The sequence below is a fragment of the Astatotilapia calliptera genome, chromosome 9 (genome assembly GCF_900246225.1).
Source record: "Astatotilapia calliptera chromosome 9, fAstCal1.2, whole genome shotgun sequence".
Lineage (NCBI taxonomy): Eukaryota > Metazoa > Chordata > Actinopteri > Cichliformes > Cichlidae > Astatotilapia > Astatotilapia calliptera.
In genome coordinates, this window is record NC_039310.1 from 35,259,169 (window position 1) to 35,403,347 (window position 144,179).

The window sequence follows — 144,179 nt, forward strand, 5'->3', positions numbered from 1 at the left end:
GTATCATCTGTAATGTCTTGATTCATTTTTAACTCTTATAAGAAACAGGTTTTACCGATTGAGAATTTCAACTCGTGGGGAAAATACCAAGGTGACTGAGAAAAAGCTGTAGTACACTGTGAACAGGTAACTATTGCTAAATGAATTCCAGTGTTGGGCAAGTTACTTTGAAAAAGTAATTGATTATAGTTACTAGTTACTTCTTCAAAAAAAGTAACTGAGTTACAAGATTCTAAAAGTAATTAATTACTTGAAAAGTAACTATTGTGATACTTTGAAAAAAAATGTTTAACATTTTTCCCAGGGTATAATTTTTACTACTTTTGATGTTTCCTCTACATTTCACCTTTAAAAACGTTTTAGTTTGCCTTGTTTGGTATCATCAGCACAACCTCACGTGTCTGAATTTACAGTTATGTTTACATTTTGACAAACTGTATTAACACAATTGATTTAAAATCAGACAAAAAACATAAAATCTGAGTAGTAAAAGTTGTATTTTTTACTGTAACCACAAACATGTTTAATGCATCATATTTCATAACTTTAAATGCAAATATAAATTGTTAATTTTAAAATCCTATGCACAAGTTTTGCAAACAACAAAGTTATTTGCAGCCATTTACCTTTTACCCTCTTTTTTAATAACCATTTCAAACTATTCACAGAACAATCAGCTGTTCTGCATTCACTAAGAACAGCGGTCCCCAACCTTTTTTGCGCCACGGACGGTTTATGCCCGACAATATTTTCACGGACCGGCCTTTGAGGTGTCAAATACAACAAAATAAAACTAGTACCAGTACCGAAAAAAAGAAGATTTATTCATAACACACGTGAAAAGACCCAGGAAAACCGAGTTAACGATAAAAACGATAACAAAATAACGCTGAAAATCAATAAAAACCCTGAAAACCCACACATTTCAGACCTGAGCCTCAACTCTCACGGCCCGGTACCAAACGACTCACGGGCCGGTACCGGTCCGAGGCCCGGGGGTTGGGGACCGCTGCACTAAGATACCACACAAATTATTTGTGTCACTCTAAATATTTGTGTCCACTATAAAGGAGAACATCACAGCCTGATACCTGCTGGTCTGATAGCAGGTGTATCACTCCTCCTGTTCTCTACCTGGAGACAGCCATCACCTGATTGTTCTGACACCAGTGTTGGGACTAATGCGTTATTAAGTAACGTGTTACAGTAACTACGTTATTATTGTGGTAACGAGCACGGTAACTAATTATTATGCCAAAATCAGGAACACGTTAGTCATTACTGGGATTTAGATAGGGTCGTTATTCGTTACTTCGTGTGGTGGCTATCGCGGAGCTTCCACAGATTCAGTAACATTAGCAAGTGGTGGAGGCCAGCAGGTGGATGAAGGAAAAGGGACGCAGAAGGAAAAGAGACCCGAGGCGGCCGAGTGTCAGGTGAACTGAACTTCAGGTAAGAAGTTATGACCTGCAGTCTATCTGGGTCAGATATAAACCAAGTTTAGGTGGAGTTTATTTTCGTTATGCTGACTTTTTAGAGTCAGTTACAATAACTCGTACTGCGTTCTAGCTAGCATGACGGAGTTTCTATACAGCTGGGTGGGTGCTATGATGTTACTGATAGTGAACTTTATTTTGTTCATAAGGTTAATTATTAGAGTTTCCAACCGTCCCCTAAAAAACGGAATTCTCGTATTCAGAGAAAATATTATTTTTGTATTGAGATGAAAAAGGAAGAGTTTGTCCCGAACTTCAGCTACAATGAAAAAGACACAAAGCTGGAGTTATTCTGTCGTTATGCTGCACAGCTGCCTGTTCTTCTCTCATTCTCTCCCTCCCTCTCCTGTTTCTACTTCAATCAAGAAACTGATCAATGATCAGCTGATCGGCTTTTCTGTCGCAAGTCCCGTCTCTCTCGTTTGTTTATCGCCCACTTTGCGCCAGAAAGAGGAAACCAGTGAATGTTGCGTTAAACAACAGCAGCACGTTTAAGGTTGATCAGATCTGTTAGAATTTATTTAATATTAATTTCTAGTATCAGCTGATGTTTGCTGGAGCCACAGCTGTAAAACTGCAGGTCATGATGTCGGTTTGGTTATGTGGTGAGAGGAAAAACATGAAGATGAAACCAGGAGATGTCCTTACTGAATCATCAGAGCTGAACAGGTGATGGAGAAACAGGTTTACCTTTTAGGTGACATGAATGAGTTGAAGAGAAGTTATGAACGGTTTCTGAGAGACAAATAACACCAGGATCCTTTTTTAGGTAGCTGACAGCTGGTAACTGTGCAGGGGCGGGTCTAGCAAAGTTTTGCCAGGGGTCCAGGTGGGGCATTAACAGGGAAAGGGGGGCACAAAGAAATACTTTTCTTTCTTATTCTCATTTAAAATGTCTCACTTTTAAAAAGTAATTATCTGAATCTTACAACAAAGGATTGATAGATTGATTCATATATACCATCAAAACAGTGTACATCACTGTCACAACAGCGTTTGTTTTCATTCAAAGGCTTTATGATTTTTCCTATATTTTTTTGTCCCAGTCCAGCCCTGTATGCAGCTCATCTGCAGTCTGGTGTTGCCTACATCTTCCTACAGAGATTGAAAATGTGACGTCATTTCCGGCGTAAAACCGCAAAGAATTGTAGGTACAAGTGGCAAGCGGTACTAGCGCGCGCAGGCTTTCACAAGAAAACAGTCACACAGCGATAAAAAGAAACACAAAAAATGGCAAGAAGCTGTTGTATTATTAACTGCAATAGCCGGTCGCACGACAGCCACGGGAAGCCGACGGGTAAAGAGATCGGTTGTTATCGGATTCCATCGTGGAAGAGAAATTGTTCAAGCCGTGTTACCGAAGTAACAAAGAGGCGACGGATGGCCTGGATTGCAGCCATTCAAAGACCAAATATAACGTTCCACGTAATTTATCATAACATTGCGCTATGCTGCTTTGTTCACTGTGGCTTTGCGGGCTAATGTTTGTTGTGTTTTGTAGGAAAACCAGCCTACAAAATGCAGGAATGCGATCCAGACTGGGCCCCTCTATCAGCCTGGGTCAGACTGAGTTTAAAGCTGCTACCACAGCCAGATTTGATCGGTTAAGAGAGAGAGCGAGATCAAAACACGAAACGTCACGCATACATCTGCCCAAGTGTTGTATTGAAGCAAGCAAGTGATGAATAACCATTTTCCAGTATGTTGTTTTGATATGTTTTGTTTTTTTGTTTTTTTTGCATTGTTGATTTGTTTTTCACTGAAGCAGCTAATAAAGCACAATGGAATTGTAACACAGTAAGGGGAATTGTTGAAAAGAATATATCAATGGGCCAATAGGCTCGACTATAGGAGCACAGGGGTGTGTTCAAATGAGACACAGAGACAAGAATGTAACTCAAAAGAACCAGCCAACTTTAGTGACATAAACCATAAGGTTGACAAGCACAGGTTAAAGACACTTTACAATGGTAGAAAGGAAACTTACAAAAATTAAAAGAAAAGTAAAACACAAACTACTAAAGCAATGACTTGGCCAAGTGTCATTTTTGGTTTTCAATGTTCGGGTTTCAATGCTCGGGTGCACCCTAGTAACCTGACTCCTTAACTCTTATAGAAACAGATTACACAAATCCAATGTACATTCAAATGAAAATCTCACACTCTTTTCACATGTGGAGAATGCTCTACACAACAGCTCATTATTTAAAGTCCCAAATAAAAAATGTCCAAGGGGTAAAGTCCAAAAAATTCCTAGGGTGTGAAAGAAAATAGGGATGAAAGAATGTCAGTCAGTGGTCTTATGTATAACCAGCTGTGCGTGAAAGTGTGAGTGATACAGTCCTACCACACCGCAAGGTGCAGCAGATCATCAAGTGGAAAAGAAGCGAATCTCAGTCTCTCTAAGTCCAGGTGGGAAGGCTCGCCATCTATTTCACCGGAGGAATCCACCTCAGGAACAATTCAGCATACAAAAAAAACCTGACCTGTCAACAGACAGGATCAGAAGAGCAATTCAAATATTAATTATGCTGTTCTAGCTATAATTCACAACTTAGGATTTTGTTTAAATCACATTCAACATAAATTTGCAATAAAAATACTCAATTTTGCAAAAATAAAACATCTCTCTTACACAAACTATGCATTAAACCAAGTAAAGTCAGTGCATATGCATATATGTCGCATATGCGACAATTATTAATCAAACAATTGAGATTAATTCAGTTTCTCAACGATAAAATGTGAAACAGACATGAACTAACTGAGACATACAACATGTGCTCACCGATCTCAGCGCATCACGGCCGAAGACAATGGCATAGTGTCTCTCGGTCGGAAAATGCAGGGCTCTAAATAACGTAACAGGACATGTTTTCTCTTTAATAACCGTAATACGACATGAAGGAAAAATAAACATAAATTGCGCTTCAAGTGTTACCTTACTTCTGGAAGCAGATTGAGATGAACTTCCAGGCAGTTGATAGCAACCAGAGCTAACAAAGGCTAACAGTTTAGCTCCACGCGGTACTTTTTAAAGTCACCAGAAAAATGCAGCATTTGCCTGCTTACTCACTGTGGCTACTTTTAACATGAAAGGTAGCTGATAACCAGTGAACTTATGTGCAACACAGTTGGTTGCAACTTATATCTAATACTTTTTTCCAGCTCAAAAGCTTCAGTCTCTCCTTTCTCCTGCCAGCACGCGACTACCTCCACACATAGCAGCAAACACAGAGCACGTAGGTGGGACATACAGCGGCAGACTGCTCTCCCATTGGTCAAAACATACTGGGACCTGTGCATTTCGATTGGTTGGGCAGGCTGTCCATCTCTCCTCATATCAGTCCTTAAAGTGGTACCCCCATTTTATGTGGGTTACAGAATACAATTTTGACTCTTTCTTGTGAGATTCAATAATAGCATGAAGCAATAATGCTAGTTATAAATAATGACAATAAATTGAGTGAATTATGAAACACTTATTTTATTTCTATTAGATCTGAAAATGTTGTGTAATACTACAACCTGAAACGTCAAATACATGCGTTGGCCTGTACAGGAGATAAAGGAAAAGAAGTTTAACAACAGCTGTGAGATGGAATCGTCCAAATCACCAAAGTAAACTGCACCTGGGCTTGTTGCAGGGATCTGAAGTTACTAAACATTTTGGACCATATAATAATAAATATGTGTGTGATGAAAGTTGGGCAGTACTTACTCCACTCTGTATGCTCGTATGGGTCTGACTCTTTCAACTCCTTTGATTTCTTCCTTGTACTTTTTTTTTGCCTTTGCGTGAACTCTGTCTCTGTACGGACTGGACCTGCCGTGTTCTCCGTCGTTTTGTACATTACTGTTTTTGGACCAAATAAAATGCAAATAGGGATTAAAATTGCAGAATTAATGATTACCACCACTGGAAATGCTAGCACTTGATGGAGTGTTTTGATTTTGTTGCCACTCGTATCCACAATGCAATGCGTGAATGTCACGTGGTCTGTCAATCTCTATTTGGAAGGCAGAATTTCTGTTCTGAGTACATCGAAAGCACCATGACTGCAGTTTTATTGTTGGATGTAAAAAGCGCACATGACGCTGTGACGTAGGCTAGAATCATGGCGGCGGTCAACGACGGTCCAGGCGTGGGATTTCTCTCGTGGAAATGTGCACATTATTTTTTCCTTTCTGTTGGTAGGTGGCACAGTGCACTTGTGGCAAGATCGTGCTAACATGTAAGCAAGCTAGAAGACTGGCATCCTTGCTGGGTATCCAGTTAGGGAAGCAACACAATATTAAAACCAGAATTCTGAGTAAAAACAAAGTTACTTTCCCTAGTAACTAGTTACTTTGAAAGTAATGAGTAACTTGAAGTAACTGAGTTACTTTTGCTAGAAGTAACTAGTAATGTAACTAATTTACTAATTTAAAGTAACTTACCCAACACTGTCTAACACACAACACTACACACCAACTACACAAGACAACACATTAACTACACGCTCCAAACAGCTAAAAATCAGAAATCTCTCTCGCTCTCTCTCTTTTTCTTGCGGTCACTCCTAAAACTTCCCCCTCTTCCTAAACAACCAAATGTCATGTTGGCATATCATTTTTGATTGGCCGACATGGTGCGTTTTTCCACCAACAGGAAGGGGCAGGTTTTTTTGTTTGTTTGTTTTTTTAACTCTAGCAAGCACTCTCATAAGCAGAGAGTGCTCACTGCACTGTCCTTAGACAGTAAACATGACGAAACTATTCAGGAAAAATATATGTATATATTATTTAGCATTACTCTGGTTTTAGGTGGCCTATCAACACAATTTAAAAACTGGTATATATCACCTTGTTGCTTTGTTATCTTTAAGTGGTCAAACAGCAGCACTTATGCGATTGTTTTGCTCCCTTAGCTCCAGGTGTTGTGCCAAAAAGTGATCATCAGACATCAAGCTGCCCACTGCAGCTTAAGCGGGCGAAAGTGATTGTCTACCTAGATTGTCTATCTAGCTGTCTACTAGATTTTCTAGTAGGCAGCTACTTCTGATGCGGTAAGGTGCGATAAGCTGAAGGCAGCTTCAACCGTCTGGTTGTTGAAAGATAGTAAAGCGACCACACCGCATTTTCTTGTTAGTAAAGGTAACGGCGTTGTAATGATAGAAATAGTAATTAGTTAGATTACTGAAAACAGTAACGCCATTAGTAACGCGTTATTCCCATCACTCCTGAATTCTGACTTTATGCCAGTCGACCTATACACACCTGTCCGCCTCCCCAAAGGATGAATGATCTCCATTCACGTTATGAGCAGACATTAGTGGTACCACGATATGTAAGCACTGCATCAAAGGCCAAAATGTTCTCACTCTTTCCGGGAGACTAATGGCAAATTCCAGCAGGCTCTCTTTTAGCTTAATGACTCGGGACATGTTATGCTTGCCCTGCCATGACCCACCTCCAAACTGTCATCTTTCTTATTTGCTCACTTGTGAAGCTACAATATTTAGACGAACTCCTGACTGCGTGAGTGCACCAGATTTTGACACACCCACATTTAATACGCGCTCTTGTGCATGTTAGACAAACTTTAAGGTTCTCTTTCAAAAAACTGAAGTTTTGTGAATAAGTAGGACCTTTAAAAATCTGTATTCGCATCATTTGGGCATCATTTGCAAAAATGTCCAAATAAAATAAGCTCGTTAAAAAGTAGTAACTGTAAAGCAAACGCTCGGTGCTGCTTTTGTTTAAATTAAGCGGTCAAGGTGACAGGAAAAAAGGGCCGGATGAGGACTAGATTTGCAGAGGTGTGGGGAGAGTGTGGATGCCACAGTGATCCACTAGACTGACGTCTCTCTGGTAGCGCAGAAGAAGACCGCAACACGGTTATTTCACAGACTTCAGTGCAACCAGGCAGTCGACAGTCTCTCCCGCAGAGAGGCACAGAGAAAGAGAAGGAAGGAGAAAAAAAGAACTTCGGCAACGACAAGCTGTAGCTTTCCAGCATGTTCAGCCTTCTGAAATCTCCGTTTAAACACACTCGCCCAGCAACTGTTTGATTTTGCTGGTGTGCAGGATTTTTCCCCCCTCTTCGCCCCCTTGGAAAGATTCGTCTTTTTTCTATCCTCCTCCGGCTGATGTAAAAAGAAAAACGAGCCCCTTGATCTTGGAATGATGTGGACCTCACACGATACTGTTGGATTTGTTTTCTTAACCGGATTTTGCGTTCAATTTGGATTCTCTTTTGAAGGTAAGGATGGCATATTTTCTTAACCAAAAGGGGGGAAAAACAATGTTGGCGTGCGAGCGCGATCGTGTCTGGCTTTGCTGCCCTGCACTGGTGGGAGAAAGTGTTAAAAGTGCGCAGCTTTGCTGGCGGAAAACGGGGAAAAGAGGCTGTTGTGAAGGGATTTTTTTTAAGTGACTGGAGAAAAAGGAAAGGGAAAGCGATCTCAGAATGAATGTTTCTCCTGAAGCTGATGACGAAAAAAAAATGCAACTGGTGATTGTTTCAGATCAAGTCGTTTCACGTCGCGCTCAGAAGAGAAGGGGGGGCTCCTTCCCCCTCTTCCCCCCTTTGCACCTCTTTCACGGCGACGCTTGATGGGGAGATAAAACTTGTCTTAAAGGCTGCCTTTCATGAGAAGCTTTCAGCACCGCGGACAGCTGCAGCTGCCTGCGTCTGTCCGCGCTCCTGAAAAGCTGACGCTCCGGATTCCGTGTGGCTGCTTGGTGTCGCTCGCCACTTTCAAACTGCGTCGGTGCGGGCTCTCTCACGCTCGCCTTTGGCCGCATCGCAGCTACAAAGCTCTAAACAGTTTAACCGGGAGTTTGTCGAAAAGGACGTAAACGCTGGTTTGGTTTAAAAGTTTACAAATGTCATGTCGTCACCGCTCCACAGAAGGCTATCTTCAAACCAAACTCTTTTATCAATCTGTGCTTTTTAAAAAAAAAAAAAAAACACCCGTGGACTGAATCACACTCAGGCAAACACCACGAAGCTTAGTTGGAATTTTTAACGCGGTTTCAACCAGCTCCGCCGTGGCTACAAAGATACACGCATGTATAATAGGAAAGGTTTTTTGCGGAGGGGGGCATGGCTGCTCCAATTTAGTTTGTGAATAATGTAGCAGGAGTGCGTTACGTAAATTCCAGATGAAGACGCGTCATTATATGTGACGGTGGTGATGGTGGTGCTGGGGAGTGTGTGTGTGTGTGTGTGTGCGTGTGTGGGGGGGGGGTGCTCTCTAATTAAAAACAAGAAGGCACCTTTCGTCAAACGTGTGCCTCAGTAACGCAGCTGCTGCGGCCATCAGCGAGCAGGAGACTCGAGTGATTCTGTGCGTGTAGACGACGCACAAACTAGCCTCATCATTATTACCCCCACCTCACCCCCTCCTCCCCCCGCTCCTTCTCTCATCCGCAGGTCGGTTCACGGACCTGCCCTCCAACATGACCGTCAAAGAGGGTCAAAACATAGAAATGGCGTGCGCGTTCCAAAGCGGAACCGCCTCCGTGTATTTGGAGATCCAGTGGTGGTTCGTGAAAGCGCCGGAGCCGAGTGACAGCGAGGAGGACATCGATGCTCAAGAGGTACAAGGGAATCTTTCCCTCTCTCTCTCTACATCTCTCTCGGCGCGTGCCCTTTCCCTGTCAAGAGTTGTGCGAGGCTTGCTTGGAGCACACCCACTCATGAAGGAAATAAGGGCATCCAGTTTGTATCCCCCTGCTATTCCGCACAAGCACCTTATGCTATCAAACCTCGTCCCTCTGTAGCCGACAGAACACTAAGTTTTTGGGTATTTGTTTTCTTTTCTGGAACTTTTTGTTAGCTTCATCCCCCCACCCCCAGCTGCTTCCCCGTTAAACATTTCTCATTTCCATAACTTTTCAATCCGTGGCTCTAAGTTCAGTTCGACTACTTGGGCTTCCAACTTTTCCCTGAAACAGTTTAAAAAAAGCCCTCCGCAATCCAAGCAGGACGCAGCCCCATCAAGAAGAAAAATAAGAGCATTAATCAAAGAAAAAAGTGGAGGGTGGGAAAGGGAAAAAATGAGCTCGTTCTGGATATTAATTACATGATAAATGAAGTAAATGAGCCCAACTATTCATGGATGGATAAAAAGTGGCTGAATCAATACAGCCAAAGCATATTCCTGCACGCTGCCTCATTTAACAGTGCATTGGAGGCTCTTTGGCATTTTGTTATGTATTGCTGCTGCATTACTGCTGGTTATGACAGCAAATAATGATCAGCTGCTTAGTGAATGAGAGTGTTTACTGCATTCAAATGAATGGAAATGACTTGCTTCCATGTTGTGTGGTGAGGAGCTGCGTTTCGTGATGTGCGAGGCCTGTTGTCATGACAGACATCAAATGGTGATCTGTACATTTCTATGACAAAGGGGAAGCGAGAGATGTGTGTGACGGGAGGTAGCTGGATATCCATGTGGCTTTAATTATTGTTCCATTGTTGCCCGGCTCTCACAGCAGCGTCGGCCAGGCTTTGATGTGGGTTTGATCCCACATGACTCTTGGATGTTGGGTTGAAGTGGCCTATTGATGCAGACATCACATTGTTACCCATATTTCTTATCAGGGATGGCTGTGTGACTGAAAGCTGCTGTGTGTGTGTGTGTGTTTGGCCTGCAGTGTTTCACTTTGAATGGCAGTGTGCGTGTGTGTGTGAGAGAGAGATAGTAATAGAGAACGAAGTCACTTGGTCTCCTGGAAATTTAGAGGAAATGAACACAATGTCTTAGAATGCAAATGTTTATGGAAATCCAAGCTGCATGCACGGAAAGTAAGACTCGGATGTTTGAAAGGATGATATGAAAAGACTTGAGAAGACAGACAGCAGCTGAGTGCTGAAATAGTGCAGAGGAAGGGTAGGTGGGCGGACACTTTATCTGCAACTCTTAACGACCCAGGTTTAATTCTTACCCGCACAATTATTCTACTGTGAGCTTTTATTTTTTTAATGCAAATATGCAGTTATTGCCTGTAGCTTTTATTGTGTGACAAGTTTTACAATCGTGGTAAAGGATGGGAAAAATAAAAGAAGCAAGGACATATACACAGAAACACTATATGAACTACACTTCTTGTTTTTTGAACTAAGTCCGTCTGTTTGTAAATGTAGACTGCATTTTGAGGTGCTGGATTATACAGACCTGTGTATAGGCACTGAATTTAAGCCTGGGACTGTAGTAGATTGTCACCATTGTAACAATTCAGTCTGTAAAATTTTCTTCCATCCTAAATGATCCACAATTGAGGGTATTGTTGCAAAGTGTAAGTGTTTCCGCAGTTTCACACGCAGTTCAGCCACAAAGTGTCAAAAGTGTCAGGCCATGTAACTTAGAAGTACGTATGTGTTCCAGGTAGGGAACAGGCATCCTAAATACATAGTTTAAAACATGTGCAGAATGTAACAAATGCACTGCTTCTTTGTGATTGTTTTACATGTTAATATATGAGACTGGGCTGGTTGTTGTTCCACCATGGTGCAGTGCTGTTTGAAAGTCATTTTCTATCATTGTAACATTGTGGAGCTTCCTGTAGGATCAGTGTTGGGTTCCTTTATAGAAAAAATGAATAATGCATTTTTTTAAACTTACATATTGGATAGGTAACTCATTACACTGCTAGTTACATTACTTTCATATTACTCTGCAACAGTCTGTCAAGTCGTAACATTATAACCCTCTTCATAAGAGTGACTCATATTTCAGTGTTTGAGCTTTTATGTTATATTTAAATGTGTGGTTTCAGTTAGCACATGCATCTCTTCCTAGATGCTCTATCATGTAAAACAACTAACATTATCAGTTTTTATAATACTTCAGCCATTGTAGAAATAAAAGAAAGACGAAATCAGATGACTTTGTGAGTGTGAAAGTAGGTGTGTTACCCAGAGGCAACACTGCAGAGGGATAGTATCGACTATTCCTACAAATATACATTCAGTGAATAAGTAGAAAGTGGATTCAGGCTGACATGTAGACACTGAAAAATGTAACACAAATCCACAAATTTATGTAATATTTCATAGTAAAACTCAGTTCTTCTGAAGCATTCCCAGGTCCACTCAAGTCAGTAAAGAAAGGAGTTTCTGCCTGCATCAGATCTAACGTTTGCCATATGCAGCAGGATTTGGTAATGGGTATTTTTTGTAAAGCACTAGAATTAACTTCTAACAAAATGCTAAATCAGGTCATTTGTGTACCCACATAAGCACAGTTTTCTCTATTTTTGCTGTTGTTGAAATATAAGTTAAACTTAAACATGTCAGCAGTATTAAACTCAGTGCCATCTATAACCAACACATTATTCAGTTCAATTCTATTTTATTTTAGTGCCAAAACCATAACAACAGTTACCTCAAGGTACTATATATTGCACTTGTGTATACAGAAATTCTATATGCACAAGTTCTGTCTAAGTGGTGCATTGCTCCACCGATCGCCAGACCTCGTTTTTTTCAGCAGTGCTCACAATAGTGGCTTCTCTGCACTGCAGTATGAGTCCAAGAAACTGGACAGTTCGATTGAATGAGTGACTAGCAGCAGGATCTCCAACCGCTGCACCACGTCTGGTGGTGATTTTGAGGAGCTTTTTCACTGGACAGAGTGCACATGTGGCCTTAGCAGCTCTGAAACACCATCAAGGACAAACTGGTCTGGGATAAAGCAAGATGTGCGCCTCACACATGAAGGAAACACCTTTATTAGAATTCTGCAGTCTACTGAAGAGTCATTAGTGACCCATCTAAGGTCAGGGTTTGATTAATGCCCGCCTCTTTTTGATGCAATTTTCAGCCCATTATCACTCACAGTGTTTAGCACTTGATTTTAAATAGATAAATAACTTTTGTTTTATTAAAATTCATGTATCCATGTAGTATATGCCAAACCCAACCCTAATCACAGAATGGTCACTGTTGAGGTGGTTATTAAATAATGCATCAAAAGCACTGAACACCAAGGCGCCCTGGCAATATTTAGTCTTCTGGAGATACCTGTACCAAGGCCAGCCTGTGTCTGTTAATAGAACTCAAACAGCTGCCATTTTAAAAGGTAGTAGAGTGATGCACTCAGTGAAGAGACCACCTAGTACTACTAGGACTAAAGTGCATCATTTGTGTAACATCATATTTTGCAGAGTTGCAGGCTGAGAATTTTTAGAACACGTTCACAAACCGAGTGACTCCTCTTTATCAGGATGCTATTCATTGGCTCGTGTATATTTTTGATATGCGGTAAAAATATATATTTGTGCGTTGACTTTTTCTGATCTTTCCCTGACCCTGTGATGGGGACCTGGGGTCTTATTGTATTTCAAATTTTCCCAAGTGTCGCGGAAGCACAGAGCCCACGGTTGTTCATTTTGGCCTTGCAGTCGCTGAGCTGTGACAGAGTGCATCTGAGGCTGCTTTTTCAGGTGAAAATTTAAAGGAAAATAGCCCAGGGGTTATGATGGTTTATTATGGGGGAAATGGTTTATAAACTGCGAGCTCTGATTGCACTGAAGACTTGTTTGGAGTTTTACATGTTTTGAAACTGGTCTTTCGCTTGATTTCGTTGGTGGGAAAGTGGCAGTATGGAGAGATTATTTTAATATTTTAAATGGATTTGAAACATTTTTGACTCCATGAACAGAGTCTCAGACGATAAACATGTAGCAAAAAATGTACAATTGTGTCAACTGCACTTAGATCACTGCCGATAAAATAATGATCTGTCACAGGGCTTCTTCCTGCGCTTTCTCTGTTTGTTAAAGGACCAACATGTGGACTAAGAGTAGATGTAGGGGGCATGTGAATTCTTTGGTGAGATAATCCCTTCAGAAGATGATAACCACTTCTGCTTCCCCCCACTGTTTCCCATTAATATTAAATTGATGCTGCGTAATAATATTTTCGACTATTCATTTGGATCTTCTAAATAATTATTTCTGCATGAGGGCAAACTGTGTTGTAATATAGTCTATAACAATATCATCAAATCCAAAGAATAAAAAATCAATACATCTGATCATTTTTAAAGCTCTGCTTAAGGTTTGTTTAGATTCGTGTTTGACTAGGGCTTAGTAAAGACTATTACATACAGTTAACTGTTTGAAAAGCAAGGAACGATTGTGGTTTGGGTTAAAAGAGATCAGTGTTGAGTGTCAGATGAAAACAGGAGGAAATGGTGCATTTGATGGGGACTATTTTCAGCATTAATCCGCATTTGCTGCTCCAATGGTTATTTCTGACAGAGACTTCTCAGTTAGAACATTTATCTACTTGCAGGTTTTTAGCACCGTGATTAAGATAAGAAAAAATAAACTATGCTCAATTTGTTGCCGTTTTCACTTATCAGCTTTTGGAATAACAAAAAAATAATATTCATGAAGCGTCTGTGCTCATTGCTTTTCCAAAATTCCCCGAGCCTACCTTGGACACAGATTAGAGTAAAAGAAAGGAAAACAAACATGTCAATAGAGAGAGCTGTTTGGCTTCAGCTTCCACAACAAGTGCTAAATGATTCTCCTCTCAGATTATAAATGACGAGCTGCCAGTTCATAATTATGCACAAACACAGACAGACAGAAACAAAATATTCACACCTCCATGACAAAGAGGAGTCGTGCCGCTGACGGGATTCGCTACACTTGTGATTTTGTTGATTCAAGTCAGAGAGTAAAGACACACAGAGAGGAGGAGAGCGATCGCAGAGCATGAGTGGGAGCTAAACATTTGCTGTTACGGAACAGGAGCAGATTGCTGTGGAAACACGGGGTCATCAGTCTATACGACACTTTGGCTGCCGTTCTCTAACAGAGGCTGTCTCGCCTGTCATTTCATCTATAATTATGCAGCATTGTTTTCAGAATGTTGGGTTATAATCCAAAAGGACTAAAGTGTACCTCTAAAAGAATATAATATGCTGCACATTTATATGAATGGATATGTGGATGCAAGCTTTTAAGCTAAGAGCAGAGGAAAGTAGTTTACTGGTGGTCTTGTGAAGCACTTCTGCCATTTAAAAAGACCAAAGTGCCGCACCAGTGAATTTTTTATTTCAATTTCCAATGCAGGGTACATTTTCCAAATCAGCTCTCCAAGATGGCCATAATGAGCTGGAGAGGACTGGCGTGAGAGTTGTGGTGCATCATGCAGATTTTTCTTCATAGTTCCATTACTCTGCTTTTCATGAATCCAGTTGAACTAACTTCCACAACTGCTTTATTTTTAGTCTCTGAGGCTGTTCTTGAGTTCCCACCAGTTAGCCTCATTAAGACATTAAAACCACATCGCTTTGTTCTACAGGTGCCCTTAGAGTGTCCCTGACCTGGAGGATAAAGGAACCCTGTTCCACTGTGTTTGACAGTGTTGAAAGATTAAAACATTTTAGGAAGAAGTCACTGTGGCGTGAAAACATGCACTATATGGACAAAAGTACTGGACCTTGTTTCTCATCCATTTTTAATCCATTATCACTGGGACCACTTTAGAGTTTTTTGCTCTTCACTGGGATTTCCACATCTGCTGTCTTCTGTTTTTTATTAATTATCAATACGTCTGGTTGGCTGGCCATTTATTACTGTGTAATCATACATTGCCATTAAACCTATTTGTGTTTTACGTATGTAGACCCTACAGTAATAGGGAGAAGCCCCCAACAATCACACGACCCTGTTTGAGCAAGCACTTGGTGACAGTGAGAAGGAAGCCTTTAAGCAGGAAGAAACCTCCACACTCAGAGAGAGGCAGCCATGTACCACGATGTGAGCAACGACAGGACTAAAAATCCTGTCGTTGCTCACATCGTGGTACATGTCAAAGGTAGCCAGAGATTAATAATACCTAATGATTAAATGCAGAGTGGTGTGCAACCACACAGGGTTAGAAACAATAGAAGCTCCCCCCAGCAGCCTAACAAAAGGGGGATTCAGGATCACCTGATCCAGCCCTAACTATAAGCATAATCATGAAAGTAGAGATAGTCCTCTGAATCCAAACTGGGAGCTCGTTCCACAGAAGAGGGGCCATGTACGCTATCGGCTCTGCCTAAGACCGAAGCGCTTTATTGAAATACTATGAATACTATAAATTTGATATATTTGAAATATGTTGTCTTTGTTGTCCCCGTCAGGACTCTTGCTGCAGCATTTTGGATCAACTGAAGGTTTTTAGGGAGTTTTTAGGACATCCTGATAGAAGTAATAAATGCATCAAAATCACTCAGAGACAGGATGCTTCTAATTTTTTAAGGTATTGAGGCAATGTAAGAAAAAACTCCTGCGTGTTGGTTTAGTGTGTGCACTGGAGCACAAAAACGACTCTCCTGTGACGAGTCCTTTTCATCACAATTTTTTTTACAGCTTATTGACTTTGGCGAGATAGATCCGCTTCATTTGGTTCATTAAACTAAATGACCAATATTGCTGTGTGATATGCAAATGTTGGTATCAACACAGACTAACTAAAACAGTTTAGTCAACAGTTAAGGACATGGATACTGTGGGTTTTTTTAGAGACATGGAATGTAAATGTGCCTCCCTTTAACTGACTGTTGGTCAGCTTCTGTTGTTTAAATGTACTTTGGGCTATAAAGAATTAACATGACGATATTTTTCATAAAAAAAGTATATAACACAGTTCAGTGGGATGCAGTGGGGTTAAGTTAACTGGTGATTCTCTGCGTCAGGGTATACACACTCTAAGACAGCTGGGATAGGCTCCAACCCCCCAATACTAATTGCATTAGTATCGTTTAAATACCAGTGTTGATGTCGATACTATCGATATTTGGATCAATCTGCCCACCTCTAATGACCAAAATGTAGCATCACTGCATCAGTTCAACCTCTTGATATTTGAGAGGTTGTTAGTAATATGCTTATGGTTGTGGCTAGGTTTTTTTTTATATATATATATCCACCACTTTATGTTGATTTTTAACCCATCTGCCAATCTTAGAACAATCCTGTCATGGTCCTGAGTCTGTTGACTCTGTGTTTTTGTTTTGATTAAGACTGTTGTGTGTTTTGGATTAATTCTTGCTAAGATTTGCTTGTTCTTAGGTTTTGGTTTCTGTTTAGTGTCTAGTCTGTGTCTCTGTGCCTGCCCTGCTCCCACGTCTCCTGTCTAAGTTATCCCTTTCCTTGTGCTCTCTCTATACTGTGTCAGTATTGCGATCTCAGTCTGTATCTGTAAGTTCAGTTGGTGTGCTTCCTGTTTTACTAAGGTCCGTGTCGGTATTCTGCGTTGCTTCCCTTGTCTCGTCCTGCCCAATTAGTCCCAGCCATGTTTCCTTTCTGTCTCCCATTTCCTGATTACCCCGCTGTGTATTTCAGTCCTCTGTCATCCCCTGCTTGTTGTCGTGTCGTACCCTCTCCATGCTGTGTCTTGACCTCCGTGTTATGGTAGTTTTCTAGTTCTCCGTTCACAGCTTAGCTTTCTAGTTTCTCCAGTTTCCCTGCTAAAGCTTAGTGTTTTGTATTCATGAAGAGTTCTTCTAAAAGCTGCATTTAACTTTCCTTCTCCGAGTCCTGCATTGGGTCCCATCTCCTGCCTGCCAAACACACCTGGACAAGATCTGTAAGACTCAAAAGCTTGTTTAGCGTTTTTTAAATTACACCTAGCATTTTGATGAAAGTGGATATTTCAATTAATATTTAATACCTAAATATAATTCATACCATTATAAAACATTCCAACAAATGTGAATAAGCGTGCAGGCTTTGTTTTCAGATTTCTGACTTCAGCCAGTCATTGCTCACAAAGGATTTGAATTAAACTGCTGAAAACAATATTTGTATTTCTAATTATTTTGGTTTGAGAATTACTTTTGAGCCTCTGGAAATGGAAGCACTATGTATAAATGGTTAATGCAATATTTTGTTAAACCCCTTAAATTTAAGCTGAAGGTCTACACTTAAATGAGATTTTGATTGCTTCATTTCAAGTCCATTGTGAAGGCGCAAATTTAGAATATTGGATCTTTGTCTGAATACTGGCTGGAAAGGCTGCTGCTTTGACCTTCCTCATAGATGTACAAAGCCTACCTGAAGGTTATGTCACGCATGACGGACAGGGCCTCATTTCCATGCATTTGAATGTTAAAAAATACATTAACGATTTTATTTAGTTTTAAACTCTAAATCCCTCTTATTCTGAAGAGGTGGATATAAATCTTTTCAGGCTTTGATCTCTTCTTTTTATCCAGCTAATCCGCCCACTGTTGTTTGCCATAAGATCAATTTATTGAGTAAATCTTTACCACCCCGTCCACTGGTAATTCTATTTGGTGTGGGATTATGTTTGGATAAAAGTGAGGGAACGGGAGAAAAGCTGAGTTTTATCTGTGGAGGTAACTGTTCCGATCATTTCAGCCACTGCTCTGTGAGCTCTCGGTTATGTATTATTCCCACAGACGTTGGGAATAAATACATAAAAATAAAAGCAGCTTAAAATCAATGTAATTCTGTGTGTGTGTGTGTGTGTGTGTGGGGGGGGCAAACATCTTTGTATATCTGGAATATCATAAAGGCCACACCTTGACAGTATGAATTTCTAAGCTGAAGTAAAGGTTTAGAGAAAAAATCGGAGATGATGCTGGAGACCTGGCGCAGATGTGTGCTGTTTAAAAATGTATACTGCATTTCATTACTCAAATACTGCCTGGAGTGCATGAATGGTGAGACTGCTGCTGGATTCAAACCTAGATCTCCATGAAACACATCACAGCACTGGCATGTCTTTCTAAAAGCGAGATGTTTTTTTTTTTTTAAGAAAAAAAAAGGAGGTGGACATGATACGAGGTCACCCTCAGCCGCCAGAGAAAATAGAGATCAGCTGAAGCCTGGGGTAAGAATACAAACGACCATTATATAAAGCATCCACCTGCGCACTTTGACCAAATAACACTCAAACCACTGCGAGCTTTACCTCTCTTAACAAGTGAGTTTATAAATCCACTGGGTGTAACAGCAAGGAAGCATAAAATCCATTGGCAGCCATGCTCTTTGAGTGACCTTACTGTCTGCCTCCCTGCCTCTCCATCATAGTCTGACTGCAGTTTATGCAGCCTCCTCCTCCACTCAAGCTGAGATAACTGCACCCGGAGTCAATACCATGCACCAGGTATAGTCTGCTGACTGCTCTCCTCAGCCATTCTGGCCCCTGCCATTCCCGCACACGCCTGTAATGATCTGCAGTGGTTTGTAAACAGCGAACATGAGTTCTCCACAGGAGCCTGTTGTGTATGTGTGAGCATGCACGAACACATGAAAGAGCTCGCTGCTTTGTTATTCCACCTGTGGACTGTCAAGCGATCCACTGACAGGCTCAGCTGCAGCGGCGGAAGAAAACCAGGCTTTTGAAATCACTGGAATTCACTGCAGAAACGACCGAGGGCTGTTTCCAGTATTGGTAAGGGGGTGGCAGGAGGTTGTTTAAGGTGGGGTGAGTGTCTGTGTGTGTGTGTCTGTCTGTCTGTGTGTGTCTATTTGTGTACCGGTTTTTCCTACCTTTGTGGGGACCAAAATTTGAAATTTACTATACTTGTGTGGGTCAACAGCCCATGGTCAGGTTTGGGGGGGAGGGAAACTGCATCAAAGCTCCTATGGATGGTACAGTATGAGCCGGCACTTGGTGACAGTGGGAATGAAGAACACCCAAGAAGTTTATGTTCTGCTTTATTTATGGTGAGTGAGTTTCTAACATATTTTTAGTCTCTTACTTGCCCAAATTTATGGATGCAGCTTGCTAAGCAAGCTAGTGTTAGCTAATGGCTTGTTTTATTGTAGGGTCTACCTTATATATACAAAGCACCTTGAGGTGACTGCTGTTGTGATTTGGTGCTATATAAATAAAATTTAATTGACTTAATTGGTGTGTAAACGTCTTCCCATTTCTGTGTCCAGAAAAACTAACATGGTGTGAGCAAGAATGCTAATACTAAGGCTTCAAGATGTAAAGTCCAAAACCATTGGGCAAGTTTATAGTTTAAAGCATCAAATGTGAGGTAAGAGAGCCAACAAAATGAGATGGCAAATAAATGTATTTCATTTTAGAATGATGTTAAATGGTAAACCAAATCACTGAGACCTATATAAAGCATGAGAGTGTATTTGTTTGCATCTATAATTACCACAAAAGCCCCCTGAGCCACGGTCGCCCCAATTGGGGCGACCGTGGCTCAGGGGTTTGGGAACCGTATCTGTAACCGGAAGGTCGCCGGTTCGATCCCCTGGCTCTCTGTCCTGGTCGTTGTGTCCTTGGGCAAGACACTTTACCCTACTTGCCTACTGGTGTTGGCCAGAGGGGCCGATGGCGCGAAATGGCAGCCTCGCTTCTGTCAGTCTGCCCCAGGGCAGCTGTGGCTACAACCGTAGCTTGCCTCCACCAGGGTATAAGTGCGAGTGAATGAATAGTGGCATTGTAAAGCGCTTTGGGTGCCTTGAAAAGCGCTATATAAATCCAATCCATTATTATTATTATTATTAAATTCAAGTGACTTAATACAATTGACATGTTTTCTTCAACTTTATCTTTGTTACTGTCAGGCCAATTTTAAGCATTTCTGCTTAGATATTATGAAATGAAAATTATGAAATGAAATAATGTGATTTCTCAAAAAAGACATAAATCATATACGATTTGTTTCATCATCTTGAACATCAGCTTTACTAAACAGAAACATCTGAACATTTAACTGAAATGACAGGTGTCCTTCCTTCTTGGAGTCAAAATTCATTTTCTTGAGTTTTTTTATAAAACTGAAAGGATGAAAAAAATAAGATCTGAAATGAGAGATTGATCCAAAATAGTCCTTTAGGGTCTGAAGCTCAGGTGTATCTGTTTGACTGACAGCTGACAAGGGCATGGAGAGACAGTGTGAAGGATGCTACACTGAGAAATTCCACCAGCAAGGTAAGCAGCAGGGCTGAAGGATAACTGACAACTGGTTTAAGCTGCAAATAAACATTGTTACAACAGAGCAGGTAATTAGCCATGGTAACATATTTGCTAATGTGGTATTTTTGCCAAGTCCCCTGAGAACTTGTTGTTAAAACTCTGTGACTGTTGTTCAGATTTGTGCTGATATCTGAAGGCAAGCGTGTCTGTCAGTCTTCCTACAACAGAACATGAATGAGTCCAGTTCTTCACGTACTGTGTCCTGCTCAGTTTATGCACACAGAGCTCTTGGTTCCAGGGCTTATTATATTTGCTTACGGTATTTAAAAGTGAATTAATAATTTTTTCCCCAAAATACTGTGTGAGCTTTAATCCTGGTGTTTTTATGCAAATGTATTTGAAGCTCTATAAGCCTGTTCTGCATGTGTGCTTTCAAATATGCACAAATCTGGTTTAAATGGTTGTTACCATCTATGTGTAACACACAAAAACCAAGTTAATTTGGAGGAATTCAATAATACATTAAAAACTGTTTAGTCAGAATTTGTGTGTATTGATCAAGTCCTTTATGTGAGTGTATGAAAGCATGTCCATGTGAGTGTGGGAGTACTTTTTATACTGTGTTGCTATGGTGAGACTATACGTAATGATAATGGTTTCTTTCATGTTTACTCATCTCCGGTCAGCGCATGTATAGACCTGGATATGTTTTTTGGTACTGCTGTGAACTGGTTAATATATTTGTAGCATTATTCCAAACTTCAATATTTCTAAGCTGTTTTTATAATATCTGTTTTTATGAATTCTGATGTAAAGGGTACAGACAGTGGACTTGAGTTAGCACACACTGAGTACACGGATGTACATGTAAGTCAGGGGGGCTCAGCTCCCAATCATAATGTCATGCATCCAGTGACTTGTAATTAATATTAATGGAATATGCTGTTTGCAGATGTAATCAACGCTTCTCACATTTGCAATCCTCAATACAATTGGATAAAAATGACAAGGATACATTTAAAAGCAACCTAATTAATTGCATGACCTGTTGTAGTGTCTAAGAATATTTCAGAGTGAATAATCATAGATTTCAATCTAGTCCACCTGTTTTAGGGTGGAGCCTTTAGTTATCAAACCCGAGGCAAAGTGTCAGACATTAATCACAACAACGCCAAATCACAACAACATTCGCCTCAAGGTGCTTTATATTGTAAGGTAGATCGTACACAGTGTTGGGAAGGTTACTTTTAAAATGTATTCCATTACAGAATACAGAATACAGAATACATGCCCCAAAATGTATTCTGTAACGTATTCCGTTACGTTACTCAATGACAGTAACGTATTCTGAATACTTTGGATTACTTAATATATTATCATGCTTTTTACAACAACGTGAATGTACTATTGCTGTGTGATTTATTACTATTACTGAAGGTCCGCGACTCCGAACTGTAGTAAAGGGACCTCTGACTAATACGGCGGGGTCCCTGTCGGCTCGTAGCCGAAAAATAGCTTTACTTTGTTGTGTGGGTCAACTTTTCTTACGAGAGACAGAGAGAGGAGTTGAAAGGCTGCTCCAACGGAACTTATTGTTTCGGAGGAAAACACAAACACAGCGTACAGTCGAGTCTTAATAGCTTACTTACAACTGAGCTCGTCAGGCACTCTTCTTGGCTGAAGTGGTTATTATTATATTTACATGCTTCCAGCTCCCGTTTTTCCTCGATGACAACTCGTACCTTTCCACTCCCCTTTTTCTCCCTCCTCGCGCTCACAGACCCATAACGTGTATGGCAGTCCATTCTCCCAGCAGCACGGACTACACTGCCCATGATGCTACATTCTTTAGAGCTATGCTTGTAGCATTCTGCCTGTTAGCTTAGCACAACAACAACAACAACAACGAAAAGGCGCTCTCTCACCCAGGAAACACACAGTCGCAGAGAGAGAGAGAGCGTCGCCCTGTAACCATGGCAACCGTAACGCTGCCGCCTGGAACAACAGAACGTAGCTGTCAAACAAAACCCAAACAGTCCTGACCCGCGACAATATGAAACAGGAAAGTACCGCAGTGTAATCCATTTATTTCAACAAAGTAACTGTATTCTGAACACCACCTTTTTAAACGGTAACTGTAACGGAATACAGTTACTCATATTTTGTATTTTAAATATGTAACAGCGGTACATGTATTCCGTTACTCCCCAACACTGATCGTACAATAATACATACAGAGAAAAACCCAACAATCATATGACCCCCTAGGAGCAAGCACTTTGGCCACTCCCTTTTAACAGGAAGAAACCTCCGGCAGAACCAGGCTCTGGGAGGGGCTGTGATTGGTTGGGGTGAGAGAAGGAAGACAGGATAAAAGACATGCTGTGGAAGAGAGACAGAGATTAATAACAGATATGATTCAATGCAGAGAGGTCTGTTAATACATAGTGAGCGAGAAAGGTGACTGGAAAGGAAAAACTCAATGCATCATGGGAATCCCCCGGCAGCCTACGTCTATTGTAGCATAACTAAGGGAGGATTCAGGGTCACCTGGTCCAGCCCTAACTATATGCTTTAGCAAAAAGGAAAGTTTGAAGCCTAATCTTGAAAGTAGAGATAGTGTCTGTCTCCTGAATCCAAACTGGAAGCTGGTTCCACAGAAGAGGGGCCTGAAAACTGAAGGCTCTGCCTCCCATTCTACTTTTAAATACTCTAGGAACAACAAGTAGGTCTGCAGAGCGAGAGCGAAGTGCTCTAATAGGGTGATATGGTACTACAAGGTCATTAAGATAAGATGGGGCCTGATTATTTAAGACCTTGTATGTGAGGAGCAGGATTTTGAATTCAATTCTGGATTTAACAGGAAGCCAATGAAGGGAAGCCAAAACAGGAGAAATATGCTCTCTCTTTCTAGTCCCTGTCAGGACTCTTGCTGCAGCATTTTGGATTAGCTGAAGGCTTTTCAGTGAGTTTCTTGGACATCCTGATAATAATGAATTACAGTCATCCAGCCTGGAAGTAATAAATGCATGAACTAGTTTTTCAGCGTCACTCTGAGACAGGATATTTCTTTGTTATTTCTTTGTTTCGCAAATGGAAGAAAGCAGTCTTACATATTTGTTTAATATGTGCATTGAAGGACATATCCTGGTCAAAAATGACTCCAAGGTTCCTCACAGCGTTACTGGAGGCCAAGGTAATGCCATCCAGAGTAAGAATCTGATTAGATACCATATTTCTAAGATTTTCAGGGCCGAATACAATAACCTCAGTTTAATCTGAATTAAGAAGCAGAAAGTTAGCGGCCATCCAGGTCTTTATGTCTTTAAGACATTCCTGCAGTTTAACTCATTGGTGTGTGTTATCTGGCTTCATAGACAGATAGAGCTGGGTGTCATCTGCATAGCAGTGAAAATGTATGCTATGTCTTCTAATGATGCTGCCTAAGGGAAGCATGTATAATGTAAACAGAATTGGTCCTAGCACTGAACCCTGTGGAACTCCATAATTGACCTCAGTGTGTGAAGAGGACTCTCCATTTACATGAACAAACTGGAGTCTATTAGTTAGATATGATACAAACCACTGCAGTGCAGTACCTGTAATACCTACAGCATGTTCTAATCGTTCTCCATAGACCTGTAAATGAAGCAAACTGGTAAGGGATTTGTTTTATATTAAAGTTTTCGAATTCATACCAACCCTCCCTTTATTATGCAGACTCAGCACAGAGCATCATGTCAACCAGTTTCTCGACTGCAGAATAGATTTTTTAGTCTGTCACATGAAGGTAGTGACAGCCATCCTGTTTAGAGTGGTATGAACCCTGTACAGTGCTGCCATTTCATATTAATATGCTCTATTTCGTCCACTGGCATTATTTAAGTTTGCTACTGGAAAGCATACAAAGCATCCATGAACTACATAAAAAATAACTTTTGTTTTTCCAGCTAACTTCACTATCTTTACTACTTGTACAATCTCTCTATTTCTCCATCTCTCTCCATCCTCCTCACTCAACTAGACACTAGAAAATGACTAAAGTATAATTTTATAATAATTATTATAACAGCAAGTGGGGGATCCACAATTGACAACAGGACAACAATGTCTAATTATGTGAAATCATCATCAATCAATGTGGATAAAACAGAAGCTACAGTTTTATCATTTTTGATAAATGTAAATGTTACAGTGAATAAAAGGAATAAACTGATCCATGCCAGTTTATTGCAATATTCCAACTGAATACAGGCGCTGCTGGACATAGACAGGTAACATCATTTTGACTTCCTGTCACCTGGATCTGGAGCTGGACGGCAAACAAAAACTGAAGCCAAGTTTGATCAGAATAGGAATAGAAATTTTTAACAAACTAAAATAATAAAGTACAACAGCTGCTTGGCTGACAACTCATGATGTATTTAGAGAACAACTAAAAGTAAGCAGACACTTTATAAGTCACAGCAATATCCCCGCATTATCGAAACAGTTTGAAACTCAGAACTTTTACTATATTTCAGTTAAAACGTGTTTTTAATCTGCATCAAAGATGTTTGTCATAAAATTATTTCTGAGTCTTCTTTCCGCCGCCGCAGCAGGAGTCTATTATTGATGACAAGCCACGCCTCTGTGTGAGCACGCGACATCAACAAGACATAAAACCTGTTTTCATCCTGTACTGTCGCCAATAGAAAGGTTAGGAAAAAATAACATTTGAAGATAATTCCAGGAAATAATGCTACAATTATTAATACTATTAATAGCTATTTTTAGGCGTGCTCTGATAAAATTTGAAGGCTCTTGAGCACCCCCAAAAAGGGTCTAAACTCACCTAAGATGTAAGTATATGTGATTGTTCCTGTTTATGTGAAGTTTTTCCATCATTTTTAATTCTAATACACAACACAGAGTGACTCACATATCATACTTGTTACAGTTTGGGATGGGGTAGAACTCCTCACACTTTTTTTTCCATTTAAACCCAAAATAATTAGTTTTTTTCCCCCTTACTCTAACCAAAATTTTTTGTGGCTAAATTTTACAAAATTTAGTGAAAATTATTAATTAATTGACGTTAATTCTTAAAAGTAATTGGGCAGAATAATCAGACATCTATGTCTTTACCGCAGCATCTGCCATCCTGCACGAGCTCAGCTATTTTATACCAAATATATTTCATTTAGTTACCCACTTTCCAAATAAGCAAGAAAGTCCAATTCCTCGGTGCATAGTGGGATGTATCCAATTCTACAGCTGTGTCAGTGCTCATGTTAAAGTCAGGTGGAAGTCATGCTGGCCAGCTGTTGAGATAAATATCTGTTGCTGCTTCATTATATCTGTTTTTATCACCTGCAGGTTACATTTGGTTCCAAAGCACTTGCATTAAGGCCTTTTGAAGAAGAGAATGATGCCAGTGTTACAGCTCCAAAACCGCTGGCTTTTACCTCAAACTGTTTCTCCAGTTTGAGATAAAAGCCAGGATTCTTACAAATGGACAATAATTGTACAGCAGGCTACACATGCTTCTGGCCAGTAAAACTTATATGACTAAGCTAAGTGCAGAGTGGAGTTTATTTTTGGTTCTCTAACAAGCTGTTGTCCACATGACTCCTTGTGTTACATTATATTATGGATTGCATTTTAATGGTAGTAATCTTGTAATGTAGCAAACGACTTTGAAAAGAAACATTACCCAACACATAATGTATATACTGCTGTTTTCTACACATAGACTTAACTTGAAGGGGTTACTCAGGTTCATGACCACCCACTGGGACTCATTTCAGCTGTCGGGGAAACAATGCCAATCGCGATCCACTTAGTAGTAAACCATTCTCTCACTCTTATTTTGAAATCCCGGTCTCTGCTAACCAGAAAACCTGGGTCCTTCCTGTGTTTCCTTACTGGCCAGCTGCTGAGATGTCTTGAAAGTGTCTTGCCTCACAGTTGGACAGGCTTCTGCTCGACTATCTTTGGCTGCAGCTGGTGACAGTTGTCTGACTGGTTATGAGCTGGAGGACCACTCTAACCAGAATACTTTGTAGATGGTGAACTGGCTCATGTGCTCACTGGGGCTGCAGAGCAGCAGAATTACAACCAGCCGCAGTTGAAGATTATGATGTTTGAGTCCTTCCATGGGACTTGCTGAAGATGGAGATGACTATTGCATCATTACTTTTTGTCACAAAAATGCATATTAATTTATTCAAGAACGTGCTGGAGTGTATAACTGTGGCAGAAACTGTGCTGTATCGTGAAAGTACACATTCCAGAATTCATGAATGAGAGCAAAAACTTTCAAAGCAGAAGCTTTGAAATATGGGAAAAGGCATTTGCTGCAGGGTGTATGCCTTATAGTAAGTTCAGCAAACTTAAGTATGCAAGTCCTAAATCACACCGGTTTAACAAATAGTGTAATTCTCTGCCTTTGAAATGAAAACCTCGTGGCTGTTGCAGTTTTATGATGTACGATTCTGAAAACACACAGACTTGTGTACATTCAGCAGAGCCCCAAACTAAGCTAAATATACACTGTTAGCTCCTCTTCCTACATCACGGTGGTGAAGCAGCAACAGCTTGCATCAGTGAAGCATTAAGTCCCAGCTTTGCGAGTCTACGCTGTTCATGTCATACAATCTGGCCAATATACAGGGCCATTCAGAGACACACGGGACAGTAAATGAGGATTTGTTTTGCATGCACGTATGAATCTCGCCCACATATTTCCCCGGAGGCTTCCTGTATCCTTATTGCATCACACCTCCCATATGTTTTTTCCATCTGCCCATCCCTTTTATCCCTCCCTCCATCATCTCACTGCCGCGGAGCAAATGAATAGACTCAACATGGCTGAAGCCACCCTGGCTGTAACAACAGAGCCATTTAAAGTTCCACATCAGGGTTTTCCTGTCACGTTGGAAAGGAGAATTTAAAGGAGAGTGACACAGCTGGCAGAAGCAGAAAAACCCTACTTTACTGGTTAACCTTATTTACTGGTTCAAATCTGTGATACGTCTGCAGTTTCTGAATAGTTATCACTCATTTTGCCATTCCTAAGCAAAGACAATCACATCTTCACGAGGGACCAGAGCCTAATAAGACAACCGCAAGGCTGGAAAAATGCCCAAATAATTCAAACGGCCAAAGTATAAGGGACAGCAGTTAAAATCTTTAAAAGAGCAAAAATCTGCTCTGTCACCTTCACATTTCAAAACGCATCATGTTTATATTCTGACAGTCCAATGAGTCACTCCATCCTTTTGATTTTCCAAGAAGAGAAAAGCAGGCAGGCATCTGAATCTGATTTATTGATATGGAGGAGTAGAGCTGTGGATTTTTTTTCCCTTGGAGATATTGCAGAGTCGCTGACAGAGCTCCTATCATTCTCTTTGACACCAGAACAGTCAGTCATATTCCCTATCGCTCACTCACAATCCCATCATGAAAGAATAAATGCCCACTAAGGAGAAAACCTTGGCCTAGCTTTTATTCTGTATTTGCTTTGTATGGTATTCATCATTTATCAAATATTAATGTGATTTTAATTGTTTGGTTATTCTCCATGTAACAAAAGAGTCTGAACGTTCAGTCATTCATTGTTGCAGTGTTCCGCTGCAGTATGGTGCATGTACAGGTCCATACATGTTTGGACAATGACACATTTTATTATTTTGCCTCTGATCTTTTTTTTTTAAACTGCTGTGGTGATGTAAAAGCAAACTGGCACACTTGAAGCTTAAGCTGGTGTAATAGCTTTAGTATGCCATTTAACATATTGTTGCTACCAATTTCTGACACTCACCGGTCCACAGCCCCCTTCTGTCCACTGAATTTTGGGTGAATGGTATGGTGCTTCCTTGTCTTGATGTCAGTAGCTTCTATCCTTTCCTTTGGCCAGCTTATTTTCCCAGCAGGGTGTCTAATTGCAGGTGTTGATTGCCCAGATCTTCCTATTTCACTTACTCCTCTGGATTTGCCTTCATCTCTGCAGGTATCTCGTAGTTGTGTCTTACAGTACTCTTTATGGTTCCCATTTGCCTGTGGGATTCCCAGGTAGCTGAACTCAGCACCTGCAATTTTGCCTTCTAAGAGTGCAGTCCAGTCAATTCAGACTACATTCCCTCTCTTTTTTACCACCTGACTGCACTTCTGCGGTCCAAATGATGTTATTCCTGTAGATTCTAGTGGTGTGGATCAGTGAGTTAGTCTCTCATTGACTGCAGCTATACAACAAGGTGGCTAACGATTGTGCCACTCCGTTGGAATTCAGTTGGTACCCATATCCAATCTTGTCAATGATCTTACTGAGGAGGTCTATGCAGAACAGCAGTGGGACCAAAGCATGTCCTTGGCAAATCTGCTCTTGATGGGGACCTGTGCTATTGTCCTCTAGTGTTGTTCGCCAGATCCCCAATGAATTCTTGATGAAGGAGTCCCTTTGACCTTCTATGGCTGTAGACATTCCAGGATCCATGTATAAGGCACTGAGTCATAGACTTTCTTGTAGTCAATCCAGGTGGTGCATAGGTCAGTCAGTCTGGTCTTACAATCTCAAGCAACTGCTCTCTGGCCCTCTGGTGTTCCTTACAATTCCTGTGTGTGCCCTGCTCATGTATTGAGCCACGTGCCTGTTCATCTTAGTTTCTATGATCGGTAGTTGGATCGGTCTGGTGCCTTGTAGGGATCCTTGGGATCAGGACTGTCCACTCTTTGGTTAGCCATTCTGGGTGCATCTCATCAATTAACAGCTGGTTCATTTGTCCACAAATTACCATCAGGTAAAACTATGTAAATCATGGTAAATTGGATCCTGATTTTTCTGCATTTTATTTTCCAAATGTACTGATAGGCACTAATAATGTCTAATGACCCAGTGGATCTTTTGTCTGTCTCATCTACATTAGCAATATAAATGCATAATTTCCTGGGGAAGATTTGCTAGATAACAGTTCCGGACATCACCAAAAAAAAAAAAAAAGAAAGAAAAGAAAGAGTTTCTTGGAAAAGTGAGGCTGCTGCAATAATGAGGAAAGGAAAGGAAATGACAATGATGATTCTTTGGGTTGTTTTGTTGTTGTTGTTTTTATTGTTGTTATTTATGTCTTAAAAACAACAGCAACTCTTAATTCCAACCACTTAGCCTTTGATTTAGCTACTTCTTATTGATTCACAAACAAAAAGTAAAAGTCTATGCAATGCACATTAATCACCACTCCCCCATGTCTGTACATTCACTGCAGCTAATACAGAGTATTTACCAACAGCTTCCCCTTAATCCACCATATTCCTTTTGGTGCTTTAATCAGCAGCAGATAATGACCAGTGATGACAGAAAAAAGGGCTTATCTACATCACAGTGGGACCGGAAATTAAACATGGATTAGGTGGATGGTTTATCCTTGCTGTTTGATAGGAGAGGCAGATTATAATACATGCCTAATGATGGAGGTTTTTAAGGTTGGCTGTAACTTTAACATCATGGAAATCAGCTTTTATACACTGGCGTTTTTTCAGTGTTGATCTGAATGCATGAGCTCCGCTTTCTGTCTTTTATTGCCACTATGGGAGTCATGATTATATTGAAAATAGGACCTGCTCCTGCTACTTGATCACATGCACATATTCATTCCAAAAGATCATTGCTTCTCTCTTACATTGGTTTTAGCTCCACCTTAACAACCTTTGGATCTTTTTCCTTTTCAATAGCAATAATTATGAAGAATGTTTGAAAAGTACTTGTCCCGTGTTGCTAGTGCATAATCAGAGCAGAGCTACACACATTCTGTTCTTTTTGATCTGACACAGACTTGTTATTTTCCATCTGAAGGGTGACATTACATTTGTTCTTATCGTACACAAGGGTGGAGAATCCAGAGTCAGACACACGGTCGTCAATAGCAATCGGACTTTATTGCTTTTTGTGTCAGGGGGGATATGGGGATGGCGGTGTGTGGTGGGAGATGGCATGTGCCGTTTTCTAACAGTAGCCCCTGATAATTCAATCAGGCGATCCTTTGCTGTCACTGGTCTTCTTGACCTCTCTGTTCCACTATCACCAAAAGGATATTGAATTCATTTGGTGTCACAACAGCAGTTGTCAGACACAGAAGTACTTTTTCCAATTGAATCTGATGTTTTTCTAAATGCCGTCAGATGATGCCTTTGATCTCAGCCCTATTGGAGTGCTGTGCTGGAAACATTGCCAGATTGCAGGCCTTTATTTGCTCTGGCTCCCCATTTTTGCTATATAACAGAAAATGTTTATATGCAGAATGTGTTCTTCAACATGGCCACAGCCAATTTGGTTAAGAATATGACCTATTAATAATAATGCAGTCTTATGGTGAAGATTTGTTTTCAGTACCGTATTTTCACGACCATAAGGCGCACTTAAAAGTCTTAGATTTTCTTCAAAAAGTGCGGCGCGCCCTATAGCGCGGTGCGCCCTATGTGTTGTAAGGAGGACGTAGTAGAGAACACCATGAGAACGTTAAAGGGTGAAGTGTGGGCGTTGATCGTATATACCGGGACAATCGCACATACCTGTATAAAAGAACAGGTATGTGCATTATGCGGAACATCGTTGTTTTAACAACCCTGAAAATGGCAAAGAGACACGCTTACGAAGCACAGTTTAAACTGAAGGCCATCAGCTACGCGGAGGAACATGGAAATCGAGCAGCGGCGAGAGAATTTAAGATTAACGAATTGATGGTTCGCAAATGGAGGAAGCTGGAAAACAAGCTCCGGCAGGTCAAGAAAATGCAGCTGAGTTTCCGCGGACATAAGGCGAGGTGGCCCGAGTTGGAGGAAAGACTCGAGCGGTGGATCATCGAGCAAAGAGCGAGCGGGAGAAGCGTTTCGACGGTCACCATTCGGCTAAAAGCAGTTTCACTAGCTGAAGAGATGAACATTGAACATTTCCAAGGAGGTCCGTCTTGGTGCTTTCGTTTTATGAAACGGTGCCATTTTTCCATCCGGACCAGCACTACGGTAGCGCAGCAACTTCCAGCGGATTATAAGGAAAAGCTGGCCATCCTCCGCTCCTACTGCAGCAAACACATCGGCGACAAAAACATCCAGCCCAGCCACATCACAAACATGGACGAGGTCCCGCTCACTTTTGACATCCCGGTGAGTCACACTGTGGAGAAGAAGGGGACCAGCACGGTAGCGATACGCACAACGGGGTATGAAAAGTCTTCTTTTACTGTTGTGCTTGGCTGCCATGCTAATGGACAGAAACTGCCGCCTATGGTGATTTTTAAGCGAAAGACTTTGCCTAAAGAGAAGTTTCCAGCAGGAATCATCATTAAGGCAAATGAAAAGGGCTGGATGGATGAGGAAATGATGAAAGACTGGCTGAGGGAGGTGTATGTAAGGAGACCAGGTGGTTTTTTCCACGCATCACCATCGCTGTTGATCTGTGACTCTATGCGTGCCCATCTCACAGCCGATGTGAAAAAACTTGTGAAGCAAATGAACTGTGAGCTTGCTGTCATTCCGGGAGGCCTGACAAAGGAACTCCAGCCGCTGGGCATCGGTGTGAACCGCCCGTTCAAAGTAAGGCTGCGAGCGGCCTGGGAGCGATGGATGACCGATGGGGACCACAGTTTCACTAAGAGTGGAAGGCAGCGCCGGGTGAGTTACGCCACAATTTGCCAATGGATTGTAGATGCTTGGGCTAACATGTCTGCTGGCACTGTTGTTCGAGCTTTCGCAAAAGCCGGCATCATTTCCGAGGAGCCGCACGGCACGGAAAGTGACTCTGACGGTGAAGACAGTGAACTTGGCATGTTTGATGGAGATTTAGCGCAGCTGTTCAATTCAGACACAGAGGATGAGGACTTCGATGGGTTTGATTGATGATAAAAATGTGAGTACCAAACTTTGTTTTGCTCCTGCTTTATTTTTAAATACGCACACTTGTATGCTTGTGTGTTGTTGATGATGACGATTACCGGCAATAGAAATGTGAGTAAGGTACCGAACTCAGGTTTGCTCCCGCTTTATTTTTAAATACGCATACGGTACTTGTATGCGCCCTGTAATCCAGTGCGCCTTATGTGTGTGTTAAATACAGTAAGGGCACACATAACTGAGACTGCGCCTTTTAGCACAGTGCGTCTTATGGTCGTGAAAATACGGTATATATTTTATTGACAATGAAATTCCAGCTGTACATAGTGGGAAAGCTTAGCTGCAGCCATTTTTCCACAAATATACACAGCGTCAAATATACACCCTATCATATTAATCTTGTAGGTGGTTCTAATTAACACTTAAGTACATGCAACAAAGCTATGGTAAGGTTTCTCACTCTTCTTTTCAAGCAGCAACTTCCTGGTTCAAAAATGAAGAGTCAAAAACTACAGTTTGTGTAGTAGACACTTGAGGGTAAGTTCAAAATCAAGTCAGTCCCTACAGTCTCTCATATTAAAAGGATTGAAGTCATAGAATTAACATTTTAATTTTAACATACAGCCATAAACCAATTTCAAATCTTTATAATTAACTAATTATACATTTATTACTATTTAAGGTCAAGATTGATTTTGACAGCTGTCTGATGCTTCACCTTTGCTATTTTGAACCAATGAGCTACGTCTCATCCATGTTTGTGCTTTTAGTGCTCATGTTAGTAGCTTTTTTAATGGAATTGCTCAACAAGTTTGGCTTCCTGTGAGGTAGACACAATTTACAGAAAATTGTGCTTTAGTTTAGGTGAGTGAAAATCTAATTGTTGGTTTATTGTCTGTGACATTATTGGCATTAATTATCAGATATCTGTGTCTTTACCCATAAAGCTTATGGATACAACTTTCTAACAAAGCTTGGTGGTATTAGGCAGTAACTTTATACCATTATCCGGTCAAATTATCTAGCCAAAAAGCTACCATTAACAACTAGAAGGCTGTTAATATTAGTCAGTTTTATTTAAATATCCAATCCAATCCAATTTTATTTTTTAAAGCACTTTAAAATACCCAGCACAGGAACAAAGTGCTGTACAGAAAATAAGTTAAAAACAATAGAATAACAGAAAACTGCAAAAATACATAAATAAAGCACATAATACATAAAATTAAAACAGCCCTGTATTAAAACAAAAACAAGATAAAACAGCATAGAAACACCTAAAAACAACTAAAATAAAAACCAACATCTCACGTGGTGTCAAAGGCCAGGGTAAAAAGGTGGGTTTTCAAGAGTGACTCAAAAACAGGTAAAGAACTGGCCTGTCGAATCTCTAAAGGAAGCTCGTTCCACAGTTTTGGAGCTGCTACAGCAAAAGCACGATCTCCTCTAAGTTTACGCCCAGTCCTGGGTACATTCAGGAGCAGCTGATCAGCTGACCTGAGAGAGCGGGTGGGTGTATAAGGGTGTAGCAGCTCAGAGAGATAAGATGGGGCTAGGCCATGGAGAGCTTTAAAAGCAAATAAAAGAATTTTAAAATGAATCCTAAAAGAAATGGGCAGCCAGTGAAGTGAAGCAAAAATAGGGGAAATGTGCTCAAACTTTCGAGTGCCAGTTAAAAGATGAGCTGCGGCATTTTGCACCCTCTGTAGATGACTAATATATGATGCTCTGACCCCAATATAAAGTGCATTACAGTAATGCAGCCGAGTGCTAACAAAGGCGTGGATCACTGTCTCAAAGTGCTGCCGTGAAAGAACTGGCTTTATTTTTGCAGCTGCCTGAGGTGAAAGAAGCTAGATTTTACCACTGCCTTAATTTGACTGTCAAGCTTCAGTTCACAGTCCACTTTGACCCCCAGGTTTGCGACAGTTGGCTTAACATACTGGGCCAGGGAATCTACATACACATTGGGGGTCTCAGTGGGGCTACCAAAAACCATCACCTCGGTCTTTTTATTATTGAATTTTAAAAAGTTAACAGACATCTAAGTCTTAATGTCATCGAGACACTGAAGTAATGGCTGTGTAAGGTATCTACCTTTTTTCTTTAGAGGGACATAGATCTGACAGTCATCAGCATAAAAGTGGAAAGCAATGTCGTGCTTTCTCAGTACAGAACCAAGAGGAAGCCGATATAAAGAGAAGAGGAGGGGGCCTAGAACTGAGCCCTGTGGGACACCACACAAGAGGGGAGCGGAGGACGACACATAGTCACCGAGGCTGACACAAAAAGTTCACCCTGCCAAGTAGGACCTGAACCACTCCAGTGCTGTGCCCCTAATGCCCACCCAGTGCTCCAAACGAGAGAATAAAATGGCATGATCCACGGCATCAAACGCAGCTGTCAAATCTAAAAGCACAAGAACAACACAGTCCCCAGCATCAGTCGCTAAAAATATGTCATTAAAAACTTTTAAAAGGGCTGATTCAGTGCTATGAAAGGGTTTAAAACCAGATTGGAAAACCTCTAACACATTTTGCTTTTCCAGGAAGGCTGTTATTTGGCTGTAAACTACCTTTTCAAGAATTTTGGAAAGAAAAGGTAGTTTGGAGATAGGCCTGTAATTTGCAAGAACCGTAGGATCAAGAGCAGGTTTTTTAATCAGGGGTTTGACAACTGCATGTTTAAAATCTTTAGGGACAACACCTGACATCAGACTATGGTTTACCAGCTCAAGAACCAAAGGACCAACTGTAGGTAACACCTCTTTTAAAAGTCGAGGAGGGACAGCATCATTTGGAGACCCTGCAGGCTTAAGATGACCAACAGTCTCCTTTAAAAAGGACAGAGTCACAGGCTCAAACCTGTCAAAGACAGCAGAGCAGGAAACAGAGACTGAGAGGTCATGAGCACAAGGACAGATTTGAGCCCTTGTGGAGGAGACCTTCTCAATAAAAAAGTGTAAAAAATTTTCACAGGCTTCTGATGAGGGCTCGATACAGTCAGTATATGGTGCATTAAGAACAGAGTTAATAGTTTTAAATAAAACACGCGGGTTGTGACAGTTTGACAAAATAATGTCAGATAAGTGTTTTCTTTTGGCATCTTTTACAGTTCTTTGATATCGACGCCAACAGTCCTTCAGCATCTGGAACGACACTTGTAGTTTGTCCTTTTTCCACTTGCGCTCAGCTCGACGGCAGTCGCGTCTGACAGCTCGGGTCATGTCGTTCAGCCAGAGCTCAGATTTAGTTTTAGGCAGTCTGTTTTTTAATGGAGCCACAGTGTCCAAAGCTGAGCTCATGGTTTTATTCTACCTGTCGGACGACAGGTAGAATAAAACCATGAGCTCAGTTCCTCAGTCTGGCTGCATAAAAAATCCGGGATCTTACAGATCTGGTCAAAGACTGTTGAAAAGTGTTCAGCAGTGGACGAGTTAAAAACACGACAGCGCTGAGCAGCAGCGCGAGATTTAACTGAGGCACAGGCGAGAGGAACTTCAAACATCACAGGACTGTGGTCAGAAAACAGCATCACAAATTTCTATGTTAAAAACAGAAAAGCCATGAGATAAAAACCAGATCAAGTGTGTGTCCACGTTCATGTGTGGGACCTGTCACACATTGCACCAGATTAAACAAATCAATAAGGTTTAAAAAGCCCCCATCGGCATATCAGGACAACACACGTGAATCTTAAAATCCCCAACAATAAGAACACGATCATATTTTGGCATGAATTCAGCCAAGAAGTCAGCAAAATCACTCACAACAAAGTCCTTATTAAATTTTGGAGGCCGATAAACCACCGCACACAACACTGTGTGAGAGCAGCCCAGCTCAAACACAGACAGTTCAAAGCTGGTGAATGACGGGGTTGATAGTTGCTTACATTTAAAATGACTTTTAAAGATCGTAGCTATTCCTCCTCCTCGGCCCAACATACGCGGGGAATTAAAATAGCAGCAATCTCCAGGTAGAAGATCTGAGAAGATGCTGCACTCACCGGCGCTCAGCCACGTCTCGCACACACAGAGAAAATCCAGTCCTCGGGATGTGAAAAAATCCTTCAGGATAAACGTTTTGTTCGCTAGGAACCTAGCATTTGCCAGGCCAATCCTGGCGGTAAGTGGCAGATCCCCATCGCTAGCCGTCCTAGAAGCCCGACACAGAGGCCGCAGGTTCTGCAGATTCACACCACGCCGGCGGGGAGGAGAGCAGGGTTTTCGGGACTGGAACATCCCATCCAGGCCGATGACGGGTACCAGCCAGGCACAGACAGGTTCCAACGATCGCCGAGAGAAACAGAAGTTTGGCACCGCTCCTTGTTTTCTGGATCAGGGCTTAAGCGAATACCTTTCAGCTTCACCAGGAAGCCAGCCCGGCGACCCCGGCGACAGCACTTATGCCGGAGTGGTGGATCTGGAACACGGCACAGGTGAGCCGGGATCTCCGACATTAGCGGGGGCAAAGTTTTATGTCCAGCTTGGTTCCACTTTGCCCAGCCTTTGGCAGAAGGTCGGAGATCCAGTAGGGTTAGGCGATCATACACCAAGAGAGAGTTGGCATTTATTACAATAGTCAATAAAATCAAAACAAACAAACATAACACTGGCAGTGACAGATGGCAAGCCACACGCACCGGCGCCATCTTGAAACATCATAGCAGAGAATCTAAAGATTCACATTAGCAACACAGCCTTGCAACGCAGCCATCCGTTCCTCTTGACACATATGCTGTCTTGCCTAAAGTATTCACTCACCTATCCAAATCAAGGTGTTCCAAACACTTCCATGGCCACATGTGGGTTTTAATCGAGCATCTAAGGCATGCACACTGCTTCTACAAACAGTAAATTCAAGTGTGGTACTGCGATAGGATGAAACCTGTCCAGTTGGTCCAGAAACACTGGACACACACACACACACATATATATATATATATATGTATGTATGTATGAGGAAGACAGTATTGCTTTACGTTTTACTCTAGATCATAATGGTAACAGCGTATTGCCAAAGGAAAAGAGGAGGATGATTTGTTTCAGCTTACAGGACTCATGGCCCATAATGCTTTCCCTGAGGAGCTTAGATCTAATGTAGTGGACATTTATTGGCCATCATGATTAATTTCTCTAATGGCTCAGAGTCCTCTTATTCACCTACCATCACTGAGATTTAGATAATTACATGCCAACTGCCAGATTTTAGATCTCCTACTCTATTGTTCCTTATTTAGTAGAAAGAATGACTTTTAACCCTTTACATTCCACCTATACCTTTTGAACATGATATATCTTAACTAAAATGGCTACGTCATCTGAATTACAATGAGTAGAGAGGTATAAACAAAGTCTTGGCAGTAAGCCTGCTGTTAAAGGTTTCAGGATAAAGATTTAAATTTTTTGCCAAATCCAAGCAAACATTTACATAATTATCTTTGGCTTTGTCTAGACAAGTTTGAGACAGTGGAGCCATAGAAAGAGACCTACCACAAAGACGCTTTTTTTTTCTCCACATGTGCCCCAGTGACTCAGTGGAACCTTTAGAGATACCATAAATAGTGCAAAGTCATTTCTAATGACTAACAGAAGTAGAGCTGGATTAACCCAATGGGGGGGCTGGGACTCTTGGCCTCAATTGATCATCTGGTTTTCTTCCCCTCTGTGTGAATTGTAGGAGTGTAACTGAACAGGAATACATTACTGAGATAATGTGTTCTGAAAAGCATTCAATTTTCTGCCTGATATATGAACCTGTGTAGGGAAATGGTAAATGGTAAATGGCCTGTATTTATATAGCGAAAGGTTCACATTATTATTATTATTATTATTATTATTATTATTATTATTATTATTATTATTATTATTATTATTATTATTATTATTATTATTATTATTATTATTATCATCATGCTCTTGGGGGTGGTATGTGTGTGTTTTGCCAGCTTGGGTCCTTGAGGAGAGGCCTGGGAGTTTGAGGGTTCTGCACAGTATCGTAGCTGTTCCTAGGACTGCACTATTAAACACAGAGATGTCTGATGTTGTGCCTGAATTCTGCTTGAGCAACTCTCCTTGTTTTGGGATTGCTGCTTCTATTCCCATTGGTGCCACTTTGGACTTTACATTCTACATCTACTTTACTATTATCTTGTGCTAATTCTTCACGAAGCTGTCGGCTGGGATTTCCAGATTTTTCACTGTTCCAGTCTTTTGTTTCTTGTCAGGGGCCACGATGTTTAGTTGGTAGTGGTTGGTGGGTGTGTAATCATATATCACTGATTCACCTAACTGTTCCTATTTCAGGTGTAAGTTCCCAGGTGGAAATGTTATGACGGAAAAACAGAAAAAAAAACTTTGAGGGCAAAACTTGTTTCGTGAGTTAAACTCTTCCAGTTTCTGAAACTACGAGAAGCCCTTAGCATAATTTTTTTTACAAAACACAAACCTAAACATTGTGTAAAAACAGAACAAAGTGATGTGAAAAACACAAAAGCTCCTCACATAAATATGAACTGCAGGCTTGTGATTGGCATGTCTGCAACCTACAGTACTTCCTTATCCATGCTTTGTCACTCTTTCAAGTAAGAGAATTTGCAATTCAATATTGTGTCTAATATTTCCAAGTCTGGTACCTCACAGCTCCAGAGAACACCTTTTGCAATATGTCAGTGACATCAGTGAATTTGGAAAATTTCTGCCAGGAAGGAGAACAAGATTTACAAGCCACATGTAAACTGCAAGGATAAAGCCATATCTTTGATGAAAAACGTCACTGTTTTAATCCAATTACTTATCTTTATATGGTGCACGTAGTTTTACAATATTTCTGTGCATGTGTCATTGAACTTAACTAAATAATCTGATATGTTCTGCAAATTTAAATTTGATAAAGGATTTGACTTTTTGAGGGTTTAATATCATTTAAAAATTACAAATTGGGCTCAAATCAAAAGCAGCCAATGATTTTAGCAGAAATCAGCAGCTTTTCAGGTTCGTTGGAAAATCTAAACAAGACCACTTTACAACCAAATAAAATGTCAATCAAATGTTATAATAAAAAAAATAAAACAAAGACACAATTCTTTCTTTCTTTTTGTTAGCATGCGTCACAGTTTTTTAAACAACAGCTGGTCAACTTAAACCAATGATTTTAGACAGCTTTTAGACATTTTGCCAAATGAAAATTTGCTCAGTTGGTAAATAACTAAGTAACTGAAATTAGATCGTATTCATGTCTTTGTAATTGGCTGAAAAAACCTTCAACCTTTCACATTTCAGCCAAATTAGACGAAATGTAACCCAGAAATCATGGACATCTGGCATCCAGTTGTCCATGAACCATCCAGATGGAGGGCAGCAACCCCTCCTCCCTCCCTGACGACCTCAACGCTTTCTACAACAGGTTTGAGACAGACAACATCATCCAGCTTGAGGAGTCCAGATCCTCACTCAAACCTGGTAGCTCTGCACTCACCTTCAGCACTGAGGACGTGGTGAGAGCGCTCAGGAGGACCAGGGAGAGGAGCTCTCCCGGGCCTGACAACATCAGCAGTCGAGTTCTGAGACACTGTGCAGGGAAACTAGGAAGTGTGTTCAAGACTCTATTTCAACACTCAGTTGACAGTCACACCGTCCCCCAGCTGTGGAAACACTCCGCAGTCATCCCCATCCCCAAAAGAAACAACCCAAAGTCTCTGAATGATCTTCGTCCTGTGGCCCTCACCTCCCTGGTGTAGTGGAGATATCAAAGATAGGCACGGCTGTGGCACTGATTCAGTCTTTGAGCACTACGGTCACCCCGGTGTGTCGGCCAGAACACCACTTAAGGCCAAATTGTCCCAGAGTACGAAAGAAGGAGGGAGCTTGAGGTTCCGTTTGAGGCACTTTATTGTCACCACTGAATGTCTGGGGCTGTAAACACAGCGGGTGTACATAAGTGTGTGTCTGTGTGTGTGATTTCCTACAAAGGAAATAAACAAGGGAAATAACGATAAATAAAGAGAATAGACAAGTCAAATACTCAAATATAAACATAATACAACATAGTTAACATAATGACATATAAAGATCAGAAAAATATAATACACTTCAAACTGCTCACACCATGCAACTAAATCCGGTTGTTCAGTGATGACGCGACGAATCCTACTTCCGGGCCTAATGTAGTCTGCGTTTAATATGGCTTTTGTGTTGTTAACATGTTTAATGTTATGTATGTTCTTCTATTTGATCTCAAAAAGGCCAGCCCACCTTACTAACCGGATGATGTCACTAGAAGCTGGCCCAAACAGACAGAAGACTGAATATTAAATGAACTTATATAAACTTATAAGATAAGATAAGATAGAACTTTATTAATCCCTCAGGTGGGTCCTCTGGGAAATTCGGTTTCCAAAAGCACAGCACCGACAGAAGTTACAGTTACAGAATATTATATATATATATATACACACACACACACACACACACACATATAAATACAGAGACAAGTATAAATAAAATATACAAAGGGGATAAATAGAATAAATAGGAATAAAAATAAAAATACAAGTGAATTGCACATTTCAAGTATTGAGTCTATTGCACCGTTGACTATTTACAAAAGTATTGCACAAAGGTATTGCGCAGTGAGGTGCAGAGGCACTACAGCTTAGTTGTTCCCCCCTCCTTTGTCCTCCTGTTTCCCCTCCCTCTCCCCTCCAGAGAGGAGTTAAACAGTCTGATGGCGTGTGGGACAAAGGAGTTTTTAAGTCTGTTAGTTCTTGTCTTGGGGAGAAGCAACCTGTCACTGAACAGACTCTTCTGGTTGTTAATGGCCGTGTGCAGAGGATGCCCAGCATTGTTCATAATGTCCATCAGTTTTTTTAGTGTCCTTTTCTCTGCCACTGTCACCAGAGTGACATATATATAAATACCAGTAAAACTATTCTATGAACTTTGGGGCCTTTTATACACCTGGTGATGAAGGCCATGGAGAAGATCATAAAACAGCACATTGTAAGAGCAACTGACCGCCTGATGGACCCACTCCAGTTTGCTTACCGTGCACGCAGAGGTGTCGATGATGCAAAAATCTTCATCTTGGACTCCATCCACAAACATCTGGAGCTCCCTGTCTCTGCCAGACTTCTGTTTGCTGATTTCTCATCAGTGTTCAACACTCTGCAGACTCATATCCGGGCAACTAAACTTTCCTCCCAATTTCACCTGGATGATCAGCTGATCCTGTGGATATTGGACTTTTTGACCAACAGGACTCAGAAAGTTCAGGTCAACAACTCTCTTTCCGGTCTCCGTTCCACCTCCACTGGCTCCCCCCAGGGCTGTTTGCTCTCCCCCCTGCTATTCATCCTCTACACCGATGACTGCAGATCCACACAGCCCAACTGTCACCTGGTTAAATATGCTGACGACACAGTTCTCCTGTCACTGCTGTCAGGCCCTCACAACACCACGGGCCCGTTCTGCAGGAGTTTGTAGAGTGGTGTGACAGCTCCAAACTTGAACTGAACGTGAGCAAAACCAAAGAAGGTGACCTTCTCCAGTAGGCTGGGGGATCTGGCTGCTTCAGTCACCACCACCATCCACGGAAAGCCAGTGGAGGTAGTTGAGGAGTACAAATACCTGGGAACCATCTTTGACAACCTCCTGAAATTCTCTGCCAACACAGAGGAGATTCTCAGGAGGTGCCACCAACGGCTACACCTCAAGAACAAGAACAGACTGCAGCACACTGCATCAATGTGCTCTAAAATCATTGGCCTGCCTGTCAGAACTCTGGCACAGGTTTCCAGCCAACAGGCCCTTAGACAGGCATCAATGACCCCTCTCACATTCTTCACCCTGCATTTCAATGGCTCCCCTCTGGGCTGCAGGACTGACAGGAGGAGAGCCACCTTTGTCCCCAAAGCCACTCTGCTTTTTAACTCCAGCCGATAAGAACATTTCCCACAGCAGAAACATAAACTACACTCTTCTTATACTACCGACACTTTATTCACTTTTAGTCACTTACAGTTATTTATTCACCTATTCAGTCACTTTAATTTTAAAGCTGTGTAATTTTAAAACTGTATATACTGTATATTCTGTGTATGTATTATCTCACTCTTATTGCCTGTTCTTATTGTCCTCATCTTCAACGTTATGCTGCTCTGTTGTTTGTTAATTGCCCCTTGGGGATAAATAAAGTCTTCTGATTCTGGTGAAAATTACAGCTTTAACCCTAGAGCTGTGATTTAAATACAGCTTTAAGGTTACACAAATAACTCTGACAAATTTCACATTTTAAGATATTTCCGTGTGGACTAAAGCTGTGAACTCTGTCATCCCTGGAGCTGCTATATGAACCATTCCACATTACTTTTCATTCTCTGCCAAAGGATAAACTAAACTTTTCAAAATGTATCCAAATGTAGACGGAACCATCAGATTCAATGTGTTTTAAAAATGTTCTTGTGAAATTTCTGCACATTCTCATTGCATAATTAAATGATCTCATCTTCCTCAAGCTTTGAATGGCATGAGGACTAAAACAAAATTGGTTCTTAGGATTGCACATCAGTAAACACTCAACATCACTCTGTGTTGTCACTTGTGTGAGGTGTCTCTTGAAGAAAGGAGACAATAGACCATCATGCTATCAATGTGGCAGGATGGAACGTTTTGAATGTCAAGCAGGGCGTAACTGGAGCTTTCATCAGAGATGCTTTTTAAGCTCACAATACTCACGTGTGCGGTGATGCTGGCAGCTGCAGGACCTGATACACTTCATTTGAACAACCAAGTGACAGCTGAGTGACAAAAACATGTAGGAACTCTGCATTAAGTATTCCTTCCTGAGGCAGCATCCTCATCAGTCATTCCTGTCGATCTGCAAGCATTAGGCTTACCGACAGCTCTGACGCCTTACTGTGTTGATGGACTGCTGAGACAAAGCAGCACAGGTGAGGCGAGATGAACATGTGTGCCTGGTATTGGTAATTTTACATTTGATACACTTGTTCGCATGTTTGAGATAGCTATTTTCCCATCAAGAAGCATGAATTTATGCATATTGTTTCACAGTGGGTGAAGTGATACTGGAGTTTGGCCTTCATTTCAGTGAATAAATGGTGTAGAACTTGCAGAGGGATTCGATGGGATATTCCGCCAACATTTACATAAAATACCTCTTAAAATAGATACGACAGGAGATATTAACAATTTAGGAAAGTAACTGCAGAAAAAAATGCTCAGACTTAGTATGTCAAATTTGACCTGCTCTACGACATATTCAGGCACTGCTGGGCCTTTGTCGAGCATCTGTGGCTGATTGCCGCCTTCGGCTTTGGCAGCATGTTTGGCATTGTCTGTTGGCTGTAGTCACCCCTCATCAGTGGTCATTTTGGCAACCCATTATGTTGAATCAGCAACAGCTGTCCTACTGGCTTTTCAGCACAGACAGTTTACAGATTTGTGAAATTTCAGAGGAAAAATGTGAACAACATGTTACACAGAGCTCTGTTTAACAACCGCCAGCTCACCTAGTAGAGTTCAACAGCACTGAGCTTTTCTTTACTTCAATTTAAGTTTTTTTTAGCTGTGCCAGAACTACATAGTGAGGTCTGAGGCAAAGCCGCTTTGGTACAGGTATAAAAACTGAATAGATTGAATCCTAATGACTTTTTGATTCCCTTTACAATGTGGCTGGCATTTCCAGCATGAAATATGTCAGGGGCTTATCACTCTTCTTTAAGAGATCATTTTAATTTGAGTAGGATGCCACGTATGCTGATAAACTACAGTCAACATTAAATTTTATAACCTGTGCTTACATTGGCATTTCTTTTTTGTGTCACTTACTTATGGTGATGTCTTGTCAAATAAAGGTTAACCTTTCTTAATAATGCCCTGGTTAACTGTAATGTTTGATTCGTTTTAGGATAAACTGTGGCCCATATGCCGACAACATATGACAACTACAAATGGAACACATCTCACCACCATGATTACATGCTGCATGTGGGTCAAACAAAAGTAGTAGATGTGGGCCAGTGCAGGACAAGAATAACTTTGCTATCTTGGGACTAATGTATGAAGGTATTCTTCTCTGGTAGCATGCAGGGCCAAAACACCAAAGAAGGTGAGAGACAAATGGATAATCTATTTGCTTTAAGTTATCTCACATGCATGTATCATTATGTATCTATGAGTAAAATGAGCTCAGATTATTTCAGTTGTGGCTGTGCACAGCCACTTCAGTTAGAAATTTATGCAATAAAGTGTAAGAAGAACACTACTGTAGATGGCTTTTTAAGTCACTATAAATGAAATAATGCTCTCAAGACAAGGAGTTACTTTTTTAGGCATAGTGTAGATTGTTTTATCTCCACTCAGGTTCAGATAAAAAAAATTGTTCTTGTAGCCTGTTCCAGTGGAACTTCTAACAAAAGACACAACAATGTTGGTTCCAAGGCTGCAGTTAAAGCCTTTGAGATACCGACCTTTTGAACATCTCCTTCCTTCATAAAATAAAGATTTAGAACATTACATATACTAGTAAAAAGCCATCATAGAGGTGGTTTGTGCCAGGCCTGCAGTGCCTTTAGTGGATTCTGGATGCTAATTTTGGTGACTGCTGAATGTGGTATGTGAAACAAATGCAAATGAGTAACATAACATCACATTCGTGGAGGATGATGAATATGAAAATCAAAATAAATGGGATTTATAATAAAATTTAAAAAATATATATAGATGTTTTGTTGCTGTATGTGTGACAATGTTTGTGCAAAGGCAGAGATTGTATACACTACAGTCATAGTAGTAGAGAGAGTAGTACGTTGACTTTCCTGTATTTCTTTGAGTTAAACACTCACAATATTCCAAAACACCAAAATTAAAATTGCAGTCCTGAAATATTTAATTGCATTACTTTACAGGTATCAAGGGTATCCATCCATCCATCTTCTTCCCCTTATCCGGTTCAGTCACAGATCCCATAGGGTCAGAGGCGGGGCTAACACAGAGAGAAGTTAGAATCACCAATTAACCTAACTCCTCTAAGGGCATGTCTGTGGACTGTTAAAGCAAGCCGGAGAACCCAGAGAGAACTGGACACAGCACGTAGACTCTGTAAGAAAGGTGGTGGATTTAAATGCAGGACCTACTTGCTGTGGCACAACAGTCCTAACCACAATGCCACCATGCTACCCGGTATCATAGGTAATATTTATTTATTAAAATGTTTTGTAAAGGGAAAAAAACTTCAGATATATTATAAATGCATATATAGAAAGAGTATAAGGTTTGAGACCACAGTATAGAAATATAGAATATAGAAAACATCACGAAACAGTAGCTTTTTACATTAAGATTATTGCATTAATATAAACCGTATCTCTTTTTTTGTCCTAGCAGTGCACAGACCATTTTCTCTATATATACAGCAATTGCCTGGCTTTCACAATGTGACCCATTCGAAATGAATGTGCAGCTGTTAAAATAAAATAAGGATTCATTAGTCCTTTGATGACCATGTGAAATGTCCCAATTAAAAATCTTTTTAGCGATTCTCTTTCCAGACATCTTCACAAGTCTATTCCACAGCTGAGAGACGTGACATTTATATCTGATTTATGTCTCCACTAATGGCCAAAACTGAAGTCAATTTATGGACTTGTGAAAAAGATCAATAATGCACAGTGTAACAACTTAACTTGGTCACAGTACTCTGAGTCACGAGAGGCACAGTGAGACACAGGACACACTTAACTATGTTCATCACAGATCTCAGGGCTCTAACATAAGATTTATGCAAAACTCTGACAGTCATGTCGTGTGCTTGAGCATCATCAAGCCTAGAGATATACTCTTCAGCATATGCTTGTGGTATTAAAGCAATTCACCCTTTTTTAAAAACGAGGTTTCTCATTTGTGTTTGGCATGATTCTCTGATGATCACCATCACGTTTGTGCTGCAGTGTTTAATATTCAGATGATTTTTTTTTTCCGGAAAAATAACATAATAAAAAATAGTCAAACGTGAGCTTATACCAAAATTTGTTTGACTTATACTCAATGACTAAAAGGTGTTTTTAGTCTTGTTTAAAAACACAGTATAGATGGAAGTAATTTCATAAAAGATATGACAAATACAAGCCTTATATGCTGTGTTGTCATATATTTCTCTCTCTCTCTCACACACACACACACACACACACACACACACACACACACACACACGCACACACACACACACATGCATCACCTCTCTCTGCAAGAAGGTCCTGGGTGGACTTTGCATATTATCCCCATGTCTCTGTGGGTTTTCTCTTCATCCCACAGTCCAGATACATTCATAGGGTTTAAAGTAACTGGTGACTCTAAATTGCTCGTGCGTTTGAATGGTTGTGTGTCTCTATATCAGGGTTGGGCAACTCCAGGCCTCGAGGGCCGGTGTCCTGCAGGTTTTAGATGTGTTCTTGATCCAACACAGCTGATTTAAACAGCTAAACAACCTCCTCAACATGACCTGAAGTTCTCTAGAGGCCTGGTAATGAACTAATCATGTGATTCAGGTGTGTTGACCCAGGGTAATATCTAAAACCTGCAGGACATCGGCCCTCGAGGCCTGGAGTTGCCCGCTGTGCTCTATATGCTACCCCTGCGACAGATTAGCGACCTGTAAACTGCATTGCACGCTGAGGCAGCTGGGGTAGGCTCCAGGGCATCTTTGACCCTGAACTGGATAAGTGGAAGAAAATGGACATATATGTTTGCGTGTGGTGATATACAATGTTCACTGTTAGATGATTCTGATTATCCAGGGAAGATTTTCAAAGAAAATTTCTTTGAATTTCTAAGCAGCACTGGAACAGCTGCTTAGAAATTCAGCACAATGAACTAATAGTTTGAACTTAATTTCCTACATGAAATCTCTAAGGAAATTAGTAGGGAATGATGGGTCTTCAAAAAAGGGTTTTCATATTGTCTTCTGACAACCCCTCTCCCTCTGCTAGAAACAACATCTTGGTGGAAAAAACTGAGCCCTATAAACTGGTAATTAGCCTGAAAATGAGACAGATTTTAACTGTGGAAAGTAGAATATGCGAAACCACCACATCCTCAGAAAGAATGACCTGAATGTCCTAAATAGAGGTTAGTTCTTTGGTTGGTTGGCTGAGTGTATCATAGCCCCAAGTGCTGCAAAAAAAGTGAGAGAATGCAATTTCAAACGATTTATTTGGGATAATTTTAATCTCGCTGTAGCTACACTGGTCAATGAAGCAAAGTATTATGTGTCAAAAAGAACAAATGCAGCCAAAAATCATTTTACCTGGGATACCTCGGAGGATTAAAAGAGCCCGAGAACATTAAAGAGTGTGATTAGATGAAAGCACTGTCAGTCCTGATGTTCGGTTGACATTGATGGGGTGAATTCCAGCAGCAGAAGACTGCTGCTGACAGACAGGGAGACAGAACAAGGAGAGGCAGGTAATGATGGAAAAAGTAAGAAAATACGAGAAGGGATTATTTCAGACGGAAAGAATTTTGGAGAAAAGAAGAGTAAAATGGCTGAATATGGGAAAGGTCGGTGTATTATGTGTGATAGTGCGCCACTGTACCCACTCCACTGCAGATAGTTAAAGATGGATGCGAGAGAAAATGTCTGTGTGGGTGTGTTTGTGCACCATGCAACAGGAAGAGGGAGAAGCGGAGAAATGGGACTCGACTAGGCCTCCTATATCCAGGGATAATAGAGCTGTCACAGTGTTTTGACTCAGGGCATTGATTCTGCCTTTAATTGCTTTAGGCCTCCACTGGCAGGATAGCAGTCTGAGGATATTAAATGCAATGTATTGTTGCACTAGAACAGTTATGACACTGATCACACACTGATATGTACTCATGTGTTGTCAGTGCCAATAATCCTTTTATCGATTGGGGCCGCCACCAAACAATTACAGCGATTGTGTTGTGGCATAACTCAGGCGGGGTAGCACTCTGTGTCCATCCAGCATGGGTATTTTATTGAGTTAGACTAATGATTTCCTCAGTTTTTTATTTATTTTTTAAAAGAAGTGTTCCACAGTTTCAAATCGCTTTTGTTTGGGCTTCTCTTAGGAAGAGAAACGCCGAGAACTTCATTCTGTTTTGACATGGCATGCTTAACCCAAAACCTTTGAGTGGTAAAGGGAGAGAGTTGGCTGATACAATAGCGAGGAGGAAGGTAGATGTATTGTATGTGCAGGAGACACGATGGAAGGGAAGCAGGACATTGGGAGTGGATTAAAGCTCTTCTACCATCGTGTAGATAGGAATAGCAATGGAGTAGGGGTTATCTCAAAGGAAGAAAATATGACAATATTGTGAAATGAACAGAGTATGGAAATCGAAGGGGCGATGTTGAATGTTGTGAGTGTGTGCACCTCACGTGTTGTCAGTTTAAAGGAAAGGAGGAATCCTGAAGTAAGTAGGATGAAATGCTAGGGAGTGTCCACAGGGGAAAAGAGACTTAAGTGGACATGTAGGTGAAGGTGATCGGGAAGTGTTGGGTAGGTTTTATGGAGAAATACAGAAGGACATACTTTAAGAAGAGCTAAGGTGGTGTTATGGGAGGCTGTAGCTAAGCAGCATGGGATGACTCTGGGCATCGAGAAGAGGAAGCGAGTGAAGGCAGCGGCAAATATTAAGTGGTGGAGTTGAAGAAGGGAGAATGTTGCACAAACTTGGAAAAGGAGTTAAGTTAGACGTTGATTTGTAGAGACAGGCTGACTGATGACATCAGGCAGAAGTCTCCATGGATCACAATGTTTGCAAATAACATTGTGATCTGTAGTGAACAGTGTTGGGACTAACGTGTTATTAAGTAACGCGTTACAGTAACTACGTTATTATTGTGGTAACGAGCACGGTAACTAGTTATTATGCCAAAATCAGGAACACGTTAGTCATTACTGGGATTTAGATAGGGTTGTTACTCGTTACTTCGTGTGGTGGCTATCGCGGAGCTTCCACAGATTCAGTAACATTAGCAAGTGGTGGAGGCCAGCAGGTGGATGAAGGAAAAGGGACGCAGAAGGAAAAGAGACCCGAGGCGGCCGCCGGTCCAAGTGTGAACTGAACTTCAGGTAAGAAGTTATGACCTGCAGTCTCTCTGGGTCAGATATGAACCAAGTTTAGGTGGAGTTTATTTTCGTTATTCTGACTTTTTCCGTACTGCTTGCTAGCTAGCATGACGGAGTTTCTATACAGCTGGGTGGTGCTATGAAGTTAATGATGTTGAACTTTATTTTGTTCATAAGTTATTAGAGTTGCCAACCGTCCCGTCTGGTATTCAGAGAAAATATTACGCGTTTCTTATTGAGGTGAAAAGGAACAGTTTGTCCCGTAATTCAGCTACAATGAAAAAGACACAAAGCTGGAGTTATTATGTGTCTTTGCTGCACAGCTGCCTCTTCTTCTTTCATTCTCTCCCCTCCCTCTCCCGTTTCTACTTCAATCATGAAAACTGATCAGTGATCAGCTGATCGGCTTTTCTCTCGTTTGTTTATCGCTCACTTTGCGCCGAAAGAGGAAACCAGCGGATGTCGCGCTAAACAACAGCAGCACGTTTAAGCTTGATCAGCTGTTGTTAGAATTTATTTAGTATTAATTTCTAGTATCAGCTGATGTTTACTGGAGCCACAGCTGTAAAGCTGCTGGTCATGATATGGTTTGGTTATCTGGTGAGAGGGAAACATGAAGATGAAACCAGGAGATGTCCTTACTGAATCATCAGAGCTGAACAGGTGATGGAGAAGCAGGTTTACCTTTTAGGTGACATGAATGAGTTGAAGGGAAGTTATGAACTGTTTCTGAGAGACAAATAACACCAGGATCCTTTTTTAGGTAGCTGACAGCTGGTAACTGTGCAGGGGCGGGTCTAGCAAAGTTTTGCCAGGGGGCCAGGTAGGGCATTAACAGGGAGAGGGGGACACAAAGAAATACTTTTCTTTCTTATTCTCATTTAAAATGTCTCACTTTTAAAAAAATAATTATCTGAATCTTACAACAAACGATTGATAGATTGATGCATATATACCATCAGAACAGTGTACATCACTGTCACAACAGTGTTTGTTTTCATTCAAAGGCTTTATGATTTTTCCTATAATGGTGGGCCGATCTCTAGATTTTTTTGTTCCAGTCCAGCCCTGTATGCAGCTCATCTGCAGTCTGGTGTTACCTACATCTTCCTATTCATAAGGCAGAATTTCCGAGTTCTGAGTACATCGAAAGCACCACGACTGCAGTTTTTGTGTTGGATGTAAAAGGCGCACATGGCGCTGTGACGTAGGCTAGAATCATGGCAGCAGTCAATGACGGTCCAGGCGTGGGATTTCTCTCGTGGAAATATGCACATTATCTTTTCCTTTCTATTGGTAGGTGGCACAGTGCACTTGTGGCAAGTAAGCAAGCTAGAAGACTGGCAAAGTTATGGAAGCAACACATTAACAAGAGAATTCTGAGTAAAACCAAAGTTACTTCCCTAGTAACTAGTTACTTTGAAAGTAACGAGTAACTTGAAGTAACTGAGTTACTTTTGAGAGAAGTAACTAGTAATGTAACTAAGTTACTATTTTAAAGTAACTTACCCAACACTGGTAGTGAACAGGTGGAAGAGAGCCTAGAGAGGTGGAGATATGCACTGGAGAGACGAGGAGTGTCTGTGTAAGCAAGACTAAATACAGGAGTATGAATTAGAGGGAAAAGATATTTGGTGACACTGGTGAGCTAGGGTCAACCATCCAAAGGAGCAAGCAAATGCACAAGGTGAAGGAGCGTGAAGATCCAGTAGGGTTGAGTGGAGACAAGTGATTTCTGACAGAAGGATGGCAGCAAGAGTGAAAGGGAAAGACATTAATTTAAGTAATTGTGACAATATAGAGAATAAATAATGTTTCATGTTTTCACATTTTCCTGCATTAAGAGTCCAGAATCAGTTCAGGAGATGAGGCTTTAAGCTGAGGAGGGTGGGTCACTGATGTCGGGCCAACACAGCGCCCAAGCCTGTGTTTTTTTTTAATGGATTAATTCTAAGGTTATGAGAATGCATCATTTTTCTGCAGGACATAATTACACTAATTGATGTACATTTATGAGTACAGCACTTTTTTATATTAAATAACTTTATTAAGCTAATGTGTTTCTCTCACCCTAACTTTCATTTTTATCGCGGGCAAACCCAGGCAGTTATTAACTATGACAGTGACTTATAATTAAATGGTCAAATAAAACATTTTCTATAATATCATCTCAATTAGTTTGAAAGATTTGCTGCAATAACCCTAATACAATCACCACCATTGTGGGAAAACCTGGCAGCACAGCGTGCTGTAGCTAGTGTAGATGTTAAGTTCAAATTTTCTGATAAAAGATGTTAAAAGAAGAAAAAAGGGACAATTTTCTCCCTGATTCCATGCTTAGACATCTCTGTAGAGGATGCACAGAGATGAAAATGATATCGATCGTCTCATCTGACTCTGAGTAAGATGGGAATCAATGCACATTTCCCCAAATGTCATACTGTTTATTTTAAAGCTGCACTATAGCCATGCCTCATTTTAGTGGCCCCAAATGACAGCAGGAGATAGCAGCTGGTGTTTTAAAAGTTCTGATGGATTTTATTTCCCAGAACCGCTGTGAGGTTATTAAGTGTCCTTTTCTCATATAGTGTCCGGCGGCACCAGAGTTTATTTTATCTATTCCTGATAAATCCATTGTGTGCTAGCTGGTGGGCTAGAACACTTTAGGTTTTAAAGACTAGCCCTTTCTTCTGTGTTGTTGTCGTACTTTTCAGGACCAAAATGAAGAGATAAATGCTCTTTTTGATTTCACAGTGGTCTCTATTGTTGCCAGATGTCTTAATAATGAATGTAAATGCAATGAGTAATGACATTATCTTTCTATTTTTTGCTCAGTATCTGACATTTCGATACATTTGTTATAGCAGCCTTCTTTCTTGCTTGCTTTCTTATGTTGACTGCACAAGATGGAAGCTGTTGTTTATTATGACGATGATTTCCTGCTACCTATGTTTACCTGAATCCATTGATAGGCTGGAGAGGGATTCTTTTTTGAAGTTGCTCTCTTTAATCAGATTGTTAGATTGGACTGCTCTATATAACTTCCATTGAATAGTGTGTTTTAGCTATTTATTAGTTTATATTTTAGGGTTACCAAAAAATGTGTGATAATCATATCTGATAATATAGAAAAAAAATCGTATTTAAGAATATTTTATTGAGGCTTAAAAATTGCAGCATTGAGTGTAAGTAAATAAAGGGCATTTTTATCTTTCTTTTACAGTGACGTACTACCTAATTTTGAGAATGATTGCATTGAGGTGCCAGCCACATTACAATGCAATAGTAATGACACAGCATGAGGCAAATAGTTACAAATACAACCTAGGTAATGTTTTTCTCTGGAAACTTTACAATATAATAACTAAAATAACGTCACCTTATAACCCTTCAGGAGCCTGCACAATATTGCAATGTAGTAAAAGTGAAAAATATGTTTTACCTGTGATGTTATAACTTTAATTGAGCTTTTTAATCAGCTGCTTAAATCCCTGTTTTTCCTCTTTGTGGTTGCATGAGTATTTTTCCATCCACTGTTTGCTCTTCCTGTCATATTTAATGCAGCTAGCTTATTCAACTGGTGAATGCTCCAGCTATGCATGGCTGGTAGCAGCACATCACCAGCTGCTAGCATCTCTTCCTTCATAGACTAGTTGGACTTGACGGCCTTGGCCATGGAACACTGGAAGAAGGTATTATGGACTGATGAATCAAAACTGAAACTCTTCGGTTCATCACACAGGATCTTTTTATGCCGTCGAGTAAGTGAAAAGATGGTTCCACAGTGTGTGGCATCAACTGTCAAACATGGAGGAAGAAATATGATGGTCTGGGGCTGTTTTGCTGGATCCAGGTTCGCTGACTTGTACAGAGTGAGGGTCACCCTGAACCAAAACAACTACCACAGCAGTCTGCAGCACCATGCAATACCCTCTGATATGTGTTTAGTTGGTCAGGGGTTCATCCTACAACAAGCTAATGACCCAAAGTCCAAGCTGTGTCAGATCCACCTCGGGAAAAAAAGAACAAGATGCTTGAATACATGGAGTGGCCAGCACAGTCTCCAGACTTAAATCCCAACGAGCTGGTTTGGGATGAACTGGACAGAAGAGTGAAAGCCAAGCAACCTACAGGTAGGGTTGGGTATCGTTTAGGTTTTATCCGATACCAGTGCTCGAACCGGTGCTTAAAGAATGGAGAACACAAACTTTGTCCTAAAACCTCTCAGGTTTAGCTGCTTTTTTTGTAAAAAGATAACAATGTTAGCCTTTTCTGCAGCTATAGGGATCATATATCATATATATCATATATATGGTATCAAGTCAAGTCAAGTCAAGTTGGCTTTATTGTCACTTCAATAACTCACTCTATCAAACAAGAAGACAGCCACATGTAACTACGACGGTGTTTGCTAGTTCACCTTACATGCATTAATGTAATAACGTGGTTAGCCTACTCAACGTAAATTGCACACGAACAACATTAAGCTACTCACGCAGAGAAGAACGGCTGCTGCTGCATCATCATCATCCGTCATCATTTCTGCTACACTGGCAGGGCTAGGGGCCAGGACTCTCCTCTTCGGGTTCTTGGGGTATGTTGCTAACTCTGGGTCCGATAACAGGTACCACACCCACAGTAGATGTGCACGGTGTGAGGTCTTGCAGCAAGCTATCAAATTTTTAAAAAAAATGCTATACGTCGCCAGGTGTTTCATCAGATTCGAGGTGCTACCTCCTTTGCACAGTATCACCTTAAAGCACGTGTTGCAGACTGCTGAGTTTGCATCTTTTGCTGTGAAGTACAGCCAGACTTTTGACTTTTTAATCTGTAGCTCTGCTCTAAAAGAACGTACGTATCTGGGCCCGCCTACTATCCTTGGAAGGGTAAAATGATTGGCTAGAATCCAAAGTGTGTGACATCTCAAGAAAAAAAAAGCACCGAAATGTGCGCTGCTTTTCGGTCTGGTTAATACCGTTTATGTCAGATACCGGTACCCATCCCTACCTACAGGTGCCACACTTCTGCAACAGATATGGGAGAATATTTGATTTCTATTGTAGAAAGAATGCCACGGGTGTTTTCAGCTGTTATATCTGCCAAACGTGGCTACTTTGATCAGTCAAAAGCTTAGAATACATTTTGGGCTATAAACTGATTCCATGATTTCTGTTTTGTTTTTTTTTTACTCCAATTGCAATGAGACATTAAACTGCATAATTTTCAGTAAAAAAAAATGGAAAAATTGAGGTGTTCTGAAACTTTTGACCGGTAATATAAACTATATTACCAGAATGTTGTTTGCAATGGACAAAATGACAGATAGACCTGCCTGTGGACTGTGACATTTGTAGATGACGTTAGTATCTATAGTGAAAGTTGGGAGCAGGTGGAACAGACCCTGGAGGAGGTAAGCACTAGAGAGAAGAAGTGAAAGTAAGACAGGATACATGTGTGAATGAGAGGGAGACAGGTGTAATAGTGAGGAGTGGAGGAAGTAAAGGTAGATGAGTTTAAATACCTGGGCTTGACCATGCAAAGCAATGGACAGTGCACAATAGAGGTGAAGAAGAAGAGAGTACAGGCAGAGTGGAGTGGGTGGAGATGAGTGTCAGGTGATTTGTGCTGGAAGGATAGCAGCAAGAGTGAAAGAGAAGGTTTACAAGATGGCAGATAATACCTACTATGATGTATGGTTTGGAGACAGTGACAGTGACAAAAAAAGGTGGGAGGATAAGCTGGAGGTGGGGGACTTGAAAATGTTTAGATTTTCTTTGGGAGTGCTCAGAATGGAGAAGATACATCAGAGAGGAAACTTGTTGAGGAGTTTGAGACAAAGTTAAAGGGCAACAATGAGATGCTTTGGAGATGTGCAGAGGTGGTAGTGGATATAAAAAAGACTCATGGAGGTAATGAAGAAGGACATGCAGAGCATTAGTACAGCCAGGGAGGATGCTACAGACAGGGTGAGATGGAAGCAGCTAACAGAAGATGTTTTTCACTATATCACAGGAATGTAAAAAAAAAAAAAAAAAAAAACAGAAAGGGAAAGGGAAAAGTGCATGAAAAACAAAGTTTATCCCCCTGCCAAAACTGTGGCAGAGAGCTGGGCTCAACAATATATTGTCTGGTTCCCAGGTTTGCACGTGGCCTCAATATACCTCAAACACATCAAAACTAAGCTGTAGACAAAAAATAAATTCTGGGTTTATTTCTTTCTTTAGAGTACTGTTCATGTAGTGAGTTTGTTTTCTTATCTCTGACCTCAGGAATGAAGAATATGGTTTATATTGGCATGAAATTCCAGACAATGAGCCAAAACTATATACCGTATTTCCCGGACTACAAAGCGCACCTGAATATTAGCCGCACAAGCTAAAATCAGGGGAAAATCCTGTTTTGTACATACATTAGCCGCACCTGACCAAAAGCCGCAGGTGTTTCAATGTTGACTTATCATATGTAAGAGAATATGCACAAAGGGAATTGTCAGGAAAGAGATGGCTGTTTGGAGACACACCACTTTTATTAATATTTTGAAAAACAAGTTATGGGTACATATTTGCACATGTAGTACATAACAGTAGCCTACAGCACACCAGAAAAATAGACTACCTTTTAGGCTCAGGTGCAGTGACACAGCTTTAACAAGAAGAAAAGTCAGTCATTCACCACCATTTTTCTCTTCTTCCTGCGCACTAAAACCACCAAAGTCCTCTCCTCCAGTGTCGGATACAAACAGGCTCAGGATGGCTTCGTCATCCACTCTCCGCTTCTCTCCTTCGTTGTCACTTTCAAATCCAAACAAATCCTCGTTGTCAGTGTCAGAGTCGAACACCCTCTGAAGGGCCGTGGCGGTGTCCTCCTCTCCATCATGCAGCAGTCCAGCCCTTCAAAATCCGTTGGTGATCGTGGATGTTTTCACACTTTTCCACGCTGTCAGATTCCACCGGTGGAGTTGAGCATAACTTGCTTTTCGCAAGTTTATCGCTGCTCATCATCCACGCCTCCTGCTGAACGCGTAGCGCTACTTTGAAGTTTGTTTTTCGCGCTACTTCGTACGGCACTACGTTGCCTGGCGGATGGACATGTGACTAACATACCACTCTTGAACCCCGATCCTTCCGCCAGGCAACGTAGTGCTGTACAACAGCGGAACACACAAAACAAATCGTCTTACGATATGACAAAAATCATGGACAATCCATAGAAAAGCCGCACCTGACTAAAAGCCGCAGGGTTCAAAGCTTGTGCAAAAAGTAGCGGCTTATAGCCCGACAATTACGGTATAAGCTGCACAGACCTGCAGAGCCAGCTGGCCGTCAAATTCAAAATACCACCAGTCCAATTTTTTTTAAAGCCAGGATTAAAGAATTAATGAATCTTTAATTTAAAATAAACAAATGTTTCTCAGTGGGTCAAAGTTACCTGAAGTTCTCTTGTTAAAATTCCATCATTTTGTATATCTGTTTTAATTCCAGCCCACAGGAATGTGCTCATTTAAAACCCACCTCATCCTGTGGAGCTGCTTCATCACCTGAGACTTCACATTCATTCCACTCTAACTCCTTACAGCTAATTTAAAATGGCCACTTTAATCTTGAGTCATCCTGTGGGTTTTTGTGTGAATTACTTCCGAAGTCTGATTTCTTTCTTTTTTTTTTTCCTTTTTGTCCTTGTTGTCCTTTTTGTTTTGTCTGAAACTGTAATGTTACAATGGCACCTGGAATAACTGCCTGCAGACACAGAGAGAATAGAAAGAACAGGCTTGCTCTCAGTGTGGACGCGTATAGTGGAGTTGTCACGAGCTTGTACAACAGTTGGATTAACATTTAGGCAATTTTCCACAGAGTGCTCGAGATGATTAAGCAGCTGCACTTTTACATTCGGGGCCCAAAAATTACATTTCCAACGATGCTTTAAGTATTATCTGTGTTCTTAACTCGCACAACCGTGGATGTGATGCCACAATACTGACATGTGTGTTTCCAAGGTGCTGCTGCAGAGCAGGATGTCATGGTAAATTGCACAAACTACATGACACTGCTTTCTGCATCTACGCAGAGAAAATTGAAGAAATAATTCAGCGCAATAAGTTAATGCAATCATGTCCTCCAGACCTTGTTTATTCAAAATGAATGAATCGTGGCTTGCTTATACAAATTGAATCCTCCCACACTGCAGATATTCTATTGAGAGGGTTCTATCAGTCTTGGGTCAATGACAGTCTGAAGGCCAGTACAGAGTTTGAAGTCAGAAAGGAAGACATTCTTTACATCACAAATCATGTGTGTGTTTGTGTATGTGTGCTTGGAGTGGAAAGCGGCTGCTGCAGGAAAGACTGATTCAATATTCTCAGGTAGAAGCAGACAGAAAGCACTTTGGGAGAGTAAAGAAAGTCATTTCGAACTGTCAATCAAAGAGAATCACTGACATCTGCCTGAAGATGGAGGTATCAATCATGGAGAGTGCACCACCGTTTATTTTGGTAATGCAGTGACATTAGACCCAAACCAAGGACTGGTTAGAGCAGATAACTTATGGGAATGGTGACTGAGGCTCGTTGCAGACTTTGAACCAAATTGCTCTAAAGTTTTCAGACTGGAACTGATGCTACATCTACGAGCTTAAGTGGTTCCTGCTTTTTGTTATCCAGATGTTGCCATCAAAACTGAGAAAAACAACAAACACTAAATTATTTATTGCTCTTAGACAGTTCTATTGCATTGCAGTGTGTCCTCAGTGAAAAATACTAAGGTTTTAAATACTACTTTTTGCACTATGCATCTTTTTCTCGGCGTCATCGTATCACAGCAGTTTAACTTAACGCCACAGCCATAAAATCTGAGCCTAACTATGTGTGTTGTCTGTGGATTAATCTCTAAGAAGGTCATGAGAGCCTTAGTATTTTCTCCCAAGTTACACATAAATGCGAGTCCATTCCTCCATCCATCTCTTTCACATTTATTCTCTCACAGTGGATTTTAATGCTTTTTCTTTTCAATTAATCAGTTTAACAGTGGGACTGGTTGAATCTAAACAGAAGCTTTTAATGTCACAAACTTTCTGAAAGTGTCAGGGTTAAGTGATGCAAATGAAAAAAAAGCTTTATTGACTATAAAAATAATCACAGAGGTTCTGCGCAAAACTGGCAGGAGAACCTGGGAATCATGCACAAAAGGAAACTCACCGAAACTGAAGAAACTAAACTGACTGAAGGACAGAAAACAGGAGAGGAGAGGAAAAATGAAGCAGAATATGAGCTATAGGAAAACATGTAGACACGTGACCGTGAACAACAGACAGTCTGACAAAGAAACTGATGAAGAAATGACTACGAATTCATTGGGAACTGATTACAAGATGAGACAGAGCAGGGAGTCAAAGGTGAGAAAATCAAGAAAAGGTAAAGACAGTTAGGAACAATGATAGAGAGTAAAATTAGAATAAAACACAACAGAAAACTAAACTGCAAAGTAAAACAGAAAATAACCCAAAAAATACAAATAACACTGAGATATCAGGCCACACAAAACACAAAGAAAGAGAGGAGAAGACACGGGAGAAAAAAGGCACAACATAGAAACCACTATTGGTCACTTTAGACCAGGATGTCCTGCAGGTTTTAGATGTGTCCTTGATCCAACACAGCTTTAATGGCTAAATTACCTCCTGAACATGTCTTGAAGTTCTCCAGAGGCCTGGTAATGACCTAATCATTTGAGTCAGGTGTGTTGACCCAGGGTAAGATCTAAAACCTGCAGGACACCAGCCCTTGAGGCCTGGAGTTGGACACCACTGCTTTAGACCAATAAAGCACTATATAAATTACCGTCTATTTCCATATTTGATAATCCATTTTAAATCAGATATAAGGGAATAGATTTTTTCACTGGCAGGCTTGTGAAAGAATCAAATGTTGACTTATGATCATAGGTTAATTATTCTTTTTAGGCAACCAAGAATTTCAAGTTGCCAAGAACACATATTTTTCCATATGTGCATCCTCTGAGGGCCCTGAACAAGCAGAGTCTGCATTTTCTAAAAAAAAAACAACAACAAAAAACATAACCATAAATTAAATAAAAGTAATATAGTGTACAGTATCCAGGGGAATCTCCAAAAGTTGATTCTGTTCATCTGGAATGTAGCGTTTGTGGGAAAAACTTTTCGTCACTCATCCAAGTGACGTCTTCAGTCTCAGCTGACTGTAGGTCTCCCCAATCGTAGAAAAAGTACATTTGGATAATGACTGAAACCAGCCCACTGAAGGAACAATGGGCTGGGAGGTCAGTTCCTTAATCTTAATTATGCAAATTCTCATGACCATTGAACAACAACCACTGACCAAAACCCACTGATCAATGGCCATGAGTACCATTCACAGAGAGTTGGGGAATGGCTGCAATCACAGCATTGTAAGATGGTGACAGATGTACCCTTAGGCCCCCTACTCGATTCAGAGATGGTCTTTCCCTTTTCACGTAAATGGCCTCCTTGACTCCGCCCTCAAACCAACGTTCCTCCCTGTCCAGGATGTTACATCCTCATCCTTGAAAGAGTGTCCACTGGCCTGTAGGTGTAAATAGACTGCAGAGTCCTGGCCTGACGAGGTGGCTCTTCTGCGTTGTGCCATCCGCTTCGCCAGAGGTTGTTTGGTTTACCTGATGTATAAATCCTGGCACTCCTCCTGGCACTTAACAGCGTGCACTATGTTACTCTGTTTGTGTCGGGGGAGCCGATCCTTGGGGTGGACCAATTATGGTACGTCCTGAGATTTGATTTTCACCCAGGTATCATCCACATACCTGAACCAATGGCTTGGTGGTGTTCCAGGGTAGGATAGCAAAGCCCTCTTTTCCACTTCTTCCATGTACAAATTGGCCACGATGGGTGAAACTGGGGAACCCACGGCACACCCATGTTTCTGCCTGTAGAACTGACCCTTGTATGTGAAGTAGGTGGAATGAAGACACAGTTCCAAAAGCAAACACACTTGGTCGATGCTGAGAGTGGTCCTGTTGCTGAGGTTGGGGTCATCCTGTAATCTCTTACGAGCTACCTCCAACGCCTCTGTGACTGGGATGCATGTGAAGAGAGATGTAACGTTTTCGGTTTCATCTGCCTCCATAATGACATCTCTCACCTTCTCAACAAAATCCAGGGTGTTCTGGATGTGGTGTTCAGAGCTGCCCACCAGCGGGTTGAGGATCGAAGCCAGAAACTTGGAGATGTTATAGGTGATCGAGTTGATCATACAGACAATCGGTCTTAAAGGTGCACCCTGTTTATGTATTTTCGGTAAACCATAAAGACTTGGTGTAGACTCCCCTGGGTACAGCCTGTGGTATGAGGTCCGGTCAATAGCCTTGGCTTGTTCTAACTGCTTCAGACAGTCTATCACCCACTTCCTGTAGCCACTTCCTGGGTCTCGTTTCAGGGGTTCATAAGTATTTTCATCACTGAGTACTGACAAAATTTTCTCATGATAATCTTTCTGGTTTAGCAATACTGTGCACCTACCCTTGTCTGCCGGAAGGATGATAATGTTGCTGTCATCACTAAGTGATGTGAGTGCCTTCCTCTCCTCCATGGTGATGTTGGATGCTGGGGGCTTTGCATTGCTGAAACAGGCCGGAACTTTCATCCGTAGTTGCTCTGCTTCCACTTCTGCAATATTGTTGTTACGAATATTGCAGAATATTGAAATATCCAGGGGAATGGTGTGTGTTCTGATTCTTCATGTAGAGGCTGTGAAAATCCACAGCACATTCATGGATCGCTGACTTGTCTTTGTTGAGATAATGAGCTTGATGAAATGTTGGACAGGCCAACAAAAATGAAAAACGGAGCTGTAAGATTAGCTTAAAAAGTTTCTTATTAATCTAATTGTGAAATTGAGAAAAAATGAATTGTTTAACAGTGTTTAACATACACCCCTCTGTAAGTCATGGATAAATGATTACAGGATAATGCAGGACCCCATGGATATTGTGCTTCCCAATTCCTAAACAAATTAACAACTAATAAAATTAGCAGAAAACAACTGGCACGCGGTGAGTGTAGTTTGTGTTCTTGATCAGCGTCTCTTCCAATCGGCTCCTGAGAGCACCTTAAGCCAGTGTGAAAAGAGGCAAATGTGGTTTTTGTCACACGATTTCATTACAGCGGAGTCGAAGCCTGAGCCCGGACAGCTGAGTAACTTTGGGGTTTTATTGAAAAAAAGAAAGAGAAGAGACGTAAAGTCACTTATGTGCAAAGCTGCTCCAAGTGGAGTAATCAAGTCACTACACTCAAGGACAGTTAGATCACTGTGAGTGCAGAATTTCCTTCTTCACACGTGTTTGTTTTGGATGTTTTGAGTGAGATCATGCTTTAAAGCTGGCTGCGCAGCCTGATGGATGACCTCCTTTTAGCTCAGGGTCAGCCACGCTGTGTAGAGTGAGACTGTTTGCTGCTCTGAATAACAAAATGTACAGCTTTAATTTTTTGGGCAGTTTAGTCACATTTGAACAAAATGATTTTCTTCAACGACACAATCTACAGTGGAAGTGATAAATTAAATGTATATAACAATTTGCATCAGTCTTATGGCATTTATCTAATACCTTTATTAGAACAGAAGGGAAATGTGCTTATGTGAAGCTTCGCTCTGCTGCATTTAAGGAATTACGTGCTTCCAGAAGCCCAATATTTACCTCATTATTTCTCACATTTTCCACATTTGTTCTACTTCACATCAGCAGTCCCGACAACAGCAGACACTGCCTTGACATACTGGTAGCAAATGAGTAATTAGCCACATAATTATGTGTGTATGTGCTTGGGAAGTCCAATATAATGGTAAATAAGTTCCATGTTATAATTCTCAAGATATCAGTGCACAGCATCAGCCCAGCTAATAAACATAAATCAGAATTATTTCTTTAATAAAATAAATCATTATCGATGCTTCTGTTTGGATTCATTGTATTTTGAGAATAAAGGTCACTTTAAATCAGGCATAAAAGAAAATCAGTAAAATAGTCTGAAAATTGAAGGCACACTGTATACAATAGAAATGACTATGAGTGTCAAAGTTTTAAGTTAATCACCTCAAAGAAGTTTGAGATTAAAATCTGCTGCCTCTGTCCTTTTTCACTTGAGTGTTAGTTATCAGGTTATCAAGTTAAGAACATAGTCATCACTCATAATTTAAAATTTTTTAATCCAAAGGGGAAGTGGTGTGAAGGGTGTATTTTAACCGAAACCTAGACCTAATAGTTGATTAACCTAACCAATCACTGAATTAGACACTAAAAATTGAGTGCAACCCAGAGATAGTAAAAAGGCAGAGATACAAACATTGCTCTGCTAGATTGTAACCCACAACCTATGCTACTGCCACTACGCCTTTTTGTTTAAAAGGGTAACTTCATCTTTCTGTTACAACTATTGGCACGAAAAGATGCCCTTTGTGTAAGATGAGACGACAGTGGATTTTGGGAAAGCGTCGATAAGCACTGCACCTAGAGTACATGCAGCCAATGGTGCCTTGCTAATCACAAAGTAGTTGTGTTTTAAAGCGTCCTTCTGCTTTGTAATTTAGCTCACTCTGTGAAACCATAATTTACTGATTATTTTTATTCAATAGGACCTTAAAAATGTAGCCCACAAACTTATCAGGAAAAACCAGAGAGTATACTGATATATATCTATGCAATCAAACTTATTTTTATACCCAGTGAGTAGCCAGTTGCTGACCACTGAAAAAGATACACATTTCAGACACTTCCAAACTGTGTCCAACTGTCAAAGTCCTTGGTTAAAGGAAGAGGCTACAAATGTAAAGTATATTAGACGTACATTAGGAGACCATACACTATAGACACAGATGGCCTCAGTGTGAATGTAAAGCTGTGGCTCATGGGCACAAACTCCAACATACAAGCGTCAGAATGTATTTTTCTTACATACATTTTGATTGATCGATGGCACTGTAGTAAAGACAAGATGGTGAACTAATATCATTTTTTTCCATTGACTATTTTAAGAGGAGAATTCAGGTTGATTGCGGTGTCAAAATGATTGCCAGGGGAGGTCGCTAAAATGATTATGATTTATCTTCTGGGGTCTATAAAAAGCCACAGCACTTGAATTTACTGAATTCAGACTAGATGGAAAGATTTTTTGCTCTGGACCAAATTTTGTACAAGCTGCTAATTGAATCGAGCATTTTCACACTCAGTACGGGGTATTGTCATATTCCAGTACAGTTGCATCATTAAAATCACACATTTCCAATCATAACTGCAAGTCCAGTTATTTATCTCTCGCCATCAGTGCCCACAAGCCTCAGCTGGCTGCTTGGTGCGCTTACCTCAAGAAACAGATGAAGATACTAATGCCTGCTGCTGAGAGATTTGAAGAAATTGTCAAAGGTTGCTCCTCAGATTAAAACCCCATCCATTAACCATGAGTAACATGCAATTAAACCTCACAGATTGAATGGCCGTATGTCAGCTTGATGGCTGTGTGATTTGTGGGTCTAGAGTGGAAAGGCAGGACTGAGTGAAAGCTTTAATACTGGCAGCATGACTGTGTCCTCTGATTTATGAAAATGTTTTACAAATAATGTCTTAATATTGTAATATAAGCTTGATATACTTTATCCCGGGAATTAATTTCTTGCATGAGAAATCAAGTCCAGTTTTTGCTGTTTCACGCTTTTAAAGGAACATGACATCTAAGTGAAACTTCTCCCCTTCTGTGCCTTCATTTCTTCCTTTTAACTTTGGGGAAATTTTTTGATAACTATTTCATTACTTTCTGAAGCCAGACATCTGAACTTCAAAGCTGATATGGATTCATAGCAAAGTATTCTGAAGAGAGTCTCTCTTGCAAACTTTTTTATCTGCGTAAAGAGGTCTATTGCTTATAAAATCAAAGCACCGGTGAAGCCCAGCATCTCAATAATGCAGGACTCACATTTTCCATGACTGTTTTACTGGGAGAAAAGTGAAACAGTTTGATTTTAAACTTGAGGCCAGTTGTTAAATAAGGCTGATTTAAGACACCGTTGGTGTTTTCAATTCATATCTGCTCTGACTGACAAAAACACCACCCCTTTATCCACTTCCCAATCCCCCTGTGTTTTTCGTCACTCTGTGTTGCATCATAATTAACCTTGTCACTGTATAGAGAACCCATTAATACTCCTGATGGGGAAATAACAGCATGTATGATTGATGGGTCAATTCATTTCTGTGAAGTAAGATCATATCTTACATGCATACTCTGCACGGGTTACAGCTATTTAATCATTATAACAATTTTTCATGATAAAAGTGTCAACTGTCTGCCCTGAAATATTGTTATTTTACAGAAATGGAATGACACAATACAACTTAGTGATGTTCAGGATGTCTGAAGGTTTGGGATCAGTTTGTAGCTTATATTTACCCGCCACACCCCTTAGACTAGAAGATAGAATAATCCTTTAATTTTGGTTGTAACAGCAGCAAAAAAAAGCACACAAACAGAACTGGACCCAGAACAGAAACACACACAATTTTTATAGAAAAAAATTAGCTCTTTAGTCTAAAACGGTTCACTTCTAGTTACAGAGGGTGGAGTGCTGATGCTAGAAAGCTACATTCATAACACAAGCACAAACCCAAATACAAATAGAAAGATTTGATTCCCCAAATTTGGCTGACCGAAACTATGTTGACAAGGACAAAACCAGTATCTTTTAACTTATGACCACAGAGGGCATCATTTTGACGCCATGGCAATGAGTGCAGCCATGTGGGGGAATCGTAGCTGAAGGTTTGAAGTCCAGGAGAACAAATCCGAGCAAATAATGAGCGCTAAGCAGGAGGAGGGGGCTGTTCCTGTCAACGAAGTTGGGAAACTGAAACTGTGAAAGTGGGAAAACTATGTTTGGTCTGATTAGTTTGAATTTCTGCTACACTGAAATGGTACGGTCAGAATTTGGCACAAACAATAGGAAAGCGTGGGTCCTGTATCAACAGTTCCACCTGTCCCATAATGCACCCACTATCACGGCAAAGTGTGTAATAGATATGTCAGTCCACTGCGACCATTTCACATTTTCTCTCCACATGCAGAAGTTGAAGTAAGTTGCAGTAAGCTAGAGTACCATATAGGGAGACATTTTATTTCAAGCCAACATGACAGTAATCACGGCAAAGCGTTCAAAGCCGCCTAGCTTAACCTTCCTGTTGCATGCAGGGCAAATCTGTCCTATTTACAAGTTAAGACACTCATAAATATTGTGTTTTACATCCTCCACACTAAGCACTCGAACATACAAAAGTGGTGATCACCTCTTTTTATTGAATTTTGAGTTTTTTAATCAACTTTGTTACATCTGTGGTGTTTACGCCATAGGAAATGAATGGGAATCCACCCCCACCCCCCTCTTTGGCCTCTGAATGACTGCCTGAACGACCCACTGAACAGAATTTGGTGGTGAAAAATGTTTGTTATGTTTAAGAGCTGTTAAAACAGACTGGAGGGTTTAATCAATTCTGGCGATTAATGACCCTGGAATGCATTTCAAACCTTCAAAACTTCTTGGCTTTAAATATGTTATCTCCCCCTGCTGGTACTGCAACGTCTGCATGCTTGTCCATTCATACTTTGGAGAGGCAAAGTGTGAATGGACATGGTGGACCTGCATGCAGTCTTTTGGGTTGGACGCTGAACTCTTACATTATATTGTTAATCACAATAGGGTTGCACTATTCCAGAAACTCTCAGATACCCCAGCTCATCACAACCAGTTTCAAAAACCAACTTCACCACATCTCTCATAAACATCTGCCTATCTGCCTTGCTAAATCAGGCTTTATTATATGTATTTTATTTTATTTTTTATTAGTTTGGCTGTTATTTACACGCGGTAGTATTGAGAGGTACTTCACAGCTACAGTTCCCTGATGTTAACACATTAGTCAAGCTATGTCCATTAATAGTGGATGGTTGCTGTTAGGTAAAACTGAAGATGTAGACTGTAGATTGATAGCTTTATTTTGTGAGGTGCCAAAATGTGTTTGTATGGATTTTGGAGTGCACTTAAACACAGATTTTCAGACTTTGATTTTTTTTTCCAATGCTAAGCTCAAGGCTTGGGGAGAAAATCTAAACTCAGTTCCAAAAGAAATGAAACAAAATTAAAAAAAAACCTTCAGATGCCTCTGTGTCGCTCACAATGAGCAACTATGCAGTTAACACCCAGAGAGCCATTCTCAGATTTAAAGCCGACACTTTTATCACAGCTCTGGTCCTCACACAAACCCTTGATGAAGTGTTTCCTCCTTTGTGTTTTTATTGATTTTGTTTTTTTATTTTTCCACGATTTTCTTGATGTGCTGCTCCATTTCAGTTCTTCTACATGCTGTAGAGGTTAGTATGGGAACAAAGTTCTTTATTGTAAATATCTTCATGTGGTTCATCAGGGGACCTGCAGAACAATTATTGTATCAATTTTAAAGAAGTGACTATATGAAACAATAAATGGGGAACCTATGAGACCGGTCTGTGCAGCTGACAAGTTTAAGCAGGCCAGAATCAAAAAGGAACCTCATATAATCTGAACAGCTCTAACATGTCTAGCCTAACACGACAGATGGTTTGTTACACAGAACTGTCAGAGAACTTATTTTTGGAAACTGATAAAAGAGCACTTTTAGAATTTTTTTTGATAGGTGACTGGATCAACCATCTGTCTGTCATCATCATCACAGGCTGAAACAACCATGGGCATGTGCCTCATTGGACACTGATTGGTCTGACAAACTGTTTGACAAACTGTTTGACCAAAGGCCCAGAGCTTGAAGCCTCCAAAGGTAAAAAAAAAAACAGAGAAAAAGACAGTAATTCTGTCATTAAAACATTAGATGTTGACATGCAGACAGGATGTCTGCAACAATACTGTCGGATCCACCTGATCTGATTAGACCAATATGACCTAGTCTGAGTTAGATCTCAGGTCACGTAGATTAAGTATAAGATTAAAATTCACAGGGTCATTCAGCTGTTTATTTTCCCAAAAGGACAGTGAGTCATGTCTGCATATACAAAAACTGAATTATCTTCAAATACTGTCTACTAAATTATGTTTTAATCCTCTGAACTGATACCTTTAAGCTGCTGCAGTTCAAACTGACAACAGACCATACAAATACTGACATTACTGAAGCATGACACTGCACATGTGACAGAGATGATCCAATAAATGTGAGACGCGTTTCCGTCCACTGTTGGAAAGCCTCCTCAGAGAACAGAAAGTATTTGAGTGAATATAGAAGAACGAATAGAAACAAATACACAAAAGCAGGATGAATGTGAGAAACTACCTTTTCCATATTTTTTAGGTAAATGATACATGCTTTCACTCTCTTTTCCCTTTGAAATCCTTTTGCTATGAAGCACCAGACTTTGGGCTGGCTGCTACACATGGGCATGCTGTGTGTGGTGTGCCGCGGTTTTCAATGAAGAGTGAAACACTTAGCTCTTTTGGGTGCTGAAAACTGCCTTTTGCAGCTTACGTTGTGAAGTTGTGGTGAAAGGTTTGGTTTTACTTTTCAGAGACATAAATATTTGGATTAAAATGTGCCAGCAGTTGATCCTCATTTCTCTCTGGTTACTGTCAGACATCAGGTGTTTCATCAGGGATGTTGACCCTAAACTACTTTGTGAACAGCAGTTTTGAAGAGGTGTAGAAAGATTGCTTTCCTGAAATAAAAATGGTTACTCATAACTCTCGAACATATTTATTTTCAGTGTGACCCAATAGTCTGCTCTGCCCATATTAGGTTTAGCAATTTTCTCACCCACATAAATATAGTGAACTAGTTCACTATTTATGGTTTTGAGATTTTTTATTGTCTCCCCAGAAACACTTCCCCTGTGTTTTTTCCTATTTCCATTGTGTTTTGTGTGCTTTTGCAGCGTTTCAGTCCGTTTGGCCTCTCAGGGCCACCGTAGTTTTTCCCTTCAGTAAGGCAAATTTCAACTTTCAGGGAGAGTCATAATAACATATAACAAGCAAAAAAGGGGTTAACTTGTCAATGTGTTTTTCCCCTTCCATGGTACTGAGGATAATTTGCCTTCACAAAGCTCTGTTGATAATCTGGCTTTACATGTTTTAACTTGTTGACTGTAGAAGTAGTGACTGCCAAATTTTGCCACATTTGTTCTCTCCTGACACAGCGTGCTGCTTATTGTCATTCATTTTGATACAACTTGGCTTGCGGGGCTGCGCCTGTAATTGTGATCTAGTTTATTTCAAAGACCTTTTTCATGTGCTGCCTCCATTGTTGTACCAACCTCATGGCGCTTCTTTAACAGTCTCGCACCATTACTGTAAGCAGACTACAGTCATCTGTAGTGCTTTGAAGCCAGACTGCTGTTCTCCTGAAGTCTTATGGGGTGCAGATCTAATCTTTTCAACTTTTTTTGCACTCATTATGAATCTACCCTGAACACATCAATACATTTTGACCATATTGTGTTACCGTCACCTGTAGGTCTGAAATAAAACAAGTCTTTAAAAGTAATCTCTACCAAGACTGTTGACATATTATAATGTGTCCATCAAAGACCAAAGAGAAGTTGATTGCATTGCTATTGACATCAAACTTTAATGAATTAACCCAAGGTTGTCAAACATAAGGCCCCCCACCCCCCAACCCCCATTGCCATTCATGCTAAATTAAGTAAATTAAATAAAATATAAACAATTAAATTACAGAAATTTCCAGTTTTTCAGCTACCTTCTCTAGAAATAACAGTTTTTTTTCTGTGAGTTAACGAAAACTTTCAGGCACAAATAAGATCAAAGCGGCCGGTGTTTGGCTTACGATGTAAAATGGCTTTGACATCTCTGGGTTAAACACTGGTGGGCTGGAGCTTGAACAAGATGGGGTTGCGTATTAGTTGAGCCTATATAGACTGACTTTTTTTTTTCAAAATTAAATGTGATTCTCAGTGTGGACACTGATAAATATAAATCTCCAAAGGCTTCGCTCGTTGTTGTAGCTGAGCTTTAAAAAATTGTCTCAAGCCGTTACAATTTAGGGATGTCCTGAAATGTCACCTCTCGGCTCTCATTAGGATTCCCATTGGGGGTGGTAAGTACTTTGTCATTCTGTTAGCCGTCGACTTGAATTGGCATTTCACTCAGTGTCTCTTACTCCATTCAGTATGCTTCAGAGGCTGCCTTTGCCTTGGTCCCCTCATCCCCAGCTGTGCCATTTCACCTTTTTGTCTCTCTGGAAATGGATTAGCCAGCCACTACAAAAATTAAACTGCCAAATCAATTAGTGCTGCTCAAAGGTGCCGATTCATTTTCATGCTTGTTCATCACGCCCTTTTCTATGCTTGTCTGTTTACATCCTTGGATTATTGGCTTCCATGTGCCAGCCTACAAAGGTAAACAGTTAGGAGAAGGGGAATGAGATTTTGAATAAGAAGAGAATTTCCCTGCAGGTTTACAGAAAATAAATGAAAGAGTCCAGAGGGACACTAAATGAAAAGTAGAAGTGCAAATTTTTTATACAGTATAACAAATTAAAACTTCTACAATCCACTCATAGCAAAAGTACTTGGTAAAATAAACATGTACACAGAGAACATGCAGTATAAGCTGTTGAACACACATCTGTATAAATATGCACAATTCCCCATTCATTAGCTGAGATGCAAATACATTAGTGTGAACTGCAGTTTTATTTTTTTAGGCATCTTTTTAATTTTTGCTTTTGTGGTTGATTTTTTATATTTTACCTTTCCTTTTTGCCCTTAGAGTCAGTTTTTTGTTCCTTTTTTCCTTTAGTAATTATTCTTCTGTTTATGATTTCAGAACAACAAACCTGAGTTTCATTTTCCTCCCTCTGCAGGTCCAAGTTAAATCAACGGTCTTTCACTCTATCCATTTATTTTCTGTCAACACCTCAATAAAAGGAGCACGCTTACCCAAGGCTTTATAAATATGACAAAACAATTGTGTTCACACGTTCCTACACAGTTTTAGTCCCGAATCTACATGTAGATGTGCAGACAGTTATAAAATGGTCACCATTTCATGCACATTTTGCATCTCGTTATGTTTAAGCGATGCCCCAGATATCTGGACTTCCATGAAAATGTCTGCAGACACTATTGGTCCCCCGAGGATAGAGCAAGTGTGGGCTTTGATGATCATCTTGCATGACAGAAAGTTGACATTTTTAGCTTTTAGTGAAATGATGTGACAGCTATTGGATGGATTGGCAATAAATTTTGGTACATTCACTCAAGCTTCTCTGATTACCCCCTTTAGTGATCTCCTTATAGTTGACATTTGTTTTTCTATGACTACTTAATTTATTGCAACAAATATTTCATCTAGCATCTTCGTTTGTTTAAAAGTAGCCCATTACTTTGATTTTTGAACAAATATCTACAACGCTTATGACAACTTGTCACTCTCAGCTGTATAGAGGTTAGTAAGGAGTGTCAATTGCAAAGTGGTTTTTTCTTTGCATCACACCATGAGTAGTGTTTAACTGGTTAGCATTTGTGCACCAGTGTATATATGCAACTATATGCACCCAATAAAAAGAACTCTCCATCATATGACAGCCAGTAGTTTTAAGAAATGACGTGAAATGCAAAATGTGGACCTGAAATGCAGATTGAAAGTAAGACAGAGGTCAATACAAAAGATCCCTTTATTATGGTCAATGAGAAGATCAGAGTAAAAAACAGCCCATGAGCACAAACAACAAAGTAATTCCAAACTGGCAGCAAGATCACAAGGAACATTAACCGATGCCAAAACAGAGACTGACGGGAAGACAGAAATATAAATACACAGGAGCGCAACTGGGGAAGTGGACAGAGCTGTGGGAAACAAAACACAGGTGACAATTATCAAAGACATTGTGAGAGGAGGGGAAAGGAATGCTAAACACAAGATACAAACGTCAAGCAGCTATCAGAAGGTGAGAAACATAAATAAATGGGAGTTTCAAGGAGAGTTGACACAATAGGATCGGACAGGGAGACATTACTAACTGGCATATATTAGTATGCTCCATTTAATGCCTGTGGAATCATGCCTGACTGTTAAACAATGGAGCATATACATGCACATCATAATAAATGTTCTGTGCCCACCACTCATTCATGCCTCCATGTAACAAATAGGAGATACTGATCTTTCCGGCATGGTGGTAGACATGTACAAGGCACCAACAAGGTCAAGGCCACGAGAGTTTAACCTGTTTGGATATATCTTTGACCTTTTCATCTCAGACCGCTGTGTTGTCTGTAAGAGAGACTTTACCCTGGTGAACAAAAAAAAAAATCTTAAAAGGTTTTGCTTGCAGTTACCCACAGTTTGAAGCAAGTCAACATGCCAGGTCTTGCGATGTTTCAGAAAGAAACATGTCAAGACCCTCAGATCAGATGTGAGTTAGCACAAGTCCAGACATCTGACATTTCAGTGAGACAGGTTGGAATGGTGCTACCTCTGTCCAAAGCATTGGTGATTAGCAATCGTAATCTGGCGGTGAAGATGAAGATGCCTCAATCCAGAGATACCAGGTTTAGGTGAAGATGAAGAGAAGGGTGGGTTGCACAAATAACAGTGTGAGAGGGAGAATGACAGAAGAGCGCAGAGATTTAAAGTTGCAAAGTGAAGGCTGATTCACTTGGAGAAGTTGGGCGAGAAGATTACTGGACTAGAGCAATGATGTCAGAACTTAGTTTGACAGTGTGGGAAAGTGGAAGTGATGTAAAGAACAGACAAGAGTCAAACACCCAGGAACGCAGCCAGAGGAGTGATTACCGATCTTCCGTATTGAGCTTGCGCATAAGTGTCATTATATAAGTCTAATATATGCATTATTCAGCTGGCAGCTGATCTTCAGCCATTGCACATCACAGGTCTTTATGCCTACATGTCTGTTTACTCCCCAAGTAATCACTGCACGAGCTTGTATGAAGCAAACACCTTTGTAACCGTTTTTGAAAAAGAGAACAAACATATTTAATGTTTCTGCCTTTTTTTCTGACTGTTAATATGACTGACTTTTAATTGTTTTTATCGGCACTATACAATGAAGGGAAGCAAGCAGTTTGTGTGAGCAGAAGGGTAAATAACATGCTGCAAACCCCTCATCAGGGTCCAGATGTTTCAAGCTCTGTATTTTAAACATTGAGTTATGGTGATGCGACTTCCCTGCGCTTTACAGGGGTAGGCAACTCCAGGCCTCGAGTGCCGGTGTCCTGCAGGTTTTAGATCGCACCCTGGGTTAACACACCTGAATCAAATGATTAGTTCATTACCAGGCCTCTGGAGAACTTCAAGTAACGCTGAGGAGTCATTTAGCCCTTTAAATCAGCTGTGATGGATCATGGACACATCTAAAACCTCCAGGACACCGGCACTCGAGGCCTGGATTTGCCTACCTCTGTGTTAGCAGTATGGGGGCCAGACTACTTAATGCATGCACATTCAATGCAAAAAGCTGCACAGACCACTGAGCCATTATTTATTAATATATTCTTGACCTGTTATTGTGTGATTGTTACCATGTGGATAATGAAAGAATGCAGTTTGGGATGAGCAAAAAGCACCTCATCGCTTTCAGTCTTGTACTATTTTAATTTTCAAAAGAGACAAACAGACAAAGAACATGTTAAAGTATTGCTGGATAAAGCAGGTTAGGAAAGATGAACTATCATAAACTAGAATAAAATATGCAAAAATAAATAAGCCAAATTATTTACATCAAATAAAAAAATGGAGGAAAACGTCATAAAACAATAAGAAGAAGAAAACTAAAGCATATGTTATACACAGGCAGAAAAGCAAATGTGACCGTATCACTACAGTAAAATAGTTTCAGATTGCATTTACAGGACAATAACCTAAATGTAAAAACGGAATTCCTACTTTTCAACCACTTTAGTCCAAAAGGTTACGCTTACATGAATTATGTAAATATTTTTGTTGGAAATTGTTATTTTTAGGGTAATTATATTAATTAAAACAATTACAATACCATATACCTGTCTGGCCATCTGTTCGTGACCTCAAGCTGAAACGCACTTGAGTTCTGTAACAGGACAACGATCCAAACCACATCACCAAGTCCACCTCTGAATGGCTTAATGAAAACAAAATGAGGACTCTGGAGTGGCCAACTCAAAGTTCTGACCTGATTCTGATTGAGATGCTGTGGCACGACCTTAAAAAGGCAGCTCATGTTCAAAAACCCTCCAATGTGACTGAGTTACAACAATTCTGCAAAGATGAGCTGTGGCTTGCTTATTGCAAATGCTTGAGTGCAGCTGTTGTTGGTGAGGGTGGCCCAACCAGTTATTATGTTTCAGGGGAAATTTTTTTCAAACAGGCTCATGTAGGTTTGAATTGTTTTCCCCTTAAAAATAAACACCTTCATTTAGAAACTGTTTTGTGTTTACTTGTGTAATCTTTATACTGTATAATATTTCAATTTGTTTGATGTTCTGAAACACAAGTGTGACAAACATCCAAAAAAATAGGAAATCAGGGAGGGAGCAAACACATTTTACACCACTGTATGTTTAAGTAAAACTACAATCGCCTGCTTGTTTTTTACATTACTGATTTGAATGTTTTTTTAAACAAAGTAAGAAGAAGAATATTTAGTTCTTTGTCTTTTTTATGTATGCATGCCATATTGCTCTTCATGCATAAAACTGATAGTTTGTTTGTGTCAGGGATTTTGAAATCTGAAGAAAAAAGCCAAAAGTAATCCAGCAGCCTCTCTGGCCCGCCCTACTAATTGTAATTAATTGAAGATGTCAGCGCTGCTGGATTCTGGTTTGGAAAGAGTCGAGTGCGTGTCTGAGAATGTCTGCATGGGCACTCTCGAGGAGATGAATCTCTGATTTTTGACCTTGCTGTTGTACACAGGGGCAGCACGGTGGTTAGCACTGTTGCCGCACAGCGAGAAGGTTCTGAGTTCAATTCCACCATCAGGCCGGGGGCTTTCTGTGTGGAGTTTGTATGTTCTCTCCGGGTACTCCGGCTTCCTCCCACCGTCCAAAGACATGCAGCTTGTGGGGATAGGTTAATTGGATAATCTAAATTGTCACTAGGTGTGAATGTGCGAATGAATGTGAGTGCGAATGGTTGTCTGTCCCTGTGTGTTGGCCCTGCGACAGACTGGCGACCTGTCCAGGGTGTACCCCGCCTCTCGCCCTATGACAGCTGGGATAGGCTCCAGCGCCCCCCGCAACCCTGGAAAGGATAAGCGGAAGCGGATGGATGTTGTACACAGGAACTGTGTCCTTATTCCAATAGTTGTGACAAAAGTCATGAAGAGAGCTGAAAGCAATGATAGTAAAGCATGTCGCTGCAGTGACACTTTTAATTTCAGCTTAGTGAAGCATAGTGTAAATCTTTTTTATGCTGTATTTGTGCTTTGAAACTATTTTACAGTTCTACAGTTCCTTCCTTCATTGGATAAAGTAATCGAAAAATTGTAGACAATTTGAGCACTTTCATGTGTTCTACACGCACAATTGCAGACTTTACATGTTATTAACATAGCTCTTGTCATAAACCAATGGACCGTGAAGGGGATTAGCGTTTGCATCTGAATGGGACCCCTGTCAGCTGTGGGATGTAATTAGAGTTAACAACTAAGCTTAGAACCAAAACATCTTCAAGTGGGAGTCAGTGAGCTTTGTAATTAGGAAACACTTTATAGGGTGCACTACTGTGCTTTATGTATTTTACACCCACTGTGGCCTCACTTTGTTCTTCACGAGGAGCCATATTGCTCCCGAGGGCCGCGGCTAGAGGAGACATTGGATTGGAAATACGTGCAACATTCAAAACTCATTATCAGATATGATTAAGTTGTCCTGGCTGTAATGCATCTTGAAGAGAACAAACAAACACATCCATCATAATTGGAGATATGTCATTGAGTATCAATACACCGTCAGTTTGTAAGGGCCTTACACATGCAGCGTTCATTTCTCTATTGCATTGCCCTGAGGTTTTGTTGATATGTATTTAACAAGATGAACAATCTTATTTTAAAGTGGTTAAACAAACGTGTGAGATTCTGGCTGAACTGAAAGTGTTTAAAAAGAAGCTGAAGAAAACGCACACTAAATACAACCTCTATACTTTCAAGCTATTTTACATGCAAGGTGTCCTTGTTATTTTGAAGAGATTATGGAGGTTCAGGTTTTCAATGACAGAACACGTGTAGCAAACATAAATCTCTCTGTATACTAAAGCTTCAGAATCGAGGAAACATTCACTCGCCATGAACCCTTTGATGGTTTCTCAACCATCTGTCATCATGAGCTGAAGAAGTAGTTTTTAATTACCGCTTATTTTTGTTAGATCAGTTAAAACAAACAAACATATGATAAAAAAAAAACCTTTAATGATGTAGAATGCTGTGCAGCTCAATACAAGAGAATAAAATATGACCAAACAAAAAAATCTAATCAGAAATCTAAATAAATGCGGTGAAGTAAAAAAATAGCATCAAACTAAATACATGTATTTAAGTAATAAATATGGCATATACCAAAGTAACAAAGAAAACACATTTTGAAATGGATTACTACTCATTATGTGTGTAAAGTGCCTTAGTGTGTGTTCAGAGCTGTGATCATGCTGGGCTGAAATATATTAATAATATGACGTGAGATTTGATGATGATAATAATAATGGATTGCATTTATATAGCACTTTTCTAGGCACTCAAAGCTCACATTCACACACTGGTGGAGGCAGCTACAGTTGTAGCCACAGCTGCCCTGGGACAGACTGACAGGAGCAAGGCTGCCATATTGCGCCATCGGCCCCTCTGACCATCACCAGTAGGTAAAGTTTCTTGCCCAAGGACACAACGACCGAGACTGTCCAAGCCGGGGCTCGAACCGGCAACCTTCCGGTTACAAGACGAACTGCCAACTCTTTGAGCCACGATGATGCATTAAAAGAACACATGATGGATGAAGGAAATTCTTGACTGGTTGGTCAAAGAAATAAAAAAATCAAAAATACAGGAATAATAGACAAAGACAAAGTGATAGGTCAAAGGTCAATGAATGGTCTTCGCGGGTCCCATCCACTTTGCCAGCAGGTATTTCACCCGTAGTCACCAAATATCCTTCCCTCTCTGTGCTCTGAATTGAATGACTTCCAGTGTTTATGCGGCTTAAGCTCTAAGGTAATCTTCAAACAATTTGTTTTTAACAGGTTATCCTGCTACATGGTCGAAGTCGGAAATAAATAAATATATTGTGTGAATGCAGATGATAAATACAAAGACAGTCTTTAAGTCGTTCGCTTGCTTTCAAAATAAAATGATCATCGCAGCACCTAAGTCACAGATTTGGTGCAGAGGATCATTTCCCTCATACTGGAAGAGGCTTCATGACAACAGCTCTACAGCTGAACACATACACAAAGGTTACTTTAAATAAGGAAATATCTGTGCTGGATCCATGAATCAGATCCTTTCTTCATTCAGAGCACGAGAATGATGGAGCGTGTTCAAACGAAATGAGCTCCGGATGGGACAAGGGTCAAGACAAATGTCAAGAAGACAGCAGTGTCAAGAGAAGAATTCAAGGCTTTCTCATTTTAATCTTGAAGCATTAAATATGACATCCATCCTTTGTATCAGTGACCAAGCTACAATGACTAGTTAACCTAACATGTATGTCTGTGGGAGGAAAGCATAGAGGAAACTCAGAGAACATGCCAATTCAGGGAACTGAACTTGCAGTTAAAATTAGAACCACATTCGTACTTTGTGTGATACAATTGCTAAGCTGTTGTACTGTATTTGTGCAATCTTCTTCTGCAGATGGAGTTTACCCAGTGGTTCAGGTCGTTGCTATTTACGTTTTATGTGAAATATCATAATATAATATAATCTGTGTTATGTTTTAAACATTACTCGCCCCTGAAAAATATAAATCTTTATAAAGAACTTACTCCAGATATATCTTACCAACATTTTGTAGGAATGAAATGTTACGTTGTACATGGAGACTGTAGCTACACGGATGGTCTCTTCAAGCAAAAATAAGAAATATATAGGTTTTTTAATGACTATTCAGATGCCAGAAATCCGATCATACCTACTACAACATGTCTCTTTGCTGAGTTTGAAAAAGTCCAAATGCATTGTAAACAAATGATCATGTGTTCAACTTTTTACACAACGTTTTCTGTGTGAATTCAGTTATACAAACGATGTCATCTAATCCATCCAACACAACGATCACAAGGTGTCATACATATTCAAGACTCCTTTTTATTCTTTTGTCAGATGAATTGTATTTTTAGACAGGCATTTACTTTCAAGACAATCACATGCCTTGCGGTTCAAGCTTGAGTTTGGAGATTTGTAATGTGATGTGCAGATTTGGATCCATTCGTGTCTTTAGTTTATCTCTATTTCTGTAGCAAGTCTGCTTGTCTTGTTAGTTACTATCTCTTTAAAGCGACAAAAAGAAATAGAATCATCGAGTCAAAAAGCCCTTTACTATATTCTCACGCTGAGCTGCATTTTGCAAATGTACAACCCCAGACATGTTACTTACATGTTACCAAAATCTCATATCCTGATATATATCGTTATATCGAACAGCCCTAGTGCAAGGGCATATTATTAGTTCCAAAGTGTGAATTCTGTTTGTGTTACACAAAACATATCCTCATGTTGCTCCATTGAATGCTTGTGTATTTCCTGTCGCTGTCATTGAAGAGACTTTTCTATCATCTCCAGTCCATGATGGATTTCTCCCTGTATCATTATTGAACGTCAGTGCAAATGGCGGCTCTACAAAGAAAGCCTTGCTCTTTCGGGTCTTTGATACATTTTCTATCCTTCTCCAGTGGTGCAGCATAGGAAATACCCTGACATTATGTCACATTGTGCACATTTAGTCAGTCATATTACGAAAGACACATTTAACACAAACAGAATGGATCGAACTCAGTCAGAGAGTGTTATTATAGCTTTTAAAGCATGAGGATATTTGAAATACAGCAAACATGTTTGAGAATTCTTCCATCATTATATATTTTTTGCTTGTTTTTTGGGAGGGGGGCAGTATTTACAGATGTACAAAAGACCAGATAAATCAAATCCAGATCATCGTATCTTCTTCCAGGAAGGAAAGAAAAATGTGCTTATTGTAGACACCAATCGATAGATCAGAAATGCTGAGCTTATGAGTCATATGCACCCCTATTTATTTTACATACAGTCGACCACTAGTCACTTTGCAAGGCACTTGTGATTAGCACAAAACAGCAAAAAGACAGGCATGTAAGATACAATGACACAATGGATGTGTCATTGTATCTTACGGATTTTCCGTCCTATCTTGGTGGGAATATTGCTCAGATGCCAGAGAGTTGAGTTGGTTCATCTGAATGTCGTGTTTTCCATGGGTGAAATGTTTTGTGTCACTAATCCACTGCAGGTTTCCTCGACGTTATAAAGACTACATTTGCATGTTGAAAGCTGTGAGGTCGGTTTTATAATCATTTAATGATCATTGATGTAAAAATTATCATCACTGTTGATCAATAGCCATGAAGACTATTCACAGAGAGTTGTGCTGTGGCTCCAGTTACAGTATTATGGTGAGCAATATATCCTTTGGACCCTTACACAGTTCAGATATTCCTCTTCCAAGTAAATTACGTGATTCCTCGCTCAAACCAGTGTTGCTTCCTGTCCAGGATTTGCGTATCCTCATCACTGTTAGTGTGGCCATGAGACTGTAGACGCACAGTCCTGGACTGGTGAGGTAACTCTTCTGTGTTGTGCCATCCACTTAGTCAGAGGATGTTTTATCTGATGTATAATTCACAGCAGTCACCTTAGCACTTCCATATACACTATATTACTGTGTTTGTGGCAGGGACCCAATCATTAGTGTGGACCAATCTTTGATGTAGCATGTTTTGGGGTTGAAAAGCCACAGAGTCACAGTGTTTAGTGAGCTTCAACCTCAGTTGTTCCAATACTCCTGACACATAAGGGATCGTTAAAGGTGTTCGCGTAGGCGTCGGAAGAAGTCAGTTGTATGCAGTAGTGAAGCTGTGGCTCGAAAGTAGATCGGGTCCTCTACTAGTCCAGTCCACATGTGTACTGATGCATCCACTGGTGTAAAAGTAAAATGTCTTGAATGCAGCTTGTGTTGTGAAAATGCTTTGTGACAAAAAAAATGCTATATTAATATTTATTTACCATTTTTACAATGTCTGCTGATGAAGAAGCAAGCAGGAAAAATGAAGTTCGTAAGCTGCATCAATAAACTGTAAAGGTGCTTTTGAGCACACACAACATCCATCCCAGAAAAAAACAAAATACTAGAATTATACACAGTAAAACTTAAGCATGCCTTATTTGGAATAGCTATACCACAAATTATTTATTACATAATCCAATAAAAGTGCAAAAAGCACCAACAGCACACACACTGTGTCAATTTAGCTAAGGCTAGGTATGTCAGAGAGCTAGCATGTACAGATGCTTTCACATATTTAGTTTCACTTTTTGTTGATTTTCACTTACAGTGGTGACAAGTTCTGCCTATTCAGAACTTATCACCAGTGCACATTTAATAACAAGAATGCTAAATGTTGCTTAACTTGGGACTGTAGTTCAGCTTGCACCAACAGCATACTTGACTACTTTTTCAGGTGGGGAGAGCTGTTGTTTTACATGAAGTTTAACTAGTTTTGAACAGTCTTGAAGTAATTATGAGGTAATTATTAGCATAATGACTTAGCAAGAGTGACATTCCCTGCTGATTAAGAAAAGTGGCTTTACTCATAAGAGTGACTGGATATACATCACAGAAGCATTTAGGTGATATGTTGTACTTTAATGTCATATATAAAGATCGGTTTAGGGCTATTTTTCTGTGTATTTCAATACTACTTCTAAGCTGTAGTTATAAATTGCAGACTGGTTATGAGAGGCTTTTCCCCACAGCATGTGGTATAGCCTGAGATTAAAGGGTTTAATATGTCATATGAAGTCCACGACCTGAGTTTAACCTTCTTAGATTGTTTGTGTTTGTAAAGCTTATGATTGCTGGGTAAACTCATTTAATATTTTGTTGCCTGAATATGTTTTCTTTGCGGGTGCATGTCTATCATGCAGGGTCAGGGCTCTAAAATGAGATATTGTCCCATCATAGTAAGAGGTGCAATGCAATCACAGCCGCAGCAATGGGTGGGCTAGTCTGTATTTCGCTTTAAATGATGACCATTTTTCTTCATGTGACATTAATTTAGTTTCAAAAAGTCAATGAAGCTTCTTTGATGCACAATAATTGCAGAGCACATTTTACAAGAAGTCAATTTGAGATTTGCATGAAGAATGGCAGAGTGTCATGGTGGAAGGGTTTTGCAATAAAAAGACAAGCGATTGAAATTGAGATACTCGTGAATGACCGCGGCTTTGGCTCAGAAGGCACCCATGTGAAAGAAATGAAATATAAATGGGAAAATAATTGAGGTTTATCCCGACAGTGTCAGGGAAAACTTTTGCATTGCTGTCAGGCTGGAAACTTACTTCAGAGAACATCTGTCAGGTAGACATTCAGATAAGTTGAAACAGTTAAAGGCAGCACAGATAGTTAATCTCTTTGAAAGGTTTCCTTTTATTTGACATGCACAGCAACATCTTAGTGCCAGACAAATGTCTTTTTACAGCAGGTGATAAATGCAGGGATTCTGAATTGATATTGGACATTAATTATGTCACAATTACTTAATTGCACTTGTACAGCACTGGGTGACTAATGGGTTCACGCTCATAAAGTAAGTCAGTTTGGATAAAATATTTCAAAATATCTGAAAGATGGGGTGAACCCAGACCTAGATTTTTCTTAATATGTGAACAAGGACAGCACATTCAGTTGACCAAGAGTCAGTGCAGAGATGTATTGTCCTGAAAACAAATAAAAAAGATGCATAAAAAGATTTTTGTCATTTCTTTTATTCTCCCAAACAAAGTCAAAGAAGATGGTTCTGTTTTCTGTGATCAGTCTTTGGATTGTGATGCTGTCTTCTTACGATGTTACACAGTTTATATAAAGCCAAACATGCATGCAATTCTCTAATCCTGATGAAATTCTGTAGCAGTACATGTTCACATCTGTGGCTTTGTTCAAAGTGTTTTTGTACATTTAAAAAAAAGAATCCTTTGAAATGCATTATTGGTTCTACATAAATATAATATATGAGCTCATATTTACAATACCAGAGACCATGGGAAGTCCTTGTATTCTGCAAGAAGTAGCAGTGAAAGCCAAAATAACCATTAGTGATATATATATATATTTATAATAGTCACAATGTTTACCTTGTGAGATTTGTCAGTGCCATATAACAACGTTTTTTTACATATCTGTTTAAAGTGGCTGTTTGCACATTATTTTTATTCCTATTTATTCTATTTATCCCCTTCGTATATTTTATTTATATTGTCTCTGTATTTATATATATGTGTGTGTGTGTATAACTCTGTAACTTCTGTCGGTGCTGTGCTTTTTTGGAAATCGAATTTCCCAGAGGAACCCACCCGAGGGATTAATAAAGTTCTATCTTATCTTATCTTATCTTATTATTGAAACTGCAGACATTAAGGTGCTATTCATCATATCTCAATGTGCCAAGAACACAAAATCTGAAATCCTTTTAAAATTATTTATTTATTTTTACATAGTTCAGTGTGGAGGGAAAGGTGTCTGTAAGAACTGGTATTACCAATCAAGCTAGACTGACTCATGTACAGATGAGGACAAAATTATTAGGCTAACTATGAAATTTTACGTTTTTGTCAAAATGTCTCCATTTGCAAGTGATTTTCCACATAATATTTCTAAAAATGCTAGTTTTCTTAGCATAACAATAACAGAATTATTTTAAAAATAGAGAAATGACATGGTTCAGTATTATTAGTCCTCTGAAACACTGGCCTTTTGAATTTAGCCATAGCAGAAACCCCTGCTGTATAATTGTGCTTTCACTGTGTAATACTTCAAGCTCGTAAAGTCAAGTTAAAACTGTAAGTTAACTTTCAATTTAAAATGTTGGCAAGGGTTTGACATGTCAAGTGACAAAACCTCATGCCAAAACCAGACAAATCAGTTTAGACATGAGAAAAAAAGAATCGTTGATATGCGCTAAGAAGGAGATGGATACACAAAGTTATCACAGCATTTCCAAGTGTCAAGAACTGAAGTGATGAGTATCACTGATAAATTCAAAGAATGCCACAGAGTACAGAACAAGCTTGGAAGAGAGAGGATGTGAATAACTGGTAAAGAACTACCTCTAGAAGACCAAAGTGATTGTTACCGAGTGGCCTCAGTTTACTTTCTGTAAACTGAAGGTGCAGATTAATACCAAAGACCCATCAAATTTGGAGTTTGGGAGATTCACCAAAGGACTATGGGTGGAACTGCTCAGCAGACCTGTGAAACCCTTTAAAATTACAATAACTGACTGAAGAATGAAACAAAAAGGGTCCACCATTGACTATTAGCCTCAGAAGGGCTCGTAAGTTTGACCTTGGTAGTGTTTGGTTTTGGGTAAATAACTTTGTTTCTGTGTGCAAAGTACAGTAATGTAGAAACTAGGATGTTTGGAAAAGCTGTGTAAAAAAATTCCTCTTTTTAAAAACACCTGTGGCTCTGCTTTCTGTGATTAGTATTCGGACTTGTGATGACGCAGAATCGAACTGGTCTGATTTGACCAGATGTCTAATCTAGATAGACTGATGCTTCAGTGGTGCTTTTCTATCCCAACTGAGCTCTCACGGCACATTATTCAATTCTTTTAAAAACTTTCTGTCAAGATTATTCTTTAACAGATTCTGGCAATTTGGCTTCAACATGCTACACAAACCAAGATGCTCAAGGTCTAATCAGCAAACAGACTAGGGCAGCTGGGAGTTAAATCACCAACCTTCCAATTGGTCAACCCAATGAGCCACAGCCACTCCAAGTTTACAGCACCTTGTAGTCTCAAACAACCTCCCATTCAGGCAGTAAAGAGCCCCAAACTTGGCTTCCAAGATCTGACATAGAGGCGTGCTCAGAGTAGTATGGCTGTAAGGCATATGGTGGCTTCTGATCAGAAATTGAGCATTCAGTCTGTTGTGGCTTGTCACACATGCTGTTGACCTCTTACATCCACAAGCAAGGGAGTGCTTTCAATAGATCATCACCAGAGAGCGATAAGACGAACCCAAACACTGTCTGCCAGCAAACAGGGAGACTCTAAGACTCTGCACTTAAGATAAGATGAGACTACACAGAATTAACGGTGGATAGACTCAAAGTAAATTATAATGTCACCATTGAACTACTGATTGACAACACCTGAAGAAGAAGGTTATAATGTGAACAGAAGGAACCTTATGTAAAGCTCTATTCAGAACCATGATTAAATTGTTGACTCAGTTCTGTGGCTATTTAATAGGTAACTTTAGCTGTTGCCTTGAAAGCTGAAGCTAATTTTGCTAGCATGCAGGTGTGTAATGTATTTTACCATGATTGTGTTATATGTGGGCTTTGCCTGGGAAAACAGCTGCATAGTTTCTTATCTTATTGGGAAAATATGAAATTTAAAGAACTGTTCAGTATGTGTAAATTCACAGTTAATTTGGATTATAAAGTGCTTCACCCTTAGTGGTTTTCCTCAGTTAGCCAAAGAAGAATAAAGATTGATAAAGATAATGTCAAAATCAAAAAACTGAAGTAGGCTGATTTCATAGACTTCATTATCAGTAGTTAAAGATGTTATTGCAGAAAGCTTTGATCAATCAGAACAGAATATTGCAAATGATGATAAAGATACTAATTTTTAGGTCTTCCTAATGTCAGTGCTGCAAAGCTTGAGCTCCAAAAGAAAATGTTTCATATGGTATGTCTTTTCAACTCCTGCGCCTGGGTAAAAACCTTACAGTTGTCAAAATCTACTCATCCTAATCTGTGGCTTTCCTATTTACAGAGGATAAGACTGATCACACTGTCAGACTTATTGCTAATTTATATCTGATGATTATACTGTGTGTGGATGTTAAACAGTTCAAACGAGGCAAGAGGAATGAAGGCAGTCAGGAACAGTTTATTAGCTTTAACTTTAGAAACCATCAGAAGAAAAGCCGCACGAGACGCTGTGTGAATGTTTATCCTTTCATTTTTCGTTCCATCGCTTCTGTTTGGTTTGGTTTAAACAAAAAAGAGCTGAGCACCAAAAGAGGTGAGGTTTCAAAAAAGACTGTGGCTTGAGTTAAAATTTTACATTTTGAAAACTTGATTTTCTGGGTTGGTGTTTAATGCTTGGCCCTGCCACATGCCAGAGTGTCCTTGGCTGTGAATTTCAAGTGTCTCTGGATGGCTGGTAACAACATGCCATGATTTATCTACTGTGTATGAGAACAGGTGAATATGAAATGCATTGTAAACATTTTTTTAGAACTGTGTAAAGGTCAAAAGTCACTTTATAAACATAGCTCTGCTAGAAGCAAGTGGTGTTATTATTAGTGTGTGCTCAAATATGGGACTTTGCAGGAGTGCTGGACTTTTTCATATTTTAAGTAGCCAGTTATCAGACATTTTTAATCTACTGGCCCCCATATTTCACATATTTTAATTTTGATCATAAGAAAGGCCAGTGAAAATTTCCAGGTTTTATCTTTAATAGTTTTTGAGATATTCATGTTTAAACACTGCTTCAGGTTTCAGTGTGTGAAAAATGGCTTGAAACGTCATAAAATTATTTGAAGTATATGAAGCTAAAATTTCATAGCAATCATTTTATGTCCACACTTTGTGACATAGATTTTTATGCAGAGATGGATGAGCTAAAAGCCCATGTTTATTTGAAATTAATTGAAGCTAGTCTTTCAGCACTGATACGTTTCCCGATGTGCAAGTTGCCAATTCCATAGTGCCATACTATCAGAGACGCAGAGTCTTAAACGAACCCCTGATAAAAAGTTGGGTGATCACTGTACTTATTAGTTTGAAGGATGCAGTGTCCACGTGTTCAGCAGAGGTGAGTGGATGACAAAGGCAGAATGATGAAAAACAGGGCTGAGACAAGACAGACAGGACATGGAAATTTGCTGATGAGTGGTTAGGCTGGTAGCTAATATTGGACATTAAGTAATAATTCTAGAAAGCGGAACAATGAGAATATGGATATCCCCAACAAGGGATACAAATTAAAACAAGGAAGAAGTGATTTTACATTACATAGTTACAGAATTCAACTTTGAGTCTATTATCCCTACAGGAGATTCCACGATCAAATATTGGAGAAGTCATTAAATCATTCTTCATCCACCATGTTTCCTGAACACAGCAGCCTCCCTGGTATGGCAGAGCAGAGCCTTTTTCTTCTGCTCACAGTCTGACTTGATCTTCCTCAGGTGACATATATAGACTGCACACGCAGCCCATATAACCACCGTTATAGTGGTTTGTAAAAAGCAGGGGCTGAAATTGATGACTTGAACCAGTCCCAACATTGAGGCTGAGGACAATTAATCGTGCCTCGTCGTTAAAGACATCTTCTTGTTACAATAGAGCATGCCAAGTCTATCTGTGAAGTCACAATGTAGGAGCCGTGCATACATGCAGGCAGAGAAAGCTATGGCTCCTAATTCTTCTCATTAATCACCTGTCTACTGCACATCCTCTAGAGAAAAGCGCCCTGGTTCCTCTGAGGTAATTACAGCACTTGAAGGAACGCTCTCTGCAGCAAATGCTTATAAGTAGCCATCTTATCCCTCAGTCCTCCTGCCCTTCATTTTTTGTCTGAACCGTGGAGCCAATAGCTTCTATGTCCTCTGGAGAAACTCATTCTGTATTGTGCAGCTCTTGCTCCTCCTCAGCTTTGTAGTCAGCAGGCTTTTCTTTTTTTATTTGCTTCTTTTTTTTTCCAGGCACGCATCCATTTGGCATCCGATGTGGGATAAATAAATTATAGCCTCTAAAATCAATGCTCAGTCCATGATGTAGGCTGTAGGCTTAGTGCTTGCCACCATGCTAGAATTATGCTCAAACAGAGGCATTTTGTAAGCCCAGGAGCCACACTGCTGTTCACTGTTTTTTGTGCCATTGTGAAAAGTTATTCTCGGCTGTCTGACATTTTATTATTCGTCATAAGTTTTCCTAGGCGGTATTACTTTTCACTGCAGAAGCTGATAGAGGTTTTGAGGTGTGATTTGTCTCAGGAAGCTGTTCATTTGTTACACAGCATCCTCGTTTGAACCGCTTTTCTTTTCTTTTCCCACTAAATTCACATCTGGAGCATCTGGAAGCTCTCTTTAATTTCTCCACAGAAGCACTCAGAAAATCTAAAAATAAATCAGAAACCGTGGCAAGAGTGGCATTTACTTTTAAAGACAGAACAGTAGCGATGCAGTCACTCAGTCCGTACGCTGTGTGTTGATGTGGTTTTGAAAGATTTATAGCCTTCGGTGCATAGATCATGCCATCTCTCAAGGTTGTCGTAGGACTGTCAGAGTTGGTTTTAGGGTTTCTGACACTGGACTCGCATAAAATGTATCTCTAAACATGTCCTGAAAGTGGCAGGTTTCTATACTTTGCTCATGCTCCCTTTCTCTTTCTCTGCATTTCCAGATGGAGATGATACAAGAGCCCGATCCTGATGACGAGGGGACGAAAATAAGTGTAAGTACAAGAACACATCACGTAGGCCATTGCTTCTCGGCCATGTGCCGTCGTGACCAAAGTTGGCAGTGTTTCATTCCGAGCAAACACAACAGCAGCTGATTTTCTCGAATAATACACCTTCAACCAGAGAAAGGAGCTAATCAGTGAAATCAGTGGCAGTGTATTATTACTGTCAAAGTGGTTCCCTCCCTGCGCTCATGCTCCACCAACTATTCCGCCCCTTTTCCTGACACTCTGTATGCGCCTTCTGTGCCCAGTGCACCACACAGCCTTCCTCTAAATGACCTCATTGGAGCCCTCAGACACTCAGGCAGGCATGTGTAATGGAAAGTGACAGATTTACGATCAAGCGAAGTTTGTAGATGCTGGTTTCTTAGAAATTGGGTCAGTGATTTTCTGTGTTATACACGGTCCTTGCCTGTATGACAGTCTTCTAGCAGAAGACGAGTATTTAAATATTCTTTCATTTCAGTAATTAATGTGTTATTATTAAAGGGAACTTATTATGTCTCTTCTTACATTCTGTCATATACATACTCTGAAGTATGTGTGTGCTCTTATGTGTAGTGGTTAATACTTATGGTAGAAGTTGGCAAAGTGTCAAATTATGGGGTCATTTTATGTGAAAGTGAGTCAAAAGCTCAGGCATCCAAGTGGCCTGTTTAAGAAGCAGCCAATCAGAGAAAAAGGTACTCAAATTATGAGTCTCAAATTGAGAACTGGAATACAAAAAAAGTCTCAAACAAGAAGGTTGAGCCAGTATAACTACACAGAGAATCTGTGACCCGAACATGTTATGTTTCCCCATACAGTGTCAGTGTTAGTAAGTATATTTGAAGTTTTGTTAATGTCTGCTGACTGCATGCAAGTATACATTTGCGTCCTGTGAAAAGGTGTCATGGCCGACAATTTTGATTGTTAATATTTAGCGCAGGCACAGCTTCTGAAGCAAAACTGCCACAATAACATTTCTAAAATACCCAATTAAGCTGATTGTAGCATAAGACTGAGTTTGTGTCATTCTTAAAATAAAACAGCAACACAAAAACAGCGATACCATCCTGTTCATCCCTGTACTGGGACTGAAGCATAGAAATGTAGCAACAGATGTAGCAGTGTTGTTCTTTTTTCTGTTGCAGTGCTTTTAGAACAGATTGGTTGTAGGGATGGCATTTAGTCTTTGATTTACCTTTTTGTTAGCACTGAAGTAAAAATGTCATCTTTTTCCCAGAGGCTATTTTCCATTGTGACGTTCTCCCTAAAGCCAACAAAGAAACATACTCTATCCCATCTATACAAATGATGTCCAGTCCCATAATGAACTTGACAGTGTTTTTTTTTTCTTTGTGATAATGTCATGTGAATCAGAAGATGGAAAATTTACATGTGCCTGCACAAAGCTCTACGCTTTTACCAGCATATAAAACCGCTTCTCTTAGATGCCACCAAAATTGTTTTTCATCAACATAAAAACGTTTTTCATTAAACTCAGTCTGCAAAATCACAAAATGTTCATACCGAAAGTGTGTGTACTCGTCCATGTTAACCATGAATTGAAACACGGACCACAGTATACTGATGTTTTCAATATTTAACCAAGAAAAAAGCTTTTACCTTAATCCTAATCTGAAGTGCTTTTTTGTCTTGATTGAGAGAACATAGCGATATGTCTGTCCTTTAAAAGTATATAAAAATTATACGTCAGTATAAGGAGAAAGAGGGTTGTGAAATGAGCCGAGCAAGAATCTGCTTGTCATGTGTGCCACCCATACGACTAGTTGAACTGCCGTGATTAACGCGCTTGGCTGACTTTGCTGCCCTGCTCTCAGAGCCGTACAGAATCACTCCTTCACCCCTTATTAACAAATGCACATTTGTGGGTTTTAGAGTGGTTCGTAGACTTGACAGATGTTTTCGTCCTTGGCGCTTAATTATTTACCATCAACCTTAGGAAAATGGATGGTCGTGAAATAAAGCGTACTGTCAAACAAATCAGTTTGTTTGACAGAATGGGTACAAAAATAAACTATATAAAAAAAGTACAGTTTATTAGAATAAATGACACTGAATTTGTGATTTTATTTTTTTAATCTTATTATTTCCACATTCGAAAAGTAAAATTAGGATATGTTCATGTCAAATTTTGGGGAAAACCCAGAGTGTGAGAGTTATGTGTTGTGCAAGCAACTTGTGGTATTCATCATGCCATCAAATGTTGTGACAGTCTTTTTTAATTACTCTAACAGACTGTGAAAGTCCAGGGCAATGACATCTCACACAAGCTGCAGATCTCCAGAGTCAGCAAGAACGATGAAGGTCTATACGAGTGCCGTGTGACACGAGCTAACTACGGAGAGATTGTGGAGTACAAGGCCCAAGCCTGGTTGAAGGTCAACGCCACGTCCAGGCCCCAACGACCACTGCCACCTCCTGAGAAGAACTCCCTACGGCACCTGAAAAACAAGAAGCCAAGAAAGTCCAGCTCATCACTGGGGCAGGACATGAGTTCAGACCAGAGGGTGGTCTCAACTTCCACCTCTCACACATCCTCCAATACAGCTAAACACAACCCCGGCTCAGGTAAGGCCCACAGGGAGCGTTACATAAAAAACTGTGGAACACACAAAAAACCCTCCCATCACTTATGTTTTCACTACCACCATGAAATCCTGATTTGCAATGCTCTTGACACATTTGTGAGTCACCTACTTTGCTTAAAAAGTCTGCTTGGTTAAAATTCAAGATTACCAAGGATAGAACTTAGAATGAGGTTATTCAGCAACTGAGCTTACAATCGACTTCAGTTTTAAGAACTAACGTGCTCTCAGTGAAGTAGGAAAAACACCAGCACAGCTGTAATAGCTCAACATGACTACTAAAACTACATGACTTAAAATACTGTATGTGTGCCAACTAAAAATACACCATTGATTACTATGAGCCTTTTCACAAAGCTGCTAGCTTCCCCTGAAGGCTAAAGACTGACAACATTTGCAGCATTAACGCCTGCTTGAGAAATCCAAATTCATCTAAGCAAATATTTAGCATTATGTGTCTACTTTGGTGAATTCAGAGGAAGCAATTAAAGCTTCTCTTTTGCTCCACAAAAGTGACATGATTGGTTTGAATGAACTGAATTGGTAGATACTAAGCTAATGAATTGACTAGCATAATAGCTAATTATTAGCAAAACTTTGTGCAAAAGGCCATGGCAAAGTAAAAAGAAGAAGAGAAAAACATACACAAACTCACTGTACTGCAGGAGACCAGTGTTTTAAATTTTCATATTTTTAGTAAGCACGTATTGAAGCAGAGTGTGATTTATTTAATCTCATGTAGCATGTTATATTTGTCTTTTCTCAGTAGCCAGCTACAAGTCAATCACCTCCCTCTAACATCCCCAAAATGTTGCTTTAGGCTTTTAACTAATTCTAGGAGATAAGAACACTTTCTACTCTTGCATTCTTTTCAGTGAACACCTGTAAGTTTTCAAAATCATTTAAAGACTTTACTGTTAATGTCTAAGGCACTATATAACCCAGCTCGCAGCTGTGTTTAAGAAATGTTCATAAGCAGCCTAAAGTCTCCAGGCAGGACTCCTTGGGGGTCTCCACCTCCCCACACACACACCTTCTTACAGAGTGTCTCCTCGCTGTAGGCTCCAAGCTGCAGGCTCTGTGACTACACAGCTTAGTGTCACAGGCCAGCCAAAGCTGTATTGAATTCTTTTACAGATTTATTATAGTCACTGCAATATCAGTTAATTGTTATAATCATTCCAACATATAGCATTTCATGTTTTTTTACATCCTCACCAGCCCATAGCGATATAAAACACAAACACAGAGACAACATTAGGGCTAATTCACAACATATAGTTTCACCATAATTAATTTTTTACCCACAAAAAGATTCGCCATTGAACTGCATAATGCTGGATATTTTAAAAGACGCTTAAATGTTATTATAATGCTACATAAACCAGCTCGAAATTACAATTACTTTCATTTAGGTGTAATATAATATTATGGCTAAGAATATCAACTCTACCTCTTTTCTTTAAGTATAGTGACGCTGAAAATCTTTGTGTACCATGTCATGCCTAAACATCTGCATTGAGCTCCCGGAGAATAGTGATGTTGAGGTCAGCTGAGTTTCCACTGAAGCAGTTAGACAAAAGTGAAGAAAACCCAAGTGAGAGTAAGAGATAACACACAGCAGCCAATCACAGCCAATAGAATTTCTCTTCAGTCACCTCTGTTGCTGAAATTTTATAGATTGTAAATAATTTACACTTCTGAGTAAGGGTTGATAAAAGTCAGCCAGATATTTCATCCAGCATATCCCATTAGACATGCCAACCACGGGTGAACCTAATCAAAAGAAGATTTCTGGCTCTGTCGATCAGCTGGACACCAGCCGCCAACCATGACATGTTAGTGAGAGGGAGAGAAGGTAGGCGACCCAAAAATCAGTCTCTCATAGCGTATCACTATATATAACCACCTATATAGTGGTCTGCCTGTTTGTTGCTGACCAAAAGAGGATGGTTACCTGAGCAAACCTACCTGTTAAGTTGCTTTGAGTGTCTTTTTAGGGTTTTTTCTGGTAGAGTTTACTTAAAAAAGGCTTTAACAAAATGATTGTGATATTAAATCAGCATATTTTGCACGGGTGTTGATTTATCATTTTCACTTCAGTGTGTACAATCGAGGAAACTCATACGTCACCATTGAAACCGCAGGCGCCTCTGTAGTAACCTCCTCTCAATTTTCCCTCATGTGGTTTTATATAAATTTTCTCTCTCTCTTTTTTTGACTATCCGACTATGTTATAATTGCGCTGCTCCTCATCTCTAAATGCCAATCATTTCTCCACTGGGCAGACATTTCAAACACAAAGTGGACCCTGCTCTGGGCTCAGATAGCCCTCTGCACCGTGTAGCGAAACACAGAAAGATATTACTTGCCACTGAATAGAGGTAAAAAGTTGAATAATCCCCAGGGCTGCAGAGCCTGAGATTATGAGGCAGCCAAATTATGCTGACAACTGTGTTGCAGTGAGTCCTCTGTGTGGTGTGTCTGACACTGATAAATGCCTCTCTGTGGCTGCTCAGGCAGCCTTAGCCCCCTTCTCTGAGCGGCAGAGAGGTGGTACAGCTGAGGGCGACAGAGTTCTATTACAGCCACGCTCAGGTTTGAGGCAGATGAGCCACAATAGGCAAATGGGCTGAGATGAAATTAAACCTGGGAGAGTGCAGATATTTTCCTTTTCCGCATTGCTGCATCTGTAAACAATGAGGCGCTTTCCAGATGGGAGAATGGGACTGAGGCTGGTGGAGCGGCTGCAGTAGCAGAGTGGTTTGTTCACAGCTACTCCCCACCAGTGTGTCAGCTGTTGTTAGATCACAACTCGGCCTCCATCGTTCCTGGCAGTGTTGTTCTGTCAAAGCTCAGAGGTGACCGGAGCAGGGGAAAAAAAGGAAAGAAAAATGTCCCCCAAGCCAGACTTGTCCCTCTGCCCCTGAGGCCAGCCTTGTTCCCGCACGGAGGTAAAAACAAATATGGACTCAGTTTGATTGCATAAGCATTCATCCAAAAAAAAGAGAAAAAAAAATCACTGACCTTGTTTTAAAGAACTACCATATTTTTTTAAACTGCCTCAACTGCGTATGTCTAAGGAAAGAACACCAGTGAGTCATCATTCCAGTAGGTGGTTGGGAACAGCACGACTGCTGTTCGTGGCTGCATTTCTATTGCTCAGGCACTCACATGCAATGGCAGTGTGTCGCTTCAGGTTCATTAATCTAATGTGGGTTCTTCCTTACTTGTCTTGTGGGTGCATCTAAATCTGTCTGCTATGTGTGAATGCTCAGCAGGAGGCAAAGCCCGGTCCTGAGCACCACTGAAAATTCACGGTGGATGAATGTAAACGTATTTGTTTTAAATGATACTTCAGCTGTGGCATTTTCAATTTTCAGCTACAGCTTTGTTATTTTCTGCATTGAAAGGGCTTATACTGACATCTACTGATTTGTTAAAACCAAAGTAAGGGTGCTGGGTGGGATGTGATCGTACATGCATATATTAGGATTGCAAGTGGTCCATAAAGGACAGCTATACTGGCCTCAGTCTGGATCAAACCTGATGGACTACACACAGCCCAGTTTTCTAGTTAAAGCCGTTGCTTCAGTGCAGAAATGTTTCTTGCAGTGTGTGTTCCTCAGTACCAAGTTTGTTTCCACATACTTGCTGGTTCCTACTTGAATCTGGAGCCCAGTCTTCTGAGGATGGACTTATATCTGAAGTTGAAATGAAGGATTTTCAACTGGAGCACTTGTTCCTGTTGGAGCACAGTGACACAACAGTCCAAGATGGCAACAGTGCACCAACAACATTAGCAAACTAAAACTTTCATTCTGTATTACTACTGTTACAATGTGACTCATTAAACAAGCCACACCTACAACAATGACTGGGTTCTATTCATGAGTTTGGTTGCTTCCTTTTTTTGTGCAGTGCAACAAAGTAGTCACCCCAAGAGTGATGTCACTCTCAACTGGAACAGCCAGATAAATGAAATGCATCAACAGCACACAGTGTATATGGAAACTGCATGGATGAGGATAGTTCACAAACGAATGCCGTTGTTGTCTGTGTAACTCAAACTTAACATATTCACACATTTCATAATGATCATCACAGGGTTTAAAATTTATCAGTTTTCAAGGTTTTATTTGGTACCTGGTGCGCCTTTACTATACTACAGAATTAACAGAGGGTGAAGGATGGTCACAGATGGCACAGAGTGGTGAATCCTTCCAGACATTTGCTTGTTACATCCAGAAAAATATGATCATGAATACGAATGAATATGAATATGGCCATTCTTTCCTTTGAGGTAAATTGTTGCCTCACCTTTCCGGTAATTTTCATCTTCATTTCTGTTTACAATTAAAAGCCTTTACATTCTATTGTTTCTTTGAAGTTACACGTTCTTAAGGCATTTCTTGTGGTACCAAATTGTTAGTAATAAATAACTGTATCCGTGCTTTCTTTGAAACTCCAAAGTGTAACTGTACCAAGTTTGATCCAGTCCTGGGTGTTGTTGCCAGTTTTTTCTTTTTTTAATAATAAAAAGCACATAATACACCTAATAGTCTACGCTCCTTTAAAATTCTCTGGCAAGATGCTCAGCTATAAAAGGCCCATTACTGTCAAATTATCATCAAAGGTTATACAACCTGTATTGATGTGGAAGAAGGTGGTAAAGAACTGTACACCAGTATATTAACTTAAATATCACTGATTAAGCAACTGTTCAGTAGAAGTCTCTTAAAGACATTATAGATGTATACATTAGTCTTACTGCTCACAGAAGAAAAAACCCACATAGATTGTGTTATTTATTAATTAATTGAATTTTAGTAGATTTCCAGAATCAGTTGGGACTTTTGGTAAAAACTGCCAGCAAAATCCCGTTGGCGTCGGCACTTTGGTCCATTTATAACAAACGTGTGCTGAGGAAGGCTCGTGTTATTAGTAATTGTTTTAACCATCCACTTCGCAGTGAGTTTGACTTGTTGCCCTTTGGCCGTCGTTTTAGAGTACCTGTGAGGAAGTCCAAAAGTCCATTCATCCCTGCTGCAACCCGTCTCCTTAATGGCAAATAACTGTCTTGTGGCTTTTTATTATAGTTTTGTTTACTCTTATTGTTGCCCTGCTGCTAAACTAATTTCCCTTTGTGGGACAATAAAGTATTTGAATGGAATTGAAAACTGATAATTTAAATATTTCTAGAGTAGGCTTAACATCATTCTTCCTGATGTCCAAGAACAACATCGATATGCTGGTCCAGTGGTTGTTATTGGGACCTGACGTCTCCAAAAATGTTGGAGTAGTTTTGCCATTAGGCTCTTGACAACCAGATATTTGAAGATTATGCCACTACATTCATGCCTTAAAGAAAAAGGTGTGTTTGGTGACACTGAAACAGTCGGATTTCAAAATGTTACTTGCTTTGCTTCATCATTTCTGCACGAGGTTTAATTCAAAATACATTCAGGGATACCCGACTGTCGGTCAACATCACTATTCATGATGTACTGAAGCACAGGGACCATGAATATAAATAAATATGCTTTTTTAAATAAGTTAATTATGAGTTAATGATACGTGTTACTTAATTATGCATTTAATAAATTATTTCCACTTTTATTTAATTAATGACACCTTTAATTCTTTACTTATTTGATGATGTATTTATGCATATCAATTTTGTACTTTTAGCCCTCCATAAACCAATCAACTCTTTGAATTTATTTAAAAGATTACAAGATTTCAAAAAATAGTTTAGAATGATTGTAAAGACACAATTTGAGCAAAAGCCATATTACGGTTATGAGAAAACATCAAACTTTTAGAAAATAAAACTACTTTGTAAAACAAGTAACATTTGTAAAACCACTGTTTTTGATGAACAGTGGTTCTTCATCCACTGACTGAGAGGCTACATCAAGGCCCAGAAGAAATAATAAAACATTTGATAAACTGGACGTAAGGAATAATAATAATGGATTGGATTTATATAGCGCTTTTCAAGGCACCCAAAGCGCTTTACAATGCCACTATTCATTCACTCTCACATTCATACACTGGTGGAGGCAAGCTACAGTTGTAGCCACAGCTGCCCTGGGGCAGACTGACAGAAGCGAGGCTGCCATATCGCGCCATCGGCCCCTCTGGCCAAGACCAGTAGGGTAAAGTGTCTTACCCAGGGACACAACGACCAGGACAGAGAGCCCTGGGATCGAACCGGCGACCTTCCGGTTACAGATGCGATTCCCAACCCCCTGAGCCACGGTCGCCTGTTAGCAAATTCCACACATTTTGAATGAAAAATGATTTGTAAGTATTTATTTGTATTGATTTGATTTGATTTGATTTGATATACCTTTATTAGTCCCACAAGGGGAAATTTCATAAGGCTGCCGACCTATTGCACGCAATGGCGGCGCCATCTTACCCTCCGACCATACATACATTACACAAACATCACATTGGGGAGACAGGTCAGAGAGGTATAACAATGGAACATGCACCACATGAGGAAGGATAAGGAGAAAAAAATAACTCCTCCCAGACTGAGCTCCAACAGGGAGATCAGTTTGAGAACAGAAAAAAACACCTCTGCACATGAAAAAACTCTTAATACACCAAAGAAACACATGACAAGCAACAGGGGTGAGTAAAGGGTGAGAGACAGCTGATTTAGACAGTACATCCGGGGGTGCGTGCGCTGGTCTCCTTGATCCACCGTCAGCATCGGAAGGGAATAAGCGTCGAAGGCGTTTGGAAAGGGAGGGGGGGATGAGTGTGTGCATATCAGTGTATATGTATGTGTGTGTGTGTCCAGAGTTCAGCTGAGACAGTGTCCTTCACCCTGCCAGGCTAAGTAAACAGTCTTCCAGCCAACCCAGGTGGCCTTGTAGGGAATGGGAAGGAACAGACTCAACACAGTCGTTATCAGGGTGTTGTTGTTCAGCTCCAGCCTTGCGACCGCAGCTGGCACCAAAGGGGTCTCCGCATAAGTGATGGTGGTTTTTACTTTAGTGCGAACAGTTCATTTGAATTTCAAAGCAGTTCTACAGTCCAACACTGGTCTCTCAATCTCCCGTTGGATAGCCGCAAGCTTCGCCATACTTGCGTTCTGTGATGTTGTCATTTCTTGTGCTCAAGGAGCCGATTCTGAGAACTCACGGCAATGTGCCTCCCCGAGATGTCATCCAATTTGCGCCCAGAGATGTTATTCCGAGCAAGCCCTTCCGAGATGTATCCAGTATCCATGTATCCTGAGTATTCACAGCAGCCATAGCCTCTCCAAGATCTTATCCGTGCTGACTCAATGAGCCCATTTTGAGAAACTCACGCCTCTCCCATCGTTCCAATCCCAGCGGGCAGCCTTGTGGGGGTTTGAACAGCCGGTTCTGCTTTCTTAATTCTTCAATAAGTCAGGACCAAGCCAGCTCCGATCAGCCAGAACCCTGTTACCATGGTTCCTGTTACCATGGTTCCGAATGCACTCGCTCCCGCTGCTGAACCAGCACCACTGATACTCTCTGAGCATGATGTGAGGAAAGCTCTGAGGGCAACAAACTGCAGGAAGGCAGCGGGACCAGATAGCATACCGGGACGTGTGCTAAGAGTATGTGCAGATCAGCTGACCACAGTTTTCACCAGCATCTTCAATGCCTCTCTGGCCCAGCAGGTAGTCCCCACCTGCTTTAAAACATCAGTGATTGTTCCGATCCCGAAGAACACTCGCCCAGCCAGTCTAAATGATTATCGCCCAGTAGCCCTAACATCTGTAGTGATGAAGGGTTTTGAGAGGCTCATGAAACCCTTCATCAGTTCCTTCCTCCCTCCTGACTTCGACTCACTGCAGTTTGCATATCGGACAAATAGATCTACCGGAGACGCTGTAGCACAGGTCCTGCATACCACACTGAGCCATCTAGATGAGGGATGTGGAAATTATGTGAGAATGCTGTTCATAGATTACAGCTCAGCTTTCAACACCATAGTGCCCCACACCCTCTCGGGTAACCTCCAAGATCTGGGATTTAGTACATCTTTGTGCAGGTGGATTTATAGCTTCCTGACCGCGAGGCCACAGTCAGTGAGAATAGGGGATGTGTACTCCCATACACTCTCACTGAACATAGGGGCTCCCCAGGGATGTGTACTGAGCCCCCTTCTCTACTCCCTTTACACCGCGGACTGCACGGCCAGACACCCCACTAATTCCATTGTGAAGTTTGCTGACGACACAGTGGTGGTGGGACTCATCTCCAGGAATGACGAGAGGGCCTACCGGAGTGAGGTGGATGGACTAGCAAAGTGGTGTGAGGCAAATCACCTCTCCTTGAACATCAGCAAAACAAAGGAGATGGTGATCGACTTTAGAAGACAGAGAGGTGATAAAACTCACACCCCAATTCAGATCAATGGAACCCCCGTGGAGAGAGTCTCCAACTTCAAATACCTCGGTGTCCACATCAACGAGGACCTCACTTGGAGTACACATACGGAATTCCTTATTAGTAAAGGCAGACAGCGCCTCTATCACCTGAGGCGTCTAAAGAGGTTTAAGATCTCCAAGAATATACAGAGGAGATTCTACACTGGTGGCATTGAGAGCATTTTGTGCAACAACATCATGGTGTGGTACGGGAACTGCACAGTACAGCAACAGAAAGCCCTGCAGAGGGTTGTGCGCACAGCTGAACGCACTATGGGAACACCTCTACCAGCACTGCAGGACATCTACGCTGAAAGGTGCAGATCCCGGGCCATCAGGATCACTAGGGACTCCAGCCATCCCGCCCATAAACTGTTCAGGCTGCTGAGGTCAGGGAAACGCCTCTGTAGCCTGAAAACAAGAACAGAAAGGTTCAGGAGGAGTTTCTACCCACAAACAGTGAGACTCCTCAACCAAAAACGCAAACCGGATAATATGCTGGACAATCTCACACATAGTACATAATTCGCACTTTACTTTCTTCTTTCCTGAACCTTATCTTATCTTATCATATTATATACATTTGTACTTATGTAAATATGTATATTTTTATAGTTTTTCAAATCATTACAGTGCAATACTTTGCACGATTATGGATATACTTATAATCACAAACACATGGCTGTTACACCTGTTACACTTTTTTATATATATTATACAGGATATTATACACTTTTACATTTTTATATATGATTCTTACTCCTTAGTTTAGGTAAAAGTTTTTCTAGTATGTTTCTCACAGTCGGGGGGAGTATTTTTTAGCCAGGAAAAACATTTCACTGTATGTTGTACTAGCTATAACTACATGTGACAAATAAATAAAGAATGAGAATGAATGAATAGGTAGATATCTTCAGCACTCAGGCTCACCCGAGCCCAAACTTCTCGTTGAGAAAGGGGTGTCAATTGCATTTAGGGACCAGTTGATCCAATCCATATTTCTTCTTTTAGGTTTTAGAGAACAGACTGTGAGAGAGTGTTCCAGGGAAAAGTAATACAAAAAACACGAGACTAGACAAGACACCGATTAACACTGACAAATACTGTGAAAGGTGTCAAATTTAGATGGGCATCAGATTTGGATTAGTCATTTCCTTTTTTTTTTTTTTTTTCCTTTTTTTTTTAAAATGACATCAGAAACAGCAGTATGCGACATTACGTGATGGCAGAGCTTCAGTTCATCCTTTGTCATTTTTTTTTTTTTTTTTTTTTAATAAATAGGACAGGGGGAATGAATGAGAGAAAGAGGGGGAGAGAAAGAAAGAAAACCAAAGGGGAGAAGAGACGGTGAGAAGGGGGGGGAAGAGAGAGAAAAAAAAAAAAGAACTCCTGGGTCACCTGTATGGAGAAAAAAAAAAAACAAACAAAAAAACAAACAGAGGAGACAGCAAACAACAAAGAGCAACATAATAATAGAGAAAACAAAGCACCATCACAATAAACTAGCTAGTCATAGATATCAATATTTACTAAGTAATAAACGATATTGTGCAGCACGCAAGATAGACAGCGCACAGTGTGCTTTGAGGCAGCAGCCAAGAAAGCTTTAGTCCGCGTCTGTGAATACCCATGTGTGCATACCTGTGTGGATCAGCATGCTTGCATTCCAAAGGTTTCTCCATGTAATGATCTGCTAGGGAGTGTGGGGGGGCCACAGCCCCGTCCTCCAGGGTGTGAAGCGGGTATGGAGGAGATCAAAACTCCAGACATCCAGAGGCCCCCAGAACACAAGAGACCAAGGAAGACCAACAGAGGGGCAGCCGCGCCACTGTCCCAGTAAGAGCTGAGGAGAGTCCCAGATGAGGGCTCGCCCAGCAGCCGCGGAGCAGAAGTCAGGGGGAGTTGCAGTGACGCGCCCGTGAGCTCCGCCGGCCCCCAGCTGCGCCTGAGTGACCGAGCCCTAGGCCGAGAGGCCGGGGGCACCCCACCTCCAAAGGGGCCCGAGCGAGCCCCAGGCCCCAGGCCCCGACAAGCGGCCGCCAAGGAGTGAGCCGGTGTGTACCCGGACGCCCATCCCCAGACACAAAGAACCACCAACACACCGACACCTGAGAGAGTCCGCCACCGGCAGGGGAAGTGGTGGTGGGTGGAGATAGGCCTCCAAACCTTGGAGGGCCTGAGGTGTCCCCAGAGAGGTGGCGTCTGATACCCAACCTGACATATAGACACAGACATACAGGCACACACAGACACAAACATCCATTCCCACCCTCATGCTCTCATATGCACTCACTCCACACTCAACCAACGTGGAGACAGACATAAAGAGACGCTGTACACACAATCACACTCCCCAAGCGTACTCTACAAACCGGGTCTAGGTACCCTTGCCCCTGGAGGGGGGAATTGCACCCAGACCCAGGTGGATTAGTCATTTCCACAAGGCATATAACAGGAACAATGCTGCTAGAAGCTTAGACCAAGTATGTTTGGGTAAGAACCCATCAGAATAAAATATCCCCACGCCCTCATTAGCTGTTTATTCCCCTTTTCAGTGGCTAAATGGTTAAAGAAACACTTGTAGTGTGTGGTCATCCTGGTGTGGTCGTTTTAGATGTTGTGGATGGTCATTTAGAAGCTTTATTCCTTAGACTGTGTTACCACATTTAGACTCATCACAGCTGAACAATCAAGCTGCATTTTAATGGCATTTACACAGTCATGTTAGCTAAGAATCTAACTATGGCTTGGGCAGTCTATGAGTCAGTTAGAGAGTCTATCAGTCAACAAGCAAATCAGAAAGCAAGTTATATACTGGAGCCCACGGACAAATAAGCAAGCGAGTCAAAGAGACGGTCAGCCAGCAAGGGATCAGCAGCAATAGATAGAACTGGCATGAAGCCAGTTTGAGCTCCCTGTGGAGGTGCTGTGGTGAATCACCTCCCTGCCTCACTGAACCTGGCTGCTTCACTGGCCTGGAATCAATATTTCACATCACTGTTTCACCGAGCCAAAAACATTTTGGCAAAATGAGAAGTGTTGTGTTAGGTTAAGTAGGACAAAATGAAAAGTATTCAATATGGGTCTATTCTATCTCAGCATGCACCAAGAAACCAGCAAAAAGGTCTCCGCAAGCTTAGATACTTTCACTCATTATGTTTCCACATGATTCATTCTGCAGTTACTTTGACTTTGGAGGATGGAAAAAGGGAAAACTCAAAGTGGCATCATGTATTGCTTTAAACACTATGTACAGAATTCAGACGACTCAAAATCTCCCCTGGAAACCTTTTTCTCCAAAGCTTCCCTCTTTAGATAGATGATTCCAAATGACATGTAAAGACACAGTGACCTTGTCAAGCAAACGATCACAGGAAGTGGAAGAAAGTGCTTTTAGCTACAGCGATGGTGAAATGAAATAATAAGCTAAAGCTCTTTTTGTGTATTCTCTCTATATATGTGTATGTTCAGTTGTGTTATTAGAGACTTCTTACATTTTCCCCTCTGCTCATCAATTAAAATGCACAGCAGAACACAAAACAACAACAATAATAATTCGCAAATGCTCTTCCTTTGTTGTTTTCTAAAAATAGCACAGGAGCACAGACTTTACCTTTAGTATGCTTGCTGGCAAGGTTAGTTTGAAAGTGAAAAACAGCTCACAAAAAAGCTGAAGGAATCTGTGAGGTTATGAGAATAATTGCTGCAGACGGTGTTGTTTTCCCGTACTATGTGGATTGCTTACATCATTTCAGGGTTAGGAATGGAACAAATGGAAACAATCCTGCACCCAGTGCATGCAAGAAGGTGACAGACTCATATGCAAGTACTGCAGATTTATACAGTCTTTCAAAGTGACTGGCACTGTTGGGAGGAGATAACTGTTGTACTTTAGATACAATTCCCTCACATATTACTGTTATCTGGGGATACAATGCCATTATGAAATGGAGGACAAGAGGGTGAGAAAATAAATCATCAAAAGCACATTAACAAGACACGTTAATTTGTATAGCTTCTTTGGACCATAAAACCCATGTAAAGATAAATGCACTAACGTTATGTCACTCGGTTAGTAGATCCCAGTGTAAAGGCTCAAAGTGCTACTATCTTGGTGTTTAGAAACTAAATGCTACACGTGAATAACGGACGGACAGTACATCCTCATATGATAGCAATTGTCCTTGACAAGGTATGCCCACATCATTTTTAACTCCGATCAGCATCATCATTTAGAAAACAAGAATCATGTTCTAAAATTACAGTTAAGATTTTACCTATTTCAGAATCAGAATCAGAATCAGAATCAGAATACTTTATTGATCCCTGGGGGAAATTATTTTTTGTTACAGTGCTCCATTTTAAACCAACATTAAGACAAGACAGACAATACGCTAACTAAGAATAGTACAATATATACATATATATACATACATACATACATACATAAGTCACTTATAAATAAATATTTGGAAAAGAAACATGTGTAGTTGTAGCAGCAAACAGTGTGTTAAGTGGATGCGTTGTACAGGGAGATGGCCACAGGCAGGAATGATTTCCTGTGTCGTTCAGTGGTGCTTTTCGGTAATCTCAGTCTCTCACTGAACGAGCTCCTGTGACTGACCAACATGTCATGGAGTGGGTGGGAGGTGTTATCCAATTTCACTGTTATTTTATAAAAAAGTGGTCTCACATATCTGATGTGTCCACACACCAGTGAACACACCAGAGAGCAACTTTCAGTTGGTTGCAGACTGGAACAGTGAGAGATTTAACTACCAACCTTCCAACTACTAGATAACTTGCTCTATCTAACGAGCTACAGCGAGCCACATTTGTACCTTTGTGACCCTCAAAGGATGACATGATTACATTTAGCTCTAATAATTTTGTCCCTGTCTGCCAACAGGGACAAAAATAGACTTTTACTAGATAAGTGGAAAAAAGGATGGATGGATATTTGCTTGGGTGTTATTACAGGTTTTCTTTTGACTTTTCCATTCCACCCATTTCTTATAATTCTGTCACAAAAAAATGACTTATTTATATCTCTGTGTTGTGTATTTTTTTTTACTGTTAAGCCATATTGCTCAGGGTTTTCTGTCCTGATGCTTGATTTCTTCAGTCTATCCATCCACGTTTTCCTTTTATAATCAAATCAAATCACTTTTATTGTCACATCACATGTGCAGGTACATTGGTACAGCACATGTGAGTGAAATTCTTGTGTGCGAGCTTCACAAGCAACAGAGTTGTGCAAAATACAATAATGTAAACAAGCAAAATACAAGAATGGCTACATCTGAAACTAATAAATATATGTACAATACATAATAGTATATGCATTTCTGGATGTGTATACTAAATATTTTTCTACGTGTGTGTGTGTGTGTGTGTGTGTGTGTGTGTGTGTACACATATTTTACAAATTAAATAGAGTAAACAATAAATAAAATATATAAAATAAAATATACAGAGTGAGACATGTGCAAAACAGTGGCGTTACTGTACAGTATGGAGTGCATAATGTTAAAGTTCCAGTAGTGAAGCTGAGGTGTCTATGACGTGTTCAGCAGTCTGATGGCCTGATGGAAAAAGCTGTCTCTCAGTCTGCTGGTACGGGACCGGATGCTGCAGAACCTCCTTCCTGATGGAAGCAGTCTGAACAGTTTATGGCTGGGGTGACTGGAGTCCTTGATGATCCTCCCCGCTTTCCTCAGGCAGCGCTTCCTGTAGATGTCTTGGAGGGAGGGAAGCTCACCTCCAATTATCCGTTCAGAGCACCGCACTACTCTCTGGAGAGCTTTGCGGTTGTAGGTGGTGCTGTTGCCATACCAGGTGGTGATGCATCCAGTGAGGATGCTCTCAATGGCACAGTGATAGAAGGTCCTGAGGATGCGGGGGCTCATGCCGAATCTTTTCAGTCTCCTGAGAAAGAAGAGGCGCTGCTGCGCCTTCTTCACTGTTTTGTTTGTGTGTACTGACCACGTAAGATCCTCAGCCAGGTGTACGCCAAGGAACCGGAAGCTGCTCACTCTCTCCACAGCAGCGCCGTTGATGGTGATGGGGGTGTGTACTTCTCTGCACCTCCGGAAGTCCACTATCAACTCCTTTGTCTTTGCGATGTTGAGGGTGAGATGGTTGTCTTGACACCAGTGGGTCAGGGCGCTGACCTCCTCCCTGTAAGCCGTCTCATCACCGTTAGTGATAAGACCCACCACTGTAGTGTCGTCCGCAAACTTCACAATGATGTTGGAGTTGTTAGTCGCCGTGCAGTCGTAGGTGTAGAGTGAGTACAGGAGAGGGCTCAGTACACACCCCTGTGGAGCACCAGTGTTCAGTGTGATGGGGGATGAGGTGATGCTGCCCAGTCTGACCACCTGGCGTCTGTCAGACAGGAAGCTAAGGATCCAGCTGCAGAGGGAGCTGCTCAGTCCTAGATCCTGCAGTTTCCTGTCCAGCTTCGAGGGAACGATGGTATTGAATGCTGAGCTGTAATCTACAAACAGCATCCTCACATACGTGTCTCTCTTCTCCAGGTGTGACAGGGCAGTGTGTAGTGTCAGGGCTATGGCATCATCAGTGGACCTGTTGTGGCGGTATGCGAACTGTAGAGGGTCCAGTGAGTCTGGTAGTGCAGAGCAGATGAAGTCCCTGACCAGCTTCTCGAAGCATTTGCTTACGATGGGGGTTAGGGCTACAGGTCGCCAGTCGTTCAATGAGGAGATGGTGGAGGATTTGGGTACAGGGATGACGGTGGCCATTTTGAAGCAGGCTGGGACTACAGACAGAGAGAGGGAAAGGTTGAAGATGTGCGTGAACACTCCAGCCAGCTGAGCCGCGCATGACTTGAGGACGCGGCCGGGAATCCCGTCCGGACCAGTAGCTTTGCGTGCGTTCACCTTCCTGAAGCACCTCCGCACATCCTCCTCAGACACAGTGTGCGCACTGACGTCATCCGTGGTGCGCACACTGTCCGGTCTCATGGTGTTATAAGTTATAAGTTATAAGTTTCCTATTTTACTTTTACTAGCTGTGGCTGTGGTGGCTGTGGCTCAGGTGGTAGAGCAGATCAGCTACTGATCGGAAGGTTGGTGGTTTGATCCTAGACTTCCCCAATCTGCATGTCAAGTGTCCTTGGGCAAGATACTAACCCCAAAACTGCCCTCCGATGCTTTCATCGGAGTGTGGCTGTGGGTGAATGTAGATTAGTTTGCACTTGTGTTTAGAAGTGAATGGGTGAATGACGCATGTTGTATAGAGCGCTTTGAGTACTCTGGGAGAGTAGAAAAGCGCTATATAAGAATCAGTCCATTTAGCTCTAAATTTTAGACACAGCCAACTAGGAGTACCGTCATCTTTTGCTACAGTATTTAAATCTTACTTACAATAAATAAATAAATGAATGAACATCCTCCAAGTAAAATAAAACATAATTTAAGCTTAATTTAACACTTACTTTGATTTTGTGCACATATACTGGAGCATGGGTAGAGAATGGACACAAACACAGGGAGAACATGGACTCAATCGGTAAATATACATGTGAACTGTCTAATTAAACTAAGCCCTAAATATGTATTTTGCTAGTTTTTTCTTTTTGCCAGACTCTCCAAATTGACCAGCAGATAAAAAAAAAAAGGTTTTTGTTTTTCTTCTTCTTGTATTGTGGTTTCCATGTAAAAGAAAAAAAATGAAATTAACTTTTGGGCAAACCTCCGATTTACTGGACACAACTGGCAGTCTTTATAACTTATGAAGGACTATGATGACTACAAGATGTTGCTTCAGAGATTTCATATGAACATGGTGCAGTGCTGATAGTGTGGCTGATCTTTTCTTTTACCTGATAGAATCATATCTATGGTACATGTGCCTTCCCTTATTGTTTGTGTTCTCTCAGATAAGCAAACTGAAAAATGGCTTTGGAAATCCCACACGAAACAATGGAAAGCAGCACAACAGCAAATCAATAATGTATGAATAACAATCTCTGTGCTGTTTTGTACATGGCTTGATCACCAGATTCTGGGGGGACTAGAGCGTAATAATTCAGAGTCAGTTCAGCAGATTTTGAAGTGCATCTGGAAGACGTCACAACTAACACTAAAGAAATGATCCTACGCAGCTGTGCAGGGTGGTGTGCAGTGACCCATCATTGTTGGGTTATATCCAGAAGGAGGTCATCATGACCTAATCAAGCAGCCCTGCCTCACTGCATTATACTGCTGCTGTATTTGGTTGTAAAAATAGCAGGCTGTCTTTTATCAATGCTTCTTGGGTCTTCAATAGGGAGTTCGGCCAACAACTACTTTGGATTTGAATCTTTTGAATTCTATTATTGCTACTTTTCCTTTCCTTTAGGTTGTGTATATAACGCAGGTTGTGAGTTACAAATAAATGCTGTATTGCACACATGAGCTATGTTAGATATCCTCAGAGTTTTTCAGTTTTGTTCAGTTTAGGTTGTGCAATTTTCCCTACTCTATGAATTGAAACATAATCCCAAAGCACAATATTTTTATTCTGGACAGATGGCAAGTGTTTTTTAATCAACTGTTGCTCCATTTTCATCTGAAAAACACTCAACTTCTCCTATAAAACTACTTTTGCTTTGCAAACTTCAAGTGTTATTATTTTGCACTCATTGAGCCATAAATACTGCACTGTGAAACGGAGAATTGCATCTCACCTGTCAGTTAAACCTTCCTGTTAGCTGAACTCTGCTTAAGCTAAACTCCTGTTAACAGTCATTATAAAGAGTTCTAAAGGGGTAGATATCAAGTGACTTTGTTTCAGACCCTTAGTTGCCCTGCTGAAATTAGGAGTTAAAAGATACATGCAACTAAAACATGACAACACACTCTGCTAGATAGTCAGTGTTTTGTGGTACTTAAGAGGGAAGTGTTAGAGCTACAGCGAGATTTTTAATGAGGATGTCTTTCTTCCACAGCAGAACACAGGTGCTGTCTGCAGCCCTTTTCAGACATGACACGCTCAGAATAGTTTACTAATTATTGGATTCTACTAGAGCATCACTACTGCATCATTCATAGTTTAAAATATTTTCTTTCTTACACAGGATCTTGGCACAGCCTCTCATCCTGTATTTGAAACAATCTACCTTCCCTTGCCTTTAAGCCAGCTTTCAGACGGAGCTTTTGTGATCGCAGTCAGAGCTGAGTGTCCATGAGAGGTCCATGTAATGATGGCGGTTTCTTAGTGACATCATACAGAGTCAAGAACAGAAAAAACTAGAGCAGTTTGAAAACTTTGGCAAAACAGTAGATGTAGGATGAACACAGTGGTGCAGCATGGCAACTCAAAGCCCTGAGAAAAACAATCTTTCATGGTTTTACTTTTATTGACAAAGAATGATGAAAAATAGAAAATGAAGTCAAAGGCACATCCTCCATCCTGAGGTAATTAACAGTTTGCAACAGTGAAATCACAGTTAAAGCTGCGTACTTTTATATACAGAGTAGATTATTGTAAAATAGTTCAATAGATATGCAGATTTTTTTGTCCTGTATCACTGCATCTGTGCTTTTCTGCGGCTTCTAGCTGGAAGCTGATTAATTATTCTCTGTGTGAAGGATGTTTTGGCCTAGAGTGATTGCTGCTCCTCTGTGGCACTCCTGTTCTCTAGATCACCTCGAGCCAAATGAGATGTGGTGGGGAGGAATAAAGGGTCAAAGCCCTCCATCTCTGCACCACCATCCCTTCCTTACGTCCCCTAACCCTCAGCAGCCTTGACAATCCAGAGCTGCGAGGAACAGTGGGCTCCCCTGGTACAGTTTCTTCTTAGAACTGTACCAGTTCTAAGAATGATTCCAGTATGACACAGGAATCTAGTAAATGTTAATATAGTTTACTGAATAATGTGATTTTTTTTAATGAATATTACTGAAATCCTGCTTTATTTCATGGTATTTCTTTCCCTATCTAAGAATTCAACACTAAAAGTGTCCTAGTATTACGTCCACAGACATCTGCTGGGCCGATTGTACAGCTGTCATTTGTTACTTTGCTCTCATCAGTTCTGGCTCAATGTTTCCAAGACGCAAGCGGATCACACTGTAGGCTGAGGAGGTTGTGTTCTAGTTTGCAGTTGTTAGTCATGTCAGATGCTCAGTAAACAGTCAGAGTTGCCCGCAGTGGTGATAGCAGCTTGTCAGGTCTTAGGCAATGCTAACTGCCCATGCAAAATGTTTTCAGAGCAGTCCAAAAGCCTTTATTTACAGTTTTCCAGGATTTCAGTAAAGGTGCTAGAATTAAATGAATGTATTTATAACATCAATCACACATAGATTAACATTCCCCCTGTTTATATAGGTAAAGGCACATAAGACGACTTGGTTTGCATCTCTTTGCAGTCAGTTTATATGTCTCTCTCTTCTCTTTGTCTCTCTGTTTATGTGTTTCATTTGCATTTCTTTTAACACATTTCTGTCTCTGGTCTACTTTCTTCTCTTTTTGGTCATGTTTAGACTCAGTGACACCTTTTTTCTGACTCTTTCCAATCGCTTTTTGGGCTAATTTGCATTTTTTTTCTTTTTTCTGCCTTTTAGTGTTTGGTTTTGGTCTCTTTCTGGTCATTTTAACTTTCTTTGTAGTTGTCTGCCTCTCCTGGTTTAATCACAGCACTTTGTGTTTCTTTGTAGACAATTTCAAGTCTATTTTTGGTCGTTTGAATTTCTTTCTAAAATTCACATGTTTAGAAACAGGTTTTCTGGGATTAGGTGTGTGGAGTATTTGAAACCCTCAGCCTGTGCAGCAGACACTTTCTTTTCCTTCAACCATTACAAGCTGAATCTCTACAATTTTGCTTCATTTTTGTCAATCTCATATTTCAAGTACAGTGGTCCCTCGCTGTAACGTGGTTCACCTTTCGCGGCCTCACTGTTTCACAAATTTTTTTTGTGCAATTTTGCTTTTTTGTGTTTGTTTGTTTGTTTTTTTACAGGGCATTGTGTTCTGCCTCCTGATCGGCTGTAGACCATTGTCAGTCACTCTCCTCCGTGCTGTGTCTCCCGTACAGAACAGAATGCCTTCAGCTTGTCACATTTACATAAATCTTCGATCGCTAGCAGTGTGACTCTGAAGTGCTGTACTTTATGTCTGCAAGTTTTCTCCCCAACAAACACAACAATGTCGACAAATGTTTTACACGGTCAAAGGCACCTGCGGTAGCACCCAAAAGGGAAAGATGCTACCATCACACAAAAAGTTGGACATCTGGACATGCTAAAGGAAGATAGAAGCTACCGTATTATAAGGTGCCTGAATATAAGGCACATTAAGCGATCAGATATGTCAAACTTTCCCCAACTCATTCTTCTTGCTTCCGTACCATTGATTCATTAATGTTGAATTTTCTGGCAGATTTTTTTTTTTAAATGTCTTTTTAGCTTGACTAAATAAAAACATAAAAGCTTTTAAAACGGTAAATGGTCTGTATTTGTATAGCGCTTTACTTGGTCCTAAGGACCCCAAAGCGCTTTACACTATACACAATCATCCACCCATTCACCCATTCACACACACGTGATGGCAAGCTACATGTAGCCACAGTCGCCCTGGGGCGCACTGACAGAGGCGAGGCTGCCGGACACTGGCGCCACCGGGCCCTCTGACCACCACCAGTAGGCAACGGGTGAAATGTCTCGCCCAAGGACACAACGACCGAGACTGTCGGAGCCGGGGCTCGAACCGGCAACCTTCCGATTACAAGATGAACGCCCAACTCTTGAGCCACGATCGCTCCTAAAACCTACTCAACTGTCTATATACTGTACGTAGCAGGAGCTGTATGGGCTACATTTAGACTCTACTCCATCTAGACCATATGTTGGACAGAACCTGAAATACAGATGTGGGTGTAAAACAACAAGAAACCACATGTCGAGCAAAATAAACCAGTTGTGTATATATATATCATTCATTTTGAACACACTCGCACAAAATAATAAACAGAAAGAGCTAGCAGGATGACACAGTGTCATAGTTCTTGAGTAAAGCTAACACGAGGATTTCATTGAAATAGAAAAAAAAGATCAGAAGTTAAATTGCTTCTGAGAGTATTTGCAATAATCAGAATCTTTCTTCTAAAAAGTGTCTTGAAGTAGCACTTTCATTTACCACCTTCAACCCACAAGCACCTGCTGTTGCTGCAGAGATCGTGTTGTTTTTCTTTTTCAAATGCCTAACGGTGTTAGACTTATATGTCGGCAGCTATAGTCACACACTATATATACCCAAGTGCACCTCAGCTTAATGGCACACACTAATGACAGGACATCAGCCCGCATTTACTAAACATGTATGTGCAGATTTGCAACAGTAACTAATTTTACGACTTCACTTTACAACTATTTTTCTTAGTTACCAAGTTGATACTGTAATTACTGCATTACTGCATTGTTGATACAGGGCGATCGTGGCTCAAGAGTTGGGAGTTCGCCTTGTAATCGGAAGGTTGCCGGTTCGAGCCCTGGCTTGGACAGTCTCGGTCGTTGTGTCCTTGGGCAAGACACTTCACCCGTTGCCTACTGGTGGTGGTCAGAGGGCCCGGTGGCGCCAGTGTCCGGCAGCCTCGCCTCTGTCAGTGCGCCCCAGGGTGGCTGTGGCTACAATGTAGCTGCCATCACCAGTGTGTGAATGTGTGTGTGAATGGGTGGATGACTGGATATGTAAAGCACTTTGGGGTCCTTAGGGACTAGAAAAGCGCTATATAAATACAGGCCATTTACCATTTACTGTAGAGATTTGAAAAAACTTTAATCCTCACCTTAAGCTAAGGTTTAGCATTATCTTATCCAAGTCAGGCACCAAATATTATAATTAGGAGCCTTAAAGTAAAACTACAGCATTTTTTTCTTCTTGTATTGAGAAATACCTCAAATTTAAAAAAAAAAAATAGATCTGTGATATGTCTAAGGAGCTTGGAAAGAAAGGTGACTGGACTTCTTTAAATTTCTTGAAGATGTTTCATCTGAAAAGCTTCAGTTCTAAGAGCAACTGGTGGAGAGAAGACAGATGGTTTGAAAGAGGAGTGAAAGAAGCCATCTATGTCCACTCTGAACGACCATCTTTGAACAGAGGCGGTGGCTTACAACACCAACTGTCTACCATCTATAATCCAGTTCTGAGATCCTTCCAAGATGCCTTAATGCCCACTCACATCCTGGGCCATTTGACCTCAAGAAGTCACATGGTAGGGTGGGGCCAGGCTTCACAATGGATTCACCCAAAACCTTGGCTGATTGTGACCCACACCCATTTTCACACCTTGGCTCCTGTGATTAGGTAGACAATCAATAAGGGGTCCATGACCCTCTTGTGGGGACACTCCCCTAGGGCTTAAATTCTTGGACTCTCCACCACTCGCTGCTCTTAGAACTGAAGAAGCTTCTCAGATGAAACGTCTTCAAGTAAACTTAAAGAAGTCCAGATGCTTTTCTTTCCAAGCTCCTTAGACTACGATGACCTGGATGACTGAAAACCTTCACAGAGTGAATGGTGTGATATGGTAAAAACAAAAAGTATTTAGCTCAAGGAAAGAACCACCATACTTGACAGTATACGTGAGCTTCATTGATGTCAGATTCAACTTTAAGAGAAAGAACATGGTGATTATTTAATTTGATTTGTTATTACATGTTTATGGACAAACTCTTTCTCACTAAGAGCCTTTTTTTAATGCTCCAGTTCTTGTATTTCCAAACATGAAAAGTCATTTTTTCATATGTGCTGTAGGCCTTAAACAAGCTCATAGGAAAGGATTTGTGTTCCTGTAGAGAGTTTTGGTCACGGGGAAGAAAATAGAATAGTAACAGTGTTTTTGTGCTTCTGTTTCTTATCTTTACAGGTACAAGAATATCATCCAGCTATGGACTGGCTGTCCTCCTCGTGGCGTGTGGTTTGGTGAGGAATGCCTTGTTATAATTTGAGGAACTGACATGGTTTGCACCCAGGTCTCTCTCTCTCTCTCACTCACTCTCTCTTTTTCTGTTTGCTCTCAAAGCGAATGAGAAAAAAAATGCCTGTTTTACTCCCTGCCCCTCTCCCCGGCCCCCCCCCCTTACCCCACACACATCTCTCCACCATATTGCGGACAGCACAGTTGCCCCCGCCCCCCCCCCCTCCCCCTCGTGTCCTAGCCACTACTGCTCTTGCACCCAGCACATTGTTATTAGCCAATGTAAACACCAGTCACATTTAAAGCTGTCGGATTACCTTTTGTACAGACGTCATCCTGACACCACCTGAGGTGCAACGCTCCTATGTGACAACTGGACTCTGTATCTTGTTGGATAAATCTCATGGAAGAATGACTTTCTTATGGTTTCGCTGTTCCAGTTCATGCGTTCATTGCTCAAAAGCGAACAAAAAAAGGAGAGTCTATATTTGTGTAATATATATAATTCTAGATCTGTATCTATATCTGTTTTATTTGAAGCACCTAGAATTACTGTATGTGCTGTATACATAGCTACCACTCACCATATTGACCATGGAACTTCAATGTGAATAGGCACTCTTAGCCCTCTCAAAGAGATAATTTATATTCAAGTATGTGTTAATTTAGACTGTTACCATTAACCAACAGGTTAACGAAAGGTTAAATTTTCCAATTTTTCTTTCAGCTGTATCAGCCACCCAGCTTTCCATTGTGCATAATTTAACATCTTGTTAGTGATCCATCCGGGGATATGCATGCTTATCGGTCTGAAGGCTTAGAAGAGAGGATAACACATTAGTTGACCTACATGAGTCAAATATTTGGAGTTCAGTGTTACGATATTTTGAATTTAGCTTTATTTTAATGTGCTAACTTTGATGTGAAAAAAATGTCCCTATGTCATTTTAATTTGTATCGCATCCTTGGTAGGAATAAAAAAGGATGTCACAAGTTACGAGTCATTCAAAATTGTAATATGTGACCATTGGATGATTGATGTTAACTGACCTGGACCTTTGCTAAATGACATGCTTCAGATGCTGTGCACCTCCCTGCTATAATTACAGAGGATGAATGAGGATTTGCCCACTTTGGATGATGAGGATAGCTAGCATTTATTGGTTATGATTCCTAATGCATACAGTGACACACATACAGGTACAAGTCTGAGTGGCAGGGTGGTGACATGAGATCCAGTGACACAGAGAGTATACTCATTATGTGAAATACGTTTATTTTTTCTCTCTTAATCTCACATTAATATATTTTTAGCTTTATCTTCAGATGATATATCACAGAGTTTTTTATTCATGCATAGCATTTATTAAAAATATACCGCTTTGACAATCTGACACAAACAGAGGCAAAGGCGTGGTGGGGTTTCATAGTACACATAGCTTAGATCATTAGCATGACTGAGGATAACCTCCAAAAGAAAAACGGATTCTTTCCTTGTTAACTTTTGAGCTGAAAGGACATTGTGCACCAATGTTCCAATTTAAAGTGAAATATTTATGATTAAGCGAATAGCTGACAGATGTCTCAAGAAGGATACTGTAAATGAATGTTATCGACCATAAAATTCAGTGCCAGAGAGCACCAATCACCCTGCAACGAGATCAGTGCTTTATTTCCCATCTTTCTTCTTGCTTAGCCCAACTTTTAAGGTGGTCAAAGATAAAGCATGATAATAGAAGTCATAATTTATTATATGGTGTAAGCTGGCTTTCATGCATAGTATATAAGGAGTGATCAAAAAATTCTGGGAATCCACCCCACACCCCCTAAAAAAATCAACTCTTGGCCATATCATTTAAAATTGGCCAACCTCTTGTTCAAGATCATCTTCTTGTGCACAGGTGGTATTTTTAGATCACCCTGTACATTTATCCCTGGCTTGCCTCTGCAATATGTGCTGATGTCCTTCAGTTTTATTAAAATCGGATTTTCAGTTTCAGGAAAAAGTTACAGGGAGGCAGATAATGCACGTAAAAAGCAAAGATTGTGTTGATGTGGGTGAAAAACTGGAAAGCAATAGCATTTCCCTGAGGCACCTCGCACCAATGCAGGACCAGACACACAGCATGTCATGGTGCACAACCTCATGAATGTCAAAAAAAAAAATGATGAGCATGCTTCTTATTTCCCACCTCATCTGATCTGCTGCCTTCAAACTATTGGATCACAGCTGGAAACCCAGATCCCATCACCAGCGACGGCCGAGTCAAGTTGCTGTTTGGTCACCGTGCAAGTTTGAGGTCCACGGTGAAATCACAGGATGTACACGTCATGTGGTAAAAGAAAAAACTTCCAGGGAGTGATCTAAAAATAGCAGCTATGCTGGAAGCTGTCTGGACATTACTGAGAAGATGATGTTGAATGAGAGATCAGAGATGTTTAAATCAGGCAGGGTTTTCAATTATTATGGACCTGATCTCAGGGCGTTTTGATCACACGCATACAGCATTTTGAAATGATTACTGTGTATGTCCCAAAAAAGGTAAATGTTCACTTCACTTTGAGCTTTCATTCTGCTTTGCAGTCAAAGCTAAATCAAATTCTCCCTTGTATAGATGCATTTCCAATAACAGTTGTGTGAAAACTTGTTGATCCAGCTCGGAGCTTCAAAGGCTGACAGAATGTGTCGTGCTTTGGGATAAGAGCAGAGACATCTTCTGATCAGAAGCATCAAGGCTGGGTACAAGATGTGCGGGCGATGGAGGGCGACCCTGTCTAATGCCTCAAGTTTCAAATAGCTTCAATGCACATTTAGACAGTTAATCTAACATCGCTGTCACATATATGCCACTCGACGGATTGTTTTGAAAAGCTATGTAACATGATTTAGTTTACAAGGAGAAAACAATCTTTTCCAGTGTATTGAGAACGAGATTTGAATGTGTGCCAGAGAGTGGACGGTGTGTCCAACCTCATGTAAAAAGATGCAGAATTGTACAACTTGTAAATGAAATAATCAGCATGAGAACATTTTTTAAATCCATTTAAAAAGGCAGAGGCCAGTGATGTTCTGTACTTGTAACAATGGTGTCATGTACTCATATTCAAGTGTAAACAAGTCCAAAGTGGGTTTTCATCTCTTCAAAATGAAAATGGGTAAAATGTATTTGACAAAAAAAAAAGTATCTATCTATCTATATATATTAGAAACATCTCCTTTATAAAGCCTTCATCTTAATCTAGGGGACTCACTTCATCGTGGGTCCTTGCAACATACTGAATAACAAAGAAAGAGAGATGGGAGCAATGATTGATTGGTGTGGTTAAAAAAATAATAACTAATACTTGGTATGAGTGTTGGGAGAGGCTGAATTGCTTACAAGCAGCAAGGTCTCTATTACCAAAGAGGAGAACAGTTCACTGTGATGGTAACAGCAGCAGTTCCTACACCCAGGGATGTTATTTCAGAAACATCACACAGCCATTTTTGTTCTGTTTTATATGCCAACTCTTCACCCACTCTAGATGTATTTGTTTCTTCTAATGTATTTCATTTCAATGCGGTCCTGTCTGTTTGTTGAGCTGTCAAAACTTCTGATGAATTATAATTCTCTTTTCTTTGCTATTGTGTGAGGCTTCTGTACTGCAACATTGCAACAGTTTGTATTATAATGACAATACCAGAATAATATTTAAATAAACCATTTTCACAGATGAAATTCAAACACTGAGGAATCCCATCTGTTTGGTTGCTAAAATACTGAGCTTTTTAGTGAGTGAGCTAGAGAGCGCTGACAGTGCTAAACACTGGCCCAGTTTCCAACTTGGAATAAATGTTGGAATTATTAATAGCTTTTTGTTTGATAGCACCGTAGAATCTTGCTTTATATACCATCAAGAGACTGAAAAATGTGAAAAAAGCTAAACAGAAAAAGAAACAAATGTTTGCGATTGGCATCATTTTTGAATTAAATGGTAAATGGCCTGTATTTGTATAGCGCTTTTACTAGTCCCGCCTAGGGACCCCAAAGCGCTTTACACACCCAGTCATCCACCCATTCACACACACATTCACACACTGGTGGAGGCAAGCTACAGTTGTAGCTACAGCTGCCCTGGGGCAGACTGACAGTCTTGACTGAATTACTTCATAATCATAAAAAAAGTGGCTGATCCAAGTATATAAGAAGGGATTAAAGGTTTTGATCTATTATGATATATCATTCAGAAATGATAAAGGTCATTGTGCTGATATATTCTGCTTACAAAAATGAATAAAAGGGGGGGGTTGTCATCTATAGACTGAAAGTTTACTTAAAAACTTAAATAGCTGTTATAGTGGAATGAAATGTTGATGTTGTTGATGCTCTGCTTCTTTGTCAAAGCCCTTATAGAGTCGCGGTATTAATAATGGTACCACTGTGCTTAAATCTAAAGTTCTTCAACATGAAGAACACTGAGGGACATAAAGATTCGAACACAATTTTTTAACAAGTCGTAATCGAGGCACTGTGATGCTGGTGGTAAAAAGAGTAACAAGTATTTAGGCAGTTTGCAATTTGGTCGCTTGCTTTTGGCAGCCTTCATCAGTGCAAAACTTAGTAACAGAAAACAACATCCCAGCTGGTAAAAATGAGCCGTCAAATCTCATCATCCACTTGTCTGTTTGAAAGGTAAGAAAGAGCACTAGCAAATTAAGAGAGCGAGATCCTCTTTCGAACTGCGGAGTGAATTTGGCAGCAGCAGCTCAGCTAATCAGGTTTACTTAATCAGTGAATTCAGAATGCAAAACAGGCAAAGTAGCAAAAGAGAGCAAAAGCAAGAGAGACACATGAGCAGCAATATGAAATTAACCCTCAGCCCGTGTTAGTTATTTCAGCAAGCAATGACAGTTATTTATGTGGAGGCAAAGAAAGAGCAAACCACCGACCGGCCTCTGGCACTCGAATCAGGACACTGTTTGTACTGCTGCATAAAGAAGTAGGGGGAATTATTGTACGTGGAAATTACTGCCCTCTCTGCACCTTGCATATTCAAATATGTTGTGTTGCTGCAGACGATGAATCACAGATGGGTAAGATCTGTTCATCCTTTTATGTGTTTCCATGGAGGAAAAAATAATACTGTTAGAAAGACATTTTCATATGCTCATAAAATATACACGTATACATTGTAGAGACAAGGTCCGTGCTGAGAATGAGAGCGGCTCTGATTCCAGCTTCAGTGTGAAGTACCCCACTGGTGGCACTGTGTGGTGTTTGGCAATGTGCTGTCGGGAACTTCCTCACACCTCAATAACCACGAACACTGCGTGGATGGAATTGTATAAAGGTTGGAGAAAATAGAAAAAAGGAAACAAAGCATGCTGTCCCATTCTTGAGAACTTTGTAGAGAGCTTCATATTCCGAAAAATATAATATTGTAATTTTTTTCCATCTGTTGTAAATGCTTACAGTATACATTACACTTTACAGCAAACGACTTCCCAACTGTTTGTCATATTTTAAAAATTAGTGCTACAGTTCGATACCTTCAGAACCAATTTTGTGGCAGGTCTCTCAAGTAAAAAGGTAAAGTGCTCATGGTCTCCCCAAGGTTTTGTTCACTAAAACTTCTTAGTTAGATAATGATCAAGATCAGGGTGTATTTGGAAAAGTATGCCATCTGCTATTGAAGTCTTCCAGAAATAGTCACATGCTTTGCTAATTCATTACATTTCTTTCATGCCCTCTCCAGTATAACAATCTCAGTACCGAATTTGAAGGTGGCCTGAGAGACAGTAATCAATATTCTTTTGATCAATAGTCACGACACTAAAGCCTTGAAGACTCTGAACAAAGAACCAGTGTTATTCTTCCTTGTAGCATGGTCTCAAGTTAATAAGATTCCTCTGGTGAGCATGAGTATAAATGTGTAAGTATTGAGTAATTTACTCATTATGTCCGCATAAGGAAATTTATAGTAAAAGTGTTACCAGTTATTACTAGTTAGATAGTAATAACCACTTTGATGAACATAAAACTGCAAATCAATACCAGAACCCAAGAAACATAAAGAAGTTGAGCAGCAGTATTTAGGGACTCTGCAAATAGAGAGATGTTCAAGGGAAAATGTTAAACTGACAGACATAAAGCAGAATGAAAGACAGTGTTTCTCCAAAATTATTACCAAACATCCAATACGGAGAAACACGCCACACAACCCATCTGTATCTTACATGTTTGGAAGCATGAGAACCGTTTGGAATGAATCTAGACATCTACATTTATTTTAGTTTCTCATCATGAATCGCTTTGGAAAACACTATCTAATACAATTAAGGTTGTGGTTAAGGTCAGGGATACGGTTATGGTCAGGCTTAGGGTTAAGGTTAGGGCTGGCATACATGGCTGGAATGTGTGTTACCACCGGGAGCATCATTCTATTGGATTCCATCTACAATCCAGCGTGTATCATAGGGACTCGGTAGGTTACCTTTCACGTTACTATGAGACGCCTCGGGAAGTGACAAATTGTCGGTATGTTATGCATTGGGAATGAGAGCGGTTTCTCAGCTCGCAGCAATCCATGAAAAGGTTTTGCTGTTTGGTCTTATTTTGATATATCAAAAAGGAATACAGATCTCCTACATGCTTTCACAAATCCTGCCTTAAGATAAAAGGTCCTCTGATATTTTAATGAGATCAGTTCTACTCAAAGACATTTTAACAAACTCAAAGTAATTGAAGGGCATTAAACTTTACGAAAGTTTCTGTTACCTGTCAGTGTGTGTGTGTGTGTGTGTGTGTGTCTGTGAGAGAGAGAGTGTGGACGAATAGTCTTGCATTATTTATTTGGACTCATTAAAAGTAATCAATTGAAACTGACATTGATGTAAGGGTCTTTATTGGGCTTTTAGGAATCCGTCACTGTAATGTACCGCATGACTTTCTGACCCCACTTGATTTTTCTGTTCGACGAGGGGCCAAAAGGAATGGAGATGTTTTTTGTGCAGAGCCGTCAATACGAAGGATCCCTCGATGCCGAGGGATTTACCAACCCCAGAGGCTTTGGAAGAAAATCATACTGGCATATCGGCCAAAAATATACTATGTCAGGCTTAGAATGGCTGTCAATGACTAAATACAACAACAAAGGCAGTGTCACCTTAGAGAGTGAAAATAAAAAGCTATGAGTTTAACCCAACATGAGAGACAGAAAGAAGGGTTTTGAAGACAGTTATGGAATTATTCTCCAGTGGGTGAGTGGGTGTGTTGATTATGAAAACAGAGCCAGGGGAGTGCTATGTTGAATATGTGCTGACAGAATATGAAGCTTGCCTCATTAAACTATGGAAGTATGGACAGACAGCTACTATTGTACCAAGCATTTTCCTTATGTGTAAACAAACAAATTAGTTTCAGTTCATGATAAATCACAGCCGTTGAAAGGTGTGTGTGTGTGTGTGTGTGTGTGTGTGTGTGTGTGTGTGTGTGTGTGTGTGTGTGTGTAAGAGAAAGAGAGAATAAGTTATGGTATAAAGCTTTGTCTACATCACACAGACGTGATGCAGTATTATTGTTCCAAAACCAATTGTTATGCTATGGAAGACTCTTCCTTGAGCTGATCGGATGTTTGGTTGGTTCAAATATCCTGCATATATCCTTGGGCAAGATACTACCCTCAAGAGTGTAAATGTTAGGTATGAAGTATAGGGAAAAAAGGTTATTATAAATGTCTGAGTGATTCACGTTGTATATATTGTACTGCTCTGGGAGAGTAGAAACGTTCTTTATGAGAATCAGTCCATTTGTCATGCATTTGTAAACCTGATACAGATTGGGTGAGCGGTCCCCAACCCTTTTTGCGCCACAGATCGGTTTAATACCAGACAACCTTTTCATGGACCGGCCTTTAAGGTGTCGCAGATAAATACAAAAAAATAAAATGATACGACCGAGACAAAAACTGTGGTATTTTGTAGATATAATAATAAACTTGAATTCACTGTGTAACTATGTAACTTTATGAGCAGCGTCCTCCTAAAATGAGCCAACAACATTGAGAGTAACATCCTCCTCTCTGCCCCTTAATGCTCTCTGGTCACTATGGTAACACGTAAATATTTCTTTCAAAATAAGACACACAAAAACACAGGAAAAGGCCCAGGGAAACAGAGTTAACGATAAAAACCCTGAGCCTCAACTCTCAACTCGGCCTTTGAATGAAAGCAAACACTGTTGTGACAGTGATGCACACCGTCTTGTTGGTATATTTGTATCAGTCTAATAAACTTCAACCTACATCATCCTCCCTATGCTGGTATTCTAAACAGTACTTAGCAGAAACCAAAGACTGCTTGGTTGATTTAACCTCCTGAACTATCTACAAGACATGGTGGAAAACTGACATTAAGACAGAGAAGACTAGAGGTTAGACATGATCATTACTGAATATTAAAAATAATAAATGACAGATTTAGTGATATTTTCATAAACTTCATAGACAGAATAAAACTTAAATGACTTTTTGATGGCATTTTACACCATACTGGTACAGTATTTAGAAAATGTGGGAAAATACTGGCATCATATACAATACTTACTTCTGAAGAAATTACAATGGGACCCTGAAATTTTTTTACTGTGTACAATAATAGATTTTCTATACATTTGACATCACATGACTACTTTGGTTGTACGATTCAGATAATTATTTAAACTTTGCTAGACCCGCCCCTGCACAGTTACCAGCTGTCAGCTGCCTAAAAAAGGATCCTGGTGTTATTTGTCTCTCAGAAACAGTTCATAACTTCAACTCATCCATGTCACCTAAAAGGTAAACCTGTTTCTCCATCACCTGTTCAGCTCTGATGATTCAGTAAGGACATCTCCTGGTTTCATCTTCATGTTTCCCTCTCACCAGCAGAGATGGGCAGTAACACGTAATATGATTATTTTTTGGATCATATATCGAGTACGGGAAAGAGTATGAGCGTGCAGCGTTTAAAACGTGGAAGTACTGACCTTACTTTGAGTTTGATTCTGTAAAAAGTGACAAAAACATTAGTGTCTGCTGCTCACTGCGTGGGAACGAAACTTCTTTTTACAGCGAAAAAAAACCCCCTAAACTTCTGAGCAAGCACCAAATACGCTGCCGCTGGAATGTGAAACTCAGAGAAACTCCCGGATTCTTCCACTGACCGCTGCGACACACCTGCACCAGGGCAAACCTCCACCTGCCCCACTCCTGCTATACAGGTGAGAATAGAGCAACAGGACTGCTGAGTCTTTGATTTTGTATATTTTGTACTGTGCTTTATGTGCATCTATTTGAAAGAGTGAGTGTAAACACAAAAAACTATTTTATTTTATGTGCTGGAATGTGCAGAAAATAGGTTTAAATGTTAAACAAATTTCTTCCAGTCAGAGAATGTTAAATATAATTTAACTTTTGCTTGATGCATAAAGTTAAAAGATAAAAGACTAATAAAGCAAGTTTTAAAAAGAGACTTTTTAATTTGATTACATTTTATATGATTATGCAGAAAAAGTAGCATTGGGCTGAAAGATCTATCGCTTTATTACCTATTTAGGTAATTACTTTTGAAAATAAGTAATCAGTAAGGTGACAGGATTACTTTTGGGGGGGGCGGGGGAAGTAATTAGTAATTAGTTACTGATTACTTTTTTCAAGTAACTTGACAAACACTGCTCCCTGGATATCCAAACCGACATCATGACCAGCAGCTTTTACAGCTGTGGCTCCAGCAAACATCAGCTGATACTAGAAAGTAATATTAAATAAATTCTAACAACAGCTGATCAAGCTTAAACGTGCTGCTGTTGCTTGTCCGCTGGTTTCCTCTTTCTGGCGCAAATTGGGCGATGAAAAAACAAGAGAGAATGTAAAAAACAAAAATAAAAAATCATCGGCCCATAAAACGAAAAATCACCATTGGCCCATTTATGGCCACCATATATACAAAACTCCAAAGCAGAAAGACGTAACAGCAAATATTCTGAAATGAGAGGGAGCAAAACAGACGGGCAAAGGCTGAGAGGACAAACACCGACTACTAAGGAAATCTAAAAAACTGTGAAATTAACATTAAAAAAAAAAGATGATGTAACCTGAAAGGGGATCGAGACCAAACTCAGGCAACAGAGACCAGAGGAAAGACATGGAAAATCAAAACACAGTGGAGCAGAACAACAATACCCCAAACTGAGAATTACAACAGCAAACCACCACAATAACAAAGACTGTGGCAAACATCCAAAGACCGGTTGTACAAAGAAGGCTTAGCAAGGTAACCCTGGGTTTTCAAAGGTATGAAGTTTGTTCACTTCTTACTGGGTTGCATCTCCATAGTAACTTATTGTGAGCTGCATGCATAGCATGCTCCAGAGCAGGCTATGTTTGAGAGAAGAGGTAAAAGCCACCATGTATAACCAATCAGTTCACTGGAAATAGTGTCAGAACTTCTGAAAGACTCCTCCGACTGCAGTATGCATACATAAGAGGGTTTTGTTGTTTTTCTACCATGACTATCAATAAGAAATGTAGATTTTAAGGGAACTCTTCATTGTTTTTTCCAAAATCTCTTAAAAAAAGTAATTATATTTTATATAAGAGTTATATAAAACTATTAATCTGATCTCTTGTTGAGATGAAAATGTGCAGATATACATACTTAGGTTTGAATTATGATTTTATATTTGGTCTTCACTTGCTGTTGTACCATTTAATACCGGTAACACAATATGAGTAAAAGTGTCTTAAACAGAAATGGACAGTTCATGTTCATTTATATTAAACCTTATGGAAATTGTAATTATAGTCAGAGCTTTGGGCATTGGAACAATGGTGCAGTGATACCAATAAGTCAATAAACGGACACTGTCAGCCTTTTTTGTCCTGCCCTCTTTGCTGGCGCGACAAAAGGTTTCTCAAATCTCACCATCCCGAGCATTTAAAATGTGGAAATCTCTCAGATTTGATTCAGGAGAGAACCCCTCTCTCTAGATCAAGCCTGACCCTGGCCTCTTAGATAATTTGGTATTTATTTTATAAGATAATCACTTAAAGCAGACAATAGCCTTATTTAGTGAACAGTGCATTATTGAGCTTATGACACATTCAGTTCCCTCGTATCTACCAGTAAGCCTCACCTCTCAGTAGTTTAATCCGCCTCTGAAGCATTGTCAGCTCATAATGACGGTAGCACAGTTGGATCTTCAGCTAGCTGGCCTGGCCTTTACTGCTGTGAAGCAGCTTATTGTCTCTGAGTCTGCACAGATAATGTGATTGACTGCACAAACAGGGCAACAGAATAAAATTGTAATTGGCTGTGCATGGTGTTTCTTAAATCAGCTGTTGTTTGGGTAGTTTCTCAGAGATTCACACATGAACACACCTGCTTAAATTAAAATCATTTCGTTTGTAAGTACACTTAACACAGTTAATCTGTAATGTCTGGCTTTTGGTGTGGCTATTCATCAAAACACTTACAAACTTAGTGCATTAAATTATTATTGATTTTTGTTGATAAAGCTTATTATTCCAGGCTAAGAGGAACTATATTATAAATGTATAAGAAACCACTGCCCGTGTACAACTATATTAGAATATATAACATACCTACCTTATAGTTTATACCAAACCAACAGCACTGTCATTAAAGATAATCTTGTAATTATTTGTGCCTACATTTATTCCTTTTTCTTATCATTGTGTTGTGATTAATTGATCCAAATCTGACAGTCTAAAAACTGGCAGAGAAAATGAATGTGTTTATTGCACAGAAACAGACACAACAGAACAATGAGCAAAGATAAAATATTCTGGTCTGCCGGCTAATTAGATTGTTATACAGACGAGTGCTTATAATGATAAACAGTCACAGGAAAAATAGTCTAATATAAAAATGTAACTTAAAACCCTGCCGGGGGCTAGAAGTAATTTACCTCTTGTACCTGATGGTCTGTGAGCCAAGATGCATGCTAAAGGGGGAAAAGTGATAAGAGACTTAAAAACAAGATTTTTTTTTCTGAAGAAAAAACTGAATTTTGTGACAAAGGGTTTTGCAGTTACCAAACATCCAGTCAATTTAATCACTCTGGTAGGAAACATAACATTTGAAAAAATAACACATTTAATCCTGAGTTGGTTTCATTCTTATAGGATAATATGTAAATGTCTGTCATATTGTTACCCTTTGTAATAATAATACTAATAATAATAATAATAGTATAGTTTAAATGAACTTACTTTACCAGGTTCCTTTAATGGGCCATGTCACCAAGAAAGCTAACTGCCTCACAGCTTCACTGCACCCCTGTCGTGTTTCTAGTCTCACTCACTACCTCTGTGTCATCTAACTACCTTCATAACAGGAACACATAAAGAGGGAAATCCTTAATATGGTAAATGGCCTGTATTTGTATAGTGCTTTACTAGTCCCTAAGGACCCCAAAGTTCTTTACACATTCAGTCATCCACCCATTCACACACTGGTGATGGCAGCTACATTGTAGCCACAGCCACCCTGGGGCGCACTGACAGCGGCGAGGCTGCCAGACACTGGCGCCACCACCAGTAGGCAACGGCTGAAGTGTCTTGCCCAAGGACACATGTAGCAGTGCAGTGAGGGGAAAAATGTATAACATTGGACTTTATAACATTATGTTTTAATGGAACATTGTTAGATTAATGCCTGAATGATGCATAGTAACACCATTAATTCCAGATTCAACAGAGAGAGATCGCTGGCTGTGAGAAAAATAAGCACATTTCAATTCACGTCTGTATGTTTCATGAAAACAGTATTAATCAGGACCACGAGTGCAGATTGAAGAGTTTTATAACCAAAGTGCAATACCAGCTTTGCACATCGACAGAAAGTGCTGATTACACACTCGTTCTGAAAACATCTTCCCCTCCTGAAAACAATACGCACTTTTTACGTTATTTTGTGGAATTTGCAGTAAATTATGCTCCATGGACTGTATGTGTGACTCATTTAAATATTTTTCTCCTGGAAGTTAAACTGAAAAATCCATATGCGACATTACAAAAATACTTTTAGTCACAACATATGACAAATGCCTCTGTCACAAATCCACTGTTTTTGTATTAGACATAAGTAAATCTGGCCTCAAATCTTCCTTCTTTAATATTTCCAACTATTTTTCACAGGCTGTTTTCATTTGTTTGACTTATATTAAAACAACACTTTGTGACAGAGGAAAGGTAAACTGTTTTTACCCGCAGCCTTAAAAGATGGATGAGGTACAGCTGGTTGAGTGGGCGACATGGACACCCACGTTTATGAATGTGACACAAGAACAAAGCAGTTTTACATTGATACTACAGCTAGTAAATCTTGGATGAGTTCAAATCTCAGTGATCTCGACCTCAAGGTCACGTTTTGCGATAACATGAGAACAATGTCGAATTTTGAAACTGATGCCATAGGTGCATCTACTAGGAGGCTGAGGGGTAACCACAGGTAAAATCCAGAGTGGTCAAAAGTGGACAGTTGACTCGATGGTTATCATCATGAGAGAATGGTAAATGGACTGATTCTTATATAGCGCTTTTCTACTCTCCCGGAGTGGAGTACTCAAAGCGCTCTATTCATTCATCCTCATTCACCCATTCACACTCATACAAGCACTTCTAAACTCAGGTGCAATTAATAAACATTCACACACATTCACACTCCGATGAACGCATTGGAGGGCAATTTGGGGTAAGTATCTTGCCCAAGGACATTTGGCATGCAGACTGGGGGAGCAGGAATCAAACCACCAACCTTCCGATCAGTAGCTGATCTGCTCTATGATCTGAGCCACAGCCACCCTTGTCCTAAAACTTAATAGTTAAAACTTACTGCAGATAACAAGCACTGTGCAGTGTGATTGATCACAGAGATTTAGTGCCAAGCTAGAACAAACAGCATGCCTTTTATTATCAGACTAATGCTACTGAGCTTGAGTTTTGTATACTTGCCTTGGAAATGCAATGCGCCCTGTTGTGCCTGATGTTGACTGTGATTGGCCCTTGTTCTTCCTCGAAATGAGGTATTGTTCTTTCTGAATTTTCCCACCTCCACTGTGATTATCTGGAAGTAAACATTAATACTGGTTGACCTTATAAGGTCTGTCCATCATTCTTTGTCCTGGTTCAAACTGGGATTGGCCACTCAGTTTTATGTATACGGTGCTTAAACACAACAACTCACCTCATGGTCTTTTATATTGTAAGCTAATATTTTCTTTCCAGAAAATGACGTTAAGTGATATTGATTGTAATTTTAATGATGTAAGCTTGTAATTTCACAGGGATCAAATATTTATTGTGCAAATGCATTAAATGTATGAATACCTTAAGAATAAGCCATATAAGATATCAATTTTATGATCACTTTTATGTAATTTTACCATTTTTGATCAACAATTTTAAAATATGCACAAAATTTACCGTCTGTAAAATGACAGCTACTAAAGCTGTCAACTGGGTTTTAAAGGTTTGTAATATTAGTAGTGGTTATATACTTTTAGATAAATATTTACAGCATAAAACTAGAATTTAACAGTTTAAATGAATTAAATAGACATTATTCAATCAAATAACATTATTGTGAAATAATGTCAAATTTGATCAAAGTTTTAAAGTTTTTGTACATCACTTACATTAACCACAACTTTATTTACACCTGTATCGTGAACATGTCACAGGAATAAGAAGAACAAAGGGTGTGTTGAGGGTTTAACCGGACTGTGGGGTGTCTTCTTCCTGTATGTGTATGCCATCACCACACCAGGCTGCAGCAAACAAACAAACTTGTTCAACAGTGATACACACTAACATGCTGATTAGACTTAATTACATCGGGAATTAAAAGATAATTGGGATAAGATATTTTGATGAGTAATGTCAATAAAAAAATTATAAAAACCTCTTTGGACCTTTGAATACTGTGTGAGCTCCACCATTCAAAACAGGGAGTCTTCTAATTACCTGAGTGAATTTTTTTAGTGCACAAAACAGGTTCTAATGACACATGTACTGGTTACTTCAATGGCACTTCAGTGAAATGACACAATCATTGATATTTTAGAAAACAGGAAGAATAAATTATACTCTTGACAATTTCTGCAGCTGCAGAATACCAACAGAATACAGCGCTGAGAAACAAGACTCCAGTTTGGGGAAAACTGTTTTGAAGAAAAAGCTTGTTTTTCAGTGTAATTGTAGGTCAAAAAGGGTCAGAGTGTTTTTCCACTGCTCTGCTTAGGTTGCAGCTTCATAAATTTAAAATGAAAAGCATATTTCTGCTGGGATTCAGCAGCAACAAACACAAAAAAACAGAAATAAAGGCTTTTCTTTTAGGCTGGAAATGGCTTCTGCTTTGAGCGCCTTGCTTCAAAGTTTATTTAAGATGTATGAGAAATGAACCTCCTCACATCCTGGGAAGATACAGCTAAAAATATGCGAGCATTTAAGGCTACAGATCGCCACTGGTTAGGGAAATTCAATTTCCTATTCAGACCTATTGGATATTATAATATCTCTTCTGCCTTAATGATGCAGTATTATAAGGTAGATCTTTAACTAATTCCTAACATCATTATTCTAGTGCCAGCATGAAATTATCTTTTTTTTTTTTTTTAATAAATAAGTTATTTGAAAAAGAAACCTGATACATGCAGATGTGGAACAGCCACTGGCATCTGTCAGAGGCCATCAGTAGAGGTGACTCCAGCACAGGTGCACTGAAACTATAATATCAAGCTATGATGAGATTCACAGCATCGTGAACTAATTTGCAGAGGCAGGTGAAGCTTGTTATTTTAAAACTTCACCTTTTTAGTTTGCGGCACTGCTTTTGCCTTTATCAGTGATGGGTCCTTGTGATGTAGATGACTCATAAGTCAATTAAAAATACTGGTTGTGTGGTTATGTCAGACAGCATCTAAAATCTGTTTTGATATCAGCAAATCAACTTGTAAAACAGACCGTCTCACAAATGAACCAAAAGGTTAACTCAAACAAATTCTCTGACATCTCTGTTCTCACACTGAAAAGAAAGACCTTGACATGTGGGAACACCTTAACAGAGAATCATTATCCACTCTCTCTCTCTCTCTATTAGCCCTTTATTGATGGTGGGCTCGTCTTTACAGGAGCTCTTTAAACGACTGTAACACCATCATCATTCATGTTAGAGAGAAAATGCAAACTGCTTCGAAAAGCAGAGAAGCTGCACTTTACGGGGATATTCGGTGCATAGCATGAAGCGTTCACAAGCTACTGCCATCTGAACCCAGAAAGAAAACTCAGCCAAGATTTTTGCATGTGCGCTTTGCACTACCTTAAGCCACCAGTGACTTTTACAGAAAGGCACGCAATGATCCTGAAGAACAATTGTAAAATATTATGAGTTGTGCACTAAATATTTACTTCAAGTCAAATCTCTTCAAAGGCCATGTGTTCGTACATTTGGTCCACCAGGTGATTTGCTAACCTGAAAGTTTTGGCTGAACCTGCGCTTGTTCTACTGGACTGACTTTAAACTTGTTGTCTATTTGACTTGAGTGCTTATCTCTGCTTCATCATGAATGGTTTCCTTGCTAACGAAGGTTTAATTAGCCCTCTCAAGGCAGGCGTTGCAGATTTGCAACCCCACATACATATTTTAAGAGTTTTTTTTTACTCAGAAGTACCACTGCAGGTATTCTTTTGTGCATTAGCAACAAAAACTTAATTTTGAGCCTGAGAGGCTTAAAAACATTTTCACCCCACCTTCTCTACATCACATGTTGGTGGAGTTGGTCAGTAAGAGACAACGTATCAGTTGCAATGATAAATCACAGAAGAAAATCCAAAAATTGATTTGCTAATGCTAGTTCTGTTTCAAGACAGAGTTCATGACTGATCTCAGAGCAGTTAAAGCAGAGCCAGTGTTGGTTTGTCTGTCATGCTAATCATGCTAAGTCCCTAAAATGTAAATACTATACGCTGTTAGGTGTCTCTAACAGGTGGATTTAGTAACAGAAACACACACGGGCTCGGGATTGCGGTGAATGCCGTTTTATTTACAGTGATAGGGGATATTTACAAGGAACGAGGCTATGTACAGTGATTGGATAAACGTGTGAGGAGATGGAGCCGAGGGGATGGAACAGAGCCGAGGTATGCGGGAGGATAGGTGGCGCACCGGAGCGACCTGAGGATGAGGGACAAACAGAGGTAGGGGATAGCACCGAAAGTCGAGAGTTACATTTAGGTAAATGGGAAGAGTTGGAGAGCTTACTTGAAACACAGAAAATACCGGTGTCGGCAGTGGTCACATGCAGGCGCGAGGTAAATCTCCGTCACCGATCCGAGAATTGCAGGCGAGCAGGCGGTGAGGTTAGTGCAGAGGAAAAACAGGCAGGGAGACGGATCTTGAACATAGAGTTCAGTAGCGTTAATCTGGAGACTCGTTCTGCAAATCACGTTACCACTTGTGGAAGCGACAATACTCCGACACCAGACGTCTGTCGCACAGCTCTTTAAATGCTCCCTCTGATGACGTCTGATGCGCCGCAGGTGTGCCATCACCTGTGCCGAAAAGGGGAAACAAAACCCAAGAACACAACACACATGCCCACCAGCTCCTAATAATCTATATCCTCAGTAGAATATCTTCAGTCCGTCTCAATGAGCCCTTGTTATTGCTAGTGTTGTTATTGCTAGTGTTTGGCAGGACTTCCTAGATGCATGTGATTATTAAGTTGTGGGTAGAAATAGTTCTAATAGAATTAGTGCAGTGCCAGTAAGAGATGATAAAAAACAGAAGGCATTGGCATGTTTAAGGTCCTTTTTTTTGCAGTCTCATAAGGCTCATTTTATTTTCTTCCATATAAAACAATTTTCAAGAACTTCCCCTAACAAATGGAAGTTACAATATGAAAATACATTCCTAGTGGTGGAGAAGTGCTTTCTCATACAGCAAATAGGTTCAGCTGTAACTTGGGCAACTCAGTGTTCACTTACAGAACAGCTTATTGGAGTTACTCAATACTGATTGAACTATCTTCACCCTGAATTAACAAACCAGCAGAGAAGACAGGCAAACATTCACTGCAAATCAAATAATCTTAACTTAATAACAAAAAATGAAAGCATGGGGGAAAAAAGCTAATACTCAAAAAACAAATTCCTAAAGGAAACTGTTACAGCAAACATGACATTTAACTCACACTCCTGAGGTATTTTTTACTGTTTACTTGAGTGGCTGCCATCATTTGCCAGAATATCCATATAATGAGAGATGAAAGGTATCGACCTGAACTGCTTACATCACAGACCCTGAACCTTTTACTGACAAGTCAGCTGGAGAACTTCATGAAAGTTTAGGAGAAAGGAAAAAAAACAAGTGTGGGGCAGTTTCTTATGAAGTGTTACAGATTAACAAACAAACACCCTCAGAAGTGACCTATTTAAGTCTCTCAAGTGGAAATAAAAAGCATCCCTAGAGACTAAGGCTGTCCCTAATACCATCCCTTGACCTCCAGAGTTTTGGCTGAAATTAACAGCAAATAATTTCAGCAAATAAAACAAACTTTGAACAAGAGCAGGGAGAACATGGACTATATGCCCATGAACTCAAAAAACAACACCTGTTCTGGGTTTCAGTTTGTTCCTAAAATTCACCATAGAAGTATTGTGCTTTGATTAATTTTGTATAAAAGGCAGACGTGGATGTTTATGCCTGTTTAAAATGTGTATTGATAAAATGTCATCTTTTAGGTCAGGAAGGGTTTATTGCAGGTTTGCTCACCTTGTATCATTTTCATGTTATTTTAACTGTCTGCAAGATATTTTATGAGATTTACATCCAGACAATACAAATAAAGCATCTGTGACAGATCAGAGCTTCATATGTGAGAGAAAAGTGCCAGACAGGACAGAACAACAACAAAAGATTTATAGGTTTTTGTTTGAAGTTTACATGCATCAGTATGTTTTTATTTATTTTTGATATTCTATCATCCACACAGCATCAAAACTATACTTACAGACAAAAATATATACATACACTCAAATATTTTCATAAATGGTGCTGAGGATTTTATAGTGCCTTTTAACTTTTTAAGAACAATTCCTATTTACAACTTATTAGTGATCTTTTTATAACTGTTCTTTTCTTTTAAGTAGAATAAAAAGGATTGCTTTGACCGCACTTGTTGCAATGAACAGTTCTCAAAACAATGGGGCGAAGCTTTAAGGAGAACTGTGGGCTTAAAATTAGAAATGTTTTTAAATGTTCAGGAACAACCAGGAGCCACAGAGGCTTGAGATCACTATACTAACCATCACACATGGGGCTGTTTTGTTGCCCGTGATTTTGATACATTAGACAACGTGAATGAAATAATGAAGAAGGAGGACTACCTCCAAATTCTTCAACATGACCTCAAATCAACAGCTAGATGGTTGAAAATGGGACTCGGTTGAATGTTCCAACAGGACAAAGATCCCAAACGCGCATAACTGTTTTTGGATTGGCTAAAATTACGATTCTCTCATTAACAACCAAAAACTTACCTTTAAAAATATAATTAATCATCTAAAATATTTGCTTTATGAAACGGTTGCACAGTAGCCTAACTTTTTTAAAGCTAATGGAGGCCTTCAGGCTTCAATTCACAAAATATCAGCTTGCAGTTTTTAAGCATTTATGAGATGTTAAATTCCTTGTAAACATACTAAATTGAAAAAGACAGAAGAGTGGAAGATTTTCTAAGTGGAAATGAGAAGCATGTCATTTCTATAAAGTGAGCAGAGATGAGAAGCAGCTTTTTACAGATGAAGCTCATATCGCATGTGAGAGCCATTCCAGATCTTGTGATTTGTTTGTAACACTTAATTAAAGCGATAGGAGCAGGGTTCGTTTTTCTTCTGCGCTTTGCCAAGCCACTGCTTTACACACAGGCTGATGAAATATAATTGGCACCGTCATTTTGTGGCCCGGCAACAAATGGCTACTTGAAGAACTCCCCCTCACTTTCAGGCCGCCCGTCACCTCAAGCACGGCCTATTGCTCCCGGTCTTTATGCCTTTTAATCATTCACTTCATTGCAACGATAGAAGGGCTGACATTGGGAGAATCTTTTATTGCCACTTTGTGAATGTCATTGAGTAGTATTGTAATGGATGTCATATGGCAGGATGGAGGACAGGCTGAATAGGTCTGGCTGAAAAGGACAGTAATATGTTTCTTTCCCTGTCTAGAAGCTGAGTTATAGTGTGCACCAGTCTACCTCACAGTTGACTTTAGGTTTGAGATCATCATTTTTGACACAGCTTAACAATCTGATCATGACTGTAATGAACTGATTACAGTGATGTGAGTAATAGTTTCATCAGATCCAGACAATTAAGTATTTATATTCATCTCTGTGTGAGTACGTGAGTGTCTAACTATGACTTACTGTGTTGGTATCGCATCTTGGTTTCCAACATCTCCATCTAACACAGAAATATAATAAAGCCTGATCCTATCGTGAGTTGAGTGCTTATTCATTCAAATAATAAAAATAGTGTTTTTCTGTTGTGTATTCTGCCTCTTTGCTTTCAAACAGAATAACTCCAGAACTCACATTCTAATTATAGTTGGAGAATCGAAACTACAGGCATTTAGTACTAAATAAAGCTCGTCTATTCTGGTTGTCCTCATGTTCATACATGTTTCAAATATCTAATCACACAATCAAATGGCAATAGCACGTCTGATACTGGCACTAAAGTTCGGCAGAGACTGGTGATCTGGAGGGTGTTCAAGGGTCGACATGCTGCCATTACCTTGGTTGTAACACAGCAGACCATGCCAGGTGCCAACGCTATGAGTTAAAACAAGAAACTAACGCTAAAATTAGTAGCAGCTTGCCACAGTTGGAAAATGAGTAGAAGGTTCCTAATATGATAAGACCTGATTTCTGCTGTGACATTTAAATGGTGTTACGACCCCTTCTGCTAGGCGACAGGAGGGGAGTAACATACACAAGCCCCCACGCGAAAACTGAGTAAAATGAAAGGTTTTATTTCAAACTTTAAACAGAAAACCGACAGGGCTGTTCAACAGACCACTGGGCAAACAATTAATACATAAAGAAAAAACAGTCAAGAGTAAAAGCTAAGGGTTGACTAAGGCAAGCTGGCGGCACAAAGCTCTAATAAAACTAAGTTTGGCAGTACACCGAGTTTAACACAAAATGCAAAACTGCAAACAGGTTTAGCAAACAAAGTTCAAAAGCAAGGCAGAAGAGGAGGACACTGCATGTTCACTTCTGAGCAGCAGTCCCCATAGTGTGAAGGATCTTCAGCCTTTTATACCCACAGGTGCACACAGTCAGCCAGTCATTTTCTCTTTAGTGTCATGGGATCTCCTGCGTGGTCTGGCACACTGCAATCTGCATAGAAGAGGGCCGGCACAGGTCTCCAAGTAACCAGTCATCCACGAGTCATAGCACACTTGGATTTGCATGAACCAAAAAAGGCCGTCTCACTCCCTCCAAGGCCCAGGGCTGTAACATATGGTGTTCTCAGAATTTCAGCAACATGAAAGCATGGATCCATCCTGGCTTCTATCAATGGTTTTTGATTTCGGTGTTGATGGCACGCTATACAGTGATCTTTCAACAATATCACCTGTGTTACCCCACTGTGTTGTTTCAAAACGGCTGCCTATCTGAATGGATGTCAATCCTTTTATGATCACGCTGGGCCCATCTTGTGATAGCTCTTTCCTGCAGGCTAACCCACCATGTCACAAAATTCATATCATCTGCTTTTTTTAACAAGAAAATATTTTCACTGAACTTACATGACCTCCAGAATCACCAAATTTAAATCCAATAGACTCACTCTGTGGTGGAACAGGAGATTCACATCATGAACCCACTAAACATTGGATGTTGGATAGACGTACAGATGTACAGTTCCATGACCAATTCTGGGCATCTATACAACGTCCAAATCAGATCCACAATTTGGACGTCCAGCTGTGACCTTGGAGGTGTTCAACATTTCAAATCTGGACTGGGTATTTTTTTGGACAAGTCCAGGAAATTTACATGATTAATACATGTAATGTTTTTTTTATATGAACACTATTGTGATCAATATGATCAGTGTTGGTCAAGTTACTTGAAAAAAGTAATCAGTAATTAATTACTGATTACTCCCCCCAAAAAGTAATCCCGTTACTTTACTGATTACTTATTTTCAAAAGTAATTAATTACTTAGTTACTTAGTTACTTAGTTACTTTTTAAAAACACGATTTACAACCTGAAGAGGTGATAAAGTGATAGATCTTTCAGCCCAATTCTACTTTTTCTACATAATCCATCATACAAAATGTAATCAAATGGAAAAGTCTCTTTTTTTAACTTGTTTTATCAGTTTTAATCTTTTAACTTTATGCATCAAGCAAAAATTTAATTATATGCAACATTCTCTGACTTGAATAAATTAGTTTAACATTTAAACCTATTTTCTACACATTCCAGCACATAAAATAAAATATTTTTTGTGTTTACACTCACTCTTTCAAACAGATGCAAGTAAAACACAGCAGAAAATAAATAAAGTCAAAGACTCAGCGGTCCTTTTGCTCTATTTTCACCTGTAAAGCAGGAGCAGGGTAGGCGGAGGGTTACCCTGGTGTAGGTTTGCTGCGGTCAGTTGAAGAATCCGCGTGAGTGTCTCTGATAGTTTCCCATCACGTCGTAGCTACTCGGTGCTTGCTCGGAAGTTTAGGGGTTTTTTTCGCTGTAAAAAGAAGTTTTCTTCCCACGCACGATGGACGCTAATGTTTTTGTCACTTTTTATGGAATCAAACTCAAAGTAAGGTCAGTACTTCCACGCTTTAAACGCTGCACGCTCATACTCTCTCCCGCACTCGATATATTATCCATTGTTGATCTGCACACAGCTGCTGTCACCAACGTCGCACTTGCTTACGTCATTGTCATGAGACATTATCGCAAAAAAAATCACGGTTTTAGTAACGCAGTAACGCAGCGTTCCTACGGGAAAGTAACGTAATCTAATTACCGATTTTGCAATAGTAATCCCTTACTTTACTCGTTACTTTAAAAAAGTAATCAGATTACAGTAATTACTGCCCATCTCTGAATATGATACATATAAATATGGATTGTGTATTTATCTTTACTATGTGCAGGGCAATTTATTTACTTAGTACAGTGGATATTTTTTTTTTGGGGAGGGGGGGGGGGTACTTACTTAGTACTTAGTTCCTCCTACGCCGAGCGGCGCATCGGGCAGCTAGTGATCTCCATCGATGTCGGTCAGCAGCGACTGCTTCAGCTTCGTCGACAGTTCTCAGATCGTCCATAAATGTTCGACGCCATGTGGTCTTTGGTCGGCCTTGCTTTCGCTTGCCAGTTCGTGGACGCCATGTCATGGCAATCTTAGCTGGGCGATGAGGCGGTAGGCGTAAAATATGTCCCGCAAAGCGAAAGCGTCTTTCTGCAACAACATCGGCTAATGGGCGGGTGCCTGCTCTTCGTAGGACCTCCTCATTTGTTATTCGGTCCCGGTAGGAAATTCTCAGGATTCGCCGCAAGCCACGTTGTTGAAGCACGTTCAGGTGTTGAATAGTTGCACTTGTTGAGCGCCAGGTTTCACTAGCGTAAAGTGCAGTAGGGAAGACGATAGAGTTCAGTAGTCTGATCTTGACCCTTACATTCAGGGAAGTCGAGTTCCAAATAGGTTGGAGACGTCGCAGGACACCAACTGCCTTCCCTACTCTGGCGTCGACATCCCGATCAGAGACCCCGTCATTCGAGATGATGCTGCCAAGATATGTAAAATTCTCCACCTCTTCAGCACGTTGTTGGTTGATCATGACAGGAATGCGGGCACGTGCATAGCCAACTCAGAGTACCTTGGTTTTTTTGGCGCTGATTCTTAATCCAACTTTCGTTGCCTCCCTCTGCAGGGCCACGGTCAACTTTTGGAGGTCTTCCTGAGTCGAGCCCAGCAGGGCGATGTCATCTGCGAAGTCCAAGTCAGTGAGATTACACGCTTCGTGCCAGGGCACACCGATGCCAGCTTGGTCAACTGATCGTCGCATGATGAAGTCAATTACCAACAGGAAGAGGAAAGGGGATAGCACGCATCCTTGTCGGACGCCAGTATTGATCTTGAAGAAGGCTGTGCAGCCGTCATCCGTCCGGACGCAGCAACGGGAGTTGGAGTAGAGACAACGAAAGGCATCTACAAACTGCTGAGGGACTCCATAGTGGCGTAGGATAGCCCATAGAGTCGGCCGGTGGACGCTGTCAAAAGCCTTCTCGAAGTCAATGAAATTAATAGAAATCTTATTTTGGTATTCCAATGTTTGTTCAATGATCATGCGAGGGTGAAGATTTGCTCGACGCATGACCGGCCACTCCGAAACCCAGCCTGCTCTTCTCGCAATCGTTCGTTCACTGCGTGTCGTAGCCGATTCAAAAGAGCGAGGCAAAACACTTTCCCGGGTACCGACAGCAACGTGATGCCCCGCCAGTTGTTACAGTCACCCAAATCACCTTTTTTTGGAAGTTTGATAATGGTGCCTTTTGTCCAATCATCGGCTACATGTGATGTTGACCAGCAGGCGTTTAGGAGTCTTGTAAGGGCGGCTTACAAGGGGGGGGGGGGGGGGGGGGGGGTATTTTACATTTTCCTGTTCATTTTTGACTGCTTTATTTATTTTAGTTAATCAACTCATTTGTTTGTAACCTGTTTAAAAATGTAATTTATTAGAATGTGTTGAAATATTAAAAAGGTCGAAATCCACCAACACTAGACGTTCAGCAGATGACCAAAAAAAAGCCTGGCTTTACAAAACAGCCCATTCAGTGGACCAAAATTGGAAGTCCAAAAATGACTTATAAATGTCACTTTTTGCAGCAGGAATGGGCGGCTGACAAATCTGCAGCAAGTACAGGATGGTATGATTTAAATATGGACAAAAACCTCAAAGGAATATTTCCATTCCTCCATTACTTCAGGAGTCTGTGTCAAGAAGAATTTGGGTGGTTCTCATAGATAGACAGACAGAGTAGCAGCACATTTAGCAAAATTAAAAATTGTAATTTAGTTAAGTAAATGTAGTAAAAATGTTTTATACGAGAATCAACTTCAAAAATGAGAGGGCTTTGGAAATATGGAAAACACTGTGCATTTTCACATCCTCTGATAAGTGTATCTCAAAATTTTGGGAGCTTTTCCACTACACTGTGCAAAAGTAGGGCTATCGTTTACCCAGGATGTTCAAACTTACACACTACCCTGTCCATTCAAATGTAATCCCAATAGGTCAAGTCATGCATTGCAGTGGGAACTGTTGCTAATCAAGTAAAGGCTTCTTTGTAGCTATGTGTCAGGCCCGTGTGTGAATTGACTGTTGGCAGTAGCGGTTTTAGATACAGGCGACACGGGCGGTTGCCCGGGGCGGCATCGTGGTGGGGGGCGGCATCACAGGCATCGGCAAAAAAAAACAATTATTGATTTTCCAATGCCTGACTAAAGCTGGCAAGGAAACAAAAAAAATTGTCTGCACTTTGTGGAAAATTGTTTATTTTAGCATTTTAGCATTGGTAGATTTTTTTTTTTTTTCAGCCAGCGCATACTGGGAATGGTACAGGCACCGATCGGTTTTCTATCGCCCATTTGCTGGGAGTAAGGGCGCCCTCCGTTTGCGAGGTGCGCCTGCTGCTTGCGGCGCAGAGAGGAGAGGGCGGGGCGGCGGGGGATTCTCTGGCTGGTTGGAGCAGCATCTAATAATCAACTCACAAAATAAAACAAAATAAAAACAAACCAACAAACACAAAAACACCAGACATCATGATACAGACTTATAATTTGCACCAATGTTTTTTCGAAATTCTGTACATGAAAAGTGAGCACGAGAGCCCTCGGTGCGCCTGCTCGCTGCTGAAGTCAAAGTAAACGTTATTGTCATTTCCGTTACAGTCCAGCATATAGAGACGAGACGACGAGGCTCCAGTTACAGCAGTGCAAGTAAACAAACAATATTTATAAGAAGAGTAAGAAAATAAATAGACACTTTAGGACTCGGGGTAAAGGATCAATAACAATTTAAAATTTACAGTTTGATGATTTAAAGTCTCACACAAGCCGTCGAAAGGGGAGGGGCCTGCTTCCAAATAGAGCACATTTCATTTATAATGTTGTAAATCCAAGCCCATTATGTATTCATGATTTGAATCCTGGGTTGTGTGAAATCTCAGAAATACACCTTAGACAAAGTGAATCTGTGAACTAAGGTGTAGGTCTACACTGCAAAAACTCAAAATCTTACCAAGTATATTTGTCTTATTTCTAGTCAAAATTATCTCATTACACTTAAAATAAGACACAATCAGCTACAGGGCAACATTTCAGTAAGCTAAAGGAACTTGTTTCAAGACAGTGAATCTTGAAACTAGAGAAAAACTAGAGATTTTTCACTTGTTCCATTGGCAGATTTTTTCACTTAATACAAGATATTTTAGCTTAAAATAAGTGAAAAAATCTGCCAATGGAACAAGTGAAAAATCTCTAGTTTTTCTCTAGTTTCAAGATTCACTGTCTTGAAACAAGTTCCTTTAGCTTACTGAAATGTTGCCCTGTAGCTGATTGTGTCTTATTTTAAGTGTAATGAGATAATTTTGACTAGAAATAAGACAAATATACTTGGTAAGATTTTGAGTTTTTGCAGTGTAGTAGGTTAAGTTGTGGTGATCCTCGAGTGGGGGGATTTGTGTTCATACTGGAGTGCAAAATTAAAACCAATGGAAGATGGACAAGAAAAGTTCAAAGCCATCAGGTCCTCAGTTTAGAAAAAAGAAAAAAGAAGAGGAGGAGAAATGAGCAAAAGATGCAGGTAAGCAGATGTGTCATTGGATAATGGCAGCTCATCCTGAAACAATCAGAAGTTAGTGAGTTACAGTTGCTCCAAGAAGAAATGGTAAAAATAGCAACAGTAACAGACTAAACTCCAAAGGAGGGACATGGGAAGATGGGGTAAGAGAGACAAACAACCATTCACGCTCACATTCACAACTATGGGAATTTAACCTGACTCCACTAGACATCATAGTGGCATGGTGGTTAGCACTATTGCTAAGGCAGCACACTATAAGCTAATTGAGGCAAAATATAACAGTCAAGCAAAGAAGCAGGTGTCCCATGAAACATGTTACAAGGAAAAGCCTAAAATGCCTTCAATACAGAAACTGGCAAAGAGTGAAGGGCAGACACAGACTAAATACACTGGAGGGAGGCGGATAATAAGACACAGGTGACACAAATCAGGGTGTTGCAGGCAGTCACAGCGGAGGGAAACACACAAGGGCATGATGTGACAACTGGAAAGACAAGGGAGCTGAATATGTCAAAATAAAATGGGAAACATGTCAAGCAAAGCATGGAAACAAGGAAAATATCAAGAAGAGTGTGTGAGATGATGTGTGACAGGCCATTTATCATAACTGAATGCAACTTTTTTATGATAAAATGGAAAATGATGATACTTTTTAAAAATTTGGGCTCAAATACACAGTTCTGTGATAAGCTTTTTAAAGCCCTCCTTCAGTATATAGACGATGAAGAAAATCTTCCTATGAACCAGCTTTTCTTAATTAAAATGAGCTTTAAACTCACATTCCTGACATGTGTCAAATCTTGGATATGAGGAGACTTCAAAGCTTCCTCCCTGCTGTTTCTTGACATTCGTGATGTCCAAGGTAGGTCAGATGAAGTGTAGTGGAAAAAAAAGCACAGCGACTCTAGTTCTTGTTACAAGGGTAGTCTAATTAACATTTTAATTAACACGAAATATTCTTAACTCAGGGCCATCCTTGGAGCCATGTCTGGGAAAGATTCATTACATTCAGTGTTAGTCTCTCTACCGCTGCCCTGTGACATTCTACTTTGACAAATGTCATCTTCAGGAAGAATAAAGAGATTTCAATGGATTACCCTCCCCGGTGTGCAAGCCAAAATGTTTTAGTTACAGTGGAGAGCATGTAGTTTTCGCAGCAGGCAGACTGAGTTGACATTTAAAAATAAACCCAGATGTTTGAAAATTGAAGTCATTTTGAATATGGATTTCAAACCATTCATTATGAAACAAACATGATGTGGAAGTACTTGATGTGGAGCTTGACATGAGACACAACTTTACATGTCCAATGGCTCAAAATAAATGGACTTCTAAGAGAAAAAAACGTAACTCTGAGACGGGATTGTTTTTCGTTTTATAGGTATTATTCACATGCAAGAAACTATCCCTGCATACTTGTTAAATATGTGCATTGAATTATTGAATGAAAGTATTTTTGGAACTGAGTACAATAACCTCTGTTTTATCTCAGTTTATTAGAAAGAAATTAGAGGTCATCCAGGCCTTTAGGTCTAATACTAATACTGTTTCTGTGCTGTGAGTTCCGAATCATCTCCAGATTATCAGCCAGTCAACTACTCTTTGAAGATTTTTTTTTAGAAAAATGGGTGTTTGGACATTGGCCTATAATTAGCTAAGAAAGCTGGGCCAAACAATGGCTCTTTAAGTAATGATTTAATTAGTGCCACCTTGAAGGTCTGTGCTATGCCATTAATAGAGATACATTGATTATATATAAATGGTAAATGGCCTGTATTTGTATAGTGCTTAAGACTGCATTAATTAATGGTAGGATTTGTTTGAGCAGTCTTGTAGGAATCAGCTCGTTGACTGTTTGGACACAGTGGTTACTGAAGTTAACTCAGAAATGTAATGATATGTCTGTGAAATGGAGTGAATAATTTTGTGCTTCAGCTTGGGGAGGAAAATTCTAGTATTTTATTAGTCTGTTTACTTTGCACTAATTAGCAGGTATCTTTCTAATTCAATTAATCGGCTTGATTTCTTGCAGTGGACACCGTGCACCATGTAAAAACCACCATTTATGCTCCACCACACATCAGTTCCTCACAGACTCATTGCAGCGCTATGAGACCTACGTGTTTCCAGCTTAATTACTTCAGCAGAAAATGTAGCCTGTATATATGTGATCTGCACAGGGCATGCTCTACAAACTACTTCTCACAGCTTGACGTATGATTCTAAATCCAAAAGTCCTCAACATTTGCTGTAATTATCATTAAAGCCACAGTTCACTCATAAACAGAAAATGTTCATGCTACCAATCTCGCCCCATAGTAATACTGGGGCTTTGAGACACCAGCTCAGTGAATCGCTAAATGAACATTTGTTTTATCTACAACCTGCCAGCTACCTAATGACTTAATTATTAATGTTTAATAAATCTTTAATTGCAGCCTCAGGTGGTTAATGCATCCACATAAGCCTCCTCACTCAGGTACCTGTACCAGGTTAGGGAACCAGGTTTACTGCATTACGACAGATAACCAGTTGCATATTTAGGCCAACAGGCAGTTTTCTATGAGGTGCCGTAAGGGACATTATTACTGAAACGCTCTCACACACACTACTGAAATTTTACTTCTCACACACACTACTGAAACGCTCTCACACACACTACTGAAACGCTCTCACACACACTACTGAAATTTTACCTCTCACACACACTACTGAAACGCTCTCACACACACTACTGAAACGCTCTCACACACACTACTGAAATTTTACCTCTCACACACACTACTGAAACGCTCTCACACACACTACTGAAACGCTCTCACACACACTACTGAAATTTTACCTCTCACACACACTACTGAAACGCTCTCACACACACTACTGAAACGCTCTCACACACACTACTGAAATGCTCTCACAGACACTACTGAAACGCTCTCACACACACTACTGAAACGCTCTCACACACACTACTGAAATGCTCTCACACACACTACTGAAATGCTCTCACAGACACTACTGAAACGCTCTCACACACACTACTGAAATTTTACCTCTCACACACACTACTGAAACGCTCTCACACACACTACTGAAATGCTCTCACACACACTACTGAAACGCTCTCACACACACTACTGAAACGCTCTCACACACACTACTGAAATTTTACCTCTCACACACACTACTGAAACGCTCTCACACACACTACTGAAACGCTCTCACACACACTACTGAAATGCTCTCACACACACTACTGAAACGCTCTCACACACACTACTGAAATTTTACCTCTCACACACACTACTGAAACGCTCTCACACACACTACTGAAACGCTCTCACACACACTACTGAAATGCTCTCACACACACTACTGAAACGCTCTCACACACACTACTGAAATTTTACCTCTCACACACACTACTGAAATGCTCTCACACACACTACTGAAACGCTCTCACACACACTACTGAAATGCTCTCACACACACTACTGAAACGCTCTCACACACACTAGTGAAATTTTACCTCTCACACACACTACTGAAATGCTCTCACACACACTACTGAAACGCTCTCACACACACTACTGAAATGCTCTCACACACACTACTGAAATTTTACCTCTCACACACACAACTGAAACGCTCTCACACACACTACTGAAACGCTCTCACACACACTACTGAAATGCTCTCACACACACTACTGAAATGCTCTCACACACACTACTGAAACGCTCTCACACACACTACTGAAACGCTCTCACACACACTACTGAAACGCTCTCACACACACTACTGAAATGCTCTCACAGACACTACTGAAACGCTCTCACACACACTACTGAAACGCTCTCACACACACTACTGAAATTTTACCTCTCACACACACTACTGAAACGCTCTCACACACACTACTGAAACGCTCTCACACACACTACTGAAAATCCAAGGCATTTCAGTTGAACAGGAAGGCGTTTCAGTTGAACAGGAAGGCATTTCAGTTAAACAGGAAGGCGTTTCAGTTAAACAGGAAGGCGTTTCAGTTGAACAGGAAGGCATTTCAGTTAAACAGGAAGGCGTTTCAGTTGAACAGGAAGGCATTTCAGTTAAACAGGAAGGCGTTTCAGTTAAACAGGAAGGCATTTCAGTTGAACAGGAAGGAGTTTTAGATGAACAGGAAGTTGTGTCCAGACCAGGAAAGTGAAGGAAAAAGTGGTACACTTCAAACCACTACACAGATGTCTACTCAGCAACCTGCTAGTAGCCTAAGTGAAGCAGCCGCATTACTCAACAGTATATTATCCTCAGCAGAGACCATCAGAACTTTGTCAAATGCCACAGTCGTGGGGCAGCAACCTGTTGCAAGTACCAGTGTGGACGGACTGGATAGTCACTTAACATCCCTCTTTCCCTCACGTCAACGTAGCAGCTTGCCCATGCCAGCGACATCTACAGTCAGGAGAGAATGTGCACCTGCACCACGTTATCAAACTCGGCAATGCTTCGGCAGCTGGACATCAGGCACCAGAAGAAAAAGGTAGTTACAAAGTTTAATGAGTTTGTATTCACTTGCCTGAAATGGGGCCATATGTAATAGTCGGATATTTAATAATATACTGCAGAGCTCGCAAAATCGCTAGCCCGACGTCCCGGGGCTAGCGATTTTTCCAGGCTACCAAAATCTATCTCTGCCCTGCCCGTCGGGCTATCGTAGGAAGGAAAAATATATGTCTATGCTTTTGCATTCTTTCGGAAATGTAGCTGGGTAATTATGTCATTGGCATCGGTGAGCCACTGTCAATATGTGACATATTGAAATCGCGTTTGAATTTGCGCTTGTTTTTTGCTTTCACTTTGCAATCACGCGAACTGTGTATAGAGAGCGACAGCACTGATTGGTGAGTGATGATAATTTGCGCACCAATTCCTCTGACATCGTCTTATTAATCGTTAGCTTACTATGCAAACATGACAAGTGAAATCTCCCGCAGCTTAAACATGTGAGAGGTTGATTGCGCAGAGAATCGCTGAGCGTTATGTGTGTGTGTGTGTGTGTGTGTGTGTAAAAGCAGCAGGATTTATATTTTAGTTCTGCTGAGCCAAATAAGACAGGTCAGGGTGAAGAAGTGACAGCCAAAGAAAAGCTTACCACAAA

The 144,179-nt window shown here is 40.3% G+C and overlaps 2 protein-coding genes and 1 long non-coding RNA gene across 5 annotated transcripts in view; 2 read left to right on the plus strand and 1 right to left on the minus strand.

Annotated features, from left to right (window-relative positions):
- Window positions 1–3,561: 3,561 nt before the first annotated feature.
- On the minus strand, window positions 3,562–4,866 carry LOC113029234 (uncharacterized). 2 transcript variants are annotated; one of them, XR_003273365.1, is made up of 3 exons: window positions 4,443–4,866; window positions 4,285–4,348; window positions 3,562–3,982 (listed from the first exon to the last, which is right to left on the minus strand). It is a non-coding gene; the product is annotated as an uncharacterized LOC113029234 (long non-coding RNA). The 2 variants fall into 2 exon arrangements; XR_003273364.1 differs by having other exon boundaries at window positions 4,438–4,866.
- A 2,202-nt stretch (window positions 4,867–7,068) lies between these two features.
- Window positions 7,069–115,806, plus strand: vstm2a (V-set and transmembrane domain containing 2A). Its single transcript, XM_026180719.1, has 5 exons — window positions 7,069–7,740; window positions 8,917–9,083; window positions 87,088–87,138; window positions 89,388–89,721; window positions 112,031–115,806. Exons 1-5 carry the CDS (start codon window positions 7,662–7,664, stop codon window positions 112,105–112,107), a joined length of 708 nt encoding a protein of 235 aa, XP_026036504.1. The 5' UTR covers window positions 7,069–7,661; the 3' UTR covers window positions 112,108–115,806.
- Window positions 115,807–143,142: 27,336 nt separating this feature from the next.
- Window positions 143,143–144,179, plus strand: part of LOC113029793 (G2/M phase-specific E3 ubiquitin-protein ligase-like) — a 5,544-nt gene continuing 4,507 nt past the window's right edge. For both annotated transcript variants that reach the window (XM_026180804.1, XM_026180807.1), the window contains exon 1: window positions 143,143–143,561. In XM_026180804.1, coding sequence (XP_026036589.1) covers window positions 143,194–143,561 — 368 coding nt within the window. In that variant the 5' untranslated portion in view covers window positions 143,143–143,193. The remainder of the gene's footprint in view (window positions 143,562–144,179) is intronic.

Excerpts from the sequence above, each read along its gene's own strand:
- vstm2a (XM_026180719.1), top strand. The coding sequence starts at position 7,662 with ATGATGTGGACCTCACACGATACTGTTGGATTTGTTTTCTTAACCGGA. Across the intron at positions 9,084-87,087 it reads AGGACATCGATGCTCAAGAG|ATGGAGATGATACAAGAGCC; the intron begins GTACAAGGGAAT and ends CTGCATTTCCAG. Across the intron at positions 87,139-89,387 it reads ACGAGGGGACGAAAATAAGT|ACTGTGAAAGTCCAGGGCAA; the intron begins GTAAGTACAAGA and ends TTACTCTAACAG.